The following is a 144,179-nucleotide window of genomic DNA, read 5'->3' as shown; positions in this document are numbered from 1 at the left end:
TCCAGAGCTGGGCCGGGGGGCCTGGTGGTCTCACCGCATAGAGAGCCACAGACTCCACTCTCCCCACCGCCCTGCCTTTTCAGCCCACAATGACAGAATCCAGCTTCCCCGACTTGGTGCCGTCCAGATGTGTTGGACTGCAACTCCCATGATTCCCACCTGTCCTGGCAAGGTACACTCTCTAAGTATCCGCCACCAAACCATAAGCAAATTCTGGCTCTGGTGGATGCTAGAGATGTATGATACTTTCAGAAAGTGGGCAAATTGGTGTGCAACCAATTGATGCCCTCCTGACCACAATACCCATAATCCCTGAACGTTAGCCATGCTAGCTGAGGTTGATGGATCTGGTAAAGATCCAAAGGGCCCAAGGAGACCCATTCCCTGCACTAGCACATTTGCAGGACATAATGTCTATAAGGCACAAATTTGGTATTATTATTATTATTATTATTATTATTATTATTATTATTATTATTATTAGCATTAGCATTTCTATACTGCCCCATAGCTGAAGCTCTCCGGGCACTTCACAGAAGACCACACAGTTCTGGTGCAAAGCCAGAATGTGCTTAGAAGTGATAATACACTTTGTGTGGGTTGTTTCATGCATACTGGTTTTTAAATAAGGCTGCAACTCTTAATCAATTCATTACTTAGATCAGTAGATGAAAAGACTTTACCAGAAAGCAATCCCTGATTAATCAGCCATCTTATTTTTATGTGAGTTATTTTTAATACAAGCACATAAAAACTGGAGTTGGCGGGCCGGCTTTCCCCTTCACGTCCACGTTGGAAGGGAATAACTCTTCTAAGATGGTGGTGTCCGCTGCGACAGGCATGTACAGCATTGGAAAACACAGGTCTCTTTTTCCCCTCCCGGCCAATTAGTCATATGCAAATATATGCAGGTTTAATCATTTAATTAATCAATACAGTGATTAACACCAATTTGTTTAATTGATTACCATTGATTCAACTGGATGTCAATCCTATTGTTAAGATGGACATACCAAGTGTAGATATTTGAAAACACGTCTACACATTGGTGCACTGAAGAGGGAGAAGGGATTGCCTGGGGCTCCCTCAAGTTTTCACTGGGGACAAACACCGGTTTCCCCCTTTGTAAGGACGAAAGGACAAATTAGGGTTAAGTGCAGCAGCACGGAGCAGGATGGGGTGACTTTCCCTGGAATTGCAGCAGGAAGAAAAGGAATACAGACAAGATGCAGGGCAGTATGTAAGTATTTTAAATCATAATCAATAACAACAACAACAACAATAATAAGACTTACCACCTCCCCCTCTAATGTTGCTAAGAAATGGGGACCTTGTGCCTGTTATTAATAGCTGTGGCTATTAACCCTGAAAAGCCTCGTGTGGCACAGAGTGGTAAGCGGCATTTACTGCAGCCAAAACTCTCCCCACAGCCTGAGTTCGATCCCAGCGGAAGCTGGTTCTCAGGCAGCCGGCGCAGGTCGACTCAGCCTTCCATCCTTCCAAGGTCGGTATAATGAGTCCCCAGCTAGCTGGGAGAAAGGTAGCCGCGACTGGGGAAGGCAATGGCAAACCACCCCGCTACAAAGTCTGCCAAGAAAATGTCAGCAAAAGCAATGTCAGCAATGACTCAAGTGCTTGCACGAGAGGTTCCTTTCCTTTCCTATTAACCCTATCTAAGCAGCCACCTATCTCACTATGGCGTAATTACCAACAGAGGCCCATTTGTTGGGCGAACATGACAGGGATCCCTCCTGTGTTGCTCCCAAAACTGTGGAATATGCCCCCATCCTGATAGGGCGACCATATGGAAAGGAGGACAGGGCTCCTGTATCTTTAACAGTTGCAAAGAAAAGGGAATTTCCGTGGGTGTCATTTGTAGGCATGCAGCACCTGGTGGAATTCCCTCTTTGTCACAACAGCTAAAGCTGCAGGAGCCCTGCCCTCCTTTTCATATGGTCACCTTACCTTTACAGCCTTGACCCTTTGGAGGAAAGATGGGATATTAATCAATTAGTTTGGTGTGCCATCACATGGTCCTTGGAGGAGTAGGGTGACCATATGGAAAGGAGGACAGGGCTTCTGTATCTTTAACAGTTCAATATAAAAGGGAACTTAGGCAGGTGTCATTTGTATGCAGGCAGCACCTGGTGAAATCCCCTCTTTATCAACACAGTTCAAGCTGCGGGAGTACAGTTAGAGTGACAAGATACAAAAGAGGGGCAGGGCTCCTGTAGTTTTAACTGTTCTGATGAAGAGGGAAATTCACCAGATGCTGCATGCATACAAATGACACTGATGAAATTCCTTTTCTATACAACGGTTAAAGATACAGGAGCCCTGTCCTCCTTTTCATATGGTCAGCCTACCTTGGAGAGCATCCCAGGGACCATGGGATTTTATTTAATTCCCCCTCCCGGAGCTATATCAACACAACTCCAACTCCAGACTCTGATCCCTCCTCCCGACACTTCACCCACCTGCTCACTGTGCCCCCTGGTTTCCAAGGTCAGAAAAGGGTCCACCATGGAGGATCTTGGAGAAATCCAAAGGGGGAGGGGCTCCAGTGTTGGGGAGGAGAGAGGCCAGGCCAGATGATGAACATTTCTATGTCCTCTTCAGCCCCAGCCCTGCCCCCAGGGCCTGGTTCAGACATTTAAGCCTAGATAGGGTGACCATATGGAAAGGAGGACAGGGCTCCTGTATCTTTAACAGTTGTGTAGAAAAGGGAATTTCACCAGGTGCTGTATGCCTACAAATGACACCTGCTGAAATTTCCTTTTCTATACAACTGATAAAGATACCGGAGCCCTGTCCTCCTTTCCATATAGTCATCCCACCCCCTGAACTATGTCTGGTGCCCACTCCCTTCACCTTTAGAAAGGGTGTGAAGATGTACCTCTTCAATTTAGCTTTTTATGCATGTTTAGTTGCCAAATATCCCTGTGAGGAAATGGGATTTTCTCGTGCATGTGTGTGTGTGTGCTTGTGTGGTCACTATTTCAAGGGGGAGCAGAAGTGCAGCTTCTTTCCATTCCTCTAGCGGTGGTTGCTGCTGCTGCTGCTGCCGCCACTGCAAACACCTGCAGCAGAATGGTGCCTCAGCAGAGCCGCTGCCATTTTGTATCACCCACAATGCCCCAGGAGTTGAATTGTGCTGGCATGGGGGGGGGGGGGCGGGGAATGGAAACTGCTGCAACAACAACATCAAAAGCCAAGGATAACGGAGAATATTCTGTAAAGCTGCCTGTTTTTTCAGAGGCACCCCCCAAAAAGAAAGATTTAAGAGTTTCTCTCTCTCTTTCTCCCTGCATAGTTTTATAATAGCTGTGCTTTGAACTGTAAATGTTGGGGGCTGAACCTGGAATATTCTAATTGGAGAATGTGTGCTCTACCATCGCTGAGTAAATAGAGTCGAAAAGAAACATAATACTCAGAAGAACATGTGTATCACAGGAATACAGTCTTCCTCAACTTGATCTCCTCCAGATGTTTTGTATTAGAACTCCCATCATCTGTGACTATTGGCCATGCTGGCTGGGGCTGGTGAGAGATGTAGTCCAAATCATCTGGAGGGCACCACGTTGGGAAGGCTGATCTAACATATGTCGTTTCCTGGTAGCCAGAAATTAAAACCCCAAAGGGAGGGAGTCATGCGAAAGCCATCAGGGAATGTGACAGGAAAAAGGGTCTTGTAGAGGTGACAAAATTGCAAGCGTTTCCCACGGTGTCAGGGGAAAGGGCAGAAAAGAAGCCTGGGAAAAAAAGCTATGAAGTGGAAGGAGAGACAGTAATTCCATTGGGAATTCAAGAAGAACACGAGTTCACCACCCATTTCTCTAGCACAGCTTTTGACTGCTTGGTGAGGTGCTCTCTCCTCCATCTTCGACTGGCTTAGCCAGGATGGACAAGGAAGATAAGAGCCCCTTTCCTCATTGTGGATGAAACACATCTAGAAATGCAGCTGTTTTCAATGCCGAAGCACATGTCGATCTTCCTCAACCGCTTCTTGCACCTCTGGGGCCCACTCACAATGCTTTAGATCTGGAGGGGTTCTGTGGACCTCTATGCTTTCCACTGTGAGGAAACAGAAGATGCTGAGGAGGAGATTAAGGAAGAGTGAAGCAGGAATGCTCAAGCTCACTGAAATTCTCCAAACTTTACTTCAAAGCTCAGCTCAGCTTGGTCACATTCTGCTTTGGGATCGGTTTTTCCAGTTGTTTGAAAGGGAAAAGTTATGGATATTGAGAAAGCTGTGCATTTTGAGAAAGTAGTGTATTTTTCAAAATTTGTGCATTTTTCCAGAAAGTGTGCATTTTTAGAAATTTGTACATTTTTCCAGAAGTTGCACATTTTGCCAGAATTTGCATTTTTTAAAGACACACACACACACATAACATTTTGAGAAAGTAGGGCATTTTGAGAAAGATTTGTGTTTTTCAAAATGTGCACCTTTTGAGAAAGTAGTGCATTTTGAGAAGGGTTTTGCATTTTTAAGTAGATGTTTGGCAAATATAAATACAAGTTTAGGAATTTGCGAAGAGTTTTAGGGAACATGTGCTTCTGTTCACGTTTGGGATTGCTAACAGGGCATTTTTAAGTGATTTGTGAAGTGAAAAGAAATCCTCATACATCCCTAGATGAGATTTTTCATTCAGAAAATGGTACAGGGGAAAGGATTAACAACAGAAAACAGAGAGTAGGAATAAATGGTCAATTCTTTTGATGGAGGGAAGTAAATAGTGGGGTCCCACAGGGATTGGTATTGGGACCAATTCTTTTCAACTTATTCATAAATGACCTGGAATTAGGAGTGGCACTTATTTCACATTCCAGCAAGGTAATGCTCAAGATCCTGCAAGATAGACTCCAGCAATTCATGGAGCGAGAATTGCCAGATGTACAAGCTGGGTTTAGAAAAGGCAGAGGAACTAGAGACCAAATTGCCAATATCCGCTGGATAATGGAGAAAGCCAGGGAGTTCCAGAAAAACATCTATTTCTGTTTTATCGACTATTCTAAAGCCTTTGACTGTGTGGATCATAACAAACTGTGGCAAGTTCTTGGTGGTATGGGGATACCAAGTCATCTTGTCTGCCTCCTGAGGAATTTGTATAATGAACAAGTAGCAACGGTAAGAACAGACCACGGAACAACCGACTGGTTTAAGATTGGGAAAGGAGTATGGCAGGGTTGCATACTCACACCTTACCTATTCAACTTGTATGCAGAACACATCATGCGACGTGCTGGGCTTGACGAATCCAAGGCTGGAGTTAAAATCGCAGGAAGAAACATTAACAACCTCAGATATGCAGATGACACCACTTTGATGGCTGAAAGCGAGGAGGAGCTGAGGAGCCTTATGACAAAGGTGAAAGAAGAAAGTGCAAAAGCTGGGTTGCAGCTAAACCTCAAAAAACCCAAGATTATGGCAACCAGCTTGATTGATAACTGGCAAATAGAGGGAGAAAACGTGGAGGCAGTGACAGACTTTGTATTTCTGGGCGCAAAGATTACTGCAGACGCTGACTGCAGCCAGGAAATCAGAAGACGTTTACTTCTTGGGAGGAGAGCAATGACAAATCTTGATAAAATAGTTAAGAGCAGAGACACCACACTGACAACAAAGGTCCGCATAGTTAAAGCAATGGTATTCCCCGTAGTAACCTATGGCTGCGAGAGCTGGACCATAAGGAAGGCTGAGCGAAGGAAGATAGATGCTTTTGAACTGTGGTGTTGGAGGAAAATTCTGAGAGTGCCTTGGACTGCAAGAAGATCAAACCAGTCCATACTCCAGGAAATAAAGCCAGACTGCTCACTTGAGGGAATGGTATTAAAGGCAAAACTGAAGTACTTTGGCCGCATAATGAGAAGACAGGATGCCCTGGAGAAGAGGCTGATGCTAGGGAAAGTGGAAGGCAAAAGGAAGAGGGGCCGACCAAGGGCAAGATGGAGGGATGATATTCTGGAGGTGACAGACTTGACCTTGGGGGAGCTGGGGGTGGCGACAGCTGACAGAAAGCTCTGGCGTGGGCTGGTCCATGAAGTCACGAAGAGTCGGAAACGACTGAACAAATAAACAACAAAAACCCAAAGGGATTGTGAAGAGCTCCAAAGGGATCTCTTCAAGCTGGGAGAGTGGGCATCGAAACGGCAGATATGTAAACCAATGTAAGCAAGTGTAGGTGATGCATGTTGTGGGGGAAAACCCAACTTCAAGTATAACCTAATGGGATCTGAGCTGGCGGTGACTGAACAAGAAAAAGATCTTGGAGTTGTGGTGGACAGCTCGATGAAAGTGTCCACCCAGTGTGTGGCCACTGTAAAGAAGGCCAACTCCATGTTAGGCATTATAAGAAAAGGAATTGAGAATAAAACGGCCCGTATCATACTGCCCTTATATAAATCTGTGGTGCGACCACACTTCAGAATACTGTGTACAGCCCTGGGTCACCACACCTAAAAAAGGATATTATAGGGCTGGAAAAAGTGCAGAAAAGAGCAACTAAAATGATTAAGGGGCTGGAGCATCTCCCCTAGGAGGGAAGGTTACAGCAGCTGGGATTGTTCAGCTTGGAAAAAAGGTGGCTAAGAGGAGACATGGTAGAGGTTGACAAAATTATGCCTGGTGTGGAGAATGTGGAGAGGGAGACAAATGTCTCCCTCTCCACATTCTCCACATTATGCATAATACTAGAACCCTTGTTCTTCCCATGAAGCTGATTGGTGGGAGATTCAGGACAAATAAAAGGAAGGACTTCTTCACACAGTGCATAGTTAAATTATAGAACTCACTACCACAAGATATAGTGATGGCCACCAATCTGGATGGCTTCAAAATGGGGTTGGATAAATTCCTGGAGACAAAGGCTATCAATGGCTATTAGCCCTGATGCTTGTGTGCTATCTGCAGTATTCGAGGCAGTAAGCCTGTGTGCACCAGTTGCTGGGGAACATGGGTGGGAGGGTGCTGTTGCACCATGTCCTGCCTTGTTGGTCCCTGGCCAATAGCTGGTTGGCCACTGTGTGAACAGAGTAGATGGACCCTTGGTCTGATCCAGCATCAGGGCACTTCTGAGGTTCTTCTTAACCTGAGATGTTCTGCATGCGAAGCAGGGGTGCTACCACGGAGTTATGGCCCTGACTGGCTGTTAACCAACACTCGGCAATTGAGTGCGGGTTATTGTTGAACCATGGGTTAGCGTTTCGTCTGAACCCAGAACATTTCCACAGGGTGGCTTGTTAACCGTGCAGTGTGGCTTGTTAACCACCCTGAACAACCCAACAACAAACCATGTACTCTTAAGGCGACTTGCTTGAGAAAAATAAGCCACACTGCAGAAAATGTCCTGAGTTAGACAACAAATTAACCCCACAGTTCAGCAAACAACGACCACAGTTCAACAGCAACCCACACTCAACCTCTGAGTGTGGGTTAGTGTGCTGTGTGAACCCAGGCACTGTGTAGTAGCATTACTCCCAAGGATGTAGTAGTAGTGTTACTCCCAACTTGGGTTTTTTTCTTCTTTTTTTTACATGACCAAGGTTTGGTGTGACAGGATTTTTTCAAATATACAGAAATAATTTCATTACAAGCCAAATCAAAAACATGAATATTTTCTTTTCTTTCCAAAATATTGGAAGGAAAGGTAACAGGAATTTTGGAACGATCGTCTCCTTCCAGGGCTAGTTGCTCCTTTTCTTTTCTCTGGCACATCCAGATATTTTGGACTACAACGATGATCAGCCCCAGCCTCCATGGCGAGTGGTCAGAGATGATGGAAGTTGTCATCCAAAACAACTGGAGGACGCCACCTTGGGGAAGCAATTGCCAGAGGCACCGGTTCCTCAGCCTTCCCTGACCATTGCTCTGACTGATTCCATAGGGCCAACTGACTTTCCCTGAGCCCACCTGTGCCTCCTTGCTGACAATTTCCTCCTAGGCATTCAGTGATGGCTGGAAAACCCCTATTACAAGTGATCTGTTTTCAATCCTTGCTCTTATCAGCCTCACAGAGGGAGAGAAAGGGAGACCGATATGTTTGGGTTTGTTTATCATGTAAAATAAACAGTTAAGCAGGATATTTTTGGTGGTTGAAATTTCTGGAATGCACAACCACTCACTCCCAGGTCATAGGATTTGGAAGAAGACTGAGCAGCAGAGGGGGAGGGAATGGACCTGAGTATTTCAAGAAGGGACCACTTGGAAATACTGCATGGGAACCGAGCATACGAATAGATGAGAATTGCTTGAGGGATCGGACCAAAAGTCCATGTAACCCAGTATCCTGTTTCTGACGTGTTTAGTTAGCCAGCTGCTTTTGGGAATCACAAAAGTAGGGTATGATTCTGCAACAGCCCTCTCCTGTTCTCTTGAGCTTGTGGTATTTGGAGGATATACTCTTTCTGGACACAGAGATTTTGTTTAGTGAGCACATCTACTGGAAGTTGGTAAGCCTCCTCCACAAATTTATTCACTCCTGATTTTAAAAGCTGATGACCTTGTGGTGGCCAGTTCCATAAGACGGACACATGTGTATGAAGTTCTTCATCCATGGCATGCTTCGTTTTGTCCGTCCTAGACCTGGCTGGTCATTATGGATTTTGAATTCTAATAGCAGGAGAGAATGAGAATGGTTCCCCTCGCTGTACTCTATCTATAAAAATAGGGAGTCTGTCTGTCAGTCCCATGACGCCAAAACTGTAAAACCCAGACATCAGAAAGGTGGCATGCATATTAAGAGGCCCCCAAGGGTGTGCACCTCGGGGTTATTTTGTTTTTAGAATACATTAATTTTAATTCACAGCCTCCCCCCACCAACCAACCCAACTCCAATTTGCCTAGGAGGCCAATTCAGAACTTCTGAATCAGCCCTGATTCGATTCAGAGTGCCTCAGAACTGCTCCAGCTCACTTCGGATTCGGTTCCGAATCCATAGCAGATTGGCTGTTGAAGAAAGGCCTGCACAAGGCTAGCCAGGTGTTTATAAGATTCCCCTCCCCTCCTGCTGCTCCCACCCACCTGTGGTACTTACCTGAAGCTTGCTCTCTCTACACAACCAGGAACCTTGTAAAAGGCAGCTCCCTACTCACAATTAAAGAGTCTGCGGGTGTTAGGAGGTGGACCTTCTTGAGCATTGGGGACATCAGCAAATGCCCCAAAGTGCCAACCCACTGGATGCCAGGTCTGAAAGCCAGGATAGGTTAACTCCTAGAATTACTCAAGTGACCAAATGTTGCCCCTGCTGGTCCTTCCCAACCCATCCCCTAGAATGCAAACAATTATGTGGGCAGTCGGCGCTCATTCTGACCTACTTGTTTTTGCTGCCATGATGAAATCAGTAATGGGACTCTGCCAGAGCCAAGCAGGAGCAAACGTTGGCATAAATGGAAGCCTTGACGAAGAGAGACCCAAGGGTGACTCTCCAACTCCAGAAGGTCCAGTAGCAACAGCGGAACCTGCAGCCTCCTTCACAAAGGGTCAGGCCAGCTCGGAACATCATTGTCATGGCAACATGTAGGCGCAGGCTTCTTTTCTTTTCTTTTTAAATAGGCCGGATTACGTTGCTGTGCCATCGTCCTTCCCACGGGCATTCTGGGAAGAAAAAGATGGTGGCAGTCTGCCACTGAAGGTGACTTTTAAAGGGGGGGAATGTAGGAAGGAAAAGGAAAGAAACACTTAAGACCCCCCCTCACAATTGTAACCTCGCCTTCCCCTAAATTGACCATCAACAATGACTCCCAAGACATCAGACTCAACAAACATGCATAACCATCACCCGGTGCACTATGGTGAGATATACTGTATTTCTGTTTAAATTATAATATATATTTTTTAAAATTGCATCTATACATATATATTAGCATATGCAAATCTTAAGCAAATCTGTGCCCTCTTTGTTCTCTTTTTTGTGGATTCACTCTAGTCTAAAGGTATGCAACTTTTGGGGGGCCCTGGGCACATTTGGCAATTTATGAAAGTGTCCTGGGCCCTGCCACAACATGGCTGCCATGGGAGGCACAGCAAAGGAACCTGCCCCAAAGATTGAGTAAAAGGCAGAGGTGGGAGCTGAGCCCCAACAGACTAAGCAACATCTTTGAACCTGCAGCTTTCAGCACCCACAGAACCGTATTCCACAGCAATCCCAGCTGCCGGTAAGAAAACGTGTTATTTATTTTTTTACTTTAAAAGTGGGAGGGGCTGGACACCAAGAAAAGTGCCTGGGGGCACATTGGTGCCTTGGGGCTGACCATGGTGTCTCTTCTCGCTCATGTTGCCTTCCTCTTGGTGGGCTTGGGCAGGCTTACTTGTCTGGCAACAGTGGCAGGCACAGCAGCCCTGGTGGCCATTGAAATTTCCCACAATGCCTTGCTGGGGGCCTTGTGGGAATTTAAAATGGCAGTTAGCCTCAGCCACGTGGATCCCAAGGTCAGAATTATTTTAAAAGGGTGGTGGAGGACTACGGCAGGTTGCAGCACTGGCCCATACCCGGCCTTTTCACACTGCCCACTCCCTAAGGATGTCAGGGGTTGATACAGGGTGGAGAAGTGTCCTATTTTGCAGAGGACAGTTATCTGTTTGACGGTATCCTCTATTAAAATGGCTGTTCAGCCCAAGTCCAAGTCCTGGAGAACCTTGAAGTTGTCCAACAGTTAGTACCTAGACAATAGACTGAGCAAGCATACGGGTCACAGTCTTCTCCACTCGGGTGATACGTATTGTATTTCTATTGTAATTATTTTCACATGTGTATCAGTTCAGATGATTTTGTTTATCATCTATCAGACATTTCTCCCAGCAAAGGTGCAAGAAATCTTTTCCTAGGACTGGTATATAGTTCACAGAAAAATAGATATAATAAATAATATCCTCTCTTCATGGAGCCCCATGCCACGTATACAAAAGTGTTGGGATTTCGGAACATTTGTATACGTCCCATCCAGGTATGCCGAAGGCATAGTTTAGAAGTATAATACCGTAAAATGCCTTCCTTAGCGCTAAGTGAGTCAAGGAATTAAGATAATTAGAGAGAGAGTTCGCTCACCTTTGTGAAGATTGTACCGTCTGCTAAATCCTGTTCACTGAATGATTCCAGGATCTTTATTAGCATCCTGTGAGGATAAACCATCTCTAATTTTAACCTTAGATTCACTTGACTGAAAGGAAGCCAATGAAAGAGAAAAATGGGCCAGTTTTTCAAAACAAGAAGAAGCCCAGCCGCCCCTGTTCTTCTGTTCCAGATAGCACAGTTGAGACTAATGGGGTTCAGGAATGTTAATCAGTCTTTTCAAATGAAAGAAAATAGCCTTGTTTACTCTAACAGGCATTGATGGTAGCCCCATGTGTCTATGCATATAAATTAACATATGCAAATATTATTCTCATCTCTGTCTTCTTTTTTTCATGTTGCCTTTCCTCTCTTTTGACAAAATGTAAGAGGCCACCCTAAGTATCATGGAATCATAGAATAGTAGAGTTGGAAGGGGCCTATAAGGCCATCAAGTCAAACCCCCTGCTCAATGGTCAAACCATCTACGTTCTATATCATGATTTATGCTTATCACTCTTTCTAACAGCAAACTCAAGGCGTGAGTGCCAGCAGAAATGGAGCCATAGTGGGACCACTGACAAACAAAAGGGAAGGAATGACTGGTTGGAACCCTAAACAGGACATTGCCGTTAGGAACAGGAAGTAAAGATAGAGAGCAACTTTTTGTTGCTCACTCCATTAATAGATATTTATTTATTTAGTTTTGGGGATTGTTTCAGTCTAATTTTTGTACGGAGCCTGTTTTTCTTTCTTTAAAGTTTTTGATCCCTTCCCTCCCTCAAAACATGGAGGCTTTATGTGGAGGACTAGTCTGCTTATTGTTAAATCTGGGCCTGTTTAGATTTGGAGTCAAGAGGAGCAAATCTTATTATTTGGGGGCAAGGTTAGGGGAGAAGCTGCTCCCCACTACAGACTTTTGTGACTTTTCTGTGCTCCCATGGGAAACCTGGTGCATACACAGCCCTGACTCTGCTGAGTTTTCAAACACTGCTAGGAAAACACCTCTGAGGAAATGGTAGTGGCATCCAAGATGGCATCCATTTAGCCCTTTGCTTCCGGAATTCCTTCCTTCCTTCAACTCCAAACTCCTTCCTTATGGGGAGGGGGCATCACTCACCAGCAAGGGCCATGCTTAGGGACGCTGGAGAAATTCAAGGTGGGCAAATGAGGTTGGATTTCTAAGACTCCAGCATGTGGAATCCACTGTGGACCACCCAGAATGCTTCGGCTCTGGAGCAGTATACAAATGCAATAAATAATAATAATGCTTTACAACAGCTTCTACATTCCTGATATGTTAGAGCAAAAAGGAAAAAAAAAGGTTTGCCAGCTGTGATAGAAAAATAGATAGATTCTGAGCATGTGCAGTTTTAGATTTTAAACCCACTTGAATCCTAACGCTATCATGTCAGCCAGAATGGAGTTTGCTTCTGCTGCCCTGATGCTAAACACACTGATTTGGAAATGAGCATCATTTTGTTGTAGAAAAGGATCTTTCTTTCTTTTTTTTTAAAAGGAAACATAATACATCAAGCAGCTCTAAACATGTACCTGCCCTGCCAGCCATCCCCTGACTACAAAATGTTCTTCTTATAAAGAAAGAAAGAAAGAAAGAAAGAAAGAAAGAAAGAAAGAAAGAAAGAAAAGGAAAGGCTGATATGGCAACCAGGATCAGCCTTGCAAGGCCACTGGTGCTGGGTCTGTTTGCTGTTGCTTCCTTCACCAGCCCCTCTTGGGATGGTCATTTCACCCTCACTGGGGTGCAGGGCTCTGGACCTTGGCCCCCAGGTCCAGCCCTAGCTGTAGCACTGCCCAGGCTTTGCACGCAGAAGGTACCAGGTTCAATCCCTGGCATCTCTGAGTGGGGATGAATGGATTTTGTAAAATCCATTTTGTCTGCATTTTGTGGATTGTTGGGTGCCTTTTGTTCTATTGATGGAATCGGATTTGTCCCCTCAATTTCCAGAATTTGTGCAAATTCACACCCATGGAAAATCCACTCACACAAATCCCCCCAAATCCACAAATTCCCCCTAAAAATAAGCATTTTCATGGTTTAGCCCAGTGGTTCCCAAACTTTTTCAGGTAACCGCCCCCTTGGTTCCACAAACTCATGCCCAGTGCCCCCTATCCTACACTATAAAACCATTATTCAGAATAGTGGTTTTCAACAACCCACTAAGGAAGATAATAACAATAAAATTTAAAACAGGAACAATTAATTGACTATTTATTCAAAATCCAAAGCACCCACTGCAGGCTTGCCGAGGGAGGGAGAGAAAAGAGAGCGAAGCCTCTGTTTTGCAGCCGGCGTGGCGGTGCACACCAAGTAGGGTATGTCTCTAAATTAGCGTTTTGGTGCTTTTGAGATATTTCAATTCACCGTTAAAAGGACTCTTCTTAAACAGTATTAATACATGTGTGGATTCTTTCCCTCTATGGCTTGGGACCAAACTACCTTCTCCCATAAAAATGTCCCTGGGTTTTAAGACCTTCTGAAGAGGCGCTTCTCGGAAAAGACCACCTCGAGCACCCCCCTGATGCCCCTTTGCCTTTTAGCACCCCTTGCCTCTTAACACCCCCCTATGCAATTCCACCCCCCCCCAAGGGGGCAATACCGCCCACTTTGGGAACCACTGGTTGAGCCTAAAAGGTAGATGCACTTTTTCTGCTTTTTCATTATTATTTTATGTTTTCATCTACAGCTAAATTTGCATAAAATTCTGGAAAGTTTTTGGGTTTTTAAACAGTACACGAGTCAGCAGAATCCATGTGAATTGGGAAAAGCCAGTCTGCTGCAGATTCTGTGGGTCATATTCATAGAAATCTGAACTTGTTGCCCTGCTGCCAGGTGAGCCTGGGAAAGATGCGGGTCTGAGCTGCTGCTGGTGAGGGCAGCAGGTAACACTGAGCTAGACGGATGAAAGCACTGCCTTGGTTGTAACCCAGCTTCCTATGTTCCTGAATGACAACTCCTGGTCTCTCTCTCTCTCTCTCTCTCTCTCTCTCTCTCTCTCTCTCTCGTTTTACAACTGCAGCTGCGTTTGGGGAGAATGGATGTTTAGCCATCCTGCGCACATTTTCCCCGCAGCTGGTCTGCTTTGTTCTCTCTGCTCCCTTTCTCTTTGCCTTATCAGGAAGCTGTTTCCTGACTGCTGCGAGAAGAATGGACAGCAAATGGAGAGAGAGTTGATCCAGTAGGCTCCACCCTGGCCTTACCACACAAAGGGCCTTGTAATCATTACAGTAAACTTTGTATTGCAGGAAAACCAGGCAGGCAACCCTACAGGGGCAAACAAGACATAAAATGAAAGCACATAAAGACAATCCTAGGGGACAAGAATAACAGAATGGAGCCAATAGGAGGGAGATAAGGCAATTCATAACCTCACCGACGGCCTCATAGAAATGCAGAAGAGACGTGGGAACTACGCTGTCTGATGCAACCCAGAGGCAAGCACCGCTGTAACACCCCTGTCCTCTTACAAGGATCAATTTGTAAAGGTGCAAACCTATGCAAGTTCAGACGGAAAAAAGTCCTGCATCTTCCAGCAAGCTGGGAGTTTTAGGGATTTTTTTGCTGGCAGGAGCATGCTGGGAGTTGTTTTATTTCACTGGCTGGGGCATGCTGGGAGTTGTAGGATTGTCTAAACATGCATAGGATTGCACCTTCAGTCCTTCCTTCTCTACTCTTAGACATCGCTGAAGGCTTTTTTTTTTAGGGCTGTGCACAACCTCCCACCTTTGGTGGATCTTCATTTCCTCCTGAAGAGGCCTGATATAGTAGAGTTTCTGAAACTTTCTGCAAACATGGGGCCACAGCTTCAGCCATCATTTTTCCTGTACAATGCCTTTGGGAATGACGTTAGACCATCAAATAGATTCAACTGCCAGTCGGCTCAGTCTGATTCAATATGTGAAATGCTCTGGGGCGTCTTCTCAGGGCTGGTGTCAAGGACAGGCATGACTGGGCACCTGCTGAGGGCCTACAGCCTGGCAGGGGTCTGTTGGCAAAAGCCCCCTGGAGTTGCTCCTTCTCTTCACCACTGCCACCTGGTTGTTCACCTGCCTCTCACTCTAGCCCAACAACAGCAGTGATGAGAAATTGTAGGACTTTTTCTCTCTCACCACAGTGGTGGTGAGAAGGAGCAGTAGTAGATGCACTGCCTCAGGCTGAGTCCCCGAATCCAAGCTGGTGCCATGTCAGCCTGAGGTGCCCTGAGGCTGAAGCAGATGAGTACCAAAGCCTTGGGGCACCTCGGGCCAATTTGGAGCTTGCTGGGCCCTCCCAGCACAAGGCCAGCCATGAGTCCAATGGAGTCACCTCTCTCTCCCTCCTGCCCTCCTTGCTCACCTTCCACTGCTGGTGCGGCTGGTGCCAATCCCACCACATTCCCTGTGCTGGCATTGTGCCACCCCCACCATGCTGCAGTTTGCCCGCTGCCGAGGCTTACCTGTAAATCGCATCCTCCTCCCAGAGACCCAAGCCATGTTTTATAGTTAAGATCACGGTGGCTCTCTTATTTACTATATCTATGGCCACAAACTATGGTGGCCATAAAGAGGTATAGCCCTTTCTGGGCAACTGTAGTTGGTGCCTATAGATATAGTAAATAAGAGAGCTGCCATGATCCTAACCATAAAACGTGGCTTAGCTCTTTGGGAGGAGGACACAATTTACAGGTAAGTCCTGACAGCGGCAGCTCTGGGTTGGGGGGGAGGGGGCTGCGAGTGGGAAATGGGAAGTTGGGAGTCCCATGGACTCCCGGTCGGCCTTGCTGGGTGCCAGCTGCATGGCTGGGACCCAAGAACAGGCAAGCCTGAGTCATTTTAGGGGGTCCAAATCTCGTTGCAGCACCAAGGTGAGGCGGGTTCCCTCCAAAGTGCCCCGAGTCAAATGGGGGCCATTTCAGAGGCTTCAAAATGGCCTCCAAGGCAAGTTGGAGGGGGGGGGGCTGTGCATAGCCCTATCCGTGGCCTACTTGCTCACTGTCTCTTTCTACTTATGAACCAAGCAAGTGGGAGCAATGAGAAGGTAGACTCACTGAAGGACAGAGGCCCCTGAGAATGTCTTGCCCAAGGGCCCTCAGCCACCTGGAGCTGGCACGGCATCTTGTCCTTTGCCTCAGGAAGCAAAATGTCTGATGGTAAAGGCAGCATTGGACACTGATTTCCCAATGCTCTCTGCCCTGTGTTTTAACATAGTTGGACAGTTGGGAATTCTCTCTCTCTGGCTGGAGCAGAGGAAATCTTCAAGGTTCCATTTTGGTGGCCTTCAAACAATCCCAGGCTACGATGAAGGCAGAGGAAATGACTCATGAAAAGGTGATGTCGCAGATACCTCTGAGGACTCCAGCCAACTGTAGAGGGAGGACTGATATATTTATTCACTTCACTCTCTGTTTTCTCTGCCTTCGTACTAATATTTTCATTGGCAGAAATTCGGATGGGGCTCATGCTTCAGGGCCGGCTTTTCTTGTTTGTCTTTTCGCCAAACAGTTCCAGCAAGGTGGAAAACAAGACCAACCGAGCTGTTCTGCCTACCGAGATCCCTGCCCCAGGGAGATCTCCTCATGCCAAATCTTGTCCCTAATAGGCCCGTCTACAATATTCTCCTGGCTTCCTATTGTTTGACTGTTATGACAGGATTCGACCTTGCCATCCAGGGTCTGGCTGTGTGTTCCCAGGGCCTCCTTCTGCTTTCCAAGAATAACAGAGACAGTTTCATTTCTGCAATGGGCAGTTTCCAGAGGTCAGATGGTGAGCTGAGGAGGGAGGGAGGGAGGGAGGGAGGGAGGGAGGCGGAGAGGAAGGCTCCACATGTGAAAATAACTATTTTGGCCCGAGGTTGATGCTTCCCTTTAAATGTGTGTGTGGAGCGCAAAAGGACGGGGGTGCCTGGTAAAATTCTTTTGTAAATAAAATTGTGAGTCTGATAAGAGCTACACGTGGAGTGGGGACGGGGTGGGGAGCAGGAAGCCTGCTGGCCACCACTTTTCCAGACATCATAATACTGCATGAGCTGAGTCAAACTCTTCCATAAACCCAGTGCTGGCATCAAGGGTAGGCATGGTAACGCACCTGCCAAGGGCTCACACCCCGGGAGGGCCCACTGACACCCCGGGAGGGCCCACTGACACCCCGGGAGGGTCCATTGACGTGCTCCATGTCCTCACTTGCTCCACTCCTTCACTATCGCAACCTGCTTGTTCCCCTGCCCTCGCTCTGGCCCAGACCATGGTGTTGGTGAGCAGGAGATGCCACTGTCTGCTTGCTCACAGGCCTCCTGCCTGCCAAGCAGTGATAGCAGTGATCAGAATGAGACGCAGCAGCAGCAGCAATGGCAGCTGGTGATGACAGCAGTGAGAAGGCAGACTCATTGAGGGAGGGTGTGTTGTCCAAGGGCCCTCCAAAAACTGGAGCCAGTATTGCATGCACCCGAAGTGGGGCCACCTTTGAATCAGTGCTCATAGCGACTCCTCACCAGCACCTTGGCTTCCGCATCAGAGCTCAGCTTTGGAACGCGAGAAGCAATCTTCCAGAGGGAGAGAGTTCTGTACGTGGGCAGAGTGTCTTTCCCTCATCACTGAGCAACCCCCACCACTTCCTAAAGAGGGGATGATTTCTATAGAGCCCCAAGAAGCTGCCTTAGAAGTCATTCGGGGATACTGCTTCCTGGCAGCAGCAGATTTGGGGAGGCAGGATATAGAAGTGCTGTGAGCACCATCCAGCTGAAATTAAGCACAGGGTTCTCCCCCACTTTACTTGTATTTAAATATGCAGCCTGCTTTCCTATGAACAGGTGTGCTGGGCGGTTGTAGGACAAAGCATCATTTAAAAATAAAATAAAACCCCAAACCAATAGCACCATATAAAAATATTCCTTTCAAAAATAGCAGTACTTAAGAATAGCAGTGAATAAACACCCCCCCCCCACACACACACGCACAACACCGTCCCCAATCCCATTTGAGATTTTGATTCCTTCAAAAGTCAGGACATGGGAAACCAGTTCAATAGGAATGATTTAAGTGTGTGCTTAACTCACCCCTTGAAATCAGTGGGAATCCCTTCTTGGGATATGGTTCAGCATCTTCGATAGCTCCTTTCGAGTTCTAGCTGGCTGTGAGTGAAACCCAGAATGCATTCAGAGCCCCACTGAAATCCAAGCCACCAGCCTCCACTGGCTGGCACAAGACCTCCCACCTCCAAGGCAGGAGGCTCCACCCCTCCCCGTGTTGATGGTAGCAGCCATCCCCTCTCTTCCCCCCTCCCTATCAGCAGCAGTGGCAGCAAGGCATGGTGGGTAGGTAAGCCTAGATATTGCCTGTGCTGTAGAGGCACAGGTGATCTATGCCACAGGCAGCAGTCTCAGAAGGGTCCTCAGACGGGGGCATTTGGGTGAGGTGGGCTCTCTGGAGAGCCACACCGGCTGCTGCCCTGAATAGCTGGCACGGCTTGCCAGAGAGTCTACTCACCTGATGCTTCACACTGGGAAGTCCTCAAAGCGAGGTGTGGGGCAGGTGGTGCTGTTGCTGTAGCAGGGAAGGAGCAGGCGGCATGGCTTTCAGGAGCACCAGGCCAGCCAGTGCCTCACTCTGAGGATCCCTCAGAGCAGGGCATCACCATGCCAGCCCCTCTTGCTGTGGCATTCACCCTGCCTCATAGGTGGGCCGGCCCAGACTGCTGTTTATTGTTGTGGTTACATTCTTTTGCAGTGTTTGAAAATCCATCATAAAGTTGCAAACGACTTTGGCTATTTTAACAGAAAATATTTATTATTATTTTTATTACTGAAATACGCGGGGACAATTTTGCTGCTACTTCCGCTCCCTATAAATTCAGCACACAGCTGAGAAGGAAAGTTCACATTTCAGCTGCTCCAAGACAGTTATTTTTAAAATCTAAAAAACAAAGCAAAACCCAGCAACTACGAGGGAATGTACTGTGCTGGAATATTTTAAGTCCTCTGGTAATAGAAACAGAAAACAATACCAATGTTTCAAGCTTTGAGGCTTATCTTGAATCCATTTCCACCTATTATGTGACAAGCAAAGAACATGAAGTTTTGGCCTAATGGGGTTTTATCAGCAAACGGTTGAGAACCCAGAAGCAGAATGAACTGTGTGTGTGTGTGCGTTGTGTTGCAGGGAGATTTATTAGCAAAGAGAGAAAATGTTGCTCTCTGCATAAAAGGAGATCAAAGAATGGGGGGAAATGATGGTGTAGAGTAAAAAATTAGAGTGCAGTGCAGGCATGATAATGAGAAACTATAATGTGATAGGAATAGAGAAACTGTGAGCCAATCAAAGAATTAATTGATACAGCTAAAAGGAAAGATGTTTGATCATAATGGGAGATTTCAAGGCCAATGTACAGGAAGGGGAGAAAAAAAAACTCCAGGAAGGTGGGAGGATTGTTTATTTATATACCTTTGCGCCATCATGGAATCCAAGGCAGACTACAACTGTGTTTTAGGAATCTACCATCCCAGCAGCTCAGACTTCCTTACCTTCTGTTAAGTAGCTGTATCATGTGCCTACAGGCCATGTACCTTTTGGGATAGATCAGCTTTCCTCAACTGGCAAAGCTGGGATGTGTAGTCCAACACAGATGGAGGGCACCAGGTTGGGGAAGGCTGGGCTAGGTAAAAGAAATGAAAGAGCTTTCCCTCAACAATTCAGTTTAAGAACAATATGCGCTTTTGAGGTCCATTGAAAAGAAAGTGCTATACTTGGAAAGCACCAGGGGAGTACAGGAAGATACCGAAGATAACTTAATAGTTAGAGATCAAGCAAAATCCAGTATAGTTCCCCCAGGGGCATAGGCACACAGCATCCTTTGGTTGTGATCACTCGGGGACTAAGATGTAAAAAGCTAAGTAGAAAATAACAGAAGAAAAGAGCATTGTGAACAATGTGGAGATGGTACAAGTGTGCAAAATCCAAACAGAACTGAACACATAAAGAGGAATACATACACACACACACACACACACACACACACACACACACACACACACAGAGGCTACAGAGTATTGTTGAATTCAATTGGAATCATCTGGAAGGAAATATTGATAAAATGAAATCATCAGCGGAAGGAACTCAGAAGGAGTGGGCTGATGAGAAATGGGTAATGGAGAAACAAAAAATGAAAATACAATGGGGTAAATGAGAAAAACAAGATTAATTGTAGTCCAATGTGTTTCAGACCCTAATGTTCCTTCATCAAGGATTTTTTTTTTTTAAAAAAAGGAGCCTAGGATGTTAAAGAGTTAGCATATCCAAATGTGAAATTTTCTTTCTGAAATTCGCTGATGGGCCATGAGGGTCAAGAAAATTAGACAATATTTCTAGTTTATTCTATTGTGTTTTCCCCCCCCCCATTTTTGGGATTGCATAGGGATGCAAGAGAATTTTGTTTCAGTTTGCAAATCCCCCAAATGGGAGTGCATGTCCTCCAAAAGTGTCCACAAATTCCTGAACTAGTGTTTGTATTTGTAAAATGTGCACTTTTGAAATGCACAACTTTTTGAAAAATGCACAATTTAAAAATGCACAACTTTAAAAATGGCAACTTTTAAAAAATGCATGACTTTTTTTTTTAAAGTACATTTCTCATTTGAATGAACCCCCAAAGTGGTCACGAATGAGAACAGGAGTTAGCCGAATTGAGCTCTGAAGTAAAGTCTGGAGAATTTCAGGAAGCTTGAGAACCCCTGGCTCTCTCATCCCTCGGGTTCCCTATTTGTTTTTTTCCTGATGGGTAATGGAGGAAATAATTGATCTGAGAGGAACGAAGATTTAAAACTGGAGCCCACAAGTTTGGGGATCACAGTCACTCTGGCACCCTCTTCTGGGAAGCCTTCTGTGGGGATGAACTTTAGGGTGACCATATGACTGGATTTGTCCGGGGTTTTGATGGCAAATCCGGGAGGGAAGGGGAAATCCGGATTTTTCCCCAAAGAGCAGCTCTAATAGGAATTAACAAAAATGCTTATAACTCCGTCATTTTTTAAGATAAAGACATGAAACTTGGCACAATGGTAGCTCTTAGGAAGGGCTTTAGTCATACCAAATTTGAAACAGATCCGTTCATCCATTGATTTTTTAGAATTTTTTTTTAAATTGAGGTTTTAAAATTATTTTGAAATCGTCATTTTTAAAGATAAAGAGATGAAAGTTTGCACCATGAAAGGATTTAGGTAGAGCTTTAGCCACACCAAATTTGAAACAGATCTGCTCATCCATTGATTTTTTAGGTTTTTTTTTTAAAAAATTGAGGTTTTAAAATTATTATTTTTAAAATCGTCATTTTTAAAGATAAAGAGATGAAACTTTGTACCATGATAGGATTTAGGTAGAGCTTTAGCCACATCAAATTTGAAACAGATCCGTTCATCCATTGATTTTTTAGGTTTTTTTAAAAAAAATTGAGGTTTTAAAATTATTATTTTTAAAATCGTCATTTTTAAAGATAAAGAGATGAAACTTTGTGCCATGATAGGATTTAGGTAGAGCTTTAGCCACACCCAATTTGAAACAGATCCATTCATCCATTTATTTTTTAGGATTTTTTTTAAAAATGAGGTTTTAAAATTATTTTTAAACTGTCATTTTTAAAGATAAAGAGCTGAAACTTGGCACCCTGATAGCTTTTAGGTAGAGCTTTAGCCATACCAAATTTGAAACAGATCTGGGGCCAGTAGCAAACCCTGTTAACAACAACAGCAGCTTGCAATGAGTGAAGATACAGTCAGAAAAGATATTTGAGGGAAGGGGAGAATGTAACACACAGAGTATAGCAAAAGCTTCAAAGTACAGCAAAACCTACAAAAGTAGGAGTGAGTGAAGTTAATTTCAGATACATTGAATCTTTCACTTGGTCTTTATTTCAGTGATTATAACATTAAGATGTTATGTAGAACAGATTTGTCTTAAATGTGTGCTGTAAAATCAGACATGTGACCAAGGCCATGTTCAGGTGGGAACGCCCCCTTGGTACTGGACACGCACCCTTGGGGGGCGACCATGTTGTCCTTCTTTTTGGTTTCCAAAATATGGTCATCCTAGAGGAACCTCCTTCTTCTCCAGTTCCAAGCTGCAGAAGTAGCTGTGATGTTGTGCTGAGCTACACTGTAGCTCACTTTGAAGTCAGGGAGTGCCTCCGATTGGTGGTGGGGAGAGGGCTGGTGGAGGGCCCACATTTGGGCCAGTTAGTAAGGAGGCCAGCCAAAATTTGTGGGCCATGCCAGCTCCAGGATTTTGAGGGCCCTTTGGCAAGACATTCCCAAGGAACCTCCTCAGTCAGTGAGTCTTCTTCCCCTCCGCCATTGTCACCAGCTGCAATGGCTCCTCCTTGTCTCTTTCATCATTGCTGTTTATTTATTTATTTATTGCATTTCTATACCACCCCCAGGCTCTCTTGCTCCCAGGGTCTCTGCCTATCACTTGCTTGCTTGACAGGCAGAGAGCCTGGGAGCAAGTAGGCCCATGGCATCTCCCACTCCTTGTTCCCACCACCAGTGTTGTCTGGACCAAAGAGGTAGGTAGGTGAACAAGCTACAATGGTGAAGACGAGGAACACATCCAGGGAACTCTTATCAGTGGGTCCCTCCTGGAGTGTGAGCTCTCAGCACGTGCCCAGTCACGCCTACTTTTAACACTGGCCATGTCTGTAGATCCTTGGTTTAATAACTCAAGAGATGAGAAGTGGCTGCAGAAATACAGGCAATTAAGGAACCATTGTTAGAAAAGTATAGCAAACCAAAGCGAGGTCTGCCAAAGGTCAGTGCAATATCATGGAAAATTAAAACCCAGGACAGAGAGATAACACCAATGAAGAAATCATAATCATAATGTCATGGGAAGAAGACAAGACGTATTTGAGGTAAACAAGGATCACTGTTGACAAGAGATGAGAACAGCTCAGAAAGATGGAACAAGTAATAATTACAGAAGAAGTGTCAGATGACGTAATGGAGAAAAGCAAGTTGTGGAAAAATGACTGAAGAGGACCAGGACGTTTAGGCTGGAATGTGCCAGGGCGTTTAGGGCCAAAACAAACAAGGCTCACAAGATACATAATTAGATCTCCCAACATTTGAATTTTTAAGGAAATGCAGCGTTGTGTGTTTGTGGTGGTTCAAATTCAGATGTAACAGTGGTGCTAGGGGAACCCTTGCCCTTTATGGCTTCTCCCTCCATCTAAATGGGTCTATGGCATATTTGGCAATTTGAGAAAATGTCCTGGGCACCACCACAAAATGGCTGCCATGGGAGGCATGGCTAGTCACAAAGGACAAGTAACCTGCCCCAAACAGAGGGTCTGAGCTCCAAGGAACTAAACAACTCCTTTCAACCCAATTTACAGACACTCCAACTGCAGTCAGGCTAACTGTTGCTTTCCCTAGCTTTGCACGGCTTTCTTTACTGGGGGCCCCTCCACTTATCAGACAGAAGTGACAGGAGTCTCTTTTTCTTTCCCCTTCTTTTTGTGTCAACAGCTAACAACAGCTTCCTAGTTAAAACAAAAGTGTAATTAAAATAAAAATCAGCAGGAGAAGGGAGACTGGCGGGCACAAAGAGAGTGCCCACGGGCACCATGTTGGAGACTCTGGGGCCACCCTGGCTCCCATTGAAACACAGCACCAGCATATTACCACCTATCAACTGTCTTCTGTCGGCTCTTAAGAGGAATTGCCTCAAGGCAGATGCTCTGACAGCTCCACCCATTAGAAGCTGGTGAGTCCTATTTCAGTGGGGTGCTGAATCCGTTCTGGGTTTCAGTCAGAATCAACCAGAACTCTAAAGAAGCTACCCATGGTGCTGAACCCATTTTGGGGGTAGGGTTCAGCACTCTGGAGACACCCTGAATTTCTTTGCAGTCAGAGGCACCAGGCTGTAAGGAATGCCTGAAAGGTCATTCAGGCCAAACCCTTAGCAATACCTATTCCCCAAAAGGCAAATATAGATAAATCCAAACAGCATAGTCTAGGCCTATTAATGGTCCAATCCGATGCCTGTCTACTCAGGAGTAAGTCCCATTGATTTCAATGAGGCTGACTCTGAAGTAACTGGGTATAGCCCTGCAGCTTAAGCCATGCTTCCAAAAACAAGATGTTCACTATATTGCAGCAGGCAGGAAAAGACTATGAGGACAGAAGAATAATATATAATTTATACAGTAACCAAGAAGCTGTCATCAGAACAAATGCTATTGAGTGAAGATCTGGAATTTGTAAGAGAGGTCTGTCAAGGGTGCTCACTTTCCCTTGCGCTGTTTAACATATTTATAGAGCATGCAATTAATATGAGTAGCAGGAGACCCAGGCATTAAAAGAAACAGGAAATATATTACTATGCTTTCCTGATGATGTAGCAGAAATGGCTGCTACAGCAGGAAAAACTGCAAAACATATTGACTAATATGAAATCCAGGTTTTTCAGAACTAGGGATTAAGAATAAAAGGGAACAAGACAAAGATGCTAACGGCAAGCAAATTGAGGACATCCAAGCAGAATTTAAATATCTGGGAAGCAGAACAACAAGGGAACGGCCGACATAAGAGAGGAAATTAGCAGCGAAATAGATATGGCCAATCAGACATTTTCTAAAACAAAAGAGGATGAAGAGGAAGACGATAGCAGTAGTAAGTTTATCTCTTAGAAAGAAATGTGTATATATGGAGTACAGAGCTAATCTATATGGATGTGAATCACAGATGCAGGGTAAAACCAGAAAAAGGAAAGTGAAGGTTTTGAAAGATGAAGGTGGTGTAAAGTGAGGACGAGAGAAAGGGAAACAAATGAAGAGATATGAGAAAAGATTCCATTGTTCCTTATCACCCTTTCCTCAAGTGTGAGAAGGCAGCGATCAAATATAAGGGGCACATTCACAGGAACGGGGTGGGGGGCTGTGCTCACTGCATGGAAACAGAAAGAAAGATGAGCTAGAAGCAATGATCTACAGCCACTGTGCTGGCTCTCTTGCCTGCCCAAATCAAGGAACCCCTGGTTCAAGTCTCACAAAACAAGATGTGTTGGGGGAGGGAGAAGGTTGACAGGGCCGGCTCTATCATTACGCAGGCTCATGTGCCCGCATCAGGCGACAGAGCCAGAGGAGTGGCAAATTTCACTGCTCCCCATCCCATCCAGGAGGGCCAGCCACATCCATCAGTGGGTGCCCTAAAGTGCCCCGCCAGCTGCTCTCCCAGTATGGCATTTGCCATGGCAAGAGGGCAGCTGGCGGGCTTGTCTGGAGCATCTGCCAGCCACCTGTTGTTCTCGGCAAGAGCCACACAGCTGGAAGAAGTGGTCTTGTGAGTTTTCCTGGGAGCTCAGCTGGGTCTCATGTGACCCAGGAGGCCTCTTCTTCCAGCCATACGGTACTACAACAAAGGAAAGGGGGTGGGGGACAGGGGGTGCAAGAGTGAGGGTACACAACAGTGGTGAGAGGGAGAGCATGGGGTGGCATAGGCTATCTCTTGCTTCAAGAGGCAAGATAGCTTGGGCCAGCGTTGGACATGCAGACACATAGACCAGAAGAAGTCTGCAGGAAATCCCTGCTATACTCATGCACTGGTGCAAAAACAGAAGATGTGGGAGATATTGAAAACAAATCTATGGAATCAAATATGCAGGAAACATGGACATGAGTCTGACCCCATAAAGGTTCACTCGATATCAGCTTCTGGGTAATGTTCCATCTGTAGTCCTTTTCCAGGAGTAGTGTGGAAGGAGGACTGGGGTCACCCCTGTTCTCTGGCTCTACCCCTGGATCTGAATACAGCCTGCATCAGTCTTCCCCAACTTGGTGCACAGCAGGCCGGGGGGATCCCGGGAGTTGCAGGCCAACACATCTGGGGGGAGCACCAAATTGGGGGAAGGTGGCTTACATGCATACAAGGGAAAGCAACGTGGTGCTCACGGGCACCAGTGCGCCCCTGGACAACTTTCTTGGCACCTGTAGTATGGCGAAAAGAGAGTGCATAATGAAATGATGGTGACCATGTGTCCTATTTGAAGGGCTGGAAACAAAGCCCTATGAGGAGAGACTGAAAGAAATGGGCATGTTTAGCCTGGAGAAGAGAAGGATGAGGGGAGATGTGCTAGCACTCTTCAAATACTGGAAAGGTTGTCACACAGAGGAGGGCCAGGATCCCTTCTCTATCCTCCCAGAGTGCAGGATGCAGACTAATGGGCTCAAGTTACAGGAAGCCAGATTCTGGATGGACATTTGGAAAAAATGTCTTGACTGTTAGAGCAGTACGACAATGGAACCAATGAGGTTGTGGGCTCTCCCACACTAGAGACCTTCAAGAGGCAGCTGGAGAACCATCTGTCAGGTAGGCTTGCAGGTGGATTCCTGCACTGAGCTGGGGGCGGGGTTGGACTTGATGGCCTTATAGGTCCCTTCCAACTCTGTGATTCTAAGTCGAAGGTTGGCTGGAAGATAAAGTACCCTGAGATGGAGGTCCAGCAACAGTGGATATAATACCTGGATATTAGATGGAGCAGTGAACACAAAGGTAGTGACTGTTCTTCCCACTATGGCAAGACTGAAATTCAGTTTATTCAAAACTATTTCTAAATGTGCATTTATATATGCAAACAGCATATGTAAATCTGTCCTCTTTTCTTGATGATGCATAAGCAGTCACCCATATAATTTTATGTATTCCAGAGTGGTAAATCTGTCCTAACCTGACAGAACCTGGGTTGTAATCCCAAATTGGCCATGAAGCCCAGTGGGTGACTTTGGGCCAGTCTCTGCCTCTTAGCGTAATCTACCTCACAGGGTGGTTGTGAGGATAAAATAAAGAGGACCATGTATGCTGACTTGGGCTACTTGCAAGAGAAAAAAAAGGCAGGATACAAATGAAACTAACACATTGACTTAATTAAACATACGGAGGCCTTCAAGGAAGTCTCTGTTCACACAAAAGACCGTGTTGCATTTTTTGCTTTTTATTTTTATTTTGGAAAAAACACAGGGATTTAATATCTTCGACCCTCTTCCCAGAACTGCTACATGCACCTCAGCATTGATATCATTCAGCTGTACTGGTGAAGAGAAGCAGACTCTCTAACACATTTTGGCCTACATCAAACAGACAGGAAGATTTTATAAACAGAGATCTTCTTTTCACAGCTTTGTCATCGAGAACAGTTCACTGGGGACCGAGGAAAAAGCAGCTTGCCAAAAGAGTTTTCTTGCTATCAGTTTCCTCTTGATCCTGGATATTTGATGCTACATAAAAGGGGAGCTAGCCCATTTTTATATCAACCACAAGCTTTTCTCCCACCATGAGAGGTTTTTGAGCACCTTTGCTGCTACAGATATGAATGTTTTACAACAAAACAACATCCGCTTTGATTTAATCCAGAAATAGGCAGAAGCCTCCTTCCAAAAGGCTCAGTCTGCTATTCAAGAACCAAGAGGGCCGAGTTTCACATTAACTTTCCACTCCCACCCAGGAAAGATGACTATTTTAACAGGCCATCTCAAGAACAAACCCAGAAGATCCAACTTGCTGACCATACACCTTAGAATGACAATAAATTAATGGATGAAAGGAATCCAGTATAGAGATACGCAGGCCAGTACATCCATCCATAAAGATACATATATACATAAACACTGATCTCAAACATGCAGTAAACTGTGCTTTACGGCATAGTTCTGAAGTAAGAAGAGGTGGCATGGGGGTGTTGTTGGGAAACATGGCACCTAACAGGGCTATTTATCCTGTATCAGGAAAATGTTGCACATGGGAATGTCTATGGGTCAGAGGTGTTCTTCCACTCCTTGATAGCTCAGTAAGCTATAAACTGCTTCCAGTGAGTGTCCTCTGAAATCAGTCAGGATACAAGTTCTGATGACTTCTTTAAAAAAATGTAAACCCAAATAAGCTTCTGGGGGAAAGCATCTGAGACCCATAAATTGAATGGAGGGGGAGGGGGACCAAAGCAAGCTGAGATGGGACAGTGAAGTTCTTCCACTGCGCATCTTTGATGCGTACACACATCAGGTTGAAGATCAGACCAGAGGCAAGAGCCCTTTCCCGACCATGTGCTGGAGGTTCACCAACTGTGACCGTGTCAGAGGGAACATAGCCCCAAGAGATCCATGCACAGGGCAGTGAAGACAAAAACTGTGCTTTCCCATTCTGTGATGTGGCACGCCAGCTCCAGGGCCAACAGCCAATGATGAGACATGCAAGAAATAACTCAACAGTGTTGAACCATAGCAAACGGACTTGCGTCTATATTTATATGAGGATGTATGCTTAATCAGCTTACTTCAGCAGTAGCTGATATTGCATCAAATGCCTGCTTGGAACAGGAAATCTGTTTTTAGATGTGTCCCCCTCGCCCCAGTCAAATAGGCCACTATATATGGTTTGTAGTTTTCTATTGCTAAGTTGCTCAGACTTCCTGTAAATCAGTGGGTAAAAAAAGAAAGAAAAGGAGAGAGTTTAAGTTGACTTATACCCCACCCCCAATTCACATGGCCATCCATAAATAGAAGATGCACCAGGGCTCGCTCTTTCCCTTCCTTCTTGGGGGAAAAACACCCCCCTTGCCTCTGTGTTTTCCCCACCAACGTACAAGTTATCTTCCAATAATTGAGGCCAATGCCTGTATAGCCTTGAACTGGCAGAGGCTTTTCCTACAGCCCCCTCAACCTATCTACAGGTTGCTGCCACCTGTTATCTTTCTTGAAAAGCATAGATAACAGAGACCAAACAACAAAGTTCCAGGAGTCCACATGTGGCACCCCACCTGAGTGATTATCAAATGCCCATTAATTCACCACTTTGTGGCTTGGGGTAAGTTGCTCCATGCCACTTTTTCTCATGCTTGACTAACTGTCAAGTTCAGGCTGTGTCCACATGGAAGCCATGTGTCCACCTATACAGTAGGATAACATGGTCAAAACAAGGCACTACTATGGAGAGCACTGAGGCATTGCCTCTTCCTCCAGTGGTAACCAACCAGAGTTCAGCAATCAGTGGCCAAAAGACTCCCATCAAAGAATCCTGGCTTGATAACCTTCAGTCGCCATCAAGCAAGTCAACATCCGGCTTGCATTTGATTGCCCGTTGGCTTAGACATACTGTTTTTTGGAAGCGCTGCTGCTAGGCCGACTGGACTGCCTTTCCTGAGACAGATGGACTTTGGGGGCTCCCGTGGCAAAGACGTCAGGGGGCTTATTCCGGTCTTGCAAGGCCAAGGTTTCCTCGGTGTTGAAGTTGGCCCAGTTCTGCTCGCTGGAAAGCTTGTTGTAAGCATGGTAGGGTGGAGAATGCCTGTCGGCCACAGGGAGATAGAAGTAGGACTTGTCCGGATAAGGCCCGGCAGGCATTTCACAAAGCTTGTTAGGGTAGCCGTTGGCCTCACAGGGCAGAGGGGGAGCCGAGGAGGGGGAACAGCAGTCACCTTCCTTCATACTGTGGAGCAGGCCCTTGCAACAGAGGTGGAAGAGCTCCAAAATGTTGAGGAGGAGGGAAATCAAGCCTACCACCAGCATGAAGAGGATGAAGATGGTTTTCTCAGTGGGGCGGGACATAAAGCAGTCCACCTGATGGGTGCACGGGTACCCTTCGCACACATAGCGTGAGTTCATAACAAAACCATACAGGTACCACTGGCCGAGGAGGAAGGCAGCCTCAAAGATGGACTTGAAGAGCACGCTAATGATGTAGGTCCACATCAGAGATCCCTGGATTTTTATCCTCCCATCCTCCGCCACACAGATCTTGGCAATCTTCTTCTCCACGGCCATCAGCATGGCTGCCGCCTTGTAATCCTTGGACTGGAGAGTCCGGAGCTCTCTCTCCCGTTCCTTCAGCTTCTCCTCCCGCCGGGAGAGGTAGATGACATGCCCCAGGTAGACCAAGGTGGGCGTGCTGACAAAGAGGAACTGCAGCACCCAGTAGCGGATGTGAGAAATGGGGAAGGCCTGGTCATAGCAAACGTTGGGGCAGCCGGGCGACTTGGTGTTGCACACGAAGTCCGACTGCTCGTCCCCCCACACGGACTCCCCGGCCAGGCCCAGGATCAAGATACGGAAGATGAAGAGCACCGTGAGCCAGATCTTGCCAATGACCGTCGAATGCTCCTGTACCTGGTCCAGTAACTTCTCCAGGAAGCCCCAGTCACCCATCTTGTGCTAGAGAGGACAGAAAGACAGGAGTCAACTCGGGATCCGTTGCCCCTCGGCAAAGTCCTGAGTTCCACCACCACCGCAAGTCGGATACGCAACCTTTTCAGACGTGGGCACATATGGGGGCTCAATTAGTGCCAAAAGCACACTACGCTTGCTGCCTCCAGTGTACCAGCAGGGAGATCATTACATATGCTGGGTGCCACCACAGAGAAGGTCCGCTTCTGGGTTGCTGTGAGACAGCAGTCTGCAAGTTATGCTACAGCCGGCACCCAGACCATGTGGCCATGCTGCTTGGGGCTGATGGGAATTATAATCTGAAATATCTGAAGGGTGTCAGGTCTAGGGAAAAAAGGCTGGAGGAGGATTGGCTGGAGGAAGGAAGATAGAGCGACATTGGGACATGATTGGGAGCTGTCAAAGTGAGGGAAGGCTTTGAAATGACCAGCTCAAATCTTTACAATCCATCAAACTACATTAACATTCATCAAGGGATTAGACCAATTCATGGAGAAGGCTATCAATGGCTACTGATGGCTCCATGCTACCTCCAGTATCAGGGTCGTATACCTATGTACATCAGTTGTTGGGAACATGGGCAGGAGGGTGCTGTTATACTCATATCCTGCTTGTGGGTTTCCCATGGGCAGCTGGTGGGCCACCGTGTGAACAGAATGCTGGACTAGATGGACCCTTGGTCTGATCCAGCATCAGGGCACTTCTGATGTTCTTATGCAAAGTCAAAAGAAAACTACGGAACCATACACCCCTCCCTCCCCTCCCTCCGCCCGCCCAACAGCAGTACTTATAGAAGTTGCAGAAGTTAGCAGTATCACCATTTTTTTTAAAAAAAAGTGGGAAATTTCTAGTCCTCATGGTTACAGAGGAAGTGCAGAGGTAGTGCCTGCTGAAAGCTCACAGACCCAAACAAGCCTTGGAAGAGGGTCCAGCAGATGGAAAGGTGAAACAACTGCACTAGAGAAGAACCTGAGTAGGTAGCTATACTTTATACTTATACCTAGTTTTTCTTCTCTAGGTTTCAAGGATTTTCAAGTAACCGCCCACCGGACCTACTGAGCTTCAGCAAAATTGCTGCACTGTGCATCTCAACTCTTCCTACAATGCAAGAGTTGAGTGTGCAAAACTGCTATGAGATTTTGATGAGGAGGTCAGGAGGGAGAGGGACAGCAATTGTGGACTTCCTTGTGATTTAGAGGGACGTCAAGTCTACCTTCTTGCAAATCAATACAGGAGCCTTCTTAAACAATAGGAATTAGACTGCCTTATTCTAGTAAGAAATCTACAGCACAAGGGAGCTACTAAATGAGATTGTACAGAACAGCCCTCCTCGAGCAAAAGCCCTCTAGCTATGTTGACTGCAACTCCCATCATTCTTAGGCGGTTTAAGCCTTGAGCTAAAACAAAACAAAACAAAACAACAGTTTGTTGTCAATGGGAAATGAAAAGCTCTACAAGTTGCTTCCCAGGAATCTTTCCTTACTGATTAACGCACAACAAGAAGTCTTGCGGCACCTTGAAGACTGAACAACATTACATTGGCATAAGCTTTTGAGCAGTGTCTGCAAAAGTTTATGCGAAAATAAGTTTGCTAGTCTTATAAGTGATGCAAGACTCTATTGTTTTTTGGCACAACAGGCTAACATGGTTACCCTGTAGCAATTGGTCAAAAACATAGTTAATTTGCATTTGTCCTGGACATCTCCATAAATCCCATATAGAATCATAGAATAGCAGAGTTGGAAGGGGCCTACAAGGCCATCGAGTCCAACCCCCTGCTCAATGCAGGAATCCACCCTAAAGCATCTCTGACAGATGGTTGTCCAGCTGCCTCTTGAAGGCCTCTAGTGTGGGAGTTACTAATTTTATATAATTTATATTTAGAGTTACTAAATATTGTGTTGCTGTATTATAGATACCCTAGCATGTGTTTTTATTACTGTTAAAACATGAAAAATATGAAAAAATAAGCACATTGAATTTGCAAGCAGAACAGAGGAAGAATTTTCAAGTACACAGTTCAATAAATAACACCACCCCTCATACCTTTCAAGAGCACTCTCAGCCTAGCGCCTCTCTATGCATTACTATGGGCTTCGTTACATGCCCCTGTGGCTATAAAGAGAAAGAAGCAGGAAGCCAATCAGCCAGTGTCCACCTGGGGTTTGATTGGCATTTAAAGTGAGAGCTTTTTAAACCACCTACTCCCAAAAGTTGGTACAGAGAAGAGAAAGGAAAAAGTAGGGCCATCAAGGAGTTAAATAAATCTCAGAGAGTTTCCGGCAGTGCAGGTGCCAGAGTGAAGGTCTCTCTCTCCACCCCCCCCCCCCATAAGCAGCTGCTCAGAATCAGCCTATTAGGAAAAATAAGGAACTAGCAACATTTGGAAGAGGTGCAGTTTAGGGGTGTGGGCTCACTAGGAAAAAAGCAATCCTGTCTTGCTCTAGCTCCTGCAATGCTTTCTGCAACATGGAGATAAATATTATCCCTGTTCAATGCCGGCACAGCCAGAGTAGTGGCCTGAAAGGTTGGCAATGCTACCCCAGTTCAGTGTCAGCGATCCTAGTTGGGAGAGAGCATGAACTCCAGTCTTTCATGCCAGCGCTCTACCTCTCCATTGGAATGCAAGGTTAGGGTGTGCCTCTGACCATGTGCAGGGTGTTTGTTCCTTCTCTGCTGAGCAAAGGAGGATTAGTAACTTTCCTTTTAAACCGTAACGAGTCCCAAAGTTTTGGTGCAAGAAGATGATAATGCAAGTTTGATGGAGTTAAGCAGGGGTGGATTCGAACCCTGTACCTTGATAGGTTATAAATGCTAGAAACAAATCCTAGACACTATACAGGCGGGAAACCGTACCAGGCAGATCTGAACCCCAGAGCCTCTCATTGTCATCAAGGAAAGGGCCCTTGCCCATCTGGGCTTGAGATTCTCCAGCAAATTTGCAGATTGTGGTACTCACCAACAGGTAAAATGCAGTACTTCAGTTTACAAATCCACGTTTCTGGCTTTTTAAAAAAGAAATGTTATTGTCCTGAGTTCAGTTGTGCTCCAAATGGAAGGAAAACAACTGCAGCAGAGAGTTCAGAGGCAGCGTGGAGAACTCTTGGTGGGAGCCAGGAAACTCCAGGACTGTTATGAAGAGCAGGGTGGGAAAAGTTGACTATGGGAACTCTTGGAAGGGGAGGAGCCAGAGGAAACGGAGGCGGGGTGGAGAAGTAGCAGCTTCGGTAATTGATTTGAGCTTGCTTTGAGTGCTTATTTTTTAATCTATTGATTCAAAGTGGCAGCTGGTTCGGCAGGTGGAAAGAAGGGATTCCAGGGTGACTTCAGCCGCTTCCGGGCCGGAGCGTGAACCCATGGCTGGAATCTTGTGGAGGGAAGAGGAGAGCCCCAGCCCAGAGAGAGGCGTTGAGGCTGCGGCCTTGTTGGGCTTGCTTGCTGCTTTCCTTGCGAGCGCAGGAGCTGTTAGTGCAGGCCGGTCAGGGAAATAGGAAGCGTCGGAAAACACCGGAGACTGAAATAACAATTGCTGCCTATTGCGAGGCCCTTCGGGCCAAGAGCAACAAGGGGGAAATCCTGAACAAGCGGAATTTGCCTGCACTTAAACGAAGCGTGGGAATCAGGGGGAAGCAGTGCCGTCAGGACAGGGCGAGAGATTGTCCTGCAGGCCCGGCCGCAGAAAGGGCATCCGTATTATCGCCCAGAAAGTGGCATCGCATTCTCCCTTCCCAATCCAATTCTGTGGGTACTTCTTGGAAGTAAATCCCTCTGAATTCAATGGGGCTTCAATCCAAGTAAGCATGCCTGAGATGGCATCGTGCAGCAAAGGTGGCCATCTCTCTTCTCCAGCCCCGCTCCTGTGCATTTAACATCAGGCAAGTGGGTGCACAGAAATGAACCAGGTGATGTTTTCTCACCTCTCCCATGGCTTTTATTTCCATGCCAGCAGGAGCAATGCCGGCTACAATTCTGTGTTAAAAGCTCAGGAGCAGAAAAAAGAAAGCGGCAGTCCCTTCCTCCAGGCCCACTTTCAGTCCTGTTCAATCCCATACAATCCGCCGCGCACACTCAGGTCCTCTGGGGAGAACTTACTCCAGTCAGCCACAGCTAGGCTGGCAACTGTTACCCAGAGGACCTTTTTCTGCTGCTGCCCCCAGACTATGGAATGGCCTGCCAGAGGAGACTCGTCAGCTTAACGCTCTCCCTGAGTTTAAGACAGCTGTAAAGACTAGTCTCTTCCGGCAGCCCTGCCCAGATGAATTTTAAACCTAAGAATTTTAAGATGTCCTGATTGTTATTTTAATATTGTATTGGTTTTATATGCTCTTTTAATTAATTTTATGTATTTGGTTTATATTGTATTGTTGTACTAATGATGTTCCCCGCCTTGATCCAAAGGGAGAAGAGGGTAATAAATAAATAAATAGATGATGATGCCAGATGCAAAAGAGGAAAGGGCTCCTGCACAACAAACTACACCTGCTAAAATCCCCTCTTCTACACAACTTCAAAAAGTGTAGCAGCCCTTTCCCCTTTTGCTTCTGGTTATCCTCTCCTAGCCTCCCCCAGCCTAGTGCCAGAGGCTATTTTTTTTACTTCAACTCCCATCAGCCCCAGTCAGCATGGCTAATGGTCAAGAATTCTGGGAGTTGTAGTCCTAAAAAATCTGTTGCTCAACCATGAGGATTTATTTATTTATTTATTGCATTTTTATACCACCCAATAGCTGAAGTTCCCTGGGTGGTTCACATGAGGATCTTGGCGTCTTGGTTGAAAAGTGGCCTCGTTGAACCAGCAGGCCTGGGTGCACAGGGTGCTGCGAGCTGTTGAGTGCTGCCCTACCATTAGGTAGAATGAGGCAGCTGCCACAGGCAGCAGATGCTGGGTGAGAGGCGGAGTGGTAGCATCATGGCTGTACCTCCTGAACCACCATTCATTTCTGTTGGATAGGGTGACCCTATGAAAAGGAGGGCAGGGCTCCTGTATCTTTAACAGTTGTATTAAAAAGGAAATTTCAGCAAGTGTCATTTGTATATATGGGGAACCTGGTGAAATTTCCTCTTCATCACAACAGTTAAGGCTGCAGGTGCTTTGCCCTCTTTTAAATCTGGTCAGTCTAGTATAGCTCCTGCAGCTTTAACTGTTGTGATGAAGAGGGAATTTCCCCAGGTTCCCCATATATACAAATGACACCAGATGAAATTCCCTTTTCTATGCAACTGTTAAAGATACAGAAGCCCTGTCCTCCTTTGCATAGGGTCACTCTACTGTTGGACAATAGACTATCCTGTGCCCCCTATAGGCTCTGCTGCTCTCTTCAGCCATCGTGGGGGACTGGTGGCTCCAATGTCAGTGAGACCGTGAATCTGCTCTGGGTGTCAGCTAAACTCCTTTAGAGTTCTGACTGAAACCTGGAGCGGATTCATCGCCCCACTGACATTGGAGCCACCAGCCTCCACCATGGAGGATGTTGACCTCTCATCAATATTAGAGGAAGTTTCAACTGGCAGTCCAATCGGCTTCCGTACATGGGTTGGAAGGGTGCCATCCTGCCCTTTGTCGGAGGTAGTGAAGTGGGGGGGCAGTGCTTGATTCATAATTCTACTTCAGTGTTGTACTGCCTGACGTTTTCAAGTCTGAAAAAAAGGCCTTGCAGATCAAAACAAAGCCTTCATTTCATTTCGAAGGCAAGCTGTTTCAGTGAATGCAGCTCAGCCGTTGAGCTGTGAGTCACCAAGTGGCTTATTATCATGATTGTTGTTATTAGTGGTATGATGACTCATTATTGGAGAAGTGACATCAGCTGTTGACTTGCAGCTGCACGTGGGTCAAGTGAAGACTGAATGGAGTGATAAGGTATTCCGTGGCAGCGCAAGCATGGGTCAATCAGCACTGAGCTGTTATCAATGGGAATAAGGTTGCCTAACTATATTTAACTATTGAGAAACAAACTTTATTAATGCCTTGCAAGTTATCCAAGCAGCACAGGCCTCCAGCATAAATCTGAGCTTTTCAAGAATCTCCACTAAGTAAAAAAAACGCCCGCTGTCAACAAGAAAAGATTCAAAAACTTAACTAAGTAGTAGGACATTGAACAACAGCAGCTTTGGCTGTTGGTTGGAGATGTTGCTTGTATAATTGTTTCACTATAGGAGGGCCTGTTATTTCTGAGAAATCGCAATTAGGATCAGGATGTAAATAATGCTGAGCATTAACACCACTTATGTGAATGAGAAACTCTGGAAAAGGAGCTGCAGCTAGCTAGTTCAGACAAAAGAACACTAATAACAATACATTATGATGATACATAATAATAATAATAATAATAATAATAATAATAATAATAATAATAATAATATATTTACTTAATAATTAATACCTATTAATTAATTTAAATAGCAGTAAATTTACTTTTACCTTTTAGTTCCACCTTCTAAAATAGACTAACAGCTACCAGAGATTAGGCTGCTCATTTCAAATCACTACAAATTTCTCACAATTCTAGGCCAAATACGTGCATCTGCCATCCCTTGCTCATTGTCTTCCAGTTTCCCTTCTCATCTGGAACTCATTCTCCGTGCTCAGGCCTTCTCCAAAGCTGTAACTCTCGGGAGGCCTCTTTGCTTCCCCATCAGGGCCTTGGTTCTCGCTGTCCTAGTCCCTGCTCCTTCTACTCTTCCTTTTGGGTGGGTGGGTGGGGGATGGTGTCACTTTCCCACCTTCCCTGCCTCTGTGAAGTGTGCAGCTCAGCTAATGGCACCCAGGGGCAGAACTCAACAGGACACTTATGCCCCTCCTGGTTCTTTTCCACCGTACCAATTATGTTGTGCAAGTAGACCCGCATGGTCATTTAGTGCTGTCTGGGCAACCAGAAACTAGCAGAAACCTTAATTTTTGGAAGGACGTTGGTCGGTGGAGCTCCCTTGCGCAAGTTCTGCTGACCTGCCTCTTTCCAGAAACAAGCGTTTCCATTTGTTATGGGCCTTCCCCTAGGAAGCACTAGATCTTCCTTGTGTAAGTGGTGGGGACCTACCACTTGTGGAAGGGAATCACTGGATTCTGTTGTGATGTCACCCTCTGTGACATCACAACAGCTCCTCCAATCAGCAACAGAGACTTTGTCACCATCACCACCCTGAAACTCCACTACTGTGGATGCATGTATCTGTACAACCCCCCACTGTCCACGTTATGTACCTGAATAATAAGTAGATTCCCTTTCCTCAACCTGATGCTCACTACAAGTGTTGGGCTACAACAACACATCATGCTGGCTGGAGATGATGGGTGTTGCAGTCCAACACATCTGGAAGGCACCAGGTTGGGGAAGGCTGCTCTATTTCTTTGTACGCACATAACTATGAATTAACAATCTTAATGTAGTTTTCATTCAGCATCTGTAGCATCAGCATGACTCAGCATGGATTTTTCGGAGAAATTTCCATTGAATTGTTCTCCCACGACTCTAAGTTATTATTGAATTCTACCTCCCCCATGGGAATATTCAATGTAATGAACCTCCTCCCCTGAATCTTCTCCTTCTCCTTCTCCTCCTCTCAAGTTGTTTCCATCCCAGATATGAAGACATTTGCAAATTTTAGTAAATCCTGATCCAAAATGTACTGAAACAAAACTCTCCCCATTTCTAAATATCACCAGTGTACTTTATAGGTAAGGAAGCATCGCCACCTTTTGGAGACGATGTGTCATAGCAACACATTCCTGAAGATTATCTGAAACTTACTGGGGCCAAACGAGACGGGAGGCAGGGGATGGGAGATCCAGAGCACCTTGTTACCCCCCCCCCCCCATTAATTAATAGACCCACACAGCTGCTTTGATAATTGGAAAGTAACAGTCTGTGCAGTGGAGGCTGGTGGCTCTGATGCCAGTGGGCTGTTAAATCCATTCCAGGTTTCAATCAGAACCTGTCAGGATTCTAAAGGAGCTATCCAAGGTGCTGAACCCATTTGGGAGATGGGGTTTAGCACCTTGGATAACAAACCCCACTGCCATTGGGGCCACCAGCCTCCTCTTGATCTGTGCAACTAGATCTCCACGATTTAAGGGGGGGGGGGCTGCCCCATCTTTTCAGCCCCATAGGTTGTGTCTGATGCTGGATTGGGAAACAAGCCATCTGTTCCACCTGCATTTCGTGGATTGTCAAGTGTAAAATCAGAATTTTGCTCCACTGGCACTGAGTTCCATTAGAGCAAGGGCATCTTTGCACATGCGCTAATGTGAATGAGTTTATGCTCATTAGTGTGACCGCCCCACACACAAGTGAAAAAAACAGTTCGCGAGTCCAGAGGTTGGATTCATAGAAGTCCGAACGCATTGGAATCCCTTGTGGATTTCTCTGCCATTCCTCCCCCTGCCACACAGGCACCAGCAATCCTGTAGGAAGATTTCAAGGGCTGTGAAGTACAGGCAGTGGGGCAATTGGGAAGTTGGCCACAGTGGCAGCCTTGGGGAGCTGCATCAAAGGCTTTGGGGGACTGGATGTAGCCACCGGGCTGCCGGCTGCACAGCCCTGCTTTCATGGGACCGTGGTCCTCTGTTTCTTAAGCAGTATTGCTCTCCAGTATTACTCTCTTTCTGCCTTGGGGCTGGATGAGTTTCAAAGCAGGGTCAGCCCAAGCATAGAAGTGGATGGAACAACCTCGTATGCTGCCAGAATCCCAGGGGGGAGAGGGGGAAAGAGAGAGAACTGCTGCCTGATCTTTGAGGAGGGGTCACACAGAAATACCCCCGGCCACTCATTGGTTGGCTTCGTGTCCCTTGCATCCCAGTGGACATGATCCAGACCTTTCCAACCTCCATTGGCTATTCAGAGCGTAGGTTTAGTCACAAAGGAAAATGAAGAGTGAGAGAGATTAATAACGTAAATAGCTTCTGGGTCACCTTTTGATCATTTAATGCACTATGCGTAAATTGCTCAGCATACAGCCTTCTTGGCATGCTGTTTTAATTCTCCTAGGCAACTAAAAATAAAAATAAATCTAGTACCAGCCCTGGTAGATAGACGACTACTTCAGATGGCTGGAACCAGCGTTACACTTCGCCTCCTTATGTTTTGCAGCAAAAGAAATAGATTTGTGCTTTAAACGCGGCCAGAGAAAGAAATGTGAGTTCTGCGGCTAGTGGACAAGGAACAGCATAGGGGAGTCGCTAGGGTGTGCCTTAGCTTCTGGGGGACTGATTATTAGGGCTTTGCACTGCTTTGGATCTGAATTTCGAACCAAATCCGCCTGGATCCGAAGCGGGTCGGGTTGCTTGGGACTGATCCAGCAGCCCAGACGGATGGCCTCATGCCCAGCCTTCTTGGGAGCCCGCTGAGCAGCTGCTCCTGCTTGTGCCCCCTGAAGGTTCCCAAAAAGCACGTGATCCCCCTGCTCTTCACCTGGACCACTCACAAGTACCTGCAGCTCTCTGCCTGTTCAAGGGAGTCACCATTTTCAATTTAAAATGGTGACTCGTCTATTTCTGTAAAACAAATCCTGCACAAATGGCAGCCATAAAGCAGCTATTTAGGCAACATTACAAGCGTACATGTATCTGAATCTGAAACAGGTTGGATTGGGTCTGAATCAGGCCAATGCCGTTTAGGGCCACTTCAGAAGCTCCAAATCTGCCTCCGAAGCGGGTTGGAGGGTCCATGCACAGCCCTACTGATTATGGCTATGCAGGCATTCACCTGCAACCTGGGTATAGCTGAAGTGGTGACAGGATGTACCAAGCATGGATGCCCTACCCCAAATATCGCCGTGCCCCCTGATAAAGTAGGGTTCCCAGCCAGCAGCGCTCCATATATGCATTTGGCTGAATGTGCTTGCAAGCCCCTATTCAGATTGCTGTGCTTGATGCATGGAGTTCTGTAACGCAGCTGGGGGAGCAGGGATGTCTGGGCCATGGTGTGTTCTTGCACGTATCTCATCTCCGCTTAGCTATGCCTGGGTTGCAGGCAAACTCTTCAAGAATGTGGCTGGATTGACACATGCAGCAGGATGAGGTGGAAGAATAGAGTGTGTCACTTCAGAGTGCAGGTGGGAGATATCCAGTTTTGAGCGCTGTCCTGCATCAATCAATCAATCAATCAATCAACAAAAACACTTCTTGGTAGAAAACCAGCACGGCAGGGAGAGGGCCGGGCTGGGCCGGGCCGGGCCTGAAGCTTTCATCACAATGTGCTAGTTTTATGCTTGCAGGGAGTTTCTTAAGGTGGGGGCCAGGGATAAAAAAAATTCTATCTTCCGTTAGCAGTTTCAGTTGATATGAATCATTCTGCTACCTACGACCCTACCACCACATTCTGCCTGCCTGCTCCTGAATGGATATTTCTGCAAAATGTCCAGCAGTTTCACCAGGAAGCAGACTAACCTACTGGTAAGGGAATTTGGGAGCACGAGGGAGTATTTTGCAAAGGTTTCAAGTGCGGAAAAAGTCCTATGGTAATTCTCCCCCCATCCATTTGTGGCCACTGGGTGGCGGTAGAACAGCAAGAATTTGATTTAAGAAAAAGAAGAAGCTAATTTCACTTTCTGAACTTCGGTGTTAAAAAAAAAAGTCTCCTGAAAATTGGTGCATCTGCTGTTTTAAATAGACAGCACTCTCTCTCTCTCTCGCTCGCTGTCTCATAAATAAACCTTTTGCTGAGTTAAGGGAACATACTGATCTAAAGGCTGGAGTGGAATTAAATATGGAAAGGGCCATAAGACACCATTAAACTTTTAAGCTGTGATGCTCCCGGGTTGGATCATTGGGGGCTTCTGCTGAATTAGCTGTTGAACCAGCCGGGCTTGTGTGTGTTTGGGAAGAAAAAGAGGAAAAAAAGCCTGTGCAATGGGGGCAGAGGAGATAACTGAAACTCAAGGAAGGAGCACATAATTCTGACCCAATGTGAGATGAAGGGGAGAGATGTATTTCTTAAGAAGGAAAGAAAAAAGATAGTATTGGTAACCCTTCACATTGTAAGCACGGAACTTCCATGCACAGGGACAGTTTATCTCCAAATATCAGATGCGAGAGAAAAACAACAGGAATAGCAATCATTTTCAGGCTTTTGTATCCGGTCAAGAGGGCAGGGCCCCTGCAGCTTTAACTGTTGTAATGAAGAGGGAATTTCACCAGGTGCTGCATGCATACAAAGACTTACCTGCTGAAATTCTCATTTCAATACAAGTGGCCTTCTTCTAGGTGGGTGCCAAAAAAGAAAAGAAAAGAAAATCTCTGGAAAATAAATTCTGAAACATTTTAGCTTGGCTCTAAACTATGCATAGCTGCCAACTATCTTGGTAAACCACCAAGAGTGCTTTGGCTATGGGGCAGTTAATAATAATAATAATAATAATAATAATAATAATAATAATAATAATAAGTAATATCTGGGCTCATAAAATCTGGAACGTAGTGGCTTGACGTGGTGGTGGTTGAGGCTGGTTGCTCCACTCCACAGACATCGGAGCCTTCATAAGTGGCCATTATCTAGGGTGACCCTATGAAAAGGAGGACAGGGCTCCTGTATCTTTAACAGTTGTATTGAAAAGGGAATTTCAGCAGGTGTCATTTGTATATATGGAGAACCTGGTGAAATTCCCTCTTCACCACAACAGTTAAAGGTGAAGGAGCTATACTAGAGTGACCAGAATTAAAAGAGGGCAGGGCACCTGCAGCTTTAACTGTTGTGATGAAGAGGGAATTTCACCAGGTTCCCCATATATACAAATGACACCTGCTGAAATTCCCTTTTTAATACAACTGTTAAAGGTACAGGAGCCCGGTCCTCCTTTTCATATGGTCACCCTACATTATCCCCCCTCCAGGAATGACAAACCTGGTTCCATACCAGGCTACAGGTGACTCAGCACCTCTGCTGTGTTTTGAATAGTAGTAGTAGTAGTAGTAGTAGTAGTAGTAATAATAATAATAATAATAATAATAATAATAATATAATTAATAAATTTATTTCTTACCCGCCTCTCCCTTTGGATCAAGGCGGGGAACAACTTTAGAACAGGAATCAATACATCTTAAAAAATCATGATTTTACATTGATCTGGATAGGCCTGCCAGAAAAGGCTAGTCTTTAAAGCTGCCTTAAAATCACACAGAGAGTTAATTTTATGAATCTCCTCCGGCAGGCCATTCCATAATTTGGGGGCAACAGAAGAAAAGGTCCCCTGGGAAACTGATGTCAGCCTAGTTTTAGCTGACTGAAGTAAGTTCACCACAGAGGACCTGAGTGTGCGGGGCGGATTGTATGGGCGAAGGCGATCCCGCAGGTAACCTGGACCCAAACCATTTTGGGCTTGAAAGGTAATGACCAACACTTTGTTCTTTGCCCGGAAACTAATTGGCAGCCAGTGGAGTGATTTTAATGTTGGGGTAATATGCTCACCCCTAGATGTACTGGTGACCAACCTGGCTGCCATATTTTTGAACTAGTTGAAGTTTCCGAACTAGGTACAATGGTAGCCCTATGTAGAGCGCATTGCAGAAGTCAAGCTTTGAGGTTACCAGCGCGTGCACTACTGTCAAATGACCTGAACCACCTTGACAGGTGAAATCCTGCTGAAATCCCCTCTTCTACACAACTATTAAAGATGCAGGGGTTGTAGCTCACTGGTAAGAGCACCTGTGATGCACGCAAAAGATTCTAGGTTCAATCCCCAGCATCTCCAGGTAGTGCTAGGAAAGTGTTTTATATTTATTTTCTTTATTTTACATTTCTATACCACAAAATATCCGGAGCTCTCCTGGTCTTGTCCGAAAACCTGGAGAGTTGCTGCCAGTCACTGTTGACAAGACTGGGCTGTATGTGCCCATGGTCTGATTCAGTCTAAAGCAGCTTCCACTGTTCTTGTGTCTGTTCCTATGCAGGAGCCCTGACCTGCATTCGGACAACAATTTAGTCAATGGTGGGTGGAGTAGTCATCTCACGGGTGTTGTTGTTTTGCAGGTACTCCCCACACAACATATCCCTACACAACTGTGGGTGGTTGTGGCTAATGTTGAGTGGATTCATAGTCAACCCAGTATTTGATTGCCACAGCCACCACCCCTCCCTCCTCCCTCAGTCCTCCTGGTGCTATCCCAGCAGCCTCTGCAAGTTGTGCCAGCTGTAGCAGAGCAGCCAGCATGGTTTTGGCCAGTCTTGCCCAGGAACTCTGTAGCCAGGCAAAAAAGTCCACTCAACGGGGCGCAAACTCCACTGGCTGAGTTTGGACAACACAATAACCACTGGTTGTGTGACTAGTCAACTCTGTAGCCAGTTCTGTTGCTCCAGGTTTTTTTGTTTGTTTTTTATGAAAAAGTCTACCGTGGGGTGGATTTTACACAAATACTAACCATTGACCATTCAACTGACAGTTGACTACTAAAAACACTGGTGGTTATTGTGTTGTCTGAACTGAGCCAGTTAATTGATCACTGAGTAGTATTAACTCCTGGACTTTCTGGTGGGAAATAGTTAATGCAACAATCACTCATGATATTCAAGATATTGTGGGGAGGGGGAGAGAAGCAGGTGGGATCAATCTGAGCTTCACAGGTGAGGTCCAGCCAGGGCCTTGAAGACTTCTTTTCTAGTAAATGAAATGGAAATCTTTTATTTATTGTAATATTTATTAAGGGCAGGTGAATAATTGATGCTGATCCATTGGAGACGTCCTGGGGCAGGTTGGCGATGTGTTAGGTGGAATTAAAGTTTAATGATGCTTGGCCTGATGGGCAGCCTGCAAAGTAGGACGTGATGACGAGGTGTGGTCTTGCAACTGTGGGGCAATGGAGAGCGTCAGGCACTTCTGAGCTGGCAGAAAAAAAGAGGGCTGGATCTCAACTTTATGGAGCCGGATTTGTCCTACTAAGGATGAAGCCAGAATCTGGGGTTTAGTTCTTTTATTTTATTGATGGTTTTCATTTATATCCCATCTTTCATTCATGGTGGAACTCAAAGCGGCATATTTGGAGTTCCCAGGTGGTCTTCAAGCCACACACGGACTTGTCCAACTTGGAGCCCTATAGATTTTTATTATTATTATTATTATTATTATTATTATTATTAGTGATACAAGAATAAGGAATGAATACAATAGATGAATACACATCTATTGGTGCTCTATAGATGTGTTCAATTACAATGCCCAGCATCCCCAGCCCTTTGGAAAGACACCCTCAATGGCCCCCTCTCTCAGTGGGTCTACTTATTCATGATGCTCATTCCTCTCACCAGCACTGTTGTTTGGTCCAGGGTGAGATGCAGTTGAACAAGCCAGTTGCAATGCGGAAGCAGAGGAGCAACTCCAGGGGGCTCTTGTGAGTGGGCCCCTATTGGGGTCTGGGCCCTTAGCAGGTGCCCAACTATGCCTATTTTTGAGGCCAGCCTGGATGCCACCTTCATGGCATTGTGCACACTGGGGGGGGGATGGTGGCAAAGGTTGAGAGAATTTTAGCATCCCCTCCCCCAAGCATAATAGAAGTGAGATAGACACTGGAGCTGATGCACAGTGAAAAGAAAGGGGGAAATGATGACAGCGCCCCCAATAGCCAGAATGCCCCCCCTTTTGCTTTCTGCAACTGGGATGGTCAGCTTGTCTGTGTATGATTTTTGTTTTTCATCAGCCCTAATTTTTGGCAATATTTGTGAAAAAAGACCAACTGGTTTTCAACGAAGTCCTAGATACCAACAACTCTTCTTCAGGATTTAGATTTACTGAAGCCTGTAAATAATCTATTCCAGCCAACCCTTAATGTCACATTTATTTATTTAAAACATTTGTATCCCGCCCTATATCATTAAGATCTCAGGGCGGCATACAGATAAAAGCATACAGTATAAAACAATAAATATACACAGCTAAATATGCACTGAGTCATTTTCCTGACTTCCCCACCCATGCATTGATTACGATCAAGAAAAGCCAATTCTGGATGCGTAAGAGTACAGGAGGTGTCATGAAGTTTCCACTGCTGCAACTTCTAAAGTTAATGAGGCCAGCAGGAGGGGTGGGTGCTCCACACCAGAAAGATCTGATAACCACGAACATCCCTGGAGCACATGATCTTCCACACTGGAAATTGGCCTCTTCTAAACCCATAGAATAAATTCAGAGCGGAGGCACGCCCAGGTGGAGCTTCTAACATCTCTGAAATTATTCAGCCATTTAGTGTATCTCTGTGTGGTATGTCTAATTGAAAACCTCCCAATAAGGAATGTGGGATGATGGGGTGGGGTAGTTTTGATAACTGATATTGACATCTGGGCTAACCAATTAGGAATTGCCACAGCGCTGTCTGTAACCATGTTCTCCTCCAATCAAAGTGTTCAGGGGAGTGAATGCCAATCATTTTTCTCATGGTGTCCTCAACTCTGTGCTCATTTGGGTTCTCAGTCTGGCAGTGTTCATTTCAGTCAGAGAGAGAGAGAGAGAGAGAGAGAGAGAGAGTGCAAAGATACCATTTGTTTAGCATTTGTTGCAAATTGAATTTATTTAGGAAAGAAAGAGAGAGAAAGAGACCTGGGTTTTTTCCGTTTGGCTGTCTTTAATGCTTCATTCGTTTGAGCTGTTCCACCCCCAGCATGTGTGCATCCAAAAATCTTAAGAAATCCTTTTAAAAAGCCCTTTCTTTGAATTGTTCCTTCAAATATTATTTTAAGTCCATTCCAGATACAATGGAGGATGCTGTCCCATCACCAGTGTCAAAGTAAGATTCACCTGCCAATGCAGTTGGCTTCCTTAGGTGGAATGGAGAGGGCACCATTTTGCCTTTCACCTCAGGTAACAAAATGTGTTGGGTCCGCCCTGGGGTGTGGTCATGTCCACTGGTTTAGATTGGGCACATTCATAGAGGAGAACGGGTTTATCAAAGGCTATTAGTCTGCCACCTCCTAGTTCAGAAGAAGTGTGATTCTGAATCATCAATTGCCGAGGAACCATTGCAGGGGAGGGTTTCCTAATATCACAGCTACCATGTAAGTGTGGGTGACCATCGATGCCTTTTGGCCAACTTAGATAGATGGTCCAGGAAGCAGGAGAATTTCCTAAGATGTGTGCAGTTCTTAAGGAAGGCTCAGTGTGGTCCCTGGCTACTCCTTTCGTAGCTGTAGATCAGTGGTGGGCGACTTGTGGCCATCCAGATGTTTTGGCTTACAACTTCCATCAGCCCTAGCCCGCAGAGCCCATGGTGAGGAATCATGGGAGTTGTAGGCATCTGAGGGCCACACATTGCCATCCATTGCCCTCATTTCTAGGGCTTGATCCAGATATTCATGATCCCCCTCCCGCCACCATTCGCAGGAGGTGAATGGAGTGTAGAGGCATAATGATGGCCTCCAATATGGACAGCTTTAAAAGTGGATTAGACAAATTCCTGGAAGATAAGGTGATCAGTGGCTACTAGTGCCGTAGAATCATCGTTAGAACGGACCTTGAATGCCAGATGCAGCTACAGTGTCCCTACTAGATGGCTGACCAGCCTCTGCTTAAATCATTCCAGTGAAGGAGATCCCACCAGTGGCTAGATGCACACATGATGGCTGTATGCTACTTTCAGGATCAGAAGCAGCAGGCCACTGGACATCCCTGGACACATGCTTGCTGGGGATGGTGGGAGCTGTAGTCCAACACATCTGGAGGACTGCCAGGTTGGGGGAGGATGCCCTAGATAGCTAAATAAATAAATACGCTTTGAACTCATTGGCGTGCAGACAACAGGTTCAAGCGGTTCAACTGAGCACCCTAAGCCGCCGCCGCCGCCAGCCCGTGCCCTGAGCAACTTGAGGTTGAGTTCCGGCTCTGGTGTTCGGGGCTGCAGGGCTTTGCTACCATTAAATCTCCCCCCTTCCTTCCTGGAGATCGGTATCTCTCTTGGCTGTTTTCTGCTGCGTTCTCTCTCTCTCTCTCTCTCTCTCTCTCTCTCTCTCTCTCTCTCTCTCTTTCTCTCTCTCTCTCCCTCACACACACACACGGAAGAAAAACTATTTAATTTCATGTATGAACTTGGTCTCTCTAAAACGGAGGAGATAGGAGTCCTTCTGTGCAAGGAAAGGGTTAATGCATAGCTCACTTAACCCTTGCTTGCCTGGACAGCTCCTTCTGAGCAGGTGCAGTTTGCGCGCATGGCGGGAGCAGCAGCAGCAGCAGCAGCAGCAGCAGCGTGTCCTGTCTCCTCGAGGCGCAATGTGTTTGGCGGGAGGGCTCCAGAGACAGTTTCAAAAGTATCTGCAACAGGAGCCTGGTATGTCCTTATGGCTATTTTTGTTTGTTCGTTCGTGGTTGCTGATCTCCTCTGTTCACTTTTGTTTCAGCAAAATCCATTCCCATCATAGTCCCATCTTTTCATGGGGTTGTTTGCACTGCCATGTTGGGTACAAATGTATTGGGGCTTGGTGTGTGTGTGTGTGTGGGGGGGATTTGTAGACTGAGAAATTCATATGTGTGTGTGTGTGAGAGAGAGAGAGAGAGAGAGAGAGAGAGAGATGAGGTATATTCAGAAATCCTATGTAGGTCTGCTCAAAAGTAAGTTTCATTAAATTCAGTGGGACTTACTCCCATGTAAACCGCATGTGTATGAGAGAAATTAGGGGTGTGCACGGACCCCCCGCTCCGCTTCACTTGCAGATCCGCGATTTTCGGAGCGGGCTGCTTCGCCCTGCCCCCGCTCCGCCCACTTCCGCTCTGCTCCGCTCGGAGCTCCAGATCCGGATCGGAGCTCCGTTTCCCCCCCCATAGGCTTGCATTGAAAGCTAAAAAATTATACAACTTTTTTTCTGTGAAAGTTAGAAACCTCACGTTTGGCACCATGACACCTCATGGGGGTATACACATGCACGCCGAGACTCAAGGCAGTCCCATCATCCCCTGATTTTTGGGGAATTTATGAAAATCCAACACCCCTTTCTATAGCTCCGTCAATTTTGCACGTTAAAAAAACCCCTCAAACTCACCACCATGACAGCTTATCCAGGGATACATACGCCACACGCCGAGACTCAAGGCAGTCCCATCATCCCCTGTTTTTTGGCGGGGCTTAAACCTGCAAAATTTGGAACTTCCAAAACTCCAAGTGAGCGCAGGAAGGACTTCTCCCCGAGTCAAAGCCACACACACACAACATCCCTGCGAGGTGGGCAGGGGAGGAGGGAGGGAAGGCAGGCAGGCATGCAGCTGGCATTTCTGGGGGCATAAGGAAGTGAGCCAAGGATAAGCCAGTAATGCATATAAAATGGAATAAATAAATAAACGAAGGAGGGGTGGAATTAAAAGCAGCAGTGTTGCTGAATAAACAACAAGAAGAACTTTTTTAAAAAGGCTATATCTGTCTTTTACCAGCAATAGGGGGACGTGCCCAGGGGAGGGGGAAGCAGCTGCCAGTTCAGCTCAAGAAAGCCATTGCTTCACCAACAGCTCTGAGATTGAGAAGTAAACGCTCACTTCAACTCATAATAGGCATCGCTCCACCACTAAGAAGTAAACGCTCACTTCGACTCATGATAGGCATTGCTCCACCGTTTTACTCTCTTTGGAAGGCTCTAATGGCCTTCCAGTGCAGGAGAGAGTGGGGGCACGTCCACGATGAGATGCCCTAGGGGAGCTCATCCCCTTGCACCACATCTTTTCAGTTGTTCCCCAAAGGTAGGGTGGGGAGCAGTGCTGTGTTTCTATCTCTTATTCTTGGCTTAGTATATGATTTCAGGTTGTGTTTGTGCATTTGGTGGGGCTACTGTGTTAAAAAACATGGGGAAAAGTCCGTTCAGATTAAGAAAGAGAAGTTTCCCAGAATCCCAAGTTACCCGTTTTGCCTATGCCCTCCTCTAACTTTGGGATCATGTGATCATGACCGGGAGCTGACTCTGCCCCTCAGCCCTTTGAAAAAGGCATTTTTCCCGCCGATTTTTCCAAAAATTCTAGCACGCGACCCGCACCACGCAGAGAGGTGAGAGTAGTCTCAAAATGACCCCCATCCACGACTCTCTGTGCACAAGAATTTTCAGAATGATAGCTTAAAAATCAACCCAGTTATCCCCGATTGTTTTCCGCAATGCAATCCTATGGGCGAAAACCTCCGTTTGACCCGCGCTGTCCCTGTTTGTAATGTTTGTTTACCCGATTTTTTTAAAATATAGCACGCGAACCACATGACACAGAGAGGTGAGAGTAGTCTCAAAATGACCCCCATCCACGACTCTCTGTGCACAAGAATTTTCAGAATGATAGCTTAAAAATCAACCCAGTTATCCCCGATTGTTTTCTGCAATGCAATCCTATGGGCGAAATGTTTCAACATGGCGATCGGAGTGCTCCGCCTGAACTAGGAGCTCCGAAAAATGGCCGCTTCTCTTCGCCTTGCTTCTAGGGGTCCACGGTCCGCTTCTACTCCGCCTCTGGGTAAGGTGGAGCAGGCCAATCCGCTACTGCTTCTCCGCTCCTAATCGGAGCGGAGCACATGCCTAAGAGAAATGGGTGTTTTCCATCCCCCCACCCTCTGCTTTAATTGTTGCAAGTTGCTGGGTTGAACTCTTCTTAAATTTGGGCTTAAAATCCATTTTGTTTTGCTTTGTAAAGCATCTCAGTCATATTGTGAACATGTGGTTTTTTAAAAAACACTTTCTTTCCTTTTTGTAGTGCAAATTAACACATAGACCTTGCTAAATTCCTCCTGTTTGCTGGGCCACAGTTAAAACACACACATCTGTGATTGTATGCAATCCAAACTGTCTCACTTGCATTTACTTTACTTGCCTACTGCAAGTACACTTGCCTATTCCTTTCGTCGCCAGCTGAAGACCTTTTTATTCTACCAGTATTTTAACACTTAATTTTAACTTAAATTTAAATTTTACTGTTTTAACTCTGTATTTTAATTTTATATCAATTTTGCTGCATGGTTTTTATTCTGGTTGTGCTTTTTATATTGTATTGTGTATTTGTGCTTTTAACCTGTTGATTGTTTTACTATGATTTTAAATTTTGTGAACAGCCCAGAGAGCTTCGGCTATTGGGCAGTATAGAAATGTAATAAATAAATAAATAAATGAATACTGCCTCAGTTTGCCTATGTGTGAAATGGGTTGCTTCCTCTCCCATTGCTTTCAATAAGTAGGCTCTGCCACAAACTGCTTTCTCTGTGTTATTCTGGAGAAATTTCTGGGAGGAGGGGTGACTCCCTCAGCTCTTGCCTCCAGTGACTTCACTTTCTGCCCCACCAGTTAGGTAACTAAGGTTTGGGGTGTGTGAAGTGGGGGCCCTCATAACTGTATCCCCCTTCAAACCCCTGATGCCTAAACTTACTCTTGGCAGTTTTCCAACCTATACTCCAGCACCAGCAGTCAGACCTAGCTAGATCACCCCCACCCCCCAACCGCCTCCCCACAATTTCCAATGCAGAAAGGGAAAATAGGGCCATAGCATACCAATACACCAGATCCCCAGTAAGTGTGTTTAGGATAGGTGCCTTTTTGTGGTTTACAGTGCAGGGGGTGGTGTAGAAATTTTATAGTAAAAAAGTAGTATTCAGAGTCTCCGTTTTAAAATGTGTATTATTAAAGTACAGATGACTTGTTAATTTTAAAAAAATACAGTTTACTTCAGTTTTCTTTTATTTCATTTGTTTGATGAATGAAAAAAAGTCCTTTATTACTGTATGTTCAATCAATGTTTACCTTAAAAAAAAAATCCCTGGCCGAACCACCTAATGAAATGTGCTGCGCACGCCTATGTTTGAACCCCTAACTCCAACTGCCTCCCGTCTCTTCCTTTCTTCTTGAATTACCCCATTCCTCCTCTTCTGCGCTCTCTCCCTTTTTGGAAACACCCCGTCATCTTAAGTAAAGAAGCCGGCAAACATTTATATAAACAAAGTAACATTTATTTGACCTTTTGCATTACATGGTTCGCTGTGCAAACACAATATTTGTTCAGCATCTCAGAAATTGGCGTGCCTTGTTCCGAGCGCAAAGAAGCCAGTGATCTTGCGAAATACTGGTTGAGTTGGTCGATGGCACCTGGATTAGTGAATGGGCACCTATTCCCAGCCATGGGAGAGGGAGGGTCCGAGGCTCAGGTGTGCGGCGAAAGCAGCAATTACATGAGGAAGTAGGAAGCAAGAGATGGGGGCCTAAACCTGTCTCCTGCACTAGACATTCCCCCCTCAAGGTTTGATGAGTCTGGCTGGGGGATTCTGAGAGTTGCAGTCCAACACACCTGGAGGACAAAAGGCTGAGGAAGGCTGCTTCAGCACTTCCGTTGTTTTTCATTTCCCTCTCGTTCCCTTTCCTTTTGTTTGTTGTTTTACCTGTCACACTTGTTTCCTAACCTCCTTTGGCCATATGAGGGATGCCTCCCATTTTCGCCCAGTGAATGACCTCATGAGATCTATTAGGATGAGAAGAAGAGCTTCATGGCCAAGCAGGGATTTGAAACCAAGTCACCCTGTGCTCTCATCGCCACGCCAGTAGTTTTCTGGGGAACTCTCAGGACATTTTCAGCAGGACCTCCTCCATGAGAAGGTTGGTAATGACAGCTATGTTTGCATGAAGGACAGCTTGATCCATCGCTGTGATATTCTCTTGCATTGGCGTGTTTGATAGCGGGATCCAACAGGACTGTCCAGACACCCCCCCCCATGTGAACTGATCCCCCACTAGAACACCCCCTAGATCCTCTGTAATGTCCAGGAGTGCATTGCAGGCGCTCATGGATTCCTTGACATGCAGGTTGATGTGGATTAGAGGCCTTCAAGAGGTAGCTGGACAACCATCTGTCAGGGATGCTTTAAGGTGGATTCCTGCATTGAGCAGAGGGTTGGACTTGATGGCCTTATAGGCCCCTTCCAACTCTACTATTCTATGTTCTATATGCCAGCACGTAGGAAGTCTCTCCCTGCCTATTTGAACATTTTAACTCTGTCTGCCCTCTTCTGCCTTCTGCACACCTTTCCCCGGAGCCTTTTGTGTGGGCTGGAATCCTTTTCACTACCTCGTGGTTCCCTACTGTTGTGCTCCAAACCTAATTTGGCCAAGCATCTGTTTTGGAAACTGTTTCTTCTGAAGTTGGAATCTCCCTGTGGCTGCTCTTGCTTGCTTCTCCCACATGCATTTCTGTCCCAGATCCCTTTTGCAGTCCATGTTTGCAGAACCTTCCCCATTCATGCCTGTTATTTTTGCCTCCATGCAGAAATGCCCCAACTGTCCATCGGAGTGAAGTCCATTCCTGTGAAGGACCCAGGCTCATTATCCAATGCTCCCTTTGTGTTCGGCTGCTATCTGAGAAATGAGATAGAACAGCCTGGACAAAAGGGTGACAGGCACGCTACCCTGTTGGTTTTTCAGCCCAAACCCCTGAAAGAGGATCTTGGTTTCCTTACTACTTATTAATGGAATATATTTGGATGTTTTTTCTGTCCTTTGGGTTTGGGGTAGAATCGTTTGCAAGACCCCTGAAGATTAAAGTTGCTAAGTCTTCTTCCAAGCTCCGTTTCTATACTTTTAAGAGCAGCTTAAAACGCTATGGGTGAAGGCTTCCAGCATCATGGAGCTTTCGTGGTATGAAAACATTCAGCCATTTGATTTCTACGAGTCAGGTTGTCGCCTTAGAGCTGTGCATAAACGGCCCTTCGAAACTCTCCACCCATCATTTATGCAGGGGAAGGAGAAATTCTCTTGACAGGTTTTTGAGCTCACCACTTCTCTCTCCCTTTTCCTAAAGTTTTGTTTTTGTTTCTGTCCCCCCCTCCCTGCTGATGCTTAAAAGAGAAGCAGCAGAAACTGGGTTGGTAGCCTGGTGGCTATTTTGCATCCCCTAATGCCCCCAGACCTAACATCCTTCTTGAGCATTGTGGGGGAAGGGAGAGAGGAGAATATTCAAAGGATTTTCTGCAAAATGTCTCTTCCTGTTTGGAGAGAGGGCAAAAAGGAAAATTCTCAGAAATTCTCTTCTAGAAACATCTTCTAGTTCAAGGGCAAGGGAGCAGGAAAGCCTGGGGAATAACACCTCCCCTGGCCTACTTTGAAAGATGGCTTTGGAATTTAAGCCATGTGCTTGGGATTGTCAGTCATTCTGTGGGGTAGAATTGCTACTCCTTTTCTCTGCCACCTGTTAGCTCAGAATTGTAGGTTTCGACTGTAACTTACATTTCTCACTTTGTTTGTTTGTTTATTTATTTAATTGCATTTATATACCGTCCCATAGCCGAAGCTCTCTAGGCGGTTTACAAAATAAATAATAATGAAAAACTGGGATCATTTTATTGTGTCCATTCAAAAGAGCTTGCTGAAATGTTTGCTGTATTTATCAAGCAATGTTTGGATGCTGTTATGCATGATGGCCATGGAGACAATCGTCATTACTGGGATAACCTTTGATTTCTGGCAATTAAAAGTAGATTGACATACTGGATCTGATGCTTTCTGTAGAATTAGAAAGTATCTCACAGTGGAGATCCGAGCATTTACAAGACTGCATAAATTTGAAATACAATTCCTTTGCTCTCTTCATAACCCATTGACCAGAAAGCTCTTTGAGTCAGAGCATGGTGCTAATAAAGTCAAGGTTGTGGTTTTGAGTCCTAGACTGGCCATCCCAGGACAAGACAAGAGCCCTGGAGGTCTCTTGGGGGAGCAGCTGCAGTTTAAGGATTAGCTTCCATGCTTTGCATGCAAAACAACAACACCAACATCCATTGGCATCTCTGGCTCAATGCTCGTAGATAATTGAGCGGGGAAATATCCTTCCCTGAGATCTTGGAGAGCTAACTCAGTGTGATGTGGCTTCATGTGGCAATGAGTTTGCCGGCTCAGTTATTTTTATTATATTTATTTGTATCCCACCTTTTGCCCAATACTGGGCCTCATTTCCTGTTTGACAAGGAAATTGTGAGATGTGGCAATGCCCAGCAGCCGGTAGCACCCAACCTGGAAGAGAGCAGGCCGCTGATTCCCCACACTAATTCCTCCTTCAGTGATTTCTCCATGGGGGTGCATGCCCATTTGCATGCCCAATGCAACAGGTTCAGATTTAGCGTCTCCAGTGAAAAAGCCCCACTGCCCTTCATGAAAGGAACCTCAGCCTGACAGCTGCTGATAATTAGAGTAGAGGGTTTGATCTAGTGGTGTGGTGGATCCAGGGCCTGCAGGGTCGAAGCCCTGAGATCTTTTTCTTTTGTTAGTACCAGGGACGCTGAGGTCACCTGCCATCCCCTGTTCTACTTGAGCTTTGCTGCAAACCTCACAGTAGCATGGTGTTTGTGTGTATTAATGGATTTCTGCAGCAACATTATAATGCTTTGAGTTATCCCTGTAGAAATGTAAAGTATTTTGGGGTGGCTTGGTCTTGAATGATTAATGAAGGCCCATCAGATTCACAAAAGACCTGCAAAAGACATACATAATTCCCACAGAGAGATGGATCAGCACAACTACCTCCATTTTTGGACTCTTCTTGAGGGGCATGATGATGGGACTATCATGGTGAGTACCTGCACTTTTAAATGTGCCACTGGATAGCCATCTCTCATGGACGGTTTAATTGGTTTTCCTGCACATTGCAGAGGGTTGGACTAGATGATCTTTGTGGTCCCTTTCAACTCCATGATTCTATGATGACACCACTGGCTTGGTCAACCCACAGTCTGGCTCACGATAAGCCCTTGTCTTACATCCAAGAGTGAAGGGCCGGTACTCCAGGGTGGCAGGAGGGCGTCAGTAGCCCTCACAACTCTTGCTGCAGAACCCCAATGCAAAATGTTCATCTGATGGTTTGGGCGGAAAAAGGCTTGAACAAATATAATAATGCTTCTCTATTATTAAAACATGTTGGAGCATTCAAGCAACTTAATGTAACATGACCTGAGTAATCCTTGTTTGGCCCTGAAGTCCTACCTGTAAGGTAATTGGTGTTATTTATCCCTGTGTTGCAGACACAGGCCCAAGGCAGAGAGAGAAAGAGAGGAGGCTTTTGTGGAAGAGGTGAGATTTTTGAACGAAGCACAGCAAGTTCAAAGTCTTAGCAATTCCACTGGGGTTACAATCGTAAGCATACTTACTAAGGCAGGCAACAAAGGTGTTGACTTTTGAGAGTATTTTTGTCTGCAGGAGGAGGTACGATATCAAGGCCAAATAAGGCATGCTCATTGAATTTCCCTAATTAACTAGCCCCCCCGCCCTGTTTAGTGACTCTGCAACGCTTTAAGCAATTGAACAGATCAGAGGAAGGAATCAAAGCAAAAAAAGGCCATCGGCTGCTGCTGTAGGTCTTCCAAAGTCCACAACATATACTACACAGATACAACTCTCTTAGCTCACTACCTAAATTAATCATATCTTCCAAGTTAGTTGAAAAAAGAAGAAGATGGAAAGCATACATTTAAAGGGTTGCAACTTCATCTAGAGGTGAACAAACCAACATCTTGTGCCGGAACGTCTGAGCCGCGCATGTTTGGCGTAGTCACAACTCGTAAACAGGCCACGAGGGCCACGGCCTGGCCGTCAGGCCTCGGCAAACATGGCAGAGCCCCTCCTTGTGGAACATTCTGTTGGCCGCACAGCGGAAGGCCTCCCTTTCAAGTTATCCTTTCCCACCCCACGTTTCAAAAAAACCGCCACTTTTGTTGTCCCAATGAAATAATCCAAATAGCAGTTGACTGTTTGCGGTTTGCCCCTCCCAGTGTCCCACCTCAAATTAAGGTCAGGTTAGGTGCGGAGGCTCTGAGGGCTTCTAAGGGGGCGTTCTTTAGTTTCCCATCGTGCGGGTGATCCAGCCTTGTGTGACAATGGCAGGTGGAGGCCTTGCTGTAAGTGAGTGACTTCTTGTTCTTGTTCCACTTCTGCATGGAACGGACCACCCGCTTGAAGATGAGGTAGAAGATCTCGCACACGGTGAGGACGATGCAGAGGGCGGAGGCACCTACCATGAAGTAGGTGAAGATCTTCTTCTCTGTAGGCCGAGCAATGTAGCAGTCCACTTTATTGGGGCATGGTTGCAGATCGCACTTGACCAAGACTGGCAAGTCAAAACTGTCCCATATCCTATGGAGAAGGTAGAGGAAGATGATCTCAATTGCCAACTTGAAGAAGAGGGTGAGGAGGTACGTCCACCAAAGGCCACCGTGCTTCTTGCCAGTGTTGCTGTAGAGTTTGGGACAGTCCTCCCCATTCTTCTCCCGGTTCTTCCTCTCCCTGTCCTCACGGTAGGCCACGTGCATAATGACCAGTAGTGAAGGGCAGGTGACGAAAATCAGCTGCAGGGCCCACAGACGGATGTGGGAGATGGGGAAGAAATGGTCATAGCAGACGTTGGTGCAACCGGGCTGCCGGTGATTGCAGTCAAAGTCCTTCTGTTCATCTCCCCACACCCGCTCAGCGGCCACCACATAGACCAGGACCCGGAAGACAAAGACGACGGAGAGCCAGATGCGCCCAAAAGCGGTGGAGTATTTGTTCACCCCACTCAGCAAGCCCTGTAACGTCTTCCAGTCCATGCTGACTGATGTCCGTGGAGATTCTGCTCACCTGAACCTGGGGAGAAAGGGAAAAAAGAAAGAAAAGAAGCAGTGAGTCAAAATCTTCCTTGGAGTTCATCAAGCCAGAATTCAGCAGTGGATAAATGAGTAACTGGCAGCTTGTGTATTTCTCTCTCCATCTGTTTCAGGATTCAAGACCACAAGGTAGGGTGGTTAGATGTCCTACTTTACAGAGGACCATCCTCTATTTTGTAGAGCTGGCAGAGGACAGTCCTCTAGTTGAAGATGTCCTCTCTTTGATAGGCTGTCCAGTCCAAGCCTGGTTTAAAGTGAAAGAACCCTAAGGAGGGAGAGCAGCAGGGTTCTGGAATTTGCCCCCCAACAGTTAAGCCCCTGGATAGCAGACTGAACAGGTGTTTGCAGTCTCTCTCAATGTGTTGAGAAGTATTGTTATTTCTATTGCAATTATAGATATTATTTGTAGCTATGCTTATACATTTATGTATGCACATTGGGACCCACTTCCTCCTCTTTTGGGGTGATGCAGTGCCTCTTTTTTCTCGGTTTATAACGTAGTGGCCACCTTCCCACAAGGGCCTTGGTGCCAGGTGCAGGATTCAGCCAATGCATCAGGATCCAGGTCTGACCGAGGGAGGGAATGAGGTCAGGAGCAACCAAGGAGGTCTCCTTGCATAAATAAGCCAGAGAGAGATTGGCAATAGTCACATCGTTAGAGAAGTTTCTGAGCCACGCAGGCTTCTTGGTCCCGAACAATGAGGAGACCTGTTCTTGCTGGCGATAGATCACATGTCTTGCTCCCTCCCTTCTTCTCCCATTAACACGGCACTCCCTCGGCTTCATAGGGGGGCTGAATCTTTCAGCCTGCCCATCCAGCTTTCATACCACCTTAAGAACAAACGAACATAAAAAGAGCCCTGCTGGGTCAGACCAAGGGTCCATCTAGTCCAGCACTCTGTTCACACAGTGGCCAACCAGCTGTCAACCAGGGACTCACTAGCAGGACATGGGTGCAATAGCACCCTCCCACCCATGTTCCTCAGCAGTTGGTGTATAGATTTCTGTCTCTGATACTGGAGGTATTGCATAGCTATCAAGGCTAGTAGCCATCGCTAGCCTTCTCCTCCAGGACTTTTCCCAACCGCCTTTTAGAGTCATCCAAAGGTAGTTAATTCCAGAGTTTAACTATGTGCTGAGTGAAGAAGTCCTTCCTTTTATCTGTCCTGAATCTCGCACCGATCAGCTTCATGGGATGACCCCATTGGGTTCTAGTATTATGGGAGGAGAAAACTGTCTCCCTCTCCACATTCTCCAAACCATGCATAATTTTGTACACCTCTATCATGTCTCTTTTTCCCCCAAGCTAAACAATCCGAAGCTAAACAATCTCAAACTAAACAATGACAAGCTAAACAATCCCAAGCTAAACATTCCCAAACTACACAATCCCAGCTGTTGTAACCTTCCCTCAAAGGGGAGATGCTCCAGTCCCTTGCTCATTTTAGTTGCCCTTTCACCTTCCTTTTATGCTCAGGCTAACATGCAATACATCAAATCATGCAGAACATTGAAACCATGAAATGCAGGGCAAAAGCAAAACTATATGAAATGAACATATGGTTCAGAGTAGGTGACTGCAGTACCCTGAAGATGGGTCTGCCTTTGGGATCATATGGATGGTTATGATCCCATGATGCCAGGGGTAGGTTTGACTTGGATGGAATCCTCCCCCAACCCACCCAGTTACATTCCCTCAGTTACACTGCATCATAGATACTGTAATCCCCAAAGTCTTCCCAAACAGTAGTGCTTATGTATGTTTGGGTGACCATATGAAAAGGAGGACGGGGCTCCTGTATCTTTAACAGTTGCATAGAAAAGGGAATTTCAGCAGGTGTCCTTTGTGTATATGGAGAACCTGGTGAAATTCCCTCTTTATCACAGCAGTTAAAGCTGCAGGAGCTATACTAGAGTGACCAGATTTAAAAGAGGGCAGGGCACCTGCAGCTTTAACTGTTGTGATGAAGAGGAAATTTCACCAGGTTCCCCATATATACAAAGGACACCTGCTGAAATTCCCTTTTCTATGCAACTATTAAAAATACAGGAGCCCTGTCCTCCTTTCCATATGGTCACCCTAATGTATGTGTGTTTGGGGTAGAATTGCACGGTTAAGACTTTCAGGCTCTTAAGGGTTTGTATAGTTACAGTTCTTTTTACAGCTTTGGCAGATGTTCTTTTTTAATTTTTAATTTTTTTTTTGGTTGTTATTGCAGAATACGACATGTTGATTCCAGTGGGGGCTGGTGGCTCTGATGTCAGTGGGGCGGCGAATCTGATCTGGGTTTCAGACAGAACCAGTCAGGACTTCAAAGGAGCTATCCAAGGTGCTGGCCTTTTTAGGGTCTAGCAACCTGTATAGCTCCTTTAGGGTACTGATTGAAACTCAGAGCTGATTCGTGGTTCCACTGGCATCGGAGCCAATAGCTTCTGCTAGTTGATCTAAATTCTGTTCTAAATGGAATTTGTCAGCAACTCTCATGCAACTATGAATGGCATAATCTGGATTCATCTTGACCACTTTGCTGCCCAGACAGGTCTGCTTTTATTTGGGGCACCAAACATGCTCTAGCTGAAAGCGGTGGTGTCCCAACGTTTGTTGATCTGGGCTGGAAGACAAGAGACAACTCATAATTTGGCAATTATTCCTAGTTGACTCACAGCCTCAGTGGCTTCCTTGCAGCTCCTTAGCTTAATTAGCTCATAGGGCAAGCAACTGATGAGGATGTAGGTGAGGAGTGCGGGAATTGGCATGACACACCCTGTTTCGCATTCAGCACTTGGTGCTCAGTAAGGGATGTGCAAAGCACCGCGACAGAAGCCAAGTGAACTAGTATGGCATAGGACCAGAAGCCCACAGTTGAAGGAGGGCTTGTCAAATTATTTTATTTATTTATTCATTCATTTACAATATTTCTATAGTGTTCAATATCTAAAAAAGATTCCAGAGCAGTGAACATAGGTATAATCAGTAAAAAGAAAGATTAAAAAAGCAAATTAAAATGGTTCAATTTAAAATAAAGGACCAGAAGGGAAAAAAGTGGCTAGTCAGTTGGGGAAGGCTTCTTGAAACAGTAATTTTTGTGAACTGCCCAGAGAGCTTTCGGCTATTGGGCGGTATAGAAATGTAATAAATAAATAAATAAATAAATAAATAAATAAATAGAAATGTTTTCAGGAGGTGCCTGAAGCAGCCCAGTGTTGGCGCCTGCCTGACCTCTGGGGCAGGGAGTTCCACAGAGAAGGGGCAACTACACTAAAGGCTCTTCACCTGGTGGATTCCAATTGGGCCATAGCTCCATGTGGAACCATCAGGAGCATGCCGTCTGGCGACCTCAGTGATTGGGCAGGCTGGTAAGATCTGTGCATGCCATTTGCTGCTTGGATATTTGGGAAGAGCAATAACACATGGTGCACAAGCAAAAGGTCCATGTTCAGTCCCTAGCAACTCCACGTAGGTCTTGGAAAGAGCCCAGTAAGAAGTCCTGAAAAGCTGCCACCAGTCAGTGCTTACAATACTGAGCTGGATGGACTAATCACTTTGGTGTATGATAGCTTCCTATGTTTGCTCTCAGGATCACGATGCTATGGGGACTGAATACACCTGTCTGGCTGTAGACCAAGGAATGGCCAATGTGTGGCTTCTGGATGTTTGGGCCTACAACTCTCATCAGTCTTTGCCAGCGTAGCCAATGGTGTGTGGTCATGGGAGTTGTAGGCCCAACATCTGGAGGGACACAAGTTATCCACTTTCTGATCTAGACTGTAGAGCTCACTACCCTATGGACCTTGGCTCTCTCCCTTGCATGCCTGAGAAGGCACATAAGAACATAAGAAGAGCCCTGCTGGATCAGACCAAGGATGCATCTAGTCCAGCACTCTGTTCACACAGCGGCCAACCAGCTGTTGAGCAGGAATCCACAATCAGGACATGGGTGAAGCTTCTGAAATTCTCCCCATCTTAATTTGTGTCTAGATTTTGGAGTCTCAAATTCCTTGGCCTTGTTTTTGAAATGGAACCAGTCCATTAAAAAAACTTCCATTGTTCTGTTATTTGGTTTTGATTTGGGGTTGGGCTGTAGCTCCATGGTTGAGTTGCTGCTTTGCATGCAGAAGATTCCAGGTTTGATGCCCAGCATCTCCAGGTAGGGTTGGGAAAGAACCCTGCCTGAGCCTTTGGTGAGCTGCTGCCAGTCAGAGTCAACAATACTGGAATAGATGGACCAAGGGTCTCAGTCAGAGGCAGCTTCCTATGTTCCTCTGGTCCCACAGGACATTGGGTCCACACAAGCGCCTTTAATTTTTTATGCCTCTTTGCCTATCTCCCCCATTTCATTTACAGTACCAATGTGTGCGCTCGCACACACACTCACACACTCACGCACACACTGATGCCCCACTGTTAATAAAATGATACTAATAATAATCCTGGCATTATCGAACACTCAATTCTATCCAGTTTCTTTTTGCACACCCTTTTATCCATGTGCAGGAGGACCGTAAAACACTGCACACAAATCTTGATTACATCTAGATTTACTTCTTTTGTGCTATTTTGCCTGTATGTGCTGGTAATGCAATCACCAGCTAGGTTAATTCTCCTCATTAAAGCCAGAATCCAGGCAGACTGGAATGCGGGAGAAAAGTGAACTCCTGGGATGAAAATGGAATGCAGTGTGGGAAAATTATTCCTCCCTGTATGCCTGGGCTCAGTCCTACTTTGTGTTCCAGCCTCGCTTCCACCTTGGCTTCTCATCACCAATGGTTTCCTCATCACCTTGCTTTTCTTCATCCCACTTCCTTTGCTTCACCCTGTACACGGACCAGCTTTCCAGAGGGCTCGCTCACTCTCAACTATTAGTATAGTGGAGCTAGGGTTCACAGGGAGTTGGGGAGGAAGTGGTTATTTGTGGAAGGAGGGGGGAAATCACAAAAAATGCCCCTGCCTCATTTGGGCTCCATCTGGCTTTGATCCCAGTCAAGCTGACATCTCCCCATTCCCTCACAGAAATTGGACTGCAAAGTGAAGAGTTCCCCAAGCACCTGCACATTCTGCACCACCAGTCCAGCTTAGCCAAGCAGCATCTGAAGCTTCATCACGACTCAGACCTATATACCCACATATCTTGCCTTTCTTCCAAGGAGCTCAAGGTGGTGTGCATGGGTGTCCCCCCTCCCATTTTATCCTCACCACAACCCTTTGAGTTAGGTTAGCCTGAGAGTGTGTGAGCAGACTAAAGTCACCCAGAGATAGTAGTGGGGATTTAAATGCGGGTCGTCCTATTCCCAGTCTGACATTCTGCTCTGCCACACTGGCTCTAAGGCCCCCACCATCTTAAAAGCCGAACTTCGCCAGCCATGTATTCTGTCTTGCCAGATGTTTGATTACCGCCTCCCCGCCTGCTGCTCCCGGCATTTTTGCAGTCCCAAGCAGGGAGTTAACAAGTTAACAAGCTCCTTCCGGTTCGCCGCACATGGGTGGCGCACTGCACTCACCTCAGTAGGCTAGAGGTGGCATGTGCTCGCCTTAGCAGACGCTTCCTTTCCAAAATTCAGGCAGTGGTAGCATGACTGTAGTATAATCTTGCAGGGAATTTCTGCATGGTCAGCTTCTCTTGTCCCTGTGTGGAAAGCTGCACCCATGCAAATTTCCCACTTACACCCAGATACGCAATCAACACTGAACAGGTCTGCCTTTGTTTCTGGGCACCCTAGGAATCCGTCACTGGGTCACCAGTGTCCCCATTCTCCTAGGGTGACCATATGAAAAAGAGGACAGGGCTCCTGTATCTTTAACAGTTGCATAGAAAAGGGAATTTCAGCAGGTGTCATTTGTATGCATGTCGCACCTGGTGAAATTCCCTCTTCATCACAACAGTTAAAGCTGCAGGAGCTATACTGCAGCTATACTGTGACCAGATATAAAAGAGGGCAGGGCACCTGCAGCTTTAACTGTTATGATGAAGAGGAAAGTTCACCAGGTTCTCCATATATACAAATGACAGCTGCTGAAATTCCCTTTTCAATACAACTGTTAAAGATACAGGAGCCCTGTCCTCCTTTTCATAGGGTCACCCTACATTCTCCTCCCCCCCCATAACTGTGTTTGTAACAGCACCTTGATGTGCAGATGTTAGCAGGTGACCACAGTGGTTTCACTGTGAAAACATTCAGCTGCTGATTTCTCAAGGTCACGCTTTGGTTAAAGGGTGAGGCCAGTCAGCTGGTCACCTCAAAGCCTTCCTTTATTCAGTCCAGCTCAAGTTTTGTCCGGCCAGCGATAGTTCTTTGTTAAATGACTGCTTCCCTTTAATTGTGAGGCTTGTAAGCTATTAACTGAGCTTTTTGTGCACCTGGAAGGAACACACCCAACAGGTGGAGCCCTCTTCCTCTTTCCTCTTAACTTCCTGCTATCTCCGCCTCCCTGCCCTGCTTCCAGTTACGATTCCATAGAGGATCATGGATTTATGCTTTGTGGGTTTTCTCCCTTTCTTCTGTGTATGATCTGAAAAGTGAAGCATCCACTGTACCAGCTTTCCCCAACCTGGGCTCTTCCAGATGTATCGGACTGTCACTCCCATAATTCCTAGCCAGAATGGCCAATTGGGGAAGGCTGCACTATTCGAAACTGGAATAGATCAATTCTCTGGTTTTTCAGACTGGGCCTGTTCAGATGACACACTAAGCCATGGTTGGGCTGCTAATCCCTTTGCAGCAAATGATAAGTGAGCGTGTTTAAACTGTGGTTATGTAGCCACCATTGTAAGGAATAGTTCACACGACAGTAAGTCATGAGTTGCATGACATGATAAGACATAATGTTTAGCTCAAAATGCTTAGTGTGTCATCTGAACAGGGTCTCTTTCTGTTTTCAGGGAACCTTGAAGAACGCCTTCCAGGCTGTAGATCATTGATGCAGCCCCTCTGCATATCCTGAATTCTCCCCTGCCTGTATTCTCCACTCAGTCCCATAGCAAACACCCTACAGATCACTCTACCCTTGCTCCCATGCTAGCAGTGTGGAAAGAACAGCCTGTATCATGCTGACCAGGGGGTGTTGGGAATTGTAGTCCAACTCATCCGGAAGGCACCAGGCTGAGAAAGACTGCCCTGGATGCTCAAACCAGACATTTCTTTGCATTTTTATTTTCAACCTAGGTAAGGCATGGGGCAAGTTTATTCCTGGTCCAGTGGGAATAATGCTGAGGTACAAGGAAGAATGGGATAAATCACATTTTGTGAAAGCGCTCAATGATAAAAAGACTCTGCAAATGTGGTTGGGGGAACAAAAAAAGAAAAACAGCACAGCAAGCAAATTATAGCAGGCAAACCGCTCGGACAGAACCAGCAGTTTCCCACCTCTGGTAGCTTTTTATGGGCAGGTCACCTTTTGGTGGCGATTTTTGTTTGTTGCTTTGTTTTTACAAGACGGAGCATTTGAAAGTGGCGTCCCTCACTTTTGGTACTGCGGATTTCCCCACCTCAGCTTTAGATACACAGTGACCTGTCTTATACTGGATCAGACCTTTGGTTCTTCTAGCCTAGTATTGTCAACACTGACTGGCAGTAGGTCCCCGCGATTTCAGGCAGGAGTTTTTCCAGCCCTGCCTGAAGATGCTGCCAGGAATCGAACCTGGGGCCTTCTGCATGCAAAGCAGGTGGCTCTGCCTCTGAGCCACGGGCCCACCCAATAAAGGTGGCAATTTCCAATAGAAGTGCATTGCATTTAGCATCCTTCTGCATGCCCAGAGTAGATGAGGCCTCATTCTGCAGGTGGAGAGGTGACCTTCCTCTAACTGCGGGGTCTAACCTGTGCCTGGAGGACCTGTATCACTTGCGTGCTCACACGACTGAATGAAGAAATGTTCTCCATGCAAACAAAAAACAAAACAAACCAGCAAATAACATCCCTTGCACACAGAAAGCAAGTGTGTCAGGGATTCAAGGGGCTGTAGCCTACCCTTCTCTCTGACACACTAGTTTTCTGTCTGCTAGGATTCCCCTCATCCCCTCATGTCCATCATCTCAGTGTGAATATTGAACCAGATAGCTACCGTTATCGGGATTAATTGACACAAGGAATGGTTAAAAGCCAAGGCTAGAAAGACGTTAACTAATTAAAATTTTAAATCTGTTATAAAATTGTTGTGCCGCTGCACCTTAGAAATAGCCAGAGACACAGAAATTGAGCAAAGTTCTGTCTCTCCACAATACACCCGCAGTATCAGCTATCTTCATGAGGTCATCCCATGAAGCTGATTGGTGGGAGACTCAGGACAGGTAAAAGGATGGATTTCTCCACACAGCACATTGTTAAACTATGGGATTTGCCAGCATGAGAGGGCCGTCAACCTGGACACCTTTGAAAGAGGATTAGGCAAATTCCTAGAGGAGGAGAAAGCTATCGATGGCTACTGCTCATGATGACTAAATATTACCTCCGGTATCAGAGATACCAGTTGCTGGGAACATGAGTGGGAGGGTGCTGTTACATTCATGTCCTGCTTGTGGGCTTTCCAAAGGCATCTGGTTGGCCTCTGTGCAAACAGAATGCTGGACTAGATAGGCTTTTGGTCCAAACTAGCTTCTGCTACATTTTTATCTGTGGGACAGATATAGGGCCAGTGGGGGACAGGTGGCAACTCTATTGGCTTGTCCATGCATTTGGAATGGATGTTTAAATGAAATGTCAGCATTTTAGAAGTGCAAATATGCCACAGATGCCCTTAGAAATGCTGTTGTTTTTTCAACACACCCACACCCACACACACCAGAGCAGTTCATATCAGTCTCCCTTTTTTCAGATAATTACCAAAGACCTGAAGAACTGATTGAGCCGTGGCTGCTGTTGCCAACTTTTTCAACTGCTCCCTGTAGCATTGCCTTTAACGTCAGCTTGAGGTATGCGGGAATGAGTGGCCCAGATGGAGGCAAACGTTTCCCCCTGCTATTGTCTGCAGGTGAAGCCACCCTTAATGGCAGAGAACTGGGGAGGGTGGGAAGGTTGCAAAATGGGCAACCCCGTCTAACTCTTGGCTGACTTGATGGAGCAGGCAGCTGGGACTCTGCCAGACTTTCTATCAGCTGCAGTCATAGTCTGATTCGGTTTCCTGGCATTGCCTTGCCCACACTTGAATGGATTGAGTAGGTCTGTGCAGGGTTTTTTTTTTTACATCCTTGCTATGCAACTGAATTTGCATTAATTATTTGCATCAGTGATTATATTCTTATCGCAACTGAGATTTGTTAACTGCACTTAGCAGGAAGTCAGTATTATGTTGGTCACAGAGACCATCACTATTTCTGCTGGAGCTGAAATGAAACGTCACCAAGCCTTGAAGTTTGGCAAAACATACAGATTTTAAATGCGACTTTTTTGCAACTTGCAGACTGGAATTTGTTGTCTGAATTTGAAACTGTCCCTCAACGTTTGAGTGGTTTAGGTGAAATTTTCTCATTCGGAAAGGATTAAAACTGGACATGAAGATATTCAGAACATGAGGTTTATCTAACTTAATTGGAATATAGTTTTGGCTTATTTTAAATAAATTTTAACTATGACAGCTGTACCGGGAAAATGCAAAATAATCATACCTCTTGCTTTCAGTGCATTTAATATAATTTAACAAAGTTTATTTTCTGATGCACACTTACAGCTTTTGGAACATATTTCTATCCTTGGTAGATAGGAACAAAAATATTTTTAAAGCTGTTTTTCAACTAATTGAAGGGTTTCCTCCAGTACTCGATTAGTTTGATTTGATTTTGGCAGACATCCAATATGGAATCCCAAGAGTGATTATGCAGGTAGTATGAAATATGAAACAGCCGTTGTGATTCAGGTTTAAAATATTAGTGTACCAAAAAATAAAAAATAAAAATCCAATTGCCCTCTTCACAATAGTTAACAAATAGCTATGAGGCAAGCCACCCAGGGCTTTGCTTGCTTACTTGCTAGCTGACTCATTCGCTTGACTCAGACTTGCTTTGACTGAATTCTTGAGCTTCACTGACACAGATACATTTAACTGACTAGAAAAAAAAATTGACCTAAGCCTTAACAGTAGCTTGAGCTTTAGAAATTACCAAGTTATACTGTTCACAGTATGGATACAAGCGTAATAATCTGCTCCTGACTTCAGAGTCAGCTTCTGACTAAGGTGCAGGAGCAGCGGATGAGGCAGAAGTTGACAACCTACCATCCCTGGACACTCCAGACCTTCACTTTGAGCACCATCACCATTCCTCCATCTGGCCTTATGTGTGCATTTTAAACAGCCATTTTCAGCATACACCATCCTTAAGGTTGCCAACTTTAAAACCGCCCCAGCTCCATGGAAATCAGTGGTGTTGAGAAACGTGTTTTCTTTCTCCGCCTTTATTTAAAGACACAGGAGCAGGGTAAGGAAAAAGTTGGCAACTCTGCTTACAGCTTGATATTAAATGTGTTGCTAGAAACTAATAAGGGAGGCTTGATAGCTCTGAACTTCTCAAGACTGCCAGTTCCCCCCCCCTCCCCCAAATCTCTGGAGGTCAAAAGCAGGTGCTTCTTTAAATGGACAGTACTTGTTTTCTACTCTTGCACAAGAAAATATTTTTTTTAAAAAAAGTCTGCTGAAAGCAAACAGGTTTATAACTGTGTTTGGCTCCTGCATTCCATGCGGTACTTAAATGGGAGTTAACTGGTAGGCAATGAGTGCGTTGCAGGTGAGCTCTTGGTCTAATGTGTGAGGTTGGAGGGAAAGGCCTTAACCTCTTCATTGCTGGGGAACTGCCTAGAAACAAGGTCTGTTTGGCAATCCATACTAAAGTTGTTGTTGATGTTGTTTTAAATTCCAGTGGTGGATTGGGCAACTAACAGTGAAATCTAGTGGATAGAGAGATGGAATTTTGCAACTCAGAATCTAATGCTTAAAATTGCTCCCCCCCAATCCCTCCCACTGACCTTTCCTTTTGTGTCAAGTTTTTTGCATAAAGGGAGAGATAAAAACAACAACTACAATAAATAAATAAATAAATAAATAAATAAATAGAATCAGGCTGCAAATTGCACGTCGGCTGTAGACTTATTCTGCAGCTGTAGGCAATTCACTTATCTCTCAACCCCTGTTCCCTACGTGACAGAAACTGAAAAATGGCCAGTCAGATGGAAAACCGACATTATAGCTATCGCACAGGGCTGTTGTGAGTGCAAAAATGCAATGAAGGTTAAAAAGCACTTTGGTGAAGTAGTATATTTCGTTCCACCCTGTGTGCCCAAAGGTAAGACTCATCACTTTCACTTACCCAGTGACTAATGATAACGTGTTGCATTTATTTATTTATTTTTGAGTATTGCAGTGTTAATGATGATGATAATGTAATAAAACAACCCACATTTCTTTGCCTTGCACAAAAATAAAAACTGGCCCCATCTATAATCTAGTATTGTAGGCTTAGGATAATTATATCACTTAAACTTCACTGCAGCTGATCTGAAAAAGTGGCTATGATTTTTGCCTTGATATTAAAGATGGGGATGGAGGCTAAGAGAGAGCAGCTTGCTTAAAGACACCTGGTGAGTACATGGGGAGGAGCGTGGGATTTGGCATGACACGCCCTGTTTTGCATTCAGCATCTGGTGCTCAGTCAGAGATGTGCAAGGCACCACGATGAAAGCCAAGCAAACTAGCATGGCGTAGGACTAGAAAGAGGGTTGGTTGAAAGAGGGTTTGTGAAATTTAGACCCACCATTTGCTGCTTGGATGTTTGGAAGAGCCATAGTGCATGGTGTGCAGGCAAAAAAAATCCCATGTTCATCTTCATGTAGGGCTGGGAATGACCCCTCCCCCTGTGTGAAGCCTTGGATTGCTGCTGCCAGCTAGTGCTAACAGTGGACTTGGTGTAAGCTAGCCTCATATGTTTGGCCCCTTTGAAAAGCCAGGATTATGCTGCCATGGGGATAGTCGAAGCTACAACTGACAGAAGCCACCTGCCTGGCTCTAGAGCCACGTGGGTCTCCAGATGTTTGGGACTGAAACTCCCATCAGTCTTAGCCAGCATAGCCAATGGTGAGGGGTCATGGGAGCTTTAGGCAAAATGGTTAAACAGTTGGAAGGACAAAAGTAGTCCACTCCTTGCTCTATATTACAAGCCATGATCATGATGCTGCAGGGATAGACAAAGAATGCACCTGCCTGGCTGTAGAGTGGAGGCATCACCAGCCTCATTCTTCTCCTGGCCTGCCTGCAAGGCACTTCTTCCCTACCGCAGGACATGTAGCAAAGCTTCTGCAATTCTCCTCCTATGAATTTCTCCCTAGGTTTCAAAGTTCTGAATTTCTTGGCCTTGTTTCTGAAATGGAATGGATGCATTAGGAATCCTCCATTGTTCAGTTATGTGTTCTGGATTTTGCACAGGGCACTGAGGTGAAATTTGAACTAGGAATTCTGACACTTTCTTTTATAACTGGGTGTTGGAGGCCGGGGGACCTTCTGGGCTTGTTCCAAATTTTGCTTTTTCGCTGAGCTATGGCCCTACACAAGCCAGGCTAGGGTGTGGCTGCAATCAGGGAGAAGGTGAATTTAAATGTGAAATCCTCCAGATGACTCTAAGTATGTGAGCCAAGCTGTGGGTTGCAGGCCAGGCCGAAGGAAAAACTGGGTCACATGTCAAGCCCCAGCACCCATTGCAACATCCTGTGTCTCTCAGTGATGCCAATTGTTTGCTTAGAGGAAGCAATATCAGTTAAGCACATAGTTGACTGATGGAACACACTGCCCACAAGATGTGATGTTAGGGATGGGGGTGAAATTTGTTTCGTTCTCATTTTAATTTTGCTCCTTTGAACCGCTGTATGAACTAAAATTCAGTTATCCTTTGAATTTTGCACTTCTGCAAATTTTGCAATGGAGGCCTCCAATTAATAATGTGTACAAAAATATGCATATCTGGGGAAAAAGTGCGTAAGAAAATGTAAATATTAGTGAAAAGAATATTTAAAATGCAATATAAAAGGATCATTGCTTGCAAAAAAATGTGTATACCAGGCAGACTTGCACACAAAAATGCATGTAATTGGAGAAATGCACATCAAAGTCGTACATATTTTCATGCAAAGTTTTTGTCTTAAAGTTTGGGACAAGTTTAGGATTAGAAAAATTCCCAAAGTTCTGGATGAACCAAGTTTAATACAGGAAAAGTGAGAAATTGAGAGATTCAGCTATTGGGCGGTATAAAAATGTAATAAATAAATAAACAAATAAACAAATAAATCTATAGTGGTAATAGCTGCTAGTTCTGATGGCTTAAAAAGTGACTTGGATAAATTCATAGGGAATTCTGTGAAAAGCTGTTAGCAATGGGAGCTAAATGGAGCCTCCATAAGCCATCCGTATGAACTGGTTTATAGAAGTGTTCAAATCCTTCTTCCCCTGTTTTTCTTTTTTTAATAAGTGATGTAACTGATAATTGTGTATGAATATGTTTTATGTTATGTTCTTCCCTTCTTCTTTCCTTTGCTTTGTGGCTCCCTTCCCATTTGTTTTTCTTTGTTATATTTTCAAATAAAAAAATAATAATTAATAGAGTCTCCAAATAAAGAGGCAAAATGCCTCTGAGTAGCAGATGTTAGAGACGAACAGTGGGAAAGCACCGACACTTTCATGACCCTGTCTGAAACCCTCCTTCCCATAAGTAGAAAACTAGCACAGTAGGAAGGCCTAGAATCTTTCTCCCTTTTCTGCTAGTTTTCTACTTGCAAAGTCTCTCTCTCTCTCTCTCTGTGGGAACTTTCAAAGAGGGAACCAGATGCCTCCTGGAGACATCTGCCTGGCCACCATGAGGAAACAGGATGCCAAATTAGGAGGATTCTTGTTTTGATCCAGCTGAGCTCTTCCTTCGTGCCTATACATTTCCAAAGGCTCATGGGACATTCCTCTGTATTCGAATGCCATTTCTTTAATGCCCTAGATTGCTGCCTGGTAGAATGGTGTGCGTTGATTGTGCGGTCAGACCTGCCCTGCATGTATGATATAATAAAGAGAATGGCCTTGAGTGACAAAGAGCCCTCCTTCAGCTGGGATAAAGGACATGAGATTCAAAGGCAGAAGGTGTGAGCTGGAGGGAAACCCAAGTGCCAGCTCCAAGCACCCAAGTAGCCTGTGGCTGGTGCATACGTGTGTGAGTCCCTTGCTGGATGACCACAGCATCAGAGGCGAGGTGCATGTGTGAGTGGGCACACTCATCAGGTGTCACGGACAGCGCATTCATAACCCTCGTGCACAGGCAATACTTTTTCCACGGAGACAGGTCCTGCATCCAGCAGCTGGCCGTTGAGGCCTAGTTTGCACATGCAATAGAATCAAAGAATAGGAGAGTTGGAAGGGGCCTATAAGGCCATCGAGTCCAACCCCCTGCTCAATGCAGGAATCTGCCTTAGAGCATCCCTGACAGATGGCTGTCTAGCTGCCTCTTGAAGGCCTCTAGTGTGGGAGAGCCCACGACCTCCCTGGGTAACTGGTTCCATTGTTTTACTACTCTAACAGTCAGGAAATTTTTCCTGATGTCCAGCCGGAATCTGGCATCCTGTCACATGAGCCCTTAGTTTATTCCGTGTCCTGGACTCTGGGAGGATCGAGAAGAGATCCTGGCCCTCCTCTGTGTGACAACCTTTCAAGCATTTGAAGAGTGCTACCATGTCTTGCCTCAATCGTCTCTTCTCCAGGCTAAACATGCCCAGTTTCCCACAAAGTGGGAATGATGTGGAAGAGTCTTGAGGTGATAGCAGGGGCTGTACCACTTCAGGGAGCAAGCATGTAGCCTTGCTTGTGAACATTACCTTGTTAGCCAATTAAATTCCTGGCATCTCCAGGTAGGATTGGAAAAGACCTCTGGAGAATATGGTATAGGCAATACTGAGCTCAATACTGAGCTGGATGGACTAACAGTCTGCTTTGGTATAAAAGAGCTTCCTAAGTTCCAACTCACCCCCTGCAAGTAGAACTAGAACTTGTCTAGAACTTCTCTCCTTTTGCTGCTATTGTTCTCCCCCCCCTTAAGAACATTAGAAGAGCCCTGCTGTATCAGACCGAAGGTCCATCTAGTCCATCACTCTGTCCACGCAGTGGCCAACCAGCTGTCAACCAGGGACCAACAAAGCAGGACATGGTGCAACAGCACCTTCTTCTTCTCAGTGTCAGAGAGCTTTCAACAAGATGACGTCCCTCCACCTGCGTTCTGAAATTGTGCCATCCACTCTACCACCTCCTGGATACACTGGGCTCCAAGTGTAGGTTAGTCAACATCCTTATGACGTTGTAATGTTTTTTCAGGGCGCAATCCTGTGCCTGTTGAAACAGACAAAAGTCCTACAACTCCCAGCATGCCCTAGCCAGCTATGTCGGCTGTGGCATGCTGGAAATTGCAGGACTTTTTGTCTGTCTCAACAGGCACAGGATTGTGCCCTAAATGTTCTTAATATTTTTTTAATTATTATTCTGACCTGGTTTCTGTATTGTTATGTTGTAATTTAGATGTAGGGAAACCGAGTGATGCCTTTGCATGGGGAAGGGGTGTGTGTGTGGAGGGGGAACAGCCCTGACAAATGGGGACCTCTTGGATTAACACCAACCCAGACTCTTAGAACCAGTGATCGCCTTTTCAGTGGCGGTCCAAGACATGTTGCTGCCTAAAGCAGAGTGGTGACACAGCTTAAAAGTCTTGCTGTGCCATGCCAATGCTTCCTGCCTTCACCTAGCCTTCCACTCCACCCCATGGAGCTGCCCAAAACACGTCACTACAGTCTGCTTCATGGCAGGTTGTGCCTGTTCCTTTTTAAATATGTGCATTATTAGACTTCTGTAAAATCGCTCTCTGCCACTCTTTCATCCTCTCACTAATTCCCCCCCAAACACACATTTCTCGGATTAACAGCTGTCTTTTACCCCCCCCCCCGCCCCATGGCTCCATAAACTTCGATATCTTCCTCCATCTCTTATGCCAGCCTGCCCTAACCTGGTGCTCCCCAGATGTGCTTGGACTCCAACTCCCAGCCTGCCTGGTCAGGTTGGGGAAAGCTGTCCTGAGTGACTGAAGTCACCACTTTCCTTTGTAAGCAAAGACGCTCCAGAGACTGTCCCTGTGATCTGTTCTCTTTAGCTGCAACCCTAAACACTGCAGTGTGCAAAACTACAGGAAATGGCCCCTTTGGGGTCAAAACATCTGGGTGGGGGGTGTTTTTTGGATGTATAGTGGGACAAAGAGAACACCTGCCAGAGTCCCAATCCAGACCAGGGCTGCTTTTTCCTGAAAAGGTACATGGTCAATATTAAGCATGCTATTTAAAAATCATGTTTGAGTTGTTGTGAAGTTTGGCGCTTACATGGGAGTAAATTCCATTGAAAGCAGTGGGACTGACTTCCAAGTAACTATGCATAGGTTTGCAGTGTTAGTCTTTCTTTCTTTCTTTCTTTCTTTCTTTCTTTCTTTCTTTCTTTCTTTCTTTCTTTCTCTGAACGGAAGAACTGAGCACATGCTTAACTGAGCACATGCTTAAACAAAGGTACTTTTAAAATGTTTAGCTCTGGTTAGATCATGCCCAAAGATCAACAAAAGAACCATGCCAACCTTGGCAGAGACACTTTCTTTTTCTATCCTAAACCCTGTCCTTAAAGCCCCAGTTCTCCTCAGATTCCAAAGCCCCTAAGGTGACTGAGGCAACTTAAAAGCATAGCGGGTGAAGCAGGTGACATCCTTGAAACTGCCATTAAGAACAAAACAGCCACTTCCATCTCAAATTCAGCAAAATCTACCAGCCAGGTGGTTTTGATTTGTTCTTTGGCAATCACATTGCATGATTTCTTCCAGGTGGATCTAAATTGCACCAAGAAACTGGATTTCAGAGTCGCGGTGTGTGTTTGAAAATGCCTTCTTGGGATCTCATTCGCTTGAAATAATCGTGCATCTATAAAATCACTGCCTTCCCCCCCCCCCCATATGAAACGTATTTCCCGCAGACTCTACTGAACTTTGCAACATTAGTATAAGGCTGGTCGCTATTCTGTAGTAGCGAGAAATGGGTGCTTCCAAATATTTTTTCAAAAGGAGTCAGATGGGATATTCTGTCTCTGTCCATCTGTCTTCCAAATACCTGTCCAACCCCCTAGAAAGAAGCGAAATTCTACTTACCAGGTCAAGAATTGTCTTTGGCCTTTGTTTGTTCTTGTCAGCCTCACCAAGAGAGAAAAATAGGGAACTCTCCTTTGAGGCAGGAACCCGTAACTTTTGGGTGATCGTTATGCCATGGAACTTTCTCCCTCTTGTGCATACGGAAGCAGCCACGGAGCCCAGCTCATTGCAGTGTAGTGAGCTGCCTTATTTTTGTGTCAGTACTGAGGGTGTGGCTCAGCTCCCTTGGTTGTGCAAGTGGAAAGGAATCCTTTTTTGAGTAGTGAACAGCATGTGTGGGGGGGTGGGGGTGGGGTGGAACAGAGGGAGAAAGGCTTTCGCTCAGCCGGTTTGGCAGTCGATCTGACTGCAAACGCCTGCCTGGGGGGTGGCAGCGGAGATGCTGATCCCAGAAAGCTAGCCCCACTGTATGTAAGCACGGCACCCCCTCCCTTTGCAGGCCAAAGTATACCCCTCTCTTTGAAGTTGGGGGCATGCCAGAGGACTAGCCTCTTGGGGCGGGTCACAGCTTGGTTGTGAAGAAAGCAGCTGCTTTTTAGAATCGCCCTGGGACGGATTCGCGTGGTTGCCATATTTCTATCCCACCTTGTTATTGACACAAATCCATTCACACATGCAGTGCTCAGCTAAGGGCTCTGTTCGAAGGCGCTTACATCTTAATTTCAACTGTGGAGGGGTTGAGGGAGCAGTAGAGGCTGGTGGCTCCTATTTTGGTGGGGCTTTGAATGCATTCTGGATTGTAGTCAGAACCAAGCAGAGTGCTACAGGAGCTATCCAAGGTGCGGAACCCAGGTTGGGGATAGGGCTCAGCACCTTGGATCATTCCTGTATCATTCTGACTGAAAGCCAGAATGGATTCGCAGCCCCACTGAAATCAGAGCCACCAGCCTTGACAGTGAGAGGTCAAGCACACATAGACCCTGTTCAGACAACCTGCTAAGCCACAGTGGTGAAGCATTTTGAGCTAAGTCATGGTTCAGCATTTTGTGTGAACCATGACTTAGTGTGTCGTAAGTCATGGTTCACACAAAATGCTGAACCATGCATGCTCACTAACCATTTGCTGCCAAAGGGTTAGCAGCCTAACCATGGCTTAGTGTGTCATCTGAACAGGGACCAATGGGAGCAAATCCATTGAAGTGTATCTAGGCTAAAGGAGAGTTCTGTTGATCTCAAAAGCTTGCTCACTAATTTGTGATGTTTCTCTTGGGCACTATTAATTACCCCCCCACCCCCACCCCGGGCATCCTGTAATGGGCTGACACAGCTACCTGCAATATTTATATCCATAGAATAGGCCAAGTTCCAGTTAGGGAGGGAGGAGGCCAGGTATGAGACCATCAGGTGCAATGGATACTGCAGGGAAAGGCTTGCCTCTATCCTCCTCCTACCAGAGCTGGGGGATAGCAGCACAAGCAGCAGTTCAATAGCTGGGATGTCTCCCTCTGTCCCTGAAATGATGGGGTGGCTTTACCTGTTGAATGACGGGGGAGCTGTACCTGTTGTGGCACTTGTTGAGGACACAGGGCTGTGCCTGAATGGGAGGTGGAAGAGGACCAACATGGTGTGCTTAAGTGGGAGCCGTGTCTCGGGATGATTTCCTAAACCACTCCAACTCTTCATCAGCTTAGGTGTGACCAGGACTGATGTGTGCTCTGCTTCCCCTTGTGGTGAGCCACTCAAAGCTGCAGTGCAGAACAAAGGCTGAAACAGGAGTGTTATCATCCCAGGTTCTGACAGAGCTCTACTCCACCCTGGCAACCTGTGGGTTCTCCATGGTTGGCTATGAATGCTTCCCGGTCAAGCCCGGGTCTCTGCCTGGGCAACAGCCAAAGTTGAGGCTTGTCCACAATTCTTTGCAGTTGCTCCTCAATTCCCCTGCTTTATTGCCCCTTTCAAAGGACTAAGGTGGTCATGGCATGGGAGATCAGCTCTGTCCGAATTTTTAAAAACTTGATTTTAAAGCAAGTGTGTGAGACCCTGATTTCGACCTGTGGATTGGGACCGGGACCTGAAAGTTTTGTCCAGCTAGGGGAGCACAGTGCTACGGATCAGCAAACGTACAATGTTCTCGCTCATTGAGCTCCTCTTCATTCTTTCTTGAAGCTTGTTTCAACTTGATTGTGTTCCCGAACCTGTCTTATCTGATCAGGAAAAAAATTGCAGATTTTCAGAAGTGCACGTATGAACCATACACATTTTTGGTAGTGCACAAGTGCATACTTTTGAATACAAATGCAAGTTTGGGTAACTTTCAAAAATTTCTCACGAATTGCGTTTCTACTTCTGTTTGGGGTTGCAAACAGGACATTTTTGCATGATTTGCAAACAGAAATGAAATTCTTGGACATCCCTATGAAAGAGTTGAAAAAAAAAAGGCAGTTTACTGTCATGTGCTGTATCCACTCCAGATGGTGCAGGAAGTGACTGCAGCATTGGATTTAGGGATGGGGGAGAAATTTGTTCTAGTTGCATTTAATGCAAACTTACCTGATTTCACAATTATTGTCCCAGTTTCACAATTATTGTCCCAATTATTGGATTCCACAATGTTAGGGAAATGTGCAATATTTTGTAATATTCTGAAAACATGCAACATTTTGCAAATTAGGAAAACGTGCACACAAAATGCATATATTAGTGAAAATAAAATTAAAATGCATTATATTAGGGACATTGTTTGGGAAAGGCGTATATTAGGTGAAATCCACACAAAATATATACAGATTTTTATGCAAACTGAAATAAACCTAAAAGAACTGGAACAAACCAAATTTAAGACTGGAAAAACGAGAAACAGAAAAAAAAAAAAACCTGAAATGGACGGTAATGGACTGGATGAGGGCTAACACACTGAGACTCAATCCAGACAAGACGGAGGTACTGTTAGCGGGTGGTTCATCTGTCCGGCGAGGTGATGTTTGCCCTGTCCTGGACGGGGTTGCACTCCCCCTAAAGCATCGGGTCCGTAGTTTAGGGGTACTTTTGGATCCAGAACTGTCACTTGAGGCACAGGTGAACTCAGTGGCAAAGAGCACCTTTTATCAGCTTAGGTTGATACACCAACTACTCCCTTATCTGGACAGAGATAGCCTAGCTACAGTTATCCATGCTCTGATAGCCTCTCACTTGGATTACTGCAATGCGTTATACGTGGGGCTGCCTTTGAAAACGGTCCGGAAGCTTCAGCTGGTACAAAATAGGGCAGCCCGTTTACTAACAGGGACCGGCCGGCGAGATCACATTACGCCAGTCCTTTTCCAACTTCATTGGCTGCCAGTCCAGGTCCGGGCCCGATTCAAAGTGCTGGTATGAACATTTAAAGCCCTAAACGGTTTGGGGCTAGGTTATTTGAAGGAACGCCTCCTCCCATATGTACCTGCCCGGACCTTAAGATCATCCATAGGGGTCCTTCTCCATGAGCCCCTGCCAAAGGAAGTGAGGCGGTGGCTACTAGGAGGAGGGCTTTCTCCGCTGTGGTACCCTGGTTGTGGAATGAGCTCCCCAGAGAGGTCCGCCTGGCGCCTACACTGTACTGCTTTCGTCGGCACCTGAAGACCTTTTTATTCACTCAGTATTTTAACACTTAATTTTAACTTAAATTTAAATTTTACTGTTTTAACTCTGTATTTTAATCTTATATCAATTTTGCTGCGTGGTTTTATCCTGGTTGCGCTTTTTATACTGTATTTCGTAATTGTGCTTATTATTATTATTTATTTATATAGCACCATCAGTGTACATGGTGCTGTACAGAGTAAAACAGTAAATAGCAAGGCCCTGCCGCATAGGCTTACAATCTAATAAAATCATAGTAAAACAATAAGGAGGGGAAGAGAATGCAAACAGGTACCTGTTGGTTGTTTTAGCATTTTTATGCCGCCATTCAGCCAAAAAAGGCTCTCATGGTGGCATACAAAAGTTTTATTGTGGTTTTAATTTTTGTGAACCGCCCAGAGAGGTTCGGCTATTGGGCGGTATAAAAATGTAATAAATAAATAAATAAATAAATAAATTATTTTTCCTTAGGTTCCGTATTTTACAAAACTGCAGGTCCTTCCTGGAGAATGAAGTTAACTATTTGTGAGACTGCAGGATTCTAGAAATGCCATCCCCCCACCCAAGATCTGCAGACAGCCCACGGGATACACTGTTTTGGCTGCTTTATCCATACGAAGAAAATCAGTTTGTGTTCACTGGGTATGTGATAATGAGGTCATAACTTGGATAATTCTTTCAGTTGTGAAGTAGCTGCCAGAATAGGAATATTGAAAACAATGGGAGAAACTGATGTATTTGGGGACACCGGTGCACTTAAAAGTAATCCTATGGACATTGCTTTAAGACCTGATGTCAAACCATAGAGTATACAAACTCTCTGCAGAACCCTCATTTCCTTGTCTCACAAGATGGAAATGGAACTGGGAAAGATAAAGGAACAAGGCATAGCTAAGGAAATTACTGGGCCAGCCTTATGATGTACAACAATGGTTCCAGTCAACAAGAAAAACAGGGAGGTATACACCTGGGCAAATCTGATAAAGGTTAATGAAGGTATCGAAGCAGGAAGGAGGAAGCACTTCGTGAAGGAAGCGCATGAGAACTTTCTCCCCAGTGTGACAGGCGCCAGTATATTTCAATGCCTCAAGCAGTTATTGGCAAATGATTTTGACACACCAGAGTCCTAAATTGACTATATCAATCACTCCCTTTGGAAAATTATGTTTCCGAAGTTTGCCATCTGGAATGACAAGTGCATCCTAAATTTTTTAAAGGAAGGTGTCAAAAATCCTCGGAGTCATAAAAGCCAAAATGGTTTTCATGGATGCAGCCTAATACATGGCACATGAATGGAAGGCCATGGCAAAATGCTGGCCTTTAGCTTGCATCGGGAATCCAGACTCAAGAGGAACAAGGAGAAATGCATTTATTTATTTATTTCCCCTATGGTGAAATATAGTTTACATGGAATCTAAAAGCACCAACTAACATTAAAAAAAACTGGCATGCTTTCTGGGGATGGAGAATTCTGTGGATCATAGAATCATTGAATAGTAGAGTTGGAAGGGGCCTATAAGGCCATCAAGTCCAACCCCCTGCTCATTGATCAAGACTTCTCCATAGAGGCAGAGCCACTAAACCTATTACTGAAATCCACATGTTCTGTTTTTGGGGACCAGAGCAGGAGGCTGCCTTGCAAAGATAAAGGATCTGATCTCCAATGCAACAATCCTACATTTTATGATGCCAACAAGACCTTGGTGATTAATGCTGATGCAAACAGCTACAGACTAGGTGGAGTGCTACTAGAACTGCATGATTCAGAATGCATGACTGTTGCTTTTTGTTCCAGAACTCATAGTGAAGCAGAAAAACTGTATGCACAAATAAAAAAGGAGTGCTTAGCCTGCATTTGGGCATGCAAAACCTTGTGTAGATATATTTGTGGTCTACATTCTTTCAGACTCCTCAGAGACTATAAACCCTTGTTGACCTTGATTAAAAGAGTACATTTGGACCATTAGGATGCCAATGTCTTCTAAGAAGAATGATGAGATTCAATCCAGTAGCTGACTATGTTCCAGGAAAAAAAGGTTAGTCATAGAAGGAATCTTTCAGAATGCCCCACAAAACAAGTGGACACTTAGAACGAGGGACGTAGGAATTTGTTAAAGCGGTTTCTGTCTTTCGTAGATTGTTGTGGCATCTTTTGTACCATTGTTTGCTCATTGATTGAATCGAGTTTTTTTTTTTAGGGATACACAAGAATTTCATTGCACTTGTGCTAATGCTCAATAGCACTAATTTACTCTTGTGCTAACCTCCCCTAAAAGTAAAAAAAAACTAGCAAACTGATTTGCAGATGCACAGGATCTGCATGACTCAGAAAAGGCCTGTCTGTTACGAAATCAACAGGTCAGAGTCATAGAAACCTGAACTCATTTGAATCCATTGTAGAAAGGTGTTATTTGTGTACTGCTCATTGGGGGTGGCACAGCCCCCCCAAGTCACTCGGGGCCTGATTTGGAGCCTCTGAAATGGCCCTGATTCGACTTGGGGTGCTTTGGGGGGTGCCCGCCTCACCTTAACATCAAAGCTGAGGTGAGATTCAGTCCCTTGAAGTGGGTGGGCCTTGCGAGTTCCTGGGTGCTGGCCATGCAGCTGGCACCCAGGAAAGCCAGGATCAAGGCTGACTGGGAGTCCATTGGACTCCTGACTCCTGGCAGGACATTGGGTGGGTGTGTGGGGAGGAAGAGGGAAATGAGTCCAATGGATTCACCTGGACTCACAGCCGGCCTTGTGCTGGCAGGCGGGTTCTTAGCAAGCGGCACTGTGTGGCCTGGGAATTGGCAAGTGGCCCTGCACCCAAAGGCTTTGGTTCCAATCTTCTTTGGTCTTGGGGGGGCTTGGATCAATTCGAAGCCACTCAGGATTTGACCTGGCTCACCTTGGATTTGGTGATTCAACCCGAGTCGGTGCACAGCCCTACTGCTCATGATTGTCTACCAGCATCTGAAAACAGAGTTCATCAAATCCAAAGGCCTAATCATTGAGATCCAGAAATTCCAGAAGGCTTACTTACACTGTATCACCAAGTTTGACTAAATGTCTTATTTTGAGAGTTCAGTGACTCTATATTTGGCATCAGGCAATGACTTTAATGTAATTGTCATGGGGATATTAATGGGTTGGGTTTTTAAAAAACAACAACAACTAACTTTGTTGCTGTCTTTTTTGTTTAATCACTATTTTCACTTTTTTTGAATTTTAAATGTTAATTGTAAGCCCCTCTGCGAAAGATTTTCAAAGGGTCAGGTAGAAATGCTTGAAATAAAGAAACTAAATCTCAACCTTGTTTTATCATAAAATTTAACTTTTTGTAAATTGCTCTGGGAACCTGATGAAAATTGGAGTATAAATCTGATGCCTAAAGATGGGAATGAATAAATAAATCCCCATTTGTGTCAAAAGATGCAACCAACCAGTTTAAAACATTGCGATCAGCCAGGGATGTGCATCTGGAAAAATGCACAACTGCGTCTTCAGCAGTGACATGTCAAAGTCTTCTCCTATGTAGCAAGCTTTCTTGTGGGATCAGGTTGAAAGTCTTCTTTGAAAAGTGCATTTAATAGTTCACATTTCAGATTAGGATTTCGAAAATGCAGCATTTAACAAATGAAGAAAACACATTTGTGGCTGAGTTCCAGTCAACCCAGTAAAATTGTATTCTTCCTCCAATCTATCTCCCTGTGAGTCATCATTTTGTTGTCCCACATGCTAATGCAGGAAAATTAACAGTCTCGAGTTTCAGTCGATGCTGGAATTCTTTCTTAATTAAAGAACCTTTTAATAAGGATGGCTGTTCCCACTGTGTCTAACCCAGCCTGTTTGTTCTGCTGGGAGGCGTGGGCTGAGGACCACGTTCTTCTCCTTTTTTCCCTTCTCATCCTCTTTCCTCGGGCATAAAGGGTGTGTGTCTGCTTTGTTGTGCTCCTATTCATCGGCCTCAACAACTGAGCCAAAGGTGTCACACCCTTTGTTTCCATGCCCACAAGTTGATCCTGCAACTCATGCTGGATGGGACCTTTAACCATGCTGGTTTTTTGGCCTGGATTATGATATACCACAAGGATGCCCAGGTGCATTTGTTTTCCATAGGGATGGACAAATCTGTCAATTTCAGTTTCATCCCATTCCTTATTTTTCCACCCTTATGTTCAGCTCATCCTGAACTCTGAGAATCTTTTTCATTCTTAAATTTGGCTCATCCCAAGGATTGAGATTTTTTTTTTGATTTTTTAAAAACAAGTTTGTATGTATATTTGTACGTATAATTGTATGCCTTTTAATGCACAGTTCTCCTAATACATGCATTTTTGCATAACACAACTTTTTTTGCTCAGTATTTTTCCCAATGTAATACATGTTTAGTATTATTTTCACTAATTTACACATTTTTGGGTGCATCTTCTCCCATTATACACATTCCTGTGCATGTTATTTGATTGGAAAACTGCTGCAAAATTCAGAGAAATGTGAATTTTGACAGAAAACTGAGTTTTGGTTTGCATACTGGTTTAGAAATGCAAAATCTGGAAAATTTGCATTAATGTGTGTTTTAAAACACTTTTCTCAATGCATACGTTTTTGTATGCATTTTGCCCACTATATACAATTGCAAGCAATTTTCTTGTATTGTGCATTTTTAAAATTATTTCCCCCTAATATATACATTTTCAAAGCATGTTTTCATTGGAGAACACACTTACAAAATTCAGAGAATGTAAATTTCAAAGGAGAACTGAGGGCATGGCTAGACAGGGTGATATCCCGGGGATGATTCCTCTATTTCCCCGGGAAATCACCCTACCCGTTAATTTTGATTTTTCTGCAGTCTTGGGACGACCTTGGAATGTGTGGCCTGCTGTCACAGTTTTTTCCTGGCTCCTCGTGAGTAACGCAAGGAGCCAGGAACCAGGCGCAGGGCCCAGAGCTCCTCAGGAGCTCTGTGCCCGTCAGGGGTGGGGTGGGGGGAGTGTGAGTTGTTTTTTTTAAAAGGAAAACAACTTACAATTTTGGACGAGTGTTTGTGTGCTCCTTTTCCTTTAAAAAATACATCCAAAATGGCGGCAGCGATGTCGCGCGCCGCATGTAGACGAGGGTGATGATCTCACAATCATAAAATCGCGAGATTGTTGCCCTCCGCCCCCCTCGTCTAGCCATGCCCTGAGTTTCTGTTCTTATAGGGGGTCAAAAGTGTGAAATTAGGTAAGTTGTCATTCCCAGGTGAATTGAACAATTTCCCCCTCCCTCCATCCCATAATGTCAAAACATTCGGCTGTAGCTTGTCTCTCTGCTGCAGTGTTTCTCACCTCTGCAACTATTTATTTATTTACCACATTTATATGCTACCCAATAGCAATGTTCTTCAGCAGCTTCTGTTTAGACCGGAAAAGTCCTGCAACTCGCAGCATCCTGGCATCTTTTCTGTCCAAACAGAAATGAATAATTGGTTGCCTCTGACCCACTCCTTGTGCAATTCAACTGGGGCACTTTTAATATTGTGCAAGGGTCTGTGACCTGTAGTGACTTTATACTGCTGCATCCAGGTTAGCCTCGTGTTGTGGCTTTATGGATTACAGTAGCAACCAAACACCACAGAACCTGATACACCTTGTCCCAGAGGGATGCAACCAACTGTAAAAAGCATGCATTTTTAAATAAAAGCAATTGGTAAATAGGAATACACATGTATTCTTTAATTTCTACCAAGCTTTCTGAAGGTGGAAGCTGAAACCTTTGATATATATTTATTTATTACATTTCTATTCTACCCAATAGCAAAGCATCCTGGGCGGTTCCCCAAAATTAATTGTGAACCGCCTAGAGAGACAGAGATAAAACAAGAAATTTATCTCAGTTTTGCCAATTGCTTTACTAAAAAATATGGATCTTGTCCGTTTGAAGTCTGCTTAGTGCCACCTTCAGGTTTTGGAGGCCCCTGGGCAAGGCACCCTCAATTGTCCCCTTCCTTCTGTGGGTCTCCACCTCCTCACCACCATTGTCACCAGCTGCCATGGCTCTTTCTCACAGTAGCTGCCATTTGCTCGATAGGCAGAGAGCCGGTAAGCAAGTAGGTGATGGCGCCTCCTCCTCCTCCTGACCACCTCCTTTGTCTGGACCAGAGTGAGAGGCAGGTAAAGAAGTAGGTTGCTATGGGGAAGAGGAGGAGCAACTCCAGGGGGCTCTTGTCAGTGGGCCCCTGTTGAAGTGTGGGCCCCTGGCAGGTGCCCTACTATGCCTACCTTTGATGATTGCTGTGAATCTACCCCACCTCTGCTGTGAACAGAGTGCTCTAGACCCTCTTTCTTTAACCTTGGATTTGACTTCCAAGACACTTTCTGTTGTAGACTGAGAAGTTCCCTCTTGCCCCAAAGCAACTCCTGCATCTATTTTCTGCAATCCTAATTGCACTGTTCAGTGTGTTTTTTATCCACTTTCCTATGTCAGCAAGCTCTCTGTGGCTTAAGTTGGGCGAAGGAGAACCTCTAAAAGTCCTGCCATCCTTGCTTGACCATATGTACATCCAGTAAAAGTTTGGGGCACAGAAAGTCACATTTATTTATTTATTATTGCATTTATATCCCACTTTTTCCCCCTGCAAGGAACCTAAGGCGGCGTACATAATCCTCCTCCTCCTCCTCTCCACTTTATCCTCACAACAACAACCCTGTGAGGTGGGTTGGTTGGGCTGAGAGTCTGTGACTGGCCCAAAGTCACCCAGTGGGTTTCCATGGCCAAGTGGGGACTAGAACCCGGATCTCCCGACTCCCAGTCCAACACTCTCGCCACTATACCGCACTGGCTCTCACATTTATGGGGGAAGGGTCACTAGCACACTGATTAGCCTAAGGCTAGATGGTCCTCTAGAAGACAGAGCTGCACAAACAGCATTATCCAAACCTCAGTTACATAAAGCTTATGAATTCCCTCCTCATTTCACCATGTAACCTAAAACCCCGGCTGTGTTTATGCCACACTAAAAAGTGTGCAAGTTGGGCAGCTTAGTAGAGTTCCTTTTGTTTTTTGCATGATCTCTTGCTGCAGTCCAACCTGGAGCCCTGTAAATGTTTTGGATTCCAACTCCAATCAGCCCCAGCCAGCAAGGTCAGTGGTCAGGAATGCTGGAGGTTGTAGTCCAAAACAACCAGGTTGGATAAGGCAGTTGGTGCTGTGCAGAATTTAGGCAAATAACACATATTGGCATCCTTTCTTGTATTTTGCACAATGTTTACAATTTTTCAAATATCAATTCTGCATTTTTTTTAAAACACACACACTATTTTGTATTACATTTTAATTGACCATGGGGTGGGGGCTAGGACTATGGTGAACACTGAACCTCAGCCTTTGCCTGTTCTGAAATCCGATTCAGGTATCCCAGTGATATTTCCCCAGCCATTGTCCATACTTTGCCATACTTATTTTGCAACCATCAGGTCTAGGAACTTACTGCATGCATGTTTTGAAAAAGGAACATTGAATGCCACATTCTGGGGTTTTGTGCATTCTTTCTGGAAGACTGCAAGTTCCTCACCCCTGGCTTATAGGCAATAATAAATCTCCCTTCCTCTGTGACTTTGACTAATCCCCCTTTAAAGCTGTCTAAGCCAGTGGACACATCTAATGGCTGCTAATTCCAGAAATTAATGACACGTTATATGAAGGAATCCTCTTGTTTGTCCGTACTGAATCTCCTTCCAATCAATTTCAATGGATGACCCAGTTGGGTTCTAGTGTTATGAGAGAGGTGGAGTTGGTGGGGTGGGGGATGGGACAGGACTGCTCCTTATCCACATTCTTCACCCCATGTATCATTTTATAACCCTCCACCACATTCTCCTTGAGTCATCTTCTTTCTAGACTAACAAGCCCCGTATGCTTCAGCTTTTCCTCATCCTAAGGAAGTTGCTCTAACCACTGGATCGTTGTGGTTGGGCCTTCCCTGAAGATTTTCCAGCTCTGCCCTGTCCTTATTGAGATGTGTCGTCCCAAACTGTACATTATGTTCCTATTGTGGCTGTGCTATAGATTGACATGAAAGCATGGATCCTGGCATCCTTCATTTCCAGCTGCTTGCCTAATAATCTGGTGGCAGGAAGGGGGGGGGGGTGAGAACTCTGCCACAGTGGTTTCTGCTGCTCCAAACACCATCTTATGTAACTTCGCCAGGACTGCCAAACTGCTCCACCCTTTTCTCCCCAGAGATGAGAGCCCAACGCATGTTGGAACAGATGCAGGTCAGGGGAGGGGAGAGCTCCTGGCAGCTTCCCATTGTGTTGTTGATCTTGCCCCACAGTTCAAAGACAGAGCTGCCTTGCAAACAAGCCACACCAGGGACCCACGTTGCTAGTACGGGGTTCCTTTTTACGCCACGCATCTCTGGAGTCCTTAGAAACACGGCTTGTTTTTCTTCTCCAACACAGCCCTGAAACACGCTCTTTCTTCATTTCGGAGGAGTTTCCTCATCTCTTTTGACTGGGCTGGAAGTGTGGGATTTCCATTCTTTTCCTGCAGGAGGAAGAAGGAAGAGAGTTGAGGTGAAATTATTTGTCCTTTCCATACGGTGAACTCACCACCCCGTTCATCTCCCTGTGCATAATGAACATATGGGATGCATCATCACAAGATGTGGCAATAGAAAATCCATCTGATGGCTTTAAAAAACAACAACAGGGGTGGATCTGGTTGGATTGAACCCCACTCTTCCTCTTTTTTTTTTTTAAACTAGAAAGTAGTAATAAAAAAGAGAAAGCCTCTTCTGAGTATGTACAGGCTCAGGTGAATTCCGCCTCCGTTTGAATTAGGGATGTGCACAGCAGCAAAACTTGAGGTCACCAAAAATTTCCAAATTCCATCTTGAAGCTTGTTCTGACTTGAGTCTGTATCAGATTGTGAGCTTTGCTTCCCCGCTCCTTTTTCTTAGGAAAATCCATGCGTATTTTCATGCTGATGTTTTCCAAATGTGTGCATCGGTTGTGCACATTTTTGAAAAGTAGCATTCATCTTCCATTAATTAATGTTTATTTGTCTGCATTTTTCAAAAATACACATTTTTTCATGTGCATTGTTCAAATGCATGCATACTGTCAAAAGTTTTTTTTAAATTTTATTTTTGGTTCGTGAATTATATTGCAAGCTTAGAAATGTATGGACTTTGATGGCAGATTGTGTCTAGTTTATGTTCGGTCCAGAAGGTGCAAACTGGGTAAAATACTGATCAAAAACAAACAAATTTCTCATACATTCCTTCTCTCAGTAACTTTGACTGGTTAGCCCTACCACCCCCATATGGATCCAAGATTAGGTGAGAGGATTAGGTAAGAGGAGGGCAAAGGGTTAAATAGATGGTGGCCACATTGGTATGGAAGGCTATCTAAATGTCATTATGGGAGGCTATTAAAATGTTCACAAATGAATACGTATTTTTTTCATGCTGGAATGAACGACCTCGCACAAACCATGAAGTACACATGGGACAGATTTCCAGGATCTGGACATTCCTAGTAGGGCCTGATATTCATTCTGTTCCTCTGTGCACTGGCTGATGCTGATGCTTCTAGTGGCTGAAGAAATATACCCACTCAACTTGGGAAATCAGGGCTATTGACCCTATGCCCTGTTGATGATTTCCCCATAGGCACTGGGTTGGTGAATGAAGGATCCAGGAAGCTGGACTACATAGGCCTTTAGCCTGATCCAGCAGGCCTCTATGTTCACACCCCACACCCTGATAATATTCCCATGATCAGCTAAGGGATGTACAGACTGTTCAGTCCATCCTGTCCATGCTTCACACATTGTCAGGTGTCTTTCATTCCATAGTCTGGTCATTGATGGAACTGGATTTTTTAAAGCAGAATTTTCTTCTACTTACAGTAATTCACATTACTGTTAACACACTTCAATGTGGATTTGCGCACCTCAATGCAGGTTTGTGCAATTGTGCACTTAAGTTAATGCCCTAATGCAAAAGGGTGAATTAGTGCAAATGCCCCCCCCCCAAAAAAAGTGAAAATCTGATCCGCAGCTCCGTGGAATCTTTGTGACTGAGGGAAAGCTGGTCTGCTGCGGAATTCACAAGTCGGATTAATAGAAACCTGAGCTCATTTGAATACATTGTGGATTTTTCCGACATTCCTATAATCAACATATGGAGTTTATGACACAAGATGACTAAAAGCACCCACAATTAGAATATTTTCAGATGATATAGGGTAAGATGCCAGTGATTAGGCATTTTCTTTAAGTCTTCATTGCAATTTTGAAATGCAGCTTCACAACTATTTCTGGCACTGCTCAGGTCTTACCACAGATACCATGTGCTGAGATGGTTTTCTGAAGATCAGTGCCACAAAGGGAATCCTGCATGGGTTGGATTCTCACATACCCTTGCAAAAATAGCTTCTCAAGGCACTGACTCCTCAGGGGCACAAGCCAGGAATTGCACGGCCCGTGTTTCACGTCTCTCCTAGTGAGCTCTCTAGGACTGCATGTGATGACGGAATGAGTAATTTTGGCAGGCAGGACAAGAACAGGCATAAATATCACAAACATGTTTGTGTACAGGAAAAGCAGGGGAAAGGTTATTTGAACTGGGCTGCACTCAGGGCTGGCTCCAAGGCTGAGGAAGATCACTGCTACATGCCAGCAGTGTGCTATCATCCATTACCCATGCACCAGTCACATGCAGGCTAGATGGCTGTAATGTGTTCTAAGTAGGGCTGCCCTTGAAGATGGTGCAGGATAATAGAATCATAGAACAGGAGAGTTGGAAGGGGCCTATAAGGCCATTGAGTCCAACCTCCTGCTCAATGCAGGAATCCACCTTAAAACATCCCTGACAGATGGCTGACCAGCTGCCTCTTGAATGCCTCTAGTGTGGGAGAGCCCACTACCTCCCAAGGTCATTGGTTCCATTGTTGCACTGCTCTTAGTCAGGAAATTTGCCTTGATGTCCAGCTGGAATCTGGCTTCCTTTAACTTGAGCCCGTTATTCCCGTGTCCTGCACTCTGGGAGGATCGAGAAGAGATCCTGGCCCTCCTCTGTGTGACAACCTTTTAAATATTTGAAGAGTGCTATCATGTCTCCCCTCAGCCTTCTCTTCTCTAGCCTAAACATGCCCAGTTCTTTCCGTCTCTCTTCATAGGGCTTTGTCTCCAGACCCCTGATCATCCTGGTTGCCCTCTTTTGAACACGCTCCAGCTTGTCTGCGTCCTTCTTGAATTGTGGAGCCCAGAACTAGACGCAGTACTCAAGATGAGGCCCAACCAGTGCTGAATAGAGGGGAACCAGTACTTGAGGCTGCCTGATTACTGGTGGAAGGTGGACAATCAGAACATGTGACATCAATGTTATGCCAATTGCACTTGTTGGTAGTATGTTTATGAGTCCAATTTATAGTGCTTGGTGGGAAACCTCCAGGGATTTAGGGAGCACATTACTGTCTTTATACACACACACACACACGCTCCAGAATGATGTAACTTCATTCTGGTTTCAGTTCAAGACAGCAGATGGAAGCCACTTGATGTCAATGTGCTAGAAAAAAGGCACATCATTATTTAAGGAAGGAGGCCCATGGCACATGTCAGAGGTAGGGTGCGCCCTCCTAGGACATTTGGGCCTTGGTAGCTGCCCAAGCAGGCCAAGTATGGCTTTGATGTGGTGCCTTGCTGCATTCAGAGAACAAGCAGGACCCTTCGTTTTGTTTTGTTTTGCAAATGCAAATTGAAGGAGATTCTTTATAATTAAGTATGTCCCAGTGAGCTCTCTGAAAATTACTTCTAAGTAAACATGCATAAGTTTAGGTAGCTAAAAGTGTTTAATAGTAGCTGGATTATGCAATTATGTGTTTTTTTATTATTATTATTATTATTATTATTATTATTGTGAACCGCCCAGAGAGCTTCGGCTATTGGGCGGTATAAAAATGTAATAAATAAATAAATAAATAAATAAATTAGCACCATCAATGCACATGGGGCTGTACATAGTTAAACAAAACTATATAGTTCAGACACATTGTAAAGGCATCCCCCCCCCACACTCTGTAATTCCTAAATGGTCAACCTTTTGTCCTACAAGCCTGAATGGGTACGAGGAAATGAATCTGGGGAGGGCAGAACCTGACACAAAAGGAGAGCGGCTTTTGTCTTGCAAAGAGATCTGATGGGCAGCTGAGGAAGAAGCAGGGTTTTCTTGGAGGTAATTGAGACTGACCCCCAAACACATCACAATACAGACAACTGGACAGTGACTGAGGAATCTGCCAGCTAGGCTGTGAGCTTACTGATGTTACCTGGTTGGGCATTGCCCCTTTGGGAAATCCTGGGGTGGGGTTGATCTCTCCCCGCCCCTCCTCCCCACCCGTAGTTTACGCTCCTGGTTATCGGAATTCAGATTCATATTCTCAAGGGGAGAGGCTGTCAAGGGAGAAGGTGGGAGTTAGTTTCTGCCTCCAAAGAATGTGGGTTTTAAATTAATGCCCCTTTCATTGCTTCAAAGCACTTAGGAATGCTGGCAATTGGCAGAGTGTTGGTACAAGGTGTTTGTGCAAAGCACAGGAATTAAGTGCCGAGATTGGTTGGATGAGATAAAGGGACGTTTTGACTGAGCGAGGAAAGTGTGAAGCAAGACAGAAAAAGGAGTTGCAGAAAGGAGATGGCGGAGGCGGAGGTGAAGAAAGAAAGAATGAGAGGAGGGAAAAAAGGAGGAGGAATATGAGGAGGAAGAAGCAAAGGAGAGAAAGAAAGATAACAGGGGAAAGGCAGTTACATTTTTCCTTGGAATTTCCAAAATAATACTCTTAACTCCTAGTCCAGTCATACATGTTCATCATTTCATGAATTCTATTTAAAAACATGTAAAGGCCAAAACTGATATTATTTAAATTCTTATTCAGCAGCTACAACTTTTGTACATTTTTTACTCTAGAGTAAGCACAAGGATCCAGACTTTAAAATTCACTTACCCCCCCCCACACACACACACTAGGGTCAGCCCCCCTGTGCCTACTCTAGAGGAAAAAATAAAAATAGACATAACTGCTAGATATAGATTTGCTTGTTTTGGGCTTTAAATGGCTTTCAATAGAATTCATGGAGTTGTATGCCTGACTTTAAGCTAGTGGCCATCTTGATATCATCTGGCAGTGAGTTCCAAAGTTATTTCAGTGCAATGTGAAGAAGTAGGGAAAATGTCCTCTCTAAGAAAATGGGGAATCGGTTTATCTCTTCAGTAACCCGATTTGACAAAGGTGAAGAAAGCACAGACGCTTCACTCAGGCTCAAGCACGTCCATCCCACAGCAACATTCATCAAGTGGTGAAGGGGTGTGTAAATTGGGCTGTTGAAACCTCACAGAGAGACCCTGTTCTTCAGGTATCTTGGGCACAGGGTCAATTGAAACATTTGGCAACATGTCAGCAAGGGCTGATGAACTGCAGGAGGAAAAACCAAGCCATGCCCATGCACGTAAAGATGAGCTCCACATTTAGGGATTGCTGTTGGTTGAAAGATTTGCCAGTAATCCATCATCTTTTGCCATAACCCTGTCCCTGCCTGTTCCTTCCCACTTCCTCTATTGCGAAGGACAGTAGTACAGCTGAGTAGAAAACTCTTTTGCAACCTTTGGCAGCTGGCCACCAGAAAGAGAGCGTGAGAGAAGACCTTCTTGGTGGGTGCTGATCCACCTATGGAAGGACGTTTGCTTGCCTCCAACTTGCTGTTGTTTTGGTGTCAGCTGAAGACCTTCCCATTTTCCCAGGCTGTTTAACATGACTAACTCCCAAAGTTCTTTAACTCTTTTAAGATGCAGTGAATTTTTAATGGATGGCATTTTCTCTTGCACTGTGCTGTTGGTTAAGAACATAAGAACATCAGAAGTGCCATGCTGGATCAGACCAAGGGTCCATCTAGTCCAGCACTCTGTTCACACAGTGGCCAACCAGCCATTGGTCAGGGATGAACATGCAGGACATGGTGCAACAGCATCCTCCCACCCACGTTCCCCAGCAACTGGTGCACACAGGCTTATTGCCTCAAATACTAGAGGGAGCACAATAGCCATCAGGACTAGTAGCCATTGACAGCCTTCTCCTCCAGGAATGTACCCAACTTCCTTTTAAAGGCATCCAAATTGGTGTCCATCACTACATCCTGTGGTATTGAATTCCATAGTTTAACTATGCGGTATGGTTGAGGTATATTTGCAATATTTAGTACCTGTTCTCTTCCCCCCCCACCACCATTCTAAGCTTCTCTAGGAATGCTGATTGGCCATTGAAGGGCAGGTATAAATTTCTTAAACACACAGGCAAGCAAACAAACAAAATTCTCTGCAGGGCTGGCCCTCCTCTTAAGCAGAGCGAGGTGGTTGCTTCAGGTGGCAAATGCTGGGAGGTGGCAGCAGTGTGTTGGAGGAGAGAGCCGAGGGTGATGTGGGTGGCCTTGTGCTTCGTAATCTAGCGTGATGCCTTCAGGTGTGGTGGAAGATGTGGTCGCATTGTCAGTTTTGAACAATGGCATGGACTGGGAGGGAGTGAAGTGGGAGGTGGTGACATCCCATCCTTCATTTCAGGCAGCAAAATGCTTTGGGCTGGCTCTGCTTTTCCACCTCAGTCATGGGGGCTTCATGAAGTTTTAGCGATACTGCATCCCCTCACCATTTTAGCAGGCTTTGCTCTCTGCTGCTGCTGCTGCTGCTGCTGCTGCTGCTGCTGTGTGCCACTTCTCCATGCCTCCTTCATTTCTTCCTAAGTAGAATGTGTCACAGTGAGGGCAAGAAGTGGTCACACAAAGCCTCCATGTAAGGTCAAAAGAGGAAAATAATGCTTCCTGCCTGCACTGTGGCATCTTCAAGGGAAGAGAGAATTGGGAAACACCCAGCAGCACCAGGGAGCATGAACAAAACCCGAGACCTTGGGTACATTGTCTAGGGCTCCAACCCCTTTCCCGAATGACAGCCCAAAGAATGGCAGGTGATGAGGTGTCAGGGAAACAAAAGTAAATTCCATTTTATTCATGTAGTCACGGTGATGTTACGATTTCAGTGATTTTAAATGCAAAATTTCACATGCATTTTTTTTTTAAAAAAAATCGGGGTTGGAAAATAGTTTTGTGGTTATTGTTCTAGCATATCAGGAATGTGAAAGCAGTTGTAAAGCATGGGATGGTGGGTAGAGAGTGAAGATAAACATTATTTGTCTGCTTCACAACTGATGCAATGCACATGGGCCATATAAGAGGCACCCCTGTAAGGCCACTGCACCCAGGATCGAAAATTATTTAGCTGCACCACTGAGAACACCAACAGGAAGAGGAAAAGGAGGGAGGCGGCGCCAACCCACCGCCACAAAGGCAGCCCCACAGATGTGCACATACTTCCATTTGTTAAAACCCCATACACAGTTTTAGAACTGACTTGGTCTGAGAGGGGTACCCATTTTTGGGGGGGGGGGAGTGGATTGATTTTTGATGTGGATGTTGGTTTTTGACTGGTGCAAAAGGATCTTGGAAAACCCATTGCATTGCTGTTGTTGACACCTGTTTATTGCTCTTGTTCTCTAATATCTTTGTGAATTGCCCAGAGAGCTTCAGCTATGGGGCGGTATATAAATGTAATAATACTTTTTTTAAAAAAAACTCAGCTTGACAGGACTTCACTGTGTGACCGCAGCCTCTCAAGAACCGAGAAGATTGAGAGGAGACATGATAGCACTCTTCAAATACTTGAAAGGTTGTCACACAGAGGAGGGCCAGGATCTCTTCTCGATCCTCCCAGAGTGCAGGACACGGAATAACGGGCTGAAGCTACAGGAAGCCAGATTCCGGCTTGACATCAGGAAAAACTTCCTGACTGTTAGAGCAGTACGACAATGGAACCAGTTACCTAGGGAGGTTGTGGGCTCTCCCACACTAGAGGCCTTCAAGAGGCAGCTGGACAACCATCTGTCAGGGATGCTTTAAGGTGGATTCCTGCATTGAGCAGGGGGTTGGACTGGATGGCCTTGTAGGTCCCTTCCAACTCTGCTATTCTATGATTCTACTCGGCTATTTTGTGATATCAGTGAGGGCAAATGAGGGTGCATTGCCTGCACGTTTGTGTCTAGCCCCCTTGGTATGCATTGATTTGTATAAAGATCTGGATATACAAAGTGGCTATTGTATACATCTATGTCTGAATTTTTTTTAAAAAAATCTCACTCACATCTTCACTGTTTTTCAAGTTGATCTCCCCAAATTGCTGAAAATTTAGGTATGTGTGTGGTTCTTGAGGAACAAGAAAATCCTTGAGGATGAGGTATCCTGTCCAACAGGAAATGACATGGAGCCAAACAGAGGTTGGGATGGATTCAGAGCATTTTCCTGTGAAGGCAATGCAGCTTCATTTGCCTTCACCGACATCACAAAGTAGCTCAGGTCTGGTTACATACATTATGTACCTTTATTCTGTCTTCTCCAGCAAGCAGGGAGCTGCTGAACGTGGGAAGATGGGGCCAGGCAAGAGAGAGGTGCTTCAGTCACCGGATATTTGCAAATTCCTGTACATAATGACCTGATTTCCAACCTTTGATAGAAGTGCGGTGGCAAATCTTGACATGCCATTTTCAGCATGGCAGACTCTATAGGTGTGTGAATCCAAAAATGTGGACAATCCATATCAATAAACCAGCCATAGTAGCTTTTATCTCCTCCACAAGCAGGTCTTTCATAAAAGTGTTAGATATTAATCACCTGTGCAAGATTAGACCACCTTGGACTATTTTGCATTACAATGGGGATAGCTCAGAATTATATACAGTTGCTGGTAAAATCCCACCCACTCACTTTTGCGAGGATTACAGCTAAAGTCAGAAGGAACAGAGAAGGAAGAAGTACATCTTCACAGTGTGGGAAGGAGATTTTGGAGGGGAATTAGGTGACACCAGCTGGAATAAATTATGGAACAATAGACCATTTAAATCAATATCAGCTTCTCCTTGAGAAACTTCTCTTAAAATACTGCATGGATGGTACCAGACGTCAATACAGCTAGCACATATTACTTCAACATGGAGCCCCCTATGTTGGAGAGGCTGCGGGGTAAAAGGCACGTATTTTCATTTATGGTGGACTTGTCCACACATACAGGGATTTTGGATGTTAGTGCAGAAAGAATTGATGGTTATTACTAGAGAAAGGATCGCATATGATCCAGAATTATTTTTATTATCAATATACAAAGGATCTAATGTAAGTTTGAAATGAAAAGTTTTATTATTATTTTTATTAGCTGCCGCTCGCCAGATAATTACACAGCAGTGGAAAAATCTGGACAATTCGAACTTAACGGCATGGTACCGAAATATATGGTCAGTGGCAATATCAGAAAAAAAAACAACACTCATGACTTGCTTCTAATTCAAGGAAAAACAGAACCACTATTCTTTTATGCTATATGGTGGAGATTATTCAACATACATCACAACTGGACCTACAACAATACATGCCCACTTCAGCTTTGAACATTTGGACATTATAACATCAGTTGAAGATCTTACAGCACACTTATTAGTTAGTTTATTAGTTTAATTAATTATTATTTTGTCCTCCCTTTTTGTCCTTCTTCATTTCTTTCCTTCTTTGTATCACTTCACCCCTAAAATTGTATTAATTAATTTTATATAACATTTGCTAAGACATCAATTGTTAGGGGACTGATCACTTGTTGGTTACATTAAAATATATATATTTTAAAAAATCTTCACATAGTGCACAGTCAAACTACGGAATTCACTACCATAAGATGTAGTGATGGCCATCAATTTGGATGACTTTTAAAAAGAGATTGTCAAATTCCTGGAGGAGAAGGCTATCAATGGCTACTAGCCCTGATGGTTTTATGCTATTTCTAGTATCAGAGACAGTAGGCCTATCTGCACCAGCTGCTGGGGAACATGGGCTGGAAAGTGCTGTTGCCCTCATGTCCTGCCTGTGGGCAGCTGTTTGGCCACTGTGTGAACAGAATCCTGGACTAGATAGACCCTTGGTCTGATCCAGCAGGGCTCTTCTTTTGTTCTTATGTTTTTATTTAAATGCGTATTTTGGGGGAACTATTATTATTATTATTATTATTATTATTATTATTATTATTTGCATTTGCATTTGCATTTGCATTTGTATACCACTCCATAGCTGAAGCTCTCTGGCCAGTTCACATTTGATTTTAATTTACAGATTTATGTAGAAGTGGAGCACAACATTTTTATGATTAAAACTGGGACGTGACACAAACTGTAAACAGTCGATTCATCCCTGTTCAGGCCAACTTCAGTCTTTTCCATCCCTCTCTGTGGTTTGTCTACTGACTCATTGAGCCAAACGGGAGACACATCTAATAGTTTAGCAGCAAGGAGCAGTTACTCATCAACCCACCTTTTGTGCAGGGAAAGTTTAACAGGGGATATTTACTGCTGCAAAACTTGTAAAATGATGCAACAAGTGCCAAGTGTGGGAACTTTATTTAACACCGTGTAACTTTTAGAACACCTGCAGCATCTTGATCTTCTGCTGGTGCTCTTAAGGCAGACAGGTATGAATTGCTAAAAAAGAGGAAACGCATCACCAGGAAAGAGGAGAAAAATAAGTCTCTGATCTGCATAAAATTTGCATGTGCTAATTTATATGGATAGCTGCACATTTTGAAATAACAATGATTATAGTTTAAACTGAAGTACCATGCATCTCACCATAGTGGGGGAGACTTGACCAGGTGACCCGTGTGTCTAGCACAGTCTGATGCCCAGGTACTGTTGATGGGCAGCTTCAAAGACTCTGCTCTCTCTTTTTAGGGTTTCTTACCTTTAAACTAGATTTGGACTGGAAAGCCCTTTAATAGAGGATGCAAAAAGAAGGCAGTCATCTGGCAGTCCTTCAAACAGAGGATTGTCCTCTGTAAAAGAGGGCCCACATCTACCCTACCCTTCATGTACCCACTTATGAAACACTTTTGATTCTTATTCAAAAACCAAACAGGGCATGGATGCAGATAAGGAGAAAGGATTATGGCTCTTGCTTCGTCATTAATACCTTGTGATGTCGTGCAAGCAGCTGGTTATGTTCAAAATGGTGGGTGTATTATGTTGCACAATGGTAAAGTTGGCCTTCCGACCAACCAAAGCTGGCTCAGAACTTCCAAGATCGTTCTTGACATGTTAGAGCCTGGATGAATGTTGAATTCAAAAATCAGGATTGAACTGAAATGACTCCAGTTGTTTTAAAGGTTGGCACTGCCGACAAATGGCTCCACTTCTTGGCAATTTGGGGGCTCACATCCCCATAAAGCTTAAATTGCCCATGTTTGTCCTCAGTGACATCTTAACTTGATTGTGCTTTTAATTTTGAACGTCTGGTGACATGATCACAGAAGATGCAGTATTCTGACATCATCTCATTTACTGTGTGTTCCTTCATTGGGTGGGATTACCTATGTCACTAATTTAGGAAGGAGGAATAAGGAGCGCCTAGGGTGGAAACGATGTTGATATACAGGATACAATGACATGGAATGGAAATGAGTGGCAGAGTTGGGTGAGGAGGTGGATATTCATGCTGTACAATCTAATTGTTTGCAGGAAACTTTGCCCTTCTAAAATGGCTGCTTAAATATCAAAACTGCCAAATGTTCAATGCTGTGTTAGGCCACAATGGGTCTTCCCAGGCCCGGCGCTGCCATAGAGGCAACTCAGGCGGTGGCCTAGAGCGCCAAGCAAACGAGGGCGCTGAACAGCGCACCTGGAAGCTGCTCTCCTAGAGCGGCTTCCGGGCGCGCTGTTCCAAAGCCGCCGCCCTGGCCGCCGCCCAACCCCAGCGTCCTGGCTCCTTCAAAGCCAGGACACTGGGGTTGGAGGCGGAGGCTTCAGTATGGCGCGCCAGGAAGCCACTTCCAGGCGTGCCGCTTCAAAGTCTCCGCCCCGCCCCCCAACCCCAGCATCCTGGCTTCAAAGCCAGGAGCGGGCATGGAGGGGGCAGGGCAGAGGCTTCAGTACAGCATGCCTGGAAGCCACTTCCGGGCGCGCCGCTTCGAAGCCTCTGCCCTGCCTCTATCTCTACCCCAGCATCCTGGCTTCAAAGCCGGGAGCGAGGGGGCGAGCAAGGGGGGAGCGGTGAGTGAGTGGGCGAGCGAGGGTGGCGGCGAGCAGGTGGGCGGGCGGGCAGGCGAGTGAGGGGGGCGGTGAGTGGGCGAGCGAGGGGGGAGCGGTGAGTGAGTGAGCGAGCGAGCGAGGGGGGCGGTGAGTGGGCGAGCGAGGGGGGTGGTGAGGGGGGCGGGCGGGTGGGCGAGCGAGGGGGGTGGGAGCGAGCAAGCGGGGGAGCGGGAGCGAGTGGGGGGGCGGGGCGGAGGCTTCAGAATGCACCTGCCTAGGGCACAATATAGTCTGGCGCCAGCCCTGGGTCTTCCTTACCCCTACAAGTGTGTCTGCTGTCCACGTGTCATGCGTAGGGCCAAGCAACACATTACTCTGAAGATGAACCTAAGCATCTATGTCTTTCTTTCTTACTCTAAAGTAAGTGCAGCCCCCCTAACATGTGGTGGTGGATTGGGGGGGGGTTAACTCGTTGCCCTTTTCCATGTTTCCAACCTGAACCCCCCCCTCCGCCCGTGCTTGTAATTTTCATTACCAAAGTAATACATTTGTTTTATTGGGTTACTCTTTGGCAATGAAAATTACAGGCACACGGACCCTGATCCGGATCGGGACCACAGAGGGCAAAGCCTTAAAGCCCTCCTCCCCCAGGGTAAGGTCCCATTCCAGATTGCTCTGCCACACTTACTTTAGAGTAAGGAAGGAAGATGTAACCACTAGCTACTTGTTCAAAGCAACATGTGGTATTTTTTGGGGGGAGGAGTTGGGTTCAGCAACTTGGATAGCTGCTTTAGAGATCTGGCTGGTTCTGACTGAAACCCAGAATGGATTCAGAGCTGTACTGAAATTGGAGCCACCAGTCCCCACTGGTCCTCGCTTCCCTGGTGTCACCGCCAGTGGTTTCTAATATTCTATGCAAGGCTTGGGCCACCCATCAGGGGAAAATGAGGCACCTTCTCTTCTACATTTCCAGGTCCATGGGCAGCTTGGGCTGAATTAAACAACACAAAGGAGTTGCATATTTATGCCAAGAGCTCTCGAATAACAACTCTCTGCTGAGAAGCTTAGAGCGTTTTGAGATTTTACTGTAAAGAGGCAGATTTCCATAACTAAATATAATGAATCTGGAGAACTTATTCTAGCCCCACCAGAAAAGAATATAGAAGTACCAAGCTGGATGAGACCATCTGTCAGGGATGCTTTAGGGTGGATTCCTGCATTGAGCAGGGGGTTGGACTCATAGAATCATAGAATTGTATTTTATATTATGGTTTTATACTGTTGTTTTATATTATGAATGGTTTTAATTTTTGTGAACCGCCCAGAGAGCTCTGGCTATTGGGCGGTATAGAAATGTAATAAATAAATAAATAAATAAATAAATAAATAAATAAATAAATAGAATAGCAGAGCTGGAAGGGGCCTACAAGGCCATCGAGTCCAACCCCCTGCTCAATGCAGGAATCCACCCTAAAGCATCCCTGACAGATGGTTGTCCAGCTGCCTCTTGAAGGCCTCTCGTGTGGGAGAGCCCACAACCTCCCTTGGTAACTGATTCCATTGTCGTACTGCTCTAACAGTCAGGAAGTTTTTCCTGATGTCCAGCTGGAATCTGGCTTCCTTTAACTTGAGCCCGTTATTCCGTGTCCTGCCCTCTGGGAGGATCGAGAAGAGATCCTGGCCCTCCTCTGTGTGACAACCTTTCAAGTATTTGAAGAGTGCTATCATGTCTCCCCTCCATCTTCTCTTCTCCAGGCTAAACATGCCCAGTTCTTTCAGTCTCTCTTCATAGGGCTTTGTTTCCAGACCCTTGAACATCCTGGTTGCCCTCCTCTGAACACACTCTGAACATGCTCGATGGCCTTGTAGGTCCCTTCCAACTCTACTATTCTATGATTCTATGAAGTTTCTATTTAACCTGCCATTCTGTTCTCACAGTGGCCAACCAGCCGCCTGCGATAAACCAACAAGTAGGGCATGCATGCAATAGTCCCCTCCTGTGCATGTTCCTTGGCAACTGGCATAGGGAGCCACACTACCATTGGTACTGGAGGTAATATATAGCAACCATGACTCATAGTAGCCATTGATAGCGTTATCTTCCATGAATTTGCCTAATTCCCCTTTTAAAGACATGCAAATTGGTGGCCATCAGTACATCCTGTGGTCAGAAATTCCATTGTGTATGCACTGTGTGAAGAAGTCCTTCCTTTGATCTGTCCTGAATTTTCCACCATTCAACTTCATAGGATGATTCCAGTGGATCCTAGTATTATGCACAAAGGAGGGAAAAAAAAAAAAAACATTCCCTCTGTCCGCTTTCTCCACACCATGCATAATTTTATGCACCTCGATCATGTGCCCTCTTCCTCACCATTTTTCTAAGGCCAAAGCGTTGTAACTTTTACTCATAGTGGAGTTGGTCCCTTGACCATTTTAATTGCCCCTCTCTGCACCTTTTCCAATTCTACCATATCCCTTTCGAAGGGCTGTGACCAAAACTGTGATTGCCCCAAGTGCGGTTGCACCATAGATTTGTAGGAGGACAATATCCATGGTTGACGTTTTCTGCTTTCATTTCCTGGGTGGAAATTGGGGGACGGGACTGAGCGGGGGTCATCCTAAAACACTGAGCCTAGAAAGCACCTTTGTGTTTTCCTTTCCCACCACTTTTCTACAGGCCTACGGAATTCTGTCTGAGGGTTTCCAGGTGCTTACCAGCCTCTCATTCAAGAATGGATTATGCACGGACCCCACCCTGTACCTGGCACGTGCACCGCGTCCCTTGGTCTATGCTGACGAACATGCAGATTGATCTCTGTTTCGACCCCTCCTAAACGCGAAAGCCTGAACATATTTTTTTTTCATTGCAAGGAAATACTGCTGGTAGGTTTTGTAATGCAATCAATTTTTTTTTTTAGTGATGGGGGTAGCGAGGAGAGAGAAAGAAAAGAGAGAGGTCTCCAATAATAACCCTTTTCCAATTTTCTGCATTGCAGTCTCTCAAAGGTGGAAACCAGTGGAAACTCTGCATTTAATCCTCAGAACAGGTTCGTCCAAGGCAGCTGGGAAGGAGCAGAGGCAGGCCAATTAGCTCTTTATACAGCCCGAGCACGTCTCAGTAATTCAGCATGCCTTGACATGACTTAAATACACAGAAGCAACGAAGAGGCGTTTCATTAAGAACACACCAGGCCACGGTGGCTTTCATAAGCCAAATCCATCTAACTCTGTCACGTCCAATCAATTCTTTAATTGAGAAGCAAGATTGGGGGGAGGGGGTGGGGAGAAAGAACAGTCACCACAATTCTACGGCGCTGCCATCACAGATAACGTGGGTCCATTTACATTATTGTATTTCTGTTGAGTCAGTTGCTGGGCCGGTCTACTCTTTGGACAAGGTTGGACAATTGCCCAGTACAGCAGGCTTGTACTGTTTGCTCTTGGCCCCTCGGTGACCACACTGGTCCAGCGGATTGGCCAGTTTGGGGAGAACAGGGGGAAGTGTGCATGGACTGGTACCATTCCTGAACAATTCCCTAACCCTATCCTAGGATATGCCGATCTCTTCACTACCTCTTGCTCTCTCTCTCTCTCTCTCTCTCTCTCTCTCTCTCTCTCTGTGTGTGTGTGTGTGTGTGTGTGTGATTGCTTCTCATCAAAGGTAGGAACCAGCGGTCTGGCAAGCACGAGGATTTAACACTGCATATGCTCACAATCTAATAGTCATGACACAAAAGGAGAAAGGAATTGGGAGGGAAGAGGAAAGTAAGCATATCTTCCTCGCCATAATCATCTTCGTGGAGAGGCAGGGTATATACAGCCTTCTGGTAGACCTTGGTCTCCTAGCTGGTGGCAAAGACCAGAGTGTGCTGCCCTTTGACTTTGCAATTCCAGGGGTAACTGGCTGCAGTAGAAACAGAAAGAGGCAGAGGTCTCCTTCTTTAGCCTCCCACCAACACCAGAAGATGATGCAAAAGGTACTTTGTCAACACAATTTCTTTCTCCTTCTCCTTTCATCCCAGTTGCAACACTTCCATCATGCTATTCCCCAAGAGGCGTCCTCTTCTTTGCTGACACTTAGCCTTCTCCGCTTTTCTAGCAAGGGAATCTTCTGTCCAGACTTATCTGGAGCTTGGGGGATGTCAGGTGACCTGTAGTCCAGCACTTGGTTCTGGCTAAAGGAGGGCAATTCAAAGAGACAATCCAGAACAGCAAGGAAGCCTCTTTACAGTAATTGCATAGAACAGGTCAGGTGATACTCCCTCACCCCTAGCCCAATCAGACTCGCCCGTGAGACCTGAACAGCAAGAGGACTCTCTGCTTCATAAGAACATAAGAACCATGCAGGATCAGGAGAAGTGTCCGGCTAGTCCAGCACTCTATTCACACAGTGGCCAACCAGCTGTCAACCAGGGACCCACAAGCAGATCATGAGTGCAACAGCACCCTCCTGCCCATGTTCCCAAGCAACTGGTGTAGATAGGCTTACTGCCTCTCATACTGGAGGCTGCACATAGCCATCAGGACTAGTAGCCATTGATACCCTTCTCCAGTCCCCCTTTTAAAGCCATCCAAATAGGTGGCCATCACTACATCTTGTGGTAGTGAATTCTATAGTTCCATAGTGAATTCTCCTGACAGGCCATCTTTTCTTGCTCTTGCCCTACTCTTGAGTTACATCTGACACTGTTGTGTCCTCTTACATTGCAGGCCAAGGCTGTATAACATGCTGCCTTCCTCCCCAGTTCATCCTAGCTTGCAGCATTCTTTATATAAGCAAAGGACAGATCTAATTTAAAGAAAGCGATTCTTCTCTGATATTGACTGGAAGGAGATGTGAGTCTCCATTTCACCCATTTCTGCGGGGCTCTTGGATGCTGCAAGCTTGCTGCATCTGTTGATGACCAAGTAGGCCACCTCACTGAGGTTGAGAAGGACACACAGCATGGCCATAGCAACCATGAAATATGTGAAGAGCCTCTTCTCTGTAGGCCTGGCAATGAAGCAGTCCACCGTATTGGGGCAGGGGGCCACGGCACACTTCACCACTCTTGGAAGATCAAAGTTGCGATAGAGGCAGTGGAAGGTGTAGATGAAGATGAGATCTACAGCTGCCTTCATGATGAGGCTGAGGAGATAGGTCCACCATAGGTCTCCACGCTTCTTACCAGGGTTGGGGTAGCGTGGGTGGCAGTGTTCTCCTGCTTCTTCCAAGTGCTTCTGCTCCTTGGCTTTCCGATATGCCACATGCATGAGAACGAGGAGAGAAGGGCAGGTCACAAAGATGAGCTGGAGGGCCCAGAGACGGATGTGAGAGATGGGGAAGAACTGGTTTTAGCAGCTGTTGGTGCAGCCCGGCTGAAGGGTGTTGCACACAAAGTCATGTTGGTCATCAGCCCAGACATCCTTGGCTGCCACCGCATAGACCAGGAAACGGAAGATGAAAAGCACAGTCAGCCACACGCGCCCCAGAACTGTGAAGTGCTTGTTCACGCCACTCACGAGTTCTCGTAAAGAGGCCCAGTTAATCCTTTCAGCTGGAGGTTAGTGCAGCCAAAACTGGAGAAAGAAGGACATCGAATGGGATGAGTGGAACAACCTTGATGAAAGTCCTCAGGGCTGAACCTACACCCTGTCCAAAAAAGCTTCTCCTCTTCTATGGAGGTACCCATATCTAAAGTTTTCGTAGTAGGATTGAGCCCAATTCATCCCCACTCCAGCCCCTTTTTGTCATGAAAGCCTGCAAACCCTCTTAATCCTACCCTTTTAGTGTGGCTGATTATGTTGTTGTTATTTATTTATTTATTGCCTTTATATACCGCCCCATAGCCAAAGCTCTCTGGGCGGTTTACAAAAGTTAAAAACAGTAAACATTTAAACAAATATACAAAGTTTAAAACCATAAAAAGTATAAAAACGCAGTATCCTTATAAAAACAGTGATTCTGGGGTCCGTTAAAAACAAACAAACTCAGCATATGTTGTTAAATGCTGTTAAATGCCTGGGAGAAGAGAAAGGTCTTAACCTGGCACTGAAAAGATAACAAAGTTGGCGCCAGGCAAGCCTCATCAGGAAGATCATTCCATAATTGGGAGGCCACCACTGAAAAGGCCCTCTCCCTTGTTGCTTCCCTCGTTGTAGGCACTCGGAGGAGGACCTTAGATGTTGAGTGCAGTGTATGGGTAGGTTCATGTCAGGAGAGGCGTTCTGTCAGGTATTGTGGTCCTAAGCCATGTAAGGCTTTATAGGACAAAACCAGCACCTTGAATTGGGCTCGGAAATGTATAGGCAGACAATGCAGGTGGGCCAGAATCGGTGTTATATGTTCAAACCTTCTCGTTCCAGTTACCAATCTGGCCACTGCATTTTGCACAAGCTGCAGCTTCCGAACTGTCTTCAAAGACAGCCCCACATAGAGTGCATTGCAGTAACCTAATTTGGAGGTCACTAGAGCATGGAGAACTGAAGCTAGGCTATCCCTGTCCAGATAGGGGCATAGCTGGGCCATCAACTGAAGTTAGTAGAAGGCACTCCATGCCACCAATGCCACCTGAGCCTCAAGGGACAGAGATGGTTCTAGGAGAAACCCCAAGCTATGGACCTGCTCCTTCAGAGGGAGTGCAACCCCATCCAGAACAGGCTGAACACCTACCATCCGGTTGGAAGAGCCCCCCACTAACAGCATCTCAGTCTTGTCTGGATTGAGTTTCATTGTATTAGCTGTCATCGAGTCCATTGTCGTGGCCAGGCACCGGTTCAGCACAATTGTTGTTGTTATCAACCAGTTACTTTCACTTGCTGCACTTTCTGTGTCTATTTTTTGTCTATTTCATTCTTCCCTAAGGCATTCTGGCCAATCAGGGATCACACACCAGGCAGCATGCTGTCACACATAATCACCTTCACAACGGTTTCCTGGGAAATGTAGGCCAGTGTCTCCAAATTTGGTGGGACTGTTACAGGTTTCCATTATGAGTGTCCATCAGAACAAGGCCGCACTCCAAATGACCTATCCAAGGTGCTGAACCCTATCCCCAAAATAGGTTCAGTGCCTTGGGCAGCTCCATTAGAGTTCTAGCTGGTTCTGACTGAAACCTTGAATAGATTCATGGGCCTAATGAAATTGGAGACACCAGCCCCCCACTGCCCCTGGATGGCAACATGCCCTCTGGAGCCCTGATTCTCCAGATTTATATGAAATTGGGTCCCCCTAGTCAGTTTAGCCATAATGCAGATGGTTAATTTTGGAAAGAATGGAGGAGATGACATAGTGGGCCAGTCTGATGACCCATCCAATAAATCTGCAACTGAGCTAGGCCCTCCACTCCCACAGTGGTACTCTGGATGAGATGCCTAGTTCTCTGTCTGCACACTTCATGGGCAGCACACTTTAGTCTTTAAGGCAGCCTTCTCCAACCTGGCACCCTCCAGATTTGTTGGACTACAACTCCCATCATCAGAGCCATGTGTTGTGGCCCAGTAAATCTGGAGGGCACCAAGTTAGGGGAAGCTGCTCTAAGGTTTTGTCAAGCCTTAAGAACACAGCAAGCTCTTAACCTGAGGTATATTAAGCAGGGATTCAGCATGTGTGAAGCCACCAAGTTCTGGCTAAATATGGGAACTGTAGGAAAACCAAGCAGAGCATCAGTGAAGCTCCTTGAACAGCAAAGAACCAGAAATGGCCTTATTGCATGCTCTGACATCTATATTAAAAAGCTTCTGAGTCAGGCACAGGGAGAAGGCATGCTGCTGTTTCCAACCAATCCTGCCTTTCTCTGTTTGTCCTCATGACTTGGCAAAAGGTGTGTCCAACAGGTGCCAACAGCAGTGGTCAGCATTGGTATACACCTGCCAGGGCCCATGCCTCATTTCTCCTGTTCACCTGTTTCTTTGAATGGACGAGCAGTGACAGAACCAGGAAGGGTTCTTCGCAGGCATTGCAGAGTTATAGAATCATAGAATAGTAGAGTTGGAAGGGTCCTATAAGGCCATTGAGTCCAACGCCCTGCTCAATGCAGGAATCCACCTTAAAGCATCCCTGACAGATGGTTGTCCAGCTGCCTCTTGAATGCATCTAGGGTGGGAGAGCGCGCAACCTCCCTGGGTAACTGGTTCCATTGTCTGGCTCTAACAGCCAGAAAGTTTTTCCTGATGTCCAGCCGGAATCTGGCTTCCTTTAACTTGAGCCTGTTATTCCGTGTCCTGCACTCTGGGATGATCGAGAAGAGATCCTGTCCCTCCTCTGTGCAACAACCTTTCAAGTGTTTGAAGAGTGCTATCATGTCTCCCCTCCATCTTCTCTTCTCCAGGCTAAACATGCCCAGTTCTTTCAGTCTCTCCTCATAGGGCTTTGTTTCCAGAGCCCTGATCCTGCCTTTTGCCCAATGCTGGGCCTCAAGGCGGCCTTACAAAGTTTAAATCATACGGGGGGGGGGGGAAACAAAACCATAAACGTTTAAAATACACAACAAAATTATAAGACATTAAAGTAGATGGAGGGCCAGATTATTGTCCAAAGGCCTGCTGGAACAAAAAAGTTTTAACCTGCTTCCGAAAGCTCATCAAGGAGGGAGCCAGCCCAGCTTCCCCGGGAAGAGAGTTCCAGAGCACTGGAGCAGCCACCGAGAAGGCCCTCTCCCATGTTCCCACCAAGTGCACCTGTGAAGATGGTGGGACTGAAAGAAGGGCTTCTCTGGAAGATCTCAGAGCACGGGCAGGCTCATAAGGGAGAATATGTTCTTTCAAATAACCTGGACCCAAGCCATATCGGGCTTTATAGGTCATAACCAGCACTTTGAATTGTGCCCGGAAACAGACTGGAAGCCAGTGGAGCTGTTTTAACAGGGGAGTTGTATGCTCCCTGTAACCTTCAACAATTCCAAGATCTTTCTCATTTGTAGTATTGCTGAGCCAAGTATCCCCCATCTTGTAACTGTGCCTTTGGTTTCTATTTCCTAAATGTAGAACTTGGCATTTATCCCTCTTAAATTTCATTCTGTTGTTTTCAGCCCAGCACTCCAGCCTATCATGATCCCATTGAAGTTTATTTCTGTCTCCCAGGGTATTAGCTTGATGGAGTTCTGTGGGCTATACAGTTCAATTTGTGTTTGCAAGCCAAGCTGGGGAGTTTCCCCTGAACTCCAGGAACTTTTTTGCACATCTCTTCCACAGGCGCTGCAATTTGTGCAGATTCACCACCTTTTGTGCAAATTAGGGCTTTGTTTCCAGAGCCCTGATCATCCTGGTTGCCCTCCTCTGAACACGCTCCAGCTTGTCTGCATCTTTCTTGAATTGTGGAGCCCTGAACTGGACGCAATACTCTAGATGAGGCCTAACCAGGGCCGAATAGAGATTAACCAGTACCTCACGCGATTCTATTAATGCAGCCCAAAATAGCATTTGTCATTCTTGCAGCCATATAGCACTGTTGGCTCATATTCAGCTTGTGATTTATTATTATTATTATTATTATTATTATTATTATTATTATTATTATTATTATATATAATAATAATAATATATATAATATTATATATATTATTTATATTATTATATTTCCTAAATGTAGAACTTGGCATTTATCCCTATTAAATTTCATTCTGTTGTTTTCAGCCCAGCACTCCAGCCTAACAAGATCACTTTGAAGTTTGTTTCTGTCTGCCAGGGTATTAGCTATCCCACCCAATTTTGTGTCATTTGCAAATTTGATAAGCGTTCCCTGCACCTCCTCATCCAAATCATTAATAAAAATGTTGAAGAGCACTGGGCCCAGGCCTGAGCCCTGTGGCACCCCACTCGTTGCCTCTCCCCAGTTTGAGAAGGTACCATTGATAAGCACTCTTTGAGTCCAATTCTGAGCCAACTGTTAATCCACCTACCATATTTCTTCAATTCTAAGACCCACTTTCCCCCACATATAAACATCTCTAAAAATGGGGTGTGTCTTAGAATCGTGGGTGTGTCTTAGGGGTTTTTTTCTGTTGGTGGTACTGAAATTAGTGTGCGTCTTACAATCGATGGCGTCTTACAATCGAAGAAATACGGTAATAGTTGTTCTATCTAGCCCACTTTTAGCTAGTTTGTTAATCAGAATATCATGGGGCACTTTGTCAAAAGCTTTGCTGAAGTCAAGATATATTACCTCCACAGCATTCCAACAGTCCACAAGGGACCTAATCAAAAAATGAGATCAAATTAGTCTGGCAGGATTTGTTCCTGACAAATCCACGTTGGCTTCTAGTAATCACTGCATTGTTTTCAAGGTGCTTACAGATTGACTTCTTTATAATCTGCTCCAGAATTTTCCCAGGGATGGATGTCAGACTGACTGGTCTGTAGTTCCCAGGTTCCTCCTTTTTGCCCTTTTTGAAGATAGGGACAACGTTAGCCCTCCTCCAGTCATCTGGCACCTCACCTGTCTTCCATGATTTCACAAAGATAATTGACAGTGGTTCTGAGAGTTCTTCCACTAGCTCCTTCATTACTCTAGGATACAGTTCATCGGGCCCTGGAGATTTGAACTCATTCAAAGAAATTAGGTGTTCTTTGACCATTTGTTTATCAATCTCAAACTGCAATCCTGCCCCCTCAACTTGTGCTTCAGTTTTTCCAGGGGGGTCATAGACCCGCTTTGGGGAGAAGATTGAGGCAAAGTAGGAATTGAGCACTTCAGCCTTTTCTTTGTCATCTGTTATCAATTTGCCATCCTCATTAAGCAGTTGAACCACCATTTGATGAGGCAAAGTAAGGCCAAGCCCAGGTTTCATTGAGGGACAACAGGGTCAAGAAAGGTAAGACAAAGGAATGCCCAGGCTCAGGTAAGCAAAGCCATGGAAGTTACAGCACTGCAAGGAAAGGCGGGAACAGAAATAGAGCCCTGGACAGCTCTGTGGGGAGTTCAAGGTGGAGACTCATAGGAGTAGGGTTCAAATGCTGCTTCACCAACAGGAAATGCTAGACTGAGCTGTAAATTGAGCTGATGTTCTTTCTGGGTCAAGCAAGACAAGGAAAGGCAAGAGGAAGTTGACATTCAGGTAAGGAAAGCTAGACAAGTTAAAGTACAGCAAAGGAAGGCAGGAAGTTGGGATGGAGATAGAACCCTGGACAGCTCTGTGAAGAGCCCAAGGTGGAGGCTCATAGGAACAGGGTTCAAATGTTGCTTCAGCAACTGGCAATGCCAGACTGGATCTTAAATAGACATACGTCTCTTTCAGAGTGGCTAGGTCTGCCTCTGGTGACAGCAGTCATTTGTTAAAAGGGCCTGGCTTGCTTCCTGTGTCCACTGACTCTGGGAGAGCAAGGGAGATCATTGGGACTTCTGGGTTGGAGTCCTTGGAATCTCAGAGAGGGAAATGTGAGCAGCTCAAGCTGCAAAGGTGTCAGGCAGAATAGTCGCCTCTTGCACTAGAGCGTTTGGTGCAATGGGTGTGATTAGGGCTGTTTCAGAGGGCAATTCCCCCTCCTGACCTGATGGCCTCATCCCCTGAAGATGGGGAGTCAGATCCTTCTGGGTGGCTGAATTAGAAGAAGAGGGCAAACAGTTGGGCAGTGGTCACCATGACAAGGAAGATGTGGACCCATTCATGGAAGGGGAGTCCCACTGAGTAAACCTTGCCCAAACACACCCTCCACACAGACCTTTGAGTCAGCAATGGCTCACAGAACTTGTTGGGGCTGGGGGAACTGGGCCCAGTTCAGATATGCAGATTTGGGCCCAGTTCAGATATATGAGTCTATAGAAGCAACCTTCATCTGATTGTGGGGTTGAGACAAGGCCCCAGGAACTAAGTACTCAGCACCTACGTCAATGGGGGAAAGTGTGCCAGGTATTCATGTTCCCAAGTCTGGCTCTAGCCCCCACCATATGAATGTTATTCACAGGACTGGTTTCAAATTTGAGGGGCCCTCAAGCAAAGTGCCCAGTTGCACCCCCCTGTTCCCCAGTGAGTGCACCTAATGGTGACAGGAACCAGTAGAACGTGCCGCCATTTTAATTTTTCACAATGCCCAGGCACTACACTACTTCGGGACATTGTGGAACATTAAAAAATGGATGGCTCACAGGCTCTGCTCCCTTATGAACCATGGTCAGAAGAGGGCCTGGACAGTTGTTCTAGAGTGCCAAGTGCTGATGCCGGCCCTCGACCTTCATCTATCTGTAAACTGCCCAGAGAGTTTCAGCTATGGGGTGGTATATAAATGTAATAAATAAATAAATAAAACCTAGGCCCAAATGTCTGAGCTGGGCCACAGCTATCCTTCTGTAATTCTGTGATAGGGTGGCCACTTATCCATTGCCAAAAAGAAAAGGCAAAAAAAAAAAAAAAAAAAAAAAAAAAAAGGAAAAAAAGAGAAAGACACCAAAAGATGAAACCATTTTCCCTATATCAATTTATACACAGAAATATGAACTTAGAATAACTACAACTTAAATAGAAATGCAGGCCATCTCACCATAGCGTGGAAGACTATGACCAGGTTACCTGTGTGTTTGCTTATTCACTTTGCTCCCCAGGTATTCTGTGGATGGGCAACAGTTGTTATGGCTCTTTATCTTTACAAAAAAATGGATGTATATGCGAGAGGAAATGAAGCTCACTGGATGACTTTGGGCCAATCATTGACTTTGTTGTGAGGATAAAATGGAGACAATGATGACCAGGTAAGCTGCCGTGTGTTCTTGGCAGGATACGAGTTGTATAAAATAATAATAAATAGGACAGGACAGCTCTTCTAATAGAGGATGCCTTCAAATAGAGGACTGTCATCTGTGAAAGAGGACACATGAACAGCCTACCAGGTGCTGGACCTATACATTCATCTAGGCTGCTAAGCAGACCATATGAAAAGGAGGACAGGGCTCCTGTATCTTTAACCATTGCATAGAAAAGGGGATTTCAGCAGGTGTCATTTGTATGCATACAGCACCTGGTGAAATCCCCTCTTCATCACAACAGTTAAAGCTGCAGGAGCCCTGCTCTCTTTTGTATGCGGTCACACTAGGCAGGTCTCTTGCAGCTTTAACTGTTGTGATGAAGAGGGGATTTCACCAGGTGTTGCATGTAAATGAATGACACCTGCTGAAATTTCCTTTTCTACACAACTGTTAAAGATACAGGAGTCCTGTCCTTCTTTCCATACGGTCACCCTTTCTAGGCCTAAAAGTCTGAACCAGGCCATAGATATTCTGCAATTCAGGAGTTATAAAGCTCTCAGTGGAGCAAACAGTGCATTTGAAGGAAGCCACCCTATTCCTCTTTAAGTAGGGTGACCATATGAAAAGGAGGACAGGGCTCCTGTATCTTTAACAGTTGCATAGAAAAGGGAATTTCAGCAGGTGTCATTTGTATATATGGAGAACCTGGTGAAATTCCCTCTTCATCACAACATTAAAGCTGCAGTAGCTATACTAGAGTGACCAGACTTAAAAGAGGGCAGGGCACCTGAAGCCTTAACTGTTGTGATGAAGAGGGAATTTCACCAGGTTCCCCATATATACAAATGACACTTGCTGAAATTGCCTTTTTAATACAACTGTTAAAGATACAGGAGCCCTGCCCTCCTTTTCATATGGTCACCCTACTTTAAGAGCATTCATGGCTTCAGAGTTAGCTGCTGCCTCTCCCCTGCCTACCTTTCAATGAGCACGTACATTTTGGTTGGCTCCAGTAGGCCCTCTAGGTCTTTGCAAAATCTGCAGATTCTTGTGTTCGACAAATTGGGTGTAGCTTTCTGGGCAAAAGAGAACATGAGTCACCCGAAGTGTTGCCTCTGGGCACGATGGAATGATACACCCAGTTGACTCCATCTAGCATGACAGTCACACTGTAGGGTGTGAAAAAGCCACCTACAGAATCCCAGAAGGATGTAAGGAAAACATCAGAGTAAAACATCCCTCTTTTTTCCCTGCATGTAGACAGGTGAGACAGTTCAAGGACGATTATATTGACCAATCTGCTGTGGAAGCCTAAGGGGACTGGAAGGTGTGGCTCAAACCAAGCGTTGCCAGCAGTTGCTACTAGTTTTGCACTAAGCATTGAGGTGGAAAACCTGGGGAAATCAGGCCTTTGGATTTCTGGGAAGATGAGGCACTCTTTTGCATTGGGGGAAATGTAGATAAACCCTTATGTGCAACAAGACACCCAGAGGCGATTCGAGAACCCCAGGCACAGAGTGCTGCATGCATATCGGACTTTCCCCCCACCAGGTGTCACAACTGCTAGTTAAGGCCAGCTTCCTTTAACAGGGCTACTGTAACGTAAATGGATTATGAATGGAGCTATGACATTAAACTGGAATTTTGCAAATGCAGACTGAGTTGGGTTCCCTTGCCCCCCCCCCCTTTCTGGGCTGCAGCACTTCTGTTAAAAACCCTCTTAGTCAACTAAAAAATGTTTCCCTAATGAATTGCACAGATGATTCTAGAAAGGTTGTGATTCACCAAGCCCACCGGCCACATATAGAGGGATCAAAAGAGACTTGATCAACCTCCTGGTTTTGCATCTCCAATACAGATCAGGCGAGGGGTGTTTGGCTTGGCAGGTCACACACAACCTGTATGGACTTGTTTTAAAGCCAACCACCATCTTGCTCACTGCAGTGGCTGTGCCTGGACGTTGTGGATCTATCGGGATAAAGTGTGGGGCAGGTAGAGATGGACCCTGGGCCGAAGTCCAGGGCTGCAGAACCCAGAAGGTGAGGGAGGGGATGGGGACAAATGAAAGTGGCAAATGCAGAGGAAGCTGGTGGCCCTAATGTCAGTGGGGTGGGGAATCTGCTCTGGGTTTTAGTCACCCCTTGGATACATCTTTTCGAGTTCTGACTGAAACCCAGAGTGGATTCGTCACCCCACTGACATCAGGGCCACCAGCCAGATGATGGGGGCAGCCAGCAACAAACAAGCCAGGGCTGATGTTGATCAATATGGCATCGTCCTTTTCTTTGTGTTCTAACCATTTTATAGTCAGGGGTTGGGCATCAGGGCTTATTATACATGATTAACCTCTTCTTCTTTCTTCTTTCCTTTTACTATATATTATCCTTTTCTACCATGAAATGGTGCTTTTCCCCACCTCAATGTTTTTAGCACCAGGGCAGCAGAAGCAGGCTCCAGTTTATTCCGGCCATCATGATGTCGAGTTGATTGAAGTGGGTTTGAAATGCGCAACTGTGCATGCTCGGAGTCAGCGTGCTTTTTCAAAGCTGAGCTGGCAGAGTTCTGTGCATGTAGAACTATTTGTATGCAGTGTCGGCAGCAAGCACAGGCCCAGCCGGACACTGCTAAGGGCCCACACCCTAGGAGTAACTCCCTGCCAAGAGCCCCTGGGACCTGCTCCTCCTCCTCCTCCTCCTTACCATTGCAACTTGCTTGATCCCCTGCCTCTTGCTCTGGCCCAGACAACGGAGATTGTGAGAAGGAGGAGCGGGAGACGCCACAGCCTAGGGCCTGTCTGGATCAGGGGTTTGCCACGGGGTGGATGCGCTGTGGCAGCAGATAATTTATATGATGCAGCCGCCATCGCGGAGCCATCCCAGGGCTTTCCCCTGAAGCTCCAATTTTAAAAAGTTGGGGATTTATCCTGACTTTCCCCACTTGGAACGAGGTGATGACGGCATCTGCCATCTCTCACCTTGCTCCGGAGCGGCTTCAGAGGTGTGTCTGGGCAGATGGTGAACCCTGATTGGTTGCCATCTGCCCAGACAGGGGGGAGGGGTGGGTCAGCGAGCCTCTGCACTTCTCTGGCATGGGGAGAAGCCCAAATAGGTAAAAACAACCCCCCCCCCAAATGGGTGCCTCCTCCAAAGAAAAGGAGAAAACAACTGGGACACGAGGAGGCACGGGCGCCCCAGTGCACAGGCACTCCTCCTCCCATGCAATCCCCTGCTCTCCCTCCTTCACGTGGGGATAACAGGAAGGAGCGCAAATGCTGGAGTTTGGGGGCTCGCAGTGCCAATGTGCCATCGTCAAGATGAGCCACTACTTGCTCCCCGGCTTTCTTCCTGTCCCACAAGCAAGAGGTAGCCATGATGAGAAAGAAGAGGAGGAGGAGGAGGAGCAAGAGCAGCTGGTGACCGTGGCGGGGAGAAGGTGGGCTCACGCAGGGAGGGGGTCCATGGAGGGTGTCTTGGCCAAGGATCCTCCAAAACCTGGAGCTGGTCCCAGCTGTAAAGCATGGAATGGCAGTGGGGGAGTGGGGAAGAAGAGACACGTGACTAGTGTGCTTCACAACTGAAGTAATCCACCTGGTCAGTCAGCTAGACAGTCCTCCCCAGCAGTTATAGCTTGGACGAGGGAAAGTAACACTGCAGGTGAATCCTGATAGGACAGAGACCTGTGGGTTGGCGAGGGCCCTGCAAGTTCCCTAACCTCTAATTTAGGAACTTCAGAGGAGGTCTTCCTAGTCATTCCAAAACGAACAGAATGTCGCCATGAGGATTCTTGGTGGCAGGCCTTCTCTGTAACCACCTTCTGGAAAACCCTTTCTTGTGTGGTTCAAGAGGCAGAAAATGGCACAGTCTTTAAACACCTCCCGACAACCCGTCTTTTCACACTGGCTTTCCCTGGAATGTAACTGCTGCTGTGCTGATTCTGGTTTTATGTGGTATTTTTAATCTTTATATTATATAAAGCTTTATATTATGTCTTGTCAGGTTTTATTTTATGGTTTTGATTGTGAACTGCCCAGAGAGCTTGAGCAACTGGGCAGTATAAAAATGAAATAAATAAGATTGTTACATTGAGAGTCTAAAATTAAGTAGCTGAACCACTGTGGATACAAGCTGTTAGTTAAACATGTAGCCTTTGTCCCAACGCCGCTCTTTCTGCCGCAGCAGCCCTCCTTGTTAAAGACTTCTGGCTTTTTCTGAAATACTGTTTTAGACCACAGATTGGCAAAAATAACCAATTTTGTGTAGCCGTTCTTCCGTCATCTTGGAGCAAAACCTCACATTTTCTTGGCACAAGGGCCCCCTAACTCTTACCTGAGGAAAGAGCGTTTTGTTGAATCTGGCTTGTTTTCTTATCACTGTGACGGTCCCCAAGTCTGCTCTGATTTGGAAAAATGGAACGGGTGCTTCTCTAGAGGCTGGGTGTGCCTGTGACCAGAGCCGCAGGCTCAATGACCCATTGCAAAGCTCATAGTTTAAATACAGAGAAACCAAATTAATCTGACGTTTAGTCTTATTATTCTTATAATTTGCTTTGGCCCATTTCCAGCTTTCAAAACAAAATGCAGGTCTCCATCTTTTATTGCTGAACTGGAGACCTGCAGGCCAAATACAGTTATGCTGGTTTCCGAGTGCAATTCAAAGTGCTGTTTTTGACCTTTCAAGTCTTAAATGGTTTGTGGCCCCACCACTTCAAGACAAGCTCCCATCGGAAGTCCACCATGCTCTGTTTTTGCAGGCTATTAACAAGGCCTTGAAAAGCACATTATTTCACCATGGTCTTCTTGTGATACGGCTACTGCTGTTGCTGCTATTGTCATTGTTGTCGCTGCTGGTTTTGTTGTTAAGGACATAAGAACATCAGAAGAGCCCTGATGCTGGATCAGACCAAAGGTCCATCTAGTCCAGCACTCTGTTCACACAGAGGCCAAACAGCTGTTGAGCAGGAATCCACAAGCAGGACATGGTGCAAGAGCACCCTCCCACCCATGTTCCCCAGCAACTGGTGCACACAGGCTTGCTGCCTTGGATACTGGAGATAGCACACAACCATCAGAGCTAGTAGCCATTGATAGCCTTCGCCTCCAGGAATTGATCCAACCCTGTTTTAAAGCCATCCAAATTGGTGGCCATCACTACATCTTGTGATAGCGAGTTCCATAATTCAACTATGCGCTGTGTGAAGAATTACCTCCTTTTATTTGTCCTGGATCTCCCACCAATCAGCTTCATGGGTTGTCCCCAGGTATTTTAAGAGAAGGAGAAAAATGTCTCCCTGTCCACATTCTCCACACCAGGCATAATTTTGTACACCTCTATCATGTCTCCCCTTGGCCTCCTTTTTCCCCAAGCTAAACAATCTCAGCTGATGGAACCTTCCCTCATAGGGGAGATGCTCCAGCCCCTTAGTCATTTTAGTTGCCCCTTTCTGCACTTTTTCCAGCTCTATAATATCCTTTTTTAGGTGTGGTGACCCAGGACTGCACACAGTATTCTGAAGTGTGGTCGCACCACAGATTTATATAAGGGCAGTATGATACGGGCAGTTTTATTCTCAATTCCTTTTCTTATAATGCCTCACATGGAGTTTGCTTTCTTTACAGCGGCCGCACACTGGGTGGACATTTTCAGCAAGCTGTCCACCACAGTCCGAAGACCTCTTTCTTGTTCAATCACAACCAGCTCAGATCCCATCAGCTTATACTTGAAGTTGGGTTTTTTTTGCCCCAACGTGCATCACCTTACATTTGCTTACATTGAAGCGCATCTGCCATTTGGATGCCCGCTCTTGCTGTGCATGCTCCCACTTGCCACTGCTTGCCATCCCTTACATCCCAGCAGCCCGTCTCTGCAGCTGTACTGCCACCCACACTTCCCACAGCAGCCAGTCAGGGCCAGACATCCCCTTGCAGCCTGCTGGCATCTCGGAGACATGCAGCTGAGCACAATCTCAGCACTGCTGCGGGACTTCTCTGCATTCAAGGCCACTTTTATTGCCTGTCTCCTGTTCCTCATGTGCGCTGGGGCCAATGAAGGGAAGAGGAGCTGCTCTCCTGGGACAGCCAACCACAACCACTGGGGCTGCAACTCTGGGGGCTCACCTACACCTAAAGGTGTAGCAGGAGGGAGGGGGGAGAATTGCAGGCTTAATTGCTTCTGCAATCCTCCCCCAGTGTCTATGTGGCCACACAACATCTTGGAAGGGAAAAGGGATGCCACAGGCGCCATTTTGTTTGGAAGAGCTGCGCACAGTAAGGACCGCCCCCACCAAAGTCTATGCCCAAAACAGCTCTCACCATCCCAGGAATGGTGAAATTGCTCCTCCCCCCCACGGGCATGGAGCCACCTCATGCAGCTCTGTGCCCATTTGAGGACCTTGGAGGCCATGCCACACCAGTCACGGTCCTCGGGAGTATCCTGGGACCTGGGAAAACTGGGATACCCCTGGTTTCAGTTATCCCGGTGAAAGTCTCTGGTCATCCCCAGTTGACCCTGGGATCCCCTGTGCGTCATTTGGATGCACAGGGATGACTTAGAGATGACCCTGGGATATATGCATAGTGTAGACATGCCCTGGGCCCACCCCTTCTCTCACCTCCCTCATCGGAAGCCTTGCAAAGGTGCCAGAGAAGGAGGTGAAGAAGGTGCATCCCTGGAGACTCCATGCTGGATTCACTCCCATGTAAAGAATCAGGCATAGCAAGGGGGCTGCAAAGTGCAAGTTTGATGCAAAGCAGCACCGCTGTGGCTGGAGCCAGGCACTTGCTGCTGGTCCTCCTGGGAAGCCTGGCTGGTGAACCCACTGCTTTTACATTCCCCACACAGATACCCCCTCTCTCCCTCTCTCTCTCTCTCTCTCCCCTTCTCCCACCCCACCCCATTGCTTTATTCTTGGTGGGGTGGGGGGTTGTTCTGAGCTCTATTTTCCCCTTCTCTGATTGTTCTCTTGTCTTGAGTTTCATCATGGCCGGAAGGTGGGCTATCCACGCAATGGATAAATAAATGCAACATCCGACAGGACTTTTTAAATTATTCACATTTTATTGAACATTTTTCGTTTTGATATCAGACTCACACCTTTTCCTTCACCACTTTGATTCCCCCATGTGTTAACATATAAGGCACTCATTTGCCATCACTTAAAAGTCACAGATGTATTGCAAGGTACAGCATCCGCAGGTAAGTTGTGATGTTTAGGAAATACCAGGAGAAACATGTTAGCGCCGCCTTCTCTTCCCCCCTCCCTGCCCCCTGGGCAGTTGCAGCAATATTGCAATGGTAAATGAGTGTTAAGCAAAACAAAGGGAAGTAAAATAAAGTAAAATGACCTTTATTTTGTACAATGGGGTGGGGTGGGGAATTCACACTTATACCGATGTCTCAAAATCCAGCAATTCAGCATAAAAAAGAAGAAGTTTGGAATGACTTTTCCCCCACTTCAAGCATATGTTCATTTCCCCCCCCCTCTGCTCTCCAATCACACTTTATCCTCCCTTTTGTGCATTTGGGTGTTCCAGTTTGGGTGAGCATGATTTGTGTTTAATATATATATATATTAAACACACACACATATATATCATCCTTCTTGCTAGAATGTGAGATATTGAATTGTGAGATAACTCAAAATGTTACCTAGGGAGGTTGTGGGCTCTCCCACACTAGAGGCCTTCAAGAGGCAGCTGGACAACCATCTGTCAGGGATGCTTTAGGGTGGATTCCTGCATTGAGCAGGCGGTTGGACTCGATGGCCTTGTAGGCCCCTTCCAACTCTGCTATTCTATGATTCTATGTAATAAATGAAAACAATCATGGTTTAACTGAAAAGTCACCTTTAATGTTTCCTTTTTTTAATTCCTAGAAAAGGTTTCATAAGACTCTAAAAAAATGGACAAGTGTATGACCTTAACTCTCATCCTTATAACTGACCTTCAAAGATTAATCAACTAAAACTGGCATGAATCCTAGTGAGTTTAATGGGACTTACTGCTGGGTTCACGCAACTCACTAACCCACCCAGTGTGGGTTGTTGATGATCCATGGGTAATCATGAACACAGCACTTTTCTGCATGGTGTTGTCTGAACACAGTGCTTTTTCTGTAGGGTTGCTCATTAACCATGCTGTGTGGCTTGTTAGCCACCCTGAACAACCCAACAACAAGCCATGGGTTCTCAAGGTGGCTTGTTTGGGAAAAATAAACCACAATGCATGCTTAACAAGCCACCTTGCAAAAAACGCGCTGTGTTCAGACAACACAATGACCCACCCTGCAGAAAATGCACTGTGTTCAGACAGCACTGGTTATCTATGGAGGATTAGCATGTTGTGTGAACCCAGCCACTCTCAGGGAAGAATGTGTGGAGTTGTGCCCTAAACCAATGTGCAGCACAACCCCATGCATATTTACTCAGAAGTTAGTCTACAAAGTTCAGTGGCACTTACCCCTAGCAAGTGGGTATAGGATAGTAGTGTGATGGTTGTAGACCTCATTATTATGAGGAGCAAGGCTGTAGCTCAGTGACAAAGCACACACTTTGCTTGCAGAAAGTCCTGAGTTCAATCCCTGGCATCTGCTGGTATGGCTGAGAAATATCCTTCTCCTAACCGCTGAAGAGCCACTAACAGTAAACATTACCAAGCTAGATAGGCAGTTTGGGACCAGTTTCTGGCACACCATAGTGCATCACCATGCCTACTTTGTGGAAAGATGGTATTGCAGTTTTTAATTTTTATTTAAAAAATAAATTAAATAAATAAGGCAACCTTGGCACAATAGGTAAGCAGCTACTTCTACTTTGGGAAAGCCTTCTTGGTTAGTAACAAGAAAGGGAGAATTTAGGTCAGGGAGATACAGTTTCTCAAATTGCCAAATAAGCCATAGGATCATAAAGAGAAGTGAGTCAGGAAAATTATGCCACTAATTGACAGCAGTTGCTCCATTAATAACAGTTAATTAACCACGGGACTAGGTTACCAGTGGGGTGTGGTAGGTTTGCCGTCGCTTGCCTAGTTTCAGCCAAGCTTAGAAGGAGGCTAAGTTGTGGAGACACAACAAGAAGAACAAGACTCCAAACCTCAAATGACCAGGTGGCACGTAAGCATGAATACTGTACAACAACTTAGCTGGTCATTTGATGCCTCCTCCTCTGTTGTATGCTCTGCATCCTTCTCCAAGACCAAGAAGCAAAACAAAGAACAGGGTCGGCCCAAGATATTTTGCTACCTGAGGCAACGAATGAGAGAGCATCTCCAGCTGGGGTTGAGGAACACTCCATCAGAAATGGAGAACCTGTGAGGCAGTGTAGAGAAAATTTAGCTAGATGGCTCAATCGTTGGACTCAATCAAAGGTGGCTTCCTATATTCCTACATTTGATTTTTGAGAACCCAAACGAACATTGCACTTATGACTAGGCCAAATACGAGCAACTTGTAACCAATCAAGTTGAATGAAGCTTGTAACCCAATAGCTTCCATACCAGTTGGATATGGAGGACTACCAAAAGTTGGATGAACCTTCAAATATTTTGCTTTGCCATTCTTGCCTCCCCAACGGAAATGCACAATGTTCGAGTACAGCAATGTCTCTTCCTCCATCTGTGAGATGTTTTTTAAAGTTTTGTTCTTCACTTATAAGTTCTTTTGGTTATCCGTCCCACCCCCTGCAAAAAACTTCCCAAACCAACCAACCAACCAAAAAACAACAACTAAACTTTGTCAGTTTTGGAAAGATTTTGAAAACGAAACTGGATAAGATATTAAATGACATCCAATGTCTTGCGGGTAAGTAATTTAGATTGCTCGATTGATTGGGAGGGATGAGTTCAGGTGTGAGTGCCAATACTAACATCACCAAAATAGCACAAACCACTCCCTTGTACAAGGGGGAGGTATCAGCAGGCTCAGTGGAGCCCTGTGGCTTGCAGAATCACAAGAAATCGGTAGGGGGGAAAATCCTGGTGTGTGTGTAGGAGGGGAAAGAAAAGTCCAAAACAGCCCAATGAAGACTGAGCATGCTCATTAGCCATAGATTGCCGAGTGAAGGTTGGGAAAAGAACAGAAAACCAGATGGGAGAGAGAATGCATTGGAGTAAGCTGGAGGAGGGCATATCTGCCTGACTGGAATACTAAATAGGAGCAGTTCACACTGCAACATTTTTCTGGAATCATGTCTCACTTGTATTTGACCCTTAGATCAAATATGGCCATTAGAAAATGGAAGAGCATCTGCTGGGTGGGTGTTGGACATAGGCCAACAGAGTTGGAGCTAGACCTTGGATGAATGTTCTTCTTCTTTTCACTGATCTACCACCCCCCCTCTGTCTCTCACATCACATCCATGTCCTGACTAACAGAAAGTACTGTTATGAAAATGAAGCCATTTTGGATCCTGCAGAAAGGTCTCCATCCCACTTACTGGAGTAGTTACCCTAGCTTCCCATGTTTTAAGGGTTCCAGCTCCCCACATTGGGAGTTGCTTGTGAGCGGGGAGGTGACAGGTTTGTAATCAGCCCCATGGAAAACCTGAGCAGCCATTTCAATGGCATCATGTTTACTGGGAGGCAGGGCGCAAGGGTCCTTGTTGAGGATGAGCACCTCGCCATCATATCTTCGGTGGCTGTCACTTCTGTCTTCAAGTTTCTCCTTACACCTCTTCATAACGAGATAGAAGGCTTCAACGAGGCTGAGGAGGACACAAACGCAGGCCGAAATGATCATGAAAAGGGTGAAGATGTTCTTCTCTGTCGGCCTAGCTATGTAGCAGTCTACAACGTTGGGACAAGGTGGGAGGGGACATTTCACCAGATTGGGAAGCCTGTAGTTTGGGTAGACATGGTAAAAGATATAGAGGAATATAATGTCCACAGAGGCCTTGGCTAAAAGACTGAAGAGATAGGTCCACCACAAGCCCCCACGCTTCTTGCCCGGGGGATAATGCGGCCTACACTCAGGTCCAACCTTCTCCAAACGTTTCTTCAATTTGGCTTCCCGGTAGGCAACGTGCATGATGACCAGCAAGGAAGGACAGGTCACTAGGATGAGCTGCAGAGCCCAGAGGCGGATATGGGAGATTGGGAAGTAAAGATCATAGCAGACGTTGGGGCACCCGGGCTGCTCAGTGTTGCAGTCAAACTCCTTATGGTCATCTCCCCAAACTTTCTCAGCTGCCACTAAGTAGACGAGCAGCCGGAAGATAAAGACCACTGAAAGCCAGATGCGTCCGAAGGCTGTGGAATATTTGTTCACCCCGCCCAAGAGGTCTTCCAAGCCAGACCAGTTCATGGTTTCTGGTTTCTTCTACAAGCAATGCCTGAAAAGAGACAGACAGTAGAGTTAGAAATGTTACAGCTCAGCTTTCCCTAACTTGCCTTCAAGATGTGTTGGGAACTGTAGTCCGATACATTTGTAAGAAGGCTGTTCTAGATAGTTCGCCAACAGCATCTTCCTGGTAGACCTGACTTCGGGGATCCAATACCAGGAATTCCCAGAGACAATTCAAAACCTTCACACTTTTAGAGCCCATCTATCTAAAGATCTTGTTTCACCCAAGATTGCAACATCCCCGTGCAAAGACCAGGAAATTACCTATATGCCATGCTCCCTGGCCTTATTTCCCAACCAGGATAAAAACAGTCATTGCAGCTTTGTGTGTGTGTGTGTTGGGGGAGGCGTGTGTGTGAGATGGAAGATGCCAGGAAGTGCTCCTTAGTTTGAGGATAGTGGTGTTGCAAGTTCACAAATAGGTCCCCATTTCCTTCTGTTGTGAAATGTTGGAAGCTTTACATTTCATGAACTTTGGGATGAAAATGCTTGGATTAAAAAGTGCTAATACTTTGGTGGATCTTTTGGCCCAGTGGATGGCGCCCAGAGGTGGCCTGGTGGCAGAGACCGTTGATTTCTTTAACCCTGAGGCCCATTGTGATTGAGTTTCTTCCCTTCCCTTTGCAAGGGCAGTACCTGCTTTTTACAAGGAAACCCACCCGTTTTTAATCTTTGTATGCCTAAAACCTGGAAGGAAGGGAGAAGGCTAGCCTTAATGGTGTCCTATGGATATAGTGTTGTATTCCTGGAGAGAAAGGTCTTCCCTGCAGAATTTTGGGCAATGGCTGCCCACTCTTTGAAGTCATCAAAGAACCTTCAATGCAATGAGTGAATCAAAAGTCTGCAGTTGGTACATAAGAAGTCAAGACATTTACAGGAGCCCATGGGCAACAAGCTGTAACAGGCACATGCCCAGGTGCCTTTGGTATGTAAAGGCTTCAAGGTGGAGGAGTGCATGTGTGTGTTGGGAGTGGGGGGAAGTCGAGGAAGGCTTAAATAGACTTTAGAAGGACTTTATGGGGCTGTTTGATGCTCCCCTCTCCCCTTAAGGATGTCTTTGAGAAAAGCAAAGTGACTGAGATACTGGAATGAAAAAGAGAGTTTGCAGAAACACCCAAAGGCTCCAGGAAGGCCGCAAAGGTGATTCATCTTTAATTTGTATAACCAGCCAAGGTTTACTAATTCATCACAGACCAAGCATGGAGAAAAAACATAACATAAGAATTTCCATGCTGGAACAGACAGAATTTCCATCTAATCCAGAATTTTGTGTCTAGCCACGACCAGCTTTATGTGTCCGGACACTCACAACCAGAGCAGGAAAGCAGTCGTGTTCCCTACTTTGATCCCACTACTCAGGGTTATAGGACTGCTTTGGTCAACATGAGGTTCCCTGGAGCTTTCATGCCATTTTGCATGAATAGACCTCTCCCCTGTGAAGTTGTCTAATCTTCTCTCTCTCTCTTTACATTTCACCTGACCTAGGGGTGAACAACACATTTTGCAGCAGCAGTAAAATCCATGAGTTAATTATTCACTGGCCATTGTTGTTTTTATTAACAAGTGTAATGATAATATTCCACCTGGAGGCTTTGCAGAAGGGCCCTAGCCAGTGGTGCTTTCAGGGAAGGACTTGGAGACAGAGGTCCAGGGACCCACAGAGCAGAATGGGCTCCGAACACTGTAGTGATAGCTTGCCACTTTTTTGAAGGAAGTGAAGTTGTCAGTGTTGAAAAGACTGAGCTAGATGGACCAATGGGCTGACTCAGCATAACTCAGCTTCCAATGTTCCTATCAGATGTGTCGTGTTGTAGCTTGGTGGTAGAGCAGATACTGTTCAACCCCCATCATCTCCAGGTAGGGTTGGAAAGCCCGGTCTGAGGTCCTGGAGAGCTGCTGCCGGTCAGTATAGCTCAAGGCAGGGAACCCAGGGCTAGCAGGTCACTCGTGACCCTTCACCACTCTTTGCATGGCCTGCTGAACCCCAAGGAGCCCCAGCCAATTTCTTCAACATCCTAGCTAATCAGTTCCTGGGGCAAAGGAAGACGTTTTCTCATCCCTCCCCAGCAATTCCAATGCAGATGGGTTTGCTGTTTCCCCACTGCTGGGATAGAGGTATGTTTTGAAGTGCAGCTGCCCATCATGACAGCCCCCATAGCCATGTCCTCAAGAAAAGCCCCCAAATATGGGTTGATTGATATCAACAAACCAGTTCTAGTGGTTCTTATCTCCATCAGGAGCAGGTCTTTTGTAAAGCCAATGGATCTTAATTGCCCCTTCAAGACTAGGCCACCACAAAACACTTTGCAAGACCACTGGGAACAATATATTATATTTTTTTTGGGGGGGGGGGAGGATCCATTTCCCAAAGCTCCTGTGGGAATTACAGCTAAGGTCAGAGGAAATATGGAGGTCTAATGGAGATGGCAGAGGATCTCCTCCTCCTCCTCCTCATCTATAGGTGCTGTGTCCCTGAAAACCCTGGTTCTGCTACACCATGGTTTCTTACTGCTAATGGTTGCTGGAGCGTGGGAGAGGCTTTAACCTCGCCCTCACAATCCTGGCTCCAATATCAGTGGGAAAACAGCAATCTCAGAGGGGATCATTGGGAGGTGGGAGAGGCTTTGATCTCCCCCCTCACCCCAGTGATCCTGGCACTGCCGAGGTTGCTGTTTTCCCACCGCTTATAGCCCCAAGACCCACTACCCAGCATTGCATGCAATCCTCCAGACCAAAAAGGATCTCCTGCCCTGGTCTAGTTGATGCTGCGATAGATGGTCTGACTCAATGCTATATAAGAATACTTATTATTGAGGCTTATTATTCAAGTTTTCCTTTGACAGATTTTGCTCATTTTTCATTTAAACTGAAGCTTGGGCAGTGTAGACATGTTGACAATTGAAACTTCAGAAAAGTTCAAAGCTTGAGAGGTGGGCAGCTCGGGAAGGGAGGAAGGAGAACTATGAGCAAAGGGGATGTTAATGTAGATGCCCCAAACCATGCATGTAATATTGCGAATGCACATGTAATAATGCTTACTCTTGAGAGCTTGTAGAGTGCTGGACCAATGAAAGGACCTATTTTAAAAGAACGTCTTTTTTTGGTTTCACCTTTGCTGGTTTATTTGTAGTACGTTTATTTTAAAACTGTAAAGTTGTTCCAGTCACTATGGAAACCAGCAAACCTATTTTTCACCAATCATTCTCAGACTTCTCCCCCCCCCCTCATGGTGATGTGGGATTTACACTAGTATGAATAAGAAGAATCTCATTCTTTGCAACTGAATGAGTTACATAGTAGAGGATGAGAAACAATGGACAAGGTGGAACCAAAGGAAGACCCAGGAGGACTCCAGTGGAACAAGATGAAAAAAAATGCTGCTGTACTGATAGGGATTGCTACTGGCTCTGTGATGATCAACCGGTTCATTGTCATAGTTATTTGCCACTGATAAAGCACCTGCGCTTATTTATAAATTTAAGCATATTCTTTCCTTCCACAAGCACCGAAATCAGGCCCTCTTTTATGCATCTCAATCACTCATTTTGATAGGCTTTCACTCCTGTTTTGTGTAAGCAGTTTCACATCATCCAAGCCCCAATGCTTTTATTTTCTCTCACTGCCTTTATATAGTTTTATCTGCATTGATGAGACTAGATGCCCTCATCTTCACATGGGGGGTTCACGTGAACCACCTTCAGAGTGTCCTTCTTTATAACAGTTGCCAGGGAACATGAACAGGAGGGTGCTGTCATGCTCATGTCCTGCTTATGGGCTCCCACAGGCAGCTGGTGGGCCACTGTGTGAACAACATGCTGGGCTAGATGGGCCCTTGGTCTGATCCATCATGGCTCTTCCTATGTTCCAATTTTGCCTAATCGTCTTTCATTCATTTACCATCCTATCCAACTTCCCAGCACCTTGTCTCATGGTACATAATATCATGCAACCCTTATCTGAGGACACAGCCTGTGGGGAGGAAAAACATCAGGCATCACCTATCATGCCTGCTTGGTTCTTGAATTAGGAGAGAGAAGGACACAAGGTTAGGGTGACCATATGAAAAGGAAGACAGGGCTCCTGTATCTTTAACAGCTGCATAGAAAAAGGAATTTCATCTTCATCACAACAGTTAAAGGTGCAGGAGCTATACTAGAATGACCAGATTTAAAAGAGGGCAGAGCACCTGCAGCTTTAACTGTTGTGATGAAGAGGAAATTTCACCAGGTTCTCCATATATACAAATGACACCTGCAGAAATTCCCTTTTCAATACAACTGTTAAAGATACAGGAGCCCTGTCCTCCTTTTCATATGGGCACCCTACACAAGGTTATCAGTAAGATAACCTTGCGCCTTTCTTACTCCTCCATAGAGCCCCTTCCTTTTGCCCCGGAAAAAAGTGCCCATATTATTAATCAAGCAGCAGATTAAAATAATCACCACTATTGCAGTTAGAAATATCTGCACAGCCTAGAGTAGGGTGACCCTATGAAAAGGAGGACAGGGCTCCTGTATCTTTAACAATTGCATAGAAAAGGGAATTCAGCAGCTGTCATTTGTCTGCATGCAGCACCTGGTGCAATTCACTCTTCATCATAACACTTGTGGGGGGATCATAGGTTTGCAAAACAAATAACCGCCACATACTCCAAGCAAAACATAATTCTCAATTAGGGTGACCATATGGGAATGAGGACAGGGCTCTTGCATCTATAACAGTTGCATAGAAAAGGGAATTTCGGCAGGTGTCATTTGTATGCAGGCAGCACTTGGTGAAATTCCCTCTTCATCTCAATAGTTAAAGCTGCAGGAGCCCTGCCTCTTTTTTATCTGGTCACTTTAGCATAGCTCCTGCAGTTTTAACTGTTGTGATGAAGAGGGAATTTCACCAGGTGTTGCATGCACAGAAATTACACCTGCTGAAATTCCCTTTTTGATACAGCTGTTAAAGATACAAGCTGTTAAAGATCACCATAGACTAGAGGCAGTAGGACGGACACCATCTCAGAAGAGGTATGTCCCCACCTTCGCTCCCAGACAGGAGGGAATGCCTCTTCTAAAGGGGTGCCAGCTATGTCACAGGCACCCGTCATCTTAAAAAAGAAGAAGAATGCGGCCTCTTTTCTTTTTCTATCTCTTTTTCCAATTCATGTGCAAACGTACATTAATTTAGGGCACAATCCTATGCAGGTTTAGACTGGAGAAATTTCTATAACTCCCAGCCTTCGCCAGGCAGCCATGCCACAGCCACACCCAGCCAGCTAAGCATAGGATAGTGCTCTTAATTTGTTAATTTATTTAATAAATTGACTGTACCATTTCCTTAATTGGATGACAGGCCTCCATCCCGCGCTAAGCACCTTCTTTCCACCTGCCTCAAGAACCTATTTTTCATTTTTTAAAAGTCGGGAAAATGTCCCGTGGTTCTCTGTGCAGCATGTAATTTGCCACCCCATGGTCCCATTTTCACATCCTCTGTCCTGGAGGACCTGCTTTATCTCCGGAGGTTTTTAAGAACCTGGATCTCCTGAGTCCCAGTCCAGCACTCTAACTATTACGCCACACTGCCTCATAAGATTTGTCCTGAGAGAATTCGAGAGAGCATGAGATGCCCAACCGTGCGGCTATTCTCCCTGCATCTGGCCCTCAGATATCTATTTTGTTCTGTTTCAAATGACTTGGGTCATAGCTAGACCTAAGGTTTATCCCAGGATGAATGAAAGAATAAGTTTATTACGGTATAACAACCAGCTTATCCCAGGATTGTCCTGGGGTCAAACCTGTTCATCTAAGTGCCACACAGGGCATCCAGCGCTCAGGCAGGGACGAACCCGGGATGATCCTGGGATAAATCTCAGGTCTAGCGACGGCCTTTGTTAGCAGTGGTGTACTGAATGCAGGGCTCATACAGGCCTAATCTACACCAAGCAGGATGTTGCACTATGCAAGTGGTATATAAAAGGCAGGAGCCACACCAAGCAGGATATAGCCCCATGAAAGCGGTCTATTGTCCGTGTCAATGGCCCCAACAGTGGTCAGTGCACTTCAGTGCCGCTATAAAGCAGTCGTGTGGCTCCTGCCTTTTGTATACCACTTTCATAGTGCAATATCCTGCTTGGTGTAGATGAGGCCACAGATGCAGCGCTGACCTTTTTCTTTTCATTAGCAGGGACGCTGATGTCATCAGCCACCCCCTTTAGACATCCCTGAAATCTTCACAGTAGCTGATGGAAAACGCAATATATTTTGAGGTGGCTCAGTCCTAAATGGGCAATTAAAACCTGTTAGCTTTACAAAACACCTGCTCCTGGTGAAGGCAAGAACCGCTAGAACTGGTTTGTTGATGGGGATCCCCACTGCTACCTGTATTTTGGACTCTCCTTTGGGATGTGGCTGTGGAGATCGTCGGGATGAGTCCCTGCCCTTCAACATTATCCACTGCACCACTGTTTATTACACAAGGATGAGTAGTTGCCTCATACAGCCTCACAAAAACAGCTGGTAAAATGAGGTGGCAGGAATGACGAATCACTCACTCCGTTTGCATCAGCGTCCCCTACTACTATTGGAATTTCAGCTTCCCTGCAATAGGTGATTGGAAGAAATCTAAGTGCTCTCCTAAGAAGTGCCCCTTTATGTACATGCCACTGCCTCTCCCTGAACCAAGACACCAAATTACTAATCCTTGCTAGTTAACCCTGCAAAGGAGCCTTCGTTTCAAGGATCAACCCGCTGAAGAACAGGAGCAGGATGTGGCCTTAAAGGCGTTGAGATCTCTTCCCAGAATGCGGTGAAGGAATGTCGTAGGAGTTGGATTCAGGGTTCCAAACAAAGTGGATGCACTTTGGCAATACTACTCAATTAAGCAGTGCCTTATTAACAAAAAGGGAAGAAGAAGGTGTGGTTGGCTAAACCAGAGTCACTCCCAGATCAACAGATGCAAGCAAAAGGGGATTGGAAAACAAACACTTAAGTAAAAACAACAAAGAGTCATGTGGCATCTTAAAAGCTAACAGATTTATTCTGGCATAAGCTTTCATGGGCTATACCCCACTTCATCAGGTACATGGAGTACTATGAGAGTTTCAGGTTAAGATATGGAACATATTTATTTTATTATTTATTATTTTATTTACAAATTGGTATACTACTCCATATCTAAAAGAGTAAAAGATATAAAGATTAAAACACCATTAATAATATACTTTTAAAAACCAGAATGCCAATAAAAACTGTGGCCATGGCTAGACGAGGGCTTATCCCGGGATCACCCCGGGATCATCCCTGTGTGTCCAGAATACGCACAGGGGATTCCGGGGGCAGGGAGGGATGATCTCGCCATTTCCCTGGAATTTTGCCCTACCCTTCTAGCCCGATTTTTCCATGTCCTGAGCTGATCCTGAGGCTGCGGAACGTGTGGCTGGGCATCACGGTTTGTCCCGGCTCCTAGCAAGTAACTGCTAGGAGCTGGGAGCTGGGCACGGGGCACAGAGCTGCTCAGAAGCTCAGTGCCCATCGGGGGTGGGGGGAGCGAGGAAATTATTTTTTATTAAAAAAAACCTTACTGTTTTGCAGATGAGCACTCGTGCACTCCTTCTCCTTTAAAAACTAAAACAAAATGGCGGCCGCGATGTAGCGCACCATGTGTAAACAACGGTGACTATCTCACGATCATAAAATTGCGAGATCGTTGCCTTTTCACCCCCTCGTCTAGCTGAGGCCTCCGACTGTCAGTTAAGAAATACTTCCTGGAATATAGCCATTTCCAGGATGTGTCGAAAGCAACAGAGTGTTGGTGCCTGCCTGTCCTCCAAGACAGGGTGTTCTAAAGAAAGGGGGCCATCACATTAAAGGCTGTTCTTCTGGTGGACTCCAATTGGGCCATAGGTCCAAGTGGAACCACCAGGAGCACTGATGGTGTGGGGTGGGGCGAAACAGTTAGGTCAGATGGACATTAAATGCAGAAAGTATGGACAGGGGCAAGCACATTATTAACAGTGGTCATTCGCTGCCACTACCAGTACTTCCTGCATTTTATTTATTTATTTCATTTCATTTCTATACTGCTCAGTATCCAAAGTCCTCTGGGCAGTTCACAGCAAGTCACCAAATCAAAAGCCACCGATACACGTGCTTTCCTTCCGACCTCACTGTTTACAATTCCACCTCCCACCACATGTACCTTCTCTAAGCACCAAGGTTCTACTTGGAGAGGCTTAGTGTAAGGTCCTTCAGCAAATGGTGTTGCTGTGAAATTAGACTTTTGGTTCAACACCAGTTGAAGCAAACCTAGAGAATTCCAAGGGCAGGGTAGAATCTGAACTCATAGTTAGGAGAGACATAGAACAGAGGTGAAAGCTAGGTTTCATGGCTAAGGTGAGTGGTGTGGTGCCACCTGGAGCCCTCATATCAGTCTCCCTGATCTCTCACATGTTTCAGATCAGATGTGCTCCATGAAAAACGCCAGGTGGACACCTCCCTGCTTCAGCTTTCATGTGTCTTCCATATTGATGGGTGGAGGTGTTATTCAGGAAATGGATTTGGGGGTGGTGGGGATGATGGAAGCTTGCCCACCCTCCCACCTACCTCTTCCTGGCATTCCTCCTTCTCCTCCTCCTCCTCCCACTCCCTGCTATCACTGTTTGCTTTCCAAGCATGCAAGTAGGGACAAGAGTATGGAAAGAGGGGTGTGCTCCCTCTGGGCTGTTACATGGGTTGGGCCCTGACGGAGAGCGCCAGCAATTGGGGAGTGATGAGGAAGGGGTAGGCCCATTCAGAGATGGTGCCTGATGAAGGCGTCTGGCCCAAGGCCCCCCTCTCTAACCCTGGAGGTGACATCTCTAGGAAGATAGTGTCAATTAAATGGTCAACTGGACCACCCTTTCATCCAGAGTCTATTTCCTGCTCAGCACACCTGCCACACCTCGTTGCCATCTTGGTCTTGGGAGCCATACTGTATATGCACCATTTAAAGAAATGGCCATTGCTTGTCAAGAAAAATGGTCGCACGTTTTTTCTTTCTTTTAAGTGGTAGCTCTGTTTTTTTTGTTTTTACAATGTGCATGTAGAGTTTTGCAAGGAAATGAGGTTGACAACCATGCCGTACCACTGCAGCAGGCAGATACAAAGATGAGATACCTTCCAGGTGAAAATAGGGATGCAAATGTAACGTCCCTATTCTTACACTGAAGTCAGGATCATTGCCTGACCCTCTCTCCCAGCTCTTCTTTCATACATTGCCAGAGGCTTTGCACAAACTGTAGCCCTGTGCTCAGCCATAGCCCTGTTCTCCTCTAGTGTAAAGCAAATGGAGGGGGCCACTCTCCCAGTTAATAATTAATTCAGAAGCATTATCATTCTACAATATGTCACCAAAAGTTTGAATTATACCTTAGCGTAGCCTTCCCCAACCAGACAATTTTTCGACTACAACTCCCAGCATTCCTTACTATCATTCTGCTGGCTGGTGCTGATGGGAGTTGGAGTTCAAGATGTCTGGAGAGCACATGGTTGAGGAAGGTTGCCTTAGCAGCTGTGGTTTGCATATAGCCTTAATGTTTATGCATGTTGACATGTGTGCTAGGGATGCAGCCACCTGCCCACTCTGGAACTTAAGTTAGGGGAAGGAGCTGGATGCTGAAGGATGGAAACCCCAGCCATGGACACTTCCCATGTTGGAACTGAGCATCCTCAAGAGACAAGTTCACTGAAGACTAATTTGTCCCATTGATATCAATAGGCCCTCCTGTTCAATTAACTTAGACTAGATCCAGCCTAAAGCCTCTGTGTAAACTTTGTTTTGTCTCCTGATGAAAGGATAGGTTTTTTAAATGGTTTATAGTTTTTTTAAAAAAAATGTTTTTCTTTATGGTTCCCTCTGGAATGCAGCACTATCGGATTCCCCTGCCCCTGCTGCAGCCACACCACTGGATTTTGACAGGTCGGTGGCAGCTAGAATCTGACGGCAGCCTAAAGGGGCCAGTTTAGCTGGACGACAAGGTGGCACCAATAAAATTCAGTGACAAATCACCTTTTTTTTTTTGCCCCCCAATGCAGCGACAAATTCAGAGCACAAAAGGCCAGGAGAGCCCAGGGAACTCCCATTGCACGTTGTGGTTTAGGTAATGGTTTAAGCAGTTTTAAAAGGACACGGATACACACACACACACACGCACACGCACACGCACATGCATCACCTCTTGAAATTGTCCTGCATATGTATTTAGCAAAGCGCAGGCTGCCCCTCCCACCTCTCCGAGATCATTTCAAAACCAAAGAGTGACCACAAGATTCTACCTTACTGTTGTCCCTTCGTTGTTTGACTTCAGCATTACACTCGCACCTGCCACATCTGAATGAACAAAATTTACACAACACTTCCCCACAGCACGCACACACACATTCATGGGCTCCACATACTCAGAAAACCTTCCACCATCTCTGCTCAATGTGTGGAAGGAAAATATGAAGCGTGCATACTTTTGCCAAAAAATCAGATGCAACCTGAGACTCCTTGCTTCCTACAACCTGAGCCTGTTCCGTTTAAAAGCAGCGCTTCATTTCAAGAAAGTGCAGAGGCACGGAGTCACATCTCTTGGTTTGCAAAGCCACAGAAACAGAGTGGCCCAAATGCTTGTTCTGTGAGAGAAAGACTTGGGGATGGACCCAGTTGCTGTCTAGTCCCATACTGCGAAGTGGAGCCCTAGCACCGAAAAACAGGTTCAGGGGCTCAGCACCAACGAGCCCTGGCTAATATTATGGCACATCCCCTTTTCCCCTTGCTCCAGTTCTCTGATACAAGCTTGATGTCTCTGATCTCAGACACCACAAAACAGGAGTAACTTCTCTTTCAACAGAATAGTTCAAAGGCATTCTTCATTCTTTTCACCCAGAGTGACAGAAAAAACCCCCAGCGCCTTACCTGGTGGGAGCCCTGTCTTCTTTACAGGCTTTTCCGCTCTCTGCTCTTTCCATCTACAGCATGGGAACTCTCTTTTCAGAGTTTGAGAGCCATCAAAGCTTGGGGCTCCTCCCGACACGCTCAAAGCAAGGAGGAGGACGACTCAGATGATGACGACGAGGAGGAATATCCCAAAGGAACATTCCAGGGGGCGGAGCTGTTTTTTAAAGCACTTTCCTAGCACACCCTTGGTCGCTAGGCATCCAGGCTGGTGGAAGCAGAGAGCTGTACCCAGTTGAACGACGAGGAGTCCCGCATGGTACGAGCGACACACAATGTTCCCAAGTGTTCTGAGCTGCCTTCTTCAGGTGTGGTGGGTACAGTATGCAAAAGTTCCAGGGCAGAGAGTGGCCTTCTCCATTTTTAGCAAAAAAACCACGTAGCCTTACCGGGGCTTTGACATCCAGCGTCTTTCCGGGTTTAAGGATTGGCACAACACACACGCTCATCTGTCTGGTTTTTGCCAGTTCCTGCCCATATGTTTCAATTTTACTACCAGCAGATGGCACTACTTTATAGCCCATTTTCCATTTATTACTGCATTTTAGGGTGTTTTTTTTTTTAATATAATTTGGCGGGTATCCACTTGAAAATGACGGGAGAGGCATTGGATGTTGACAGCATTGTGAAAAGGACCCGTAAACATCTGTCAGTGACCAATCACGAGCGTGCAATAAATTACAGAGAAACTCTTAGGGCTGGCTATTATTTAATACAAGTGGGAGCGGTAACACAATGTTGGAGTGTACCCTCCTGACGCCCTGGCAGGGTTTCTTCTCTTCAAATGTCCAGCTAGGGTGGCCGCTTATGAATTGCCAAAAAAAGAGGAAAGGCGTCGCCGTCCCTCCTAAAAGAGGGCACAGATTGGCCTAAAAATGGATACACCAATTTATAGGTATAAATGCAATTGTAGAAAGCATTAGGCTTTAAAGAGAAATACAATCCATGTCGCCATAGTGTGGAAGACTTTGGCCAGGGGGCTGTCTAAAGGCGTGGAAAACCCCGGGGTGGGTATGTGGTGGTGTGCATCGATTATACGACGCAGCAGCCACCCCGGGGCTTTCTGGCAAAGCGGCAGAGGAGAAAAGTTGGGGACTTACCCTGACTTTTTCCTCTGGAGTGAGGTGAGGATGGCACATCCGCTGTCTTGTCTCCATCCAGAGTCACGGCAGAGGTGTGGCCAGCCAGATGGCGACCCCTGATTGATTGATTGCTGTCTGCCTGGGCAGAGGGCAGGGGGCCAAGGACCCTAATGGTGCCGGAAAGCTCGCTCTGCCTCCCTTCATCTGTATTACTCACCCCCCTCCCGCACCAGCGAGACACCGCGGGGTTTGGCAGTGGAGCATCACCAACTCAGCGCCATGAAGACAGCCCCCGCCCCAGCTGACCAGTGTCCCCGAGTGTTCAGTCTGCTGCCCAGGTGCTCCCTGTGGCTGGGGGTTTTTTTGTCTGGAATGGGACAAGACCGCACGTCACATGGAGGATGGTTCCTTGGCAGCCTTTCAGGGAAAGGACTGTCATCTATAAAAGAGGATGCATGGCCACTCTAGCCTCTCCAGCTATGTCTCCCTTCAGGTTATGATATACATTGTAAAGGATTCAAGCAGACCATTCAGTTCTCTGCCTTTTTTGTTTCGTTTTGCTTTTCCAGCTGGCACTCAACATGCCATGGTCCCTAAAGTTTCCTTTTCCTTTTTTGCACTTTTCATTTCTATTAGCATATGTTTTCATACTTTTACAAACCTTGGCGCTCCCCTGAGCATACTGGCACCTCCCTTTGTCCCTTAGTGGCCCTGTTTTGGCTACACTCCTGTTCGCACCCGGGCACTGAGCTCAGTGTTAGAGGGAGTGATGTTTATAGCCTGCTTTCCCCTCTGTAATGCCTTCCCTCCAAGGTAGCCTAGAGCAAATAGTTACCACAAAAACAACAACAGAACAGAGACAGTAGCCAAGCAGACATGCAATTCAAACTGCCCGTTTGTTTGCTCTAATCGTTTGACCTATAAGGCACTAAGTGCCCTTCATCCAACACACCTGAAGGACCACCTGCTGCCATACCAAGTTGTCAAGATGGTCACTTGAGGCTATGCTCCAGATGCCCCCAGCTTCAGGAGAAAGGTGACTGACTACAGGCGACAGGGCCTTTTCCATGTTGGCATCCAGACTGTAGAACAGCATCTCCTGGGCCACTCATGATCTCAAGATATGTTGCTGTCTTTTGAGCACCAATTAAAAATGTCCACATTTGTCCTTCAGGGTCCCCTGGTCTCAGTCCATTTAGGGTTTTACAGGTTTAAAAGAGCACTTCCTCGTTTTCATGTGACAAAAACTGGCATACAACTCTGCAAAATAAAACAAACAAACAAACAAATAAATAAATAAATCTCAACTTTAATCAAACCTTTGAAACACCCCTACTTACATATAGGGATACTGGAGAAATTTGCAATGGAACCAAATGAGATCAAATTTTTATGAATCCAACCCGTGGATTCTGTAGCGGCCCGGCTGTTCCCCTGTTGACGGTATTCTGCGGGCTTACAGAATGGTTTTTTTTCTTTCAAAAAAAAACCTTTGTGAATTTTGTGCAAATTTCTTCATCAAAAAATATATACACACACACACCAGCCAGAAATGCATATTTCCCCGCCCCATAATCTAAAGCATGAATAGGTGCCTTTGAGAGCTGAATTTGCAGATCTTGAAGGAATTTGTGCAGTTTTGCACATGTGAATTTGCACAAACTTGGAAACAAAAAAAATATCTGATGCCAACGAATGGTGGACAATGCAATGAAAGGCACCTGTCAAACTGCAAAACACCAACAGAACAGATTTTACACAGTGTGTACATCCCTACTTGCATCATTCACTCATCCAGCACGGTCGTGAAGGTAGGGCTTGTGGGGACAGAACCCCAACATGTTTTGATGAGCAGGGATGCTGACCTCATTGGCTGCTCCCCTCAGGTTTCCCTCTATCCTTTGAGCTCAGCTCCAATCCTTTCAGTAGCTGTGGGGGTGGGGGGCGGGGAATGAATTTTCCCTCCACAAGATATGGTTCCTTCTTGCAATGCAACCTATTTGGAGGTGGCTTGGCCTGGCCTGGGCAGTTCAGACCCATTCACTTTACAGGAGACTCTTTTGTAAAGTTGTGGAGGTAACAGCTGCTACAACTGGTTTGGTGATATGCATCAACACAACTGTTTGCAATTTGGGGACTTTCCTTGTGGGTGAGGCTACGTCGTGGAGAGCACCTGCAGTTCAAAATTTATCACTGCATTACGGGGCTTCTTCCATATATTCTCAGTATTTCTTTCAGTGATGCAAGTATGGCTGGATCTTGAACCAAAGTCCACCCTCCCAGTAATCATCCAGAGACCATCAGGTGATGTAGCACTGACAAACAGACCCTGTGTCACCATCTGGACACTCCAGGGCCCACCAGGGCTGATTCTGCTAACCTTATCATATTTATTTATTTATTTATTGTTAGCATCCTTTCTTATTTTTAAACAGATTTAGGGAACAGCTGACCGAGCGTGTACAATTGGTTACAGGTGCTCATTTGATTATTTGTACTATATTATCTTTTTCTACATCAAAATGGTGCTCATTTCCTATTAAATGTATTCAGGACCAGGGCAGCAGAAGCAAATTCCATTTTACTCCTGTAGCCAGGATTGCGCTGTGACTGGAGTGAGTTTAAAATGCAGAACTGCCAAGTTCAGAGCTTCCCCACCTCCTCCAAGATTGGCAAGCAGGCGTTTCTTTTCTTTTGTTTGATCGGATGTATCAGGAATGTTGAGCCTATTGTGAACCGTGGGACAGCACTGCAAGGATAAGAGGAATATTAGCTGTACACTTCATAACGGAAAGAATGCACATGGTTGTCTAATGCCACCCCCCCCCCAGACTATTAAGTTCAGGATCTAGAATGATCTAGCTGTGCACTTAATTCCAATCAATCAATCAATCAATCAATCAATCTTTATTGTTTGTGGCCAATGGCCATCACAACATCATAAAACATTTAAACATTAAAACATTAAAAACATTTAAAACATTAAAACATTAAAACATTAATCTGATTAAAACTGTTGAAATGGTAGGACGTTAACACATTAAGCAAAATAGAGCAGCAATAAAACACGTTATCTTAAATCAATGCCATACTCTTTGTGTTATTGTCTACCTTACCCAAGGTCAGATTCCAGACCTGCCACAAAAGCTCTCCTTAACTTTAATGCTGCTTGATTCCTATACTGTTGGGTAGGGCTGTGCAGCGCCTCGGGCTGAGGCCCCAAATCTGAGCTGAGGCCAGCTGATTTGGCCCACCTTGGCTAGGTTCCGAGGTGGTTTGGGTGAAGCCCGAGGTGCCCCGAAGACAAAGGCAATTGGCTCCAAAGCTTCGGGGCACCTCGGCACTTCAGAGAGGCCCTCAGTGGTCCCTTACCTGCTGCCCCTGCCACCGTCCACCACCGCCATTGGCAGCAGTGGAAGCCGCCAGATGCAAGGATGGAGGCAGTGGTGGATGGTGGACGGCGGTGGCGAACGGCGGCAGTGGGCGGCAGCGGATGGTGGTGGCGGATGGCAGACAGTGGCAGCAGGTAAGTGGGGAAAAGGAGCCTTTTCTGGGTGTTGGCTGCACAGCCAGCACCCAGAAAAGTCCGAGTTGCCTCGGAAGGCCCGAATCTCACCTCGGCTTCGGCACCGAGGCGGGTCGGGCAACCCCTGAAGCACCCCTGAGCTGAACCGGGGCTGCTTCGGGGACGCCGAGCTGGCCTCCGAGGCAGATCGGGGGGGGGGGTAGGTGCACTGCACTACTGTTGGGTAGGGATGTTGGAGAAATTCGAGATAGATTAAAATGAGTTTCAATTTCCATGAATTCAACCCGTGGATTTGATGGTGGACTGCTCTTGTCAGGTCAAGTGGAGTTTGTGGACTTTGGGACCATTTTTTTTTTTTTTTTACTTTCCTAAAATTCATGCAAATTAATCCTTTGGAAGTTACAGACACTTACAATGTTGAATAAACCACAGAAACATTTAAACAAACAAACAAACACACATGTTGAATACATCTCCAGTATCTCTTTGGCCTCCATGCAATGCTCTTTTTCTTTGTGCCCTCTGTTCATCAGAACTGAATGCAATGGGGGAAAATATTGGAAATTGTAGGACTTTTTCTGTCTAAACAAACATGCATAGGGTTGTACCCTAAAACTTACGTACGAATGAAAATGACACAAATGGTGGTGAAATGCATAGCAGAGTTTGTTTGCAGATTTTTCTGCATCCCAGGGCGGGGTGTGTGTCAAATCCACCTGTGAATGGATGATGGAACGAAGGATGCCAAATATTCCACATGGACTGGATTCCACAAAATCTAGGCCTCCCTACTGTTGGAGGAATGTTGGAACCAGCTCTTTCTACCCATTTCTAGGCCCACATCCCTATGTGTGCAAGGCCACTGCCTTACTTTATTTTATTTTATTTCCATTTAGGACATATCTTTCATCCCTACTTAACTCTCTAGACAGTTCATTTAATTTAAAAGGCACATTTACAAAATTTAACTGCAGGAAAATATTCATCAGTTTTGATTTCTCTGTTCAAAAAGGAATGCCAAAAAAAAAAAAAAAATCTCTGAAAGGGGAAATGTGTTTTTCAACACTTCCAAAAACATTTGCAAAAAAATAATTAAAAAAATCATGTGGGTAGTTTTGGCTTGGCTTATGGAATATTACAGGCTGTGTTGCCACGATCAAGAATGGTAAGAAATTGTTAGCGGCTTAGCAGGAAGGAACCCCTGAATAATTAAGGGCTCTTGACTCATTATCTCCAGAGAAGCATGATTTTAAAATTCAGGGGTGAAGCAGGAGGATTTAGACGAGTCCGAGACCCCATTCTTGCATACATTCAAGGCTAAATAGAGCGAGCGATGATGCATTTTCAAAGCATTTGTTGTGATTATTTTATTATTCATAATAACCATAGCAATGTCCTAACAGATGCAGTACTCTTGGCTTGTTTTCTATTAAACACTCTTGCTGCAAATGCTGAATTGTGTTTGGAATTGAGTACGTGCAATTAAAACAGACTGTTAAATTGCTTCCATTTCTCAAAAAAACAAAAACAAACCCACATTGAGTGCAAACGTATTCTGCCAATCTGTTCTCCTAGTTGAAGTGTAATTTCAGTATCTTCTGAGTCTTAACCACATGAGGTCTGAGCATGGCAGAGGGCCATGGCTGGTACCATACACTGCTCACAACATTTCTGTGCCACTCAATATCTAAAAAAGATTCCAGAGCAGTGAGCATAGGTATTAAACAGTAAAAAGAAAGAAGGTTAAAAAGGCAAATTAAAATTGTTCAATTTAAAATAAAGGACCAGAAAAAAGGGCTGACTAGTTCGGGAGGATTTCCTGAAATAAAATTGTTTTCAAGAGGTGCCAGAAGCAGCACAATGTTTGTTTGTTCATTTATTTATTGCATTTTTGTACTCCCTAATAGCTGAAGCTCTCTGTTGGTGCCTGCCTGATTTCCAGGGGCAGGGAGTTCCACAGACAAGGGGCCACTACACTAAAGGCTCTTCTAGAGCTTCTCTGAAACTCAATTTAAATAAGATTATAAGCAATTCTACAATAATTACCAGTGATATGCAGGAGTTCAGAATCTAGAAATGTATGAAAAAAATGTTTTTGCTTGCAAACCATGCGAGCATGGCCGATACAAAGTTCCAAACAAGAGCAAGTGTCAGTTAAAAATATTCGCAAGTTGACAAACACAGGCTCACATTTCGCTTATTCCTGATTCCCAGTTCAATTTGCACAAATTTCCTCAGTAGTCCAAATCAGCCCTGCTTTAGAATTTGGAGGAAATTTCTGCAAATTAGGAAAATTTCATAAATTTGGGGAGATCCGTGCAGATTTCCTGTTCTATCGCTACACAATTTGTGCAGGTTTCCCATTTGCACAAAGGGAGTGGCCATTGCAAATGTGGGTGGGAATCAGACACAAGACCCATACCAAGATGACATTTGGAGAATCCTGGCCACCTTGAACATTTCTTGTTCACCCAACTGTCGAATGTGCTACGTTATGTTGAATTCTGATGGTAGCATCCCTACTCAATTCATCATATAATGGTAGTAGTTGTACATTCTAGGGATAGGCGAACAAGCAGTGTTCAAGCTTGTGTGTTTTGGGAGATACCATTCTAGAGGACGTGGCGGATTACGTATTTGACTGTCTGTTATATACAGAAATAAGAAAAAGTTATTTAGAGACTCTTTTCAAAAAAGTGAAACATAGGGGTGCTAAGTAGGGCTGTGCAGGGACCCCCTGATCTGCTCTGGATCCCAATCTGGACCTTCCAGATCACCTGATCGATCCGGACCACTTCCGAACTGATCTGGATCCGAATCCGGTGCGAGACCCAGAGGTCCGAATTTCCCCCATAGACTTACATTGGAAAAGAAAAACGCTTATAACTTTTTTTATTTTTCAAGATACACACATGTAACTGGGCACCATGATAGCTTCTAAATAGATCCTTATTCATGTCAATTTTGAAGCAAATCGAATCATCTCCTGATTTTTAGGGAATTTTTAAAGCTTCCACCCATTTACAAAACTGCATTTATCTCCGTCATTTTTCAAGATACACACATGTAACTGGGCACCCTGATAGCTTTCACATAGGACCTTAGGCATGGCCACTTTGAAAGAAATGGGATAATCTCCTGATTTTTAGCGAATTTTTAATTATTTAACCCTCAACCATTCCCCTGATTTACAAAACTGCATTCATCTCTGTCATTGATCCCATTACTTAAGGTCCTATGTGGAAGGTATTATGGTGCCCAGTTACATGTGTGTATCTTGAAAAATGACAGAGATAAATGCAGTTTTGTAAATGGGGGTTGGGGTTGGATGCTTTAGAAATTCCCTAAAAATCAGGAGATGATTCAATTTGCTTCAAAACTGGCATTAATAAGGATCTATTTAGAACCTATAATGGTGCCCAGTTACATGTGTGTATCTTGAAAAATAAAAAAGTTATAGGCATTTTTCTTTTCCAATGCAAGTCAATGGAAAAAAATGCCGTTCGATTCAAAATGGCATCCGGAGCTCCGGATCAATCCAAGCTGATCCAGACCTCCCCTGACCTTATTTGGATCTGAATTTAGTGGGTCCGGATCAGCCCAATCTGCTCCGGATCCGGGGATCCGGAACGGAGTAGAGCACAGCCCTAGTGTTAAGGAGAAATAGAGATTTTTTATTCTATGCAACCAACCCATATGTGATACAGAGGGTTTCACTATTTGCTTTGGAAGATACTAGATGCAGAACAACTTTTTTTGGATACTATTGGTGTGAAGTGTTATAAAGATTCAGAGAGATGAATGCAATGTGACTGACAGGATAGTGCGTTCATATCAGGAGAGGCATTCCGTCAGGTATTATGATCTTGAGTCGTGTGACATCTGAACTGAGTTTACATGGGAGGTGCGGACACAGTCCCAGACGCTCTACCACTGAGCTATGGCCCAAGGGAGACTATATCCTACAATCTTAGTACCACCACTGAATAGGTCTTGCCGTCTCGGTTACTTGTCTGTCTGATCTCAAGTAGAAGCAGGTCCAAAAGCAGAGTTTCTGATGCTGATCTAGATGGCAGGTAGGTTCATGTGGGGGCAGATGTTCCCAGGAATAATCTGGTCCTAAGCCATTTACAGCCTTAAAGGCTGAAACCAGCACTTTCAATTGAGCCTGGAAATAAAAAGGCAACCAGTGCAGTTGTTGCAATATTGGAGTGTGATACACGTCTCTATCTTTATCCCCCAATTAGTAATCTGGCTACCGTATTGAGGATCGATCGAATTGTGCGAACCAGCTTTAAATATAGTGAGCAAAGTAGCGTGTGGCTTCGATACACCCTGGGAGGTGCTTTCTGGGTAAATAAATCCATTGACTCAACGTAGCAATTGCTGAATCAACAACTTTGTGTATCCCTGGTTATGGTTTATCTCTCATAAACAAGAGGAAGGGTTCGTAATGCTGTTCTCTGACAAAGAAATGCTTTGGTTCTGGGCCAAATAGTTGGTGCATGAGCTTTTATCAATCTTGTGAAATAGTCATAGAATCATAGAATCATAGAATAGCAGAGTTGGAAGGGGCCTACAAGGCCATCAAGTCCAACCCCCTGCTCAATGCAGGAATCCACCCTAAAGCATCCCTGACAGATGGTTGTCCAGCTGCCTCTTGAAGGCCTCTAGTGTGGGAGAGGCCACAACCTCACCAGGCAACTGATTCCCTTGTCGTACTGCTCTAACAGTCAGGAAGTTTTTCCTGATGTCCAGCTGGAATCTGGCTTCCTTTAACTTGAGCCCGTTATTCCGTGTCCTGCACTCTGGGAGGATAGTGGGTGGGGGGAGGGCCAAAAAGGACCATCTGAAAAAATGTTAATTTTGAGAAGGGTGACGGGGATCAATTAATTGGCCTTACCATTAGTAGACAAGGAGACAGAATTCTTTTTAAAAAAGAAAAGGAAAATCTTTCTTTTCTTGGGGAAATACTTTGCTACCATTTCAAGGGGTGACAGAGCTGTCACAAACATCCAGCCATACTTATTGGAATGACATCAAGAAGGATACATGTTTTCCCTACAACCTCTGAGCTCTTCCAACGAGGCCTTATGCGTTGTTCTGTGACCAGCAGAGCATCGCTAAAGGTAGTGGAAACACAGGTGACAATTGTTATTTCACGGAGACTGTACAGACAGAGAGGGTAGTAGGAAAAGCCTTCACTGAGATTTCAAGGTTAGCCAAAGCAGCTGGGATGGAGTTAGTGCCAAATATTATTGAATTCATTGGAATAGAGCTGTAGAATATGGGTGGGGTCTATGCCTAACAGCAGAGATGAATCTCTGAGACCTTCCTAGGATGGAATCTTGATGCAGGTCAATCCAGAAAGCTGCTGTGTAAGGTGAGGCTGGCCGTAGAGTCATGTCTGTTGTCACATTTTAATGGGGTCCCCAGCAATTGTAGGGATACAAGGCTTACAGTCTTGCTTTGAAGTTTCCTGCAGCAATTATTGCCATTTACTTTTCTGTTGTATTAGGCCACAGCTAGACCTAAGGTTTATCCTGGGATCATCCAGGGTTCGCCCCTGCCTGAGCACTGGATCCCCTGTGTGTCACCAAGAGGAACAGGTTTGACCCCTGGACGATCCAGGGATAAACCTGAGGTCTAGCTATGGCCTGAGTTCAAATCACTACTCACCTATGAACCTGACTGGGGCCACAGCTAGACCTCAGGTTTATCCTGGTATCATCCAGGATTCACCCCTGCCTGAGCACTGGATTCCCTGTGTGTCACCTAGATGAACAGGTTTGACCCCTGGACAATCCAGGGATAAACCTTAGGTCTAGCTATGACCTTAGTTTTAGTCCTGCTTAATGAAATCCATAGCCTTTACCCATACATGCGCTCATTGTACGCTGAACCCTAAAAAGAACCATTGCCTCTTGGCAACCCACCGGGTAACAGCACACATGCAGGCCTTCTTCGTAGTGGCACCCACCCTCTGGAACACCCTCCCATGTGTTGTTCAAGAGGTAGGAAGTGTGGTGAGCTTTAAACTTGAAGACATATTTGTTTAGACTGGATTTCCCTAACTTATGATGACATGACTTAATTTTGTGATTGCCTTGTTGTGGTACCTCTGATTATTTACTGTTTTTATTGTTCGTGCTGTATTTTCACATTGGACTAATACTGCATTTTATATTTATCGTGAACCACTTCGAGTTTTTAGGATATGAAGCAGTATAAAAGTAGTTATAAATGAGAAAAATAAATAAATAAATAAATAAATAAATAAATAAATAGCGTCTTTCCCATTGAGCCTTTGTATGGGACAGAAGGGGCTCTGATGCTGCCCACACACAAATGTATAGGGGTTTCTCAATGCAACCACTGAAGTTATCAATATTGACCCCTCACTTCCACAGGTGAAAAGTGGCCCTGCAAAAGTGTGTGGTTATGTGTGTAATATTGAGACTAGAGATGGGGCAAGTGGCCAACTGGGTCTGGGAGTCATTTGGGCTCTACCTTGCCCAGCCCCCCAGAGCCCCCAGGCCTTGCCAGACGCATCCACAAGGGCTTGGCAGCTGCCCATCTCTGCAGAGAGTTACCATTGTGTAAACTTATTCTTACACTAATGCTGGACTAGACGGCACCTTGGTCTGATCCAGCATGGCTCTTCTTGCATTCTTAGTTTGTTTGTTTTTTGTTCGTTTGTTCTGAAACAACATCAACTGTGTTGGCACATTGGTCTCCATTTTGCATCCTCCACAATGTAGGTGTGAGTGGAGGCAGAGTTGTGTCTAGCTCCTGAAAGTTTTCTTCCCCCATGAAAGAAGCTTCCATTGTTCTACCTCATTCTCAGGGTGTTTTATAATGTACGTTTGTGGTGTTTTTGAGCGTACCTACTCACTGCTAGCCTCCCAGGTGGCCTGGGTTTCCAGAGCTAAAAAGGCCCTATGGGAGAAATTGCCGCACGATGCATTCCCCTGGACTTTCATTGAAGTGTAGGAAG

At 45.5% G+C, this 144,179-nt stretch overlaps 4 protein-coding genes across 4 annotated transcripts; all 4 read right to left on the bottom strand.

Annotated features, from left to right (window-relative positions):
* Nucleotides 1-27,158: 27,158 nt before the first annotated feature.
* On the bottom strand, nucleotides 27,159-33,301 carry GJA4 (gap junction protein alpha 4). Its single transcript, XM_063140138.1, has 2 exons — nucleotides 33,199-33,301; nucleotides 27,159-30,227 (listed from the first exon to the last, which is right to left on the bottom strand). The coding sequence occupies exon 2, from the start codon at nucleotides 30,219-30,221 to the stop codon at nucleotides 29,163-29,165; it is 1,059 nt and encodes a 352-aa protein (XP_062996208.1). The 5' UTR covers nucleotides 30,222-30,227; nucleotides 33,199-33,301; the 3' UTR covers nucleotides 27,159-29,162.
* A 22,272-nt stretch (nucleotides 33,302-55,573) lies between these two features.
* On the bottom strand, nucleotides 55,574-74,156 carry LOC134408042 (gap junction beta-3 protein-like). The gene is made up of 2 exons (XM_063140108.1): nucleotides 73,938-74,156; nucleotides 55,574-56,748 (listed from the first exon to the last, which is right to left on the bottom strand). Exon 2 carries the CDS (start codon nucleotides 56,709-56,711, stop codon nucleotides 55,908-55,910), a length of 804 nt encoding a protein of 267 aa, XP_062996178.1. The 5' UTR covers nucleotides 56,712-56,748; nucleotides 73,938-74,156; the 3' UTR covers nucleotides 55,574-55,907.
* A 28,265-nt stretch (nucleotides 74,157-102,421) lies between these two features.
* On the bottom strand, nucleotides 102,422-103,299 carry LOC134408320 (gap junction beta-4 protein-like). Its single transcript, XM_063140568.1, is given in 2 exon segments — nucleotides 102,422-103,164; nucleotides 103,296-103,299. Coding segments are annotated over 2 exon segments (747 nt in total).
* A 16,992-nt stretch (nucleotides 103,300-120,291) lies between these two features.
* LOC134407717 (gap junction beta-5 protein-like) lies at nucleotides 120,292-132,648 on the bottom strand. The gene is made up of 2 exons (XM_063139630.1): nucleotides 132,536-132,648; nucleotides 120,292-121,601 (listed from the first exon to the last, which is right to left on the bottom strand). Exon 2 carries the CDS (start codon nucleotides 121,571-121,573, stop codon nucleotides 120,716-120,718), a length of 858 nt encoding a protein of 285 aa, XP_062995700.1. The 5' UTR covers nucleotides 121,574-121,601; nucleotides 132,536-132,648; the 3' UTR covers nucleotides 120,292-120,715.
* Nucleotides 132,649-144,179: the final 11,531 nt, after the last annotated feature.

Source organism: Elgaria multicarinata, chromosome 13 (genome assembly GCF_023053635.1).
Source record: "Elgaria multicarinata webbii isolate HBS135686 ecotype San Diego chromosome 13, rElgMul1.1.pri, whole genome shotgun sequence".
In the NCBI taxonomy this organism is placed as follows: Eukaryota; Metazoa; Chordata; class Lepidosauria; order Squamata; family Anguidae; genus Elgaria; species Elgaria multicarinata.
Note: the sequence above shows the minus strand (reverse complement) of the source record. Positions and strands in the feature narration are given on the sequence as shown.

Coding starts and splice junctions, on each gene's coding strand:
- LOC134408042 (XM_063140108.1), bottom strand. CDS start 56,711: ATGGACTGGAAGACGTTACAGGGCTTGCTGAGTGGGGTGAACAAATAC.
- GJA4 (XM_063140138.1), bottom strand. CDS start 30,221: ATGGGTGACTGGGGCTTCCTGGAGAAGTTACTGGACCAGGTACAGGAG.
- LOC134407717 (XM_063139630.1), bottom strand. CDS start 121,573: ATGAACTGGTCTGGCTTGGAAGACCTCTTGGGCGGGGTGAACAAATAT.